The sequence below is a fragment of the Chamaea fasciata genome, unplaced genomic scaffold, assembly GCF_029207755.1.
Source record: "Chamaea fasciata isolate MVZ Bird 193981 ecotype frontalis unplaced genomic scaffold, bChaFas1.0.hap1 SCAF_10, whole genome shotgun sequence".
In the NCBI taxonomy this organism is placed as follows: domain Eukaryota; kingdom Metazoa; phylum Chordata; class Aves; order Passeriformes; family Sylviidae; genus Chamaea; species Chamaea fasciata.
In genome coordinates this window covers 16,770,617-16,914,795 of record NW_027094095.1, presented here as the reverse complement: position 1 = coordinate 16,914,795, position 144,179 = coordinate 16,770,617, and the positions used below count along the sequence as shown (strand labels likewise).

The 144,179-nt window shown below is 40.0% G+C and overlaps 3 long non-coding RNA genes across 6 annotated transcripts; all 3 read left to right on the top strand.

Moving 5' to 3' along the window:
- Positions 1–27,033: 27,033 nt before the first annotated feature.
- Positions 27,034–85,451, top strand: LOC136294929 (uncharacterized). Of its 3 annotated transcripts, XR_010722534.1 has the most exons (5): positions 27,034–27,329; positions 27,770–27,829; positions 29,695–30,026; positions 30,130–30,304; positions 83,798–85,451. It is a non-coding gene; the product is annotated as an uncharacterized lncRNA (long non-coding RNA). The 3 variants fall into 3 exon arrangements; XR_010722532.1 differs by lacking the exon at positions 83,798–85,451 and having other exon boundaries at positions 30,130–30,702; XR_010722533.1 differs by lacking the exons at positions 27,770–27,829; positions 83,798–85,451 and having other exon boundaries at positions 30,130–30,701.
- Positions 85,452–127,247: 41,796 nt separating this feature from the next.
- Positions 127,248–134,113, top strand: LOC136294603 (uncharacterized). Of its 2 annotated transcripts, none has more exons than XR_010722453.1 (4): positions 127,248–127,365; positions 127,651–127,757; positions 128,291–128,345; positions 128,842–134,113. It is a non-coding gene; the product is annotated as an uncharacterized lncRNA (long non-coding RNA). The 2 variants fall into 2 exon arrangements; XR_010722454.1 differs by having other exon boundaries at positions 127,248–127,373.
- Positions 134,114–134,132: 19 nt separating this feature from the next.
- LOC136294604 (uncharacterized) lies at positions 134,133–139,865 on the top strand. The gene is made up of 4 exons (XR_010722455.1): positions 134,133–134,313; positions 134,950–135,139; positions 136,192–136,277; positions 138,612–139,865. It is a non-coding gene; the product is annotated as an uncharacterized lncRNA (long non-coding RNA).
- Positions 139,866–144,179: the final 4,314 nt, after the last annotated feature.

Genomic DNA, 144,179 nt, shown 5'->3' with positions numbered 1-144,179 from the left:
CTCTCTTCCCTACACAGCTTTTTCTCGGCTTTCTTAAAAGGCTTTGTTTTGAATGTTTTCCAACATGGTGGGTATTCTTTTAAGTCTTTGGAAAATTAAGTGTTTGCTAACAGGAAAAAACCCCACATTTTGACATGAAAAAATAAAGTCAGAACCCTAGGGAAAACACAAAACTATAGAAGACCTAACACAAAGGTGTGAATTTGATGTTCTTCTTTCTTTTGGGTCTGTTTTTTTGTACACTAGCTGAACTGCCATATGAAAGAGCCTATTCCATGTAGATCCCTCTATCCAGATGTTTTTGGCAGTGAGGGGATAGATTTTCTTAAGTTTTGCTGAAAATTATTTGAGCAGTATTGATTTTTGGGTACTGAAATTGCACCATGCCTTAAGATCACCTTTTCTGTAGATAGTGCAAGCTTTAGTGTTAGTTCCAAGCGTAGTATTTGACCTCAGGGAGCATGTTCCTGCAAAGCACTCAGGTACTGTTAGCACCCAGCTACCTCCTTCATGCCTACTTTAATCCTGAAGAGAAAGCTTCAGGTCATTTAGTCTTTGTACTTGACTATCAGAAACCACTGGCTAGAGCATGAGTTCTCTCCAAATTCAAAGCCTGTTAGGGTTTTTTTCAGAGGTTAATGTGACCACTCTGGATAGTATCAGTCATGTTTGTTTAGCCCTCCTGCCCTAAGGTTCACCCACCAGCTGCTCCAAGTTCAGCTATTTAGCTTCTTGTGGCATAGTATTTCCACTAGCCTGATTCAGTGATATTATCTGTCTAGAAGCTTGACTTTCATATGTTTAAGGAGAGAAGGAGAATCTTTTACTTTATTTCACGTAATACTAGCTAAGCTCTCTTTCTGTGGAAGATCTGGACCTTTGGGGGTTTTTTTGTGAAGTGGGGGAAGAAGCCTTCATCTGAATGTGTGGGCAGGAATGGCAGTACCTGCGAGGCAGTGACCCGAGGGAAGCTGTGTGCTCCTACAAGTTATATTTTTACATGAAGGATGGTGATGGCTTCTAGAAGCCAGTTTCTGTTCCCTGGCCAACTGCTCTGTTACAGCAGGCAGGGAGTCAAGAGAGAAGGTTTTGCAGGTGGTGCTATTAGGAGAGATTTTGTTGATGCTTCTATATTTCCAAAGAAATCTAGAAAAACGGAAGAAAGTAAGTTACAAAGAAAGCTATAACCATCACAGTTTTTTGGATCAAATTAGGGAGGTATAGATTTTGAGAAGAAGTTGTTTTGCTCATGTATTAGTCAAGAAAGCAGAACTTTCCATTTTTTTTTTCCTCCAGTCTGTTTTTGAACTTCTACTGTATATACAATCATTTTGGATGAAATGTAAGCTCATTTGCACTCACAGCACTTAGTAAAGTCAATGGGCAGCCAGGGATAAACAAAGTTCCCAGAACTGCTAGCATTCCAGTTAGCCATTCACTGTTAGAGGTTTGTGCTGGTATGATGACTGGATTGATGTATAATGTCTCCTAACCTACACATGACATGTTATCTGTGTGTTGTATAATGTTGTCTGGGTGGAACTTTGCCATGTGTGGAACATTTCATGTTCTTTGCAAGATCATAATTGAAGGTATAGCTGGTCCTGTCTTGGGCTAAATTTGAGTTGTCTTTTCAGAATTGACCCCTTTGACTCTCAGGGCTGGTTTACTGTATTTTGTTGCTTGGGTTTTTGGTTGTGTTCCTCTTCCTGATGCCTCCTTTTCCCCACTGCTGTACATATGCATTGACCTAAAGGGAATTCAGGCAAAGCTGAGGCATGAATTGGGGGTTTAGCCTGGTAACTTTTCAAGTAACTCTGTGCTGCTAGTTTCCTTGAGAGCTTGTGTCCCCTCTGTGATCAGCTTTGGAATGCTTAATTTATTTGTGTGCTTGTTTCCAACCAGTATCCCTAGCTCCAGTCTCTTTCCCTTCCAGGAGGGCAGGAGTCCCTGTGTGCCTGGCCCACAAGCTGTCTGCAGGGTGTTCCTTGGGGACAGGCGACAAGGCAGGGGCTCTTGATCATGCTGCCAGACCATGAGGATCTGTACTCAGGACCTGAACACAGCCCTCCCTCTGGGTTTGTCTGCTTGTTGCAGCTAATTATAATTGTAAATTTGCCCTTAAAATCAAATTCTGTTTAAAGAGCAACTTTTGCCTTGGGGCACCCTTGTAAGCGGAAAATACTTATCCAAAAAGCAGTTTACTTGGCTTATGATTTCCTGTAATCCCTGTATTGTTCTTCAAGATATTTGTATGAGAGCGAGGAATTGCTTTTCACAGTTTAGCCTCCCCTCTCTTCTTTATGTCTGATCTTGAACAGGAATTGTCACCTTTTGTTTTATGGTATCACATAAAACACAGCCAGTTACACAGAATAGCTAGACACTCCCAAATTTTATGTCTTCCAGCAGGGTCTACCTTTTAAGCTACCACTTTCACAAATGAGTGGTTGGGACATGTCTTTTCAGGAATTTGTGCTGTTGGTCCTTTCAGTTTAGGACAGCTTAGATAGAATTGATGCCCAAAACTGGAGCTTATTCTGGGCTAAAATGTAAAACATATTTATCCCTGTGGCCGCATTACTCAACAATTTGGGATCAAGAAGCAAAGAACAGCATCATGCTTAACTGAGATGTGCTCTGATCCACTTGAGCGTCAGAAGTCTGGTTCACTCTTAAATTGGGACTGGGTTATTTGCCCAGTGAAGGAGAGTCCTGTTCTTATTTGGGCGATTTAAATAAGTTTGGATGCATGAAGCTTTTTGTGCAAAATAGGCCGTGGAATAATTGAGTATAGCAGGTGCAACTGCCAGTCTTCCAGCAGGTCTGGAAGACTGGGCTTTGAGCTGCATGGGTTCTTTCTATTGGCACTCATCAAGAGAAAGTAGAAGAAATAACTAAGCTTAGCTTACCCTCCTCATTATCCCATGTCCTCCTGATTCACAGAGTGAGTTTCTGAACAATTTTGGCACAGTTTGTATCCTTGGTTCTTGATTAATAAATTAAACATCAAGTAATGGGTTTCAGGGTCAGTCAGAAAAGTACAACTGCTAGGACTCAACCACTGGTAATTTGGTATCAGTTTAAGTACAGTGGATTCAAACTGACGTAAGCAAAATGAGAATCACTTACGTAAGTGTGAAAGTGTACATAGGTGGGAGCAAGCTGAGAATAAGTAAAGAAAAAAAAAATTAAAAATGAAAAGGCCCCAAGAATGCTATTCTGTTCCAAAATGCCATATGGTCAATTGCTTGGCATCATCTTCCCAAGTATGTTAGCAATTTTTTTACAGGTTGCTTAACATCAGTGCCTGGATGGGAGGCAATGGCTGAAATAGCATGATAAGAAAAAGGGAGCAGCTTGAATATTTTCATCCATTGTTGGCAGTCAGACAGCATTGGATTGTCATTGCTTCAGAACTTCCTTTAATAAGAGTCAGTAGGAATTGTTTGGATGTAAGTGACGTAAAGATGTTTTAACACTGTCCTTAGTTTGGATAGCAGAATTTTAAGGAAAATTTGTCAAGGTTTTTTTTTCCTGTCTTATTATTTATTTTCGCAATCAATAATTGTGTTTGTTGTAAGAGGGCCAAAACACACATCAAACTACTTATGGGTAAACAACAGGAATAAACAACACTTGTGAGTTATGACACACACTCAGAATTACGCAGGGAAACAGTGAGGGATAATATTGAAGCTAAACGAATTTTTGTTCTTGTATAACATTCTGAACAGAACAGTGAAGGACATCACAAATCCATTCATTTATTTCAAAATTTGCAAAACAAATCCCTTCTTACACGTAGTATTTGTACAACATGAAATTATTATTCAATAAGTTGACATTTTAAACCTATTACTGCCTAAACCCATCTATTACTGAGCTATTCAGAGCACTAAGTTAACATTTACCAGAACATTCATCCTCACATCATGGGGAGATCAAGCTCAAATCCTTTATTTCATATTCAGATCTTGTTGGGTCAGGATTGAAAACTGCTACCTTTCTGATACTTTACTGAAAAGCCACTCTGAAATCCACAAAAGAATTATTATCAAGTTACTGCAGTTATTCAGCTAGATGTTGACTTTGATATGTCAACTCTCTGATCTTTAATAGAAAATTGATGGTCTTGCACTGAGGGTCAGTCATATGCATGACCAGGATAGGCCAAGGTTTGCATTAAATTACACCCAGCCTTGCATTTTATTCTCTGGCAGGCAAAGTCAAACAAAGCCAAATGGATACCTTGTTAGTTTTGTTTTCTTCTTTTGTTTTGTGTTGGCATATGGATTTAATTCTGTAATGGGGTACTGCTGGGCACAATCTGCTTTATTGATTTGTCTGGGAAAAGTTTTTGTGAGAGCACACAGAAGTGCAATAATATAAGAGCAACTGGTGCAATTTTTGTTCTCCTTGCAGTATGTGTCTATTATACCATTTATTTAACAATTGACTATGTCACAAAAAAATCAGGTTAAATTTATATTTGTAGTACTGTCTTCCTTTAGCCTTGGGCTGAAGTTGTGAAAATCAGTGTGCCTTTTTTGATTCCTGTAAATTTTGCACCATTGCTGACTGCAATGAATCATGCAGACTTTGGCACTTTTCAATGTTGTTGATTTTCATACAGAGCTGCATTTTTAACTTGTCTGAGGAAGGAGTGCTATATGGCAGAACTAGGATATCCATGATCTAGGACTGCATTTTGAATCCTGGCTTCTAAAGTGTCGACTGAAGCCACAGGGGGTTGGGTGAGCTACTGCTCTGTGCATAATTTCTTTGATGGCTGCAGATGAATATGTTGTATGGCAGCAACTAAAGAAAATGAAAGCAAGGGGATACATTTGCCTTTAACAAAAAAACAATACCAAAGAACTGTTCTGCAACTTCTGTTTCCTGCAACTGCTATTATGCAAACACCACGTCAAATATGCCTATAGAGACTTGAATGGCTCACCAGCATCTTCTGGTTTTGTGGGTAGCCTCCTGCAAGGTTTTCAGGTTTGCTGCTCATATAGTACTGCTCAAAATAATGACAGAAGGTGAACATATATTCTTTCTTTTCCAGAATGACCCAAAAATTTCTTACCAAGTCCTCATAGGAGAGGATGGGCAAGTTTGGACATATGCCCCTTTGGTTAATGGCAACAAAGAATGTTTCATTTCTTTGAGTGCAAGTTGGTCAGCATGGAGGCGAATCCAGTGGACCTTGTCTGGACAGTTACATGGAACGTCTGTGGATTAACTAAGGCATCCCTTTCCTCATGAAATCTAGAGAGGGTCCTGGATAGAGGGTAATTGTTTTTGAGATATCTTACCATTTTCTAGGTTGACTGATCATGGAGAGACTCAGTTTACACAACTTTTGTCTATTGTTTGTGTTGGTTTTGTGTCTGTTTTTTTGTTGGCTAAATCTTTCCAAGCCTTAGCTGGGAGGCAGCCAGCTCTCACTGAAGCACAATAGGATCTAACATTCAGAAAACCTAACTGATTTAAGAACACATCTCATTGACTTTCAGTAGGACTTCCATGCCTGAGTCTCTGAAATGCTTCTGAAAATGCCAACCTTGGATCTGAAAGCCAACCAAATGCGTGCTAAGCATTTTCACAGGAGCAGACTGGTCACAGTACGTACACTCTGCAGGACCAAGTTTCACAACAGATGCATATAAGGCATTTAGCTGTTAGAGAAAGGACGTCGGACTTTAGATTTGAAGGGGAATGCACAGCCTAATGTAAGTATTAATGCAGCTCTTAATGCAAAGTTAAGAGCATCAGTGAATATATAGGAATGATTTTTAGGAATAGTCCATGCTACTACTTTGATGTGAATCTCCTTCATCAAACTCAGAATTAGCTTTGCTGAAGTCAATCGACTCTTGCACTCTTGTAAGTGACTGCAGTTAGGCAACCCTCCAAGTATGTATGCTCTTTAGAGCAAAACATACAGATTATAAATAACATCACAGGGAGACTGGGTCTGCTTTATCTCTGCAGTAATTCTTCTGATATGCTTTGAGTTACATCAGGATAAATTTGGCCCACTGAGATTGGTATAAAAAAGCAGGTAGTGTTTCTTAGCTAGAAAGGTGCATATAAATCCCTGTATCTCTAACTTTGATCAGCTTAACACTCAGCTTTCTATGTGAATCCTTTACCTTCTCCCTTATTTCAGAGCAGCTAAATCTGGCAAATGCCTGTTGGACCTACAAAATTACAGTGCTGTACAGCAGAGGTGCTGTGAAACTCCCAGAGCATACAAGTGATGCTCAGATCAAACTGTCTTTCTCTTCCTCCTAGTCAATGAAATTGTGTAGATGACTTCTTCAAATCTCTCTTTCATTTTAGAGCCTGATCCTGTGACCCACTGATTCCTCTCATCTCCCTTTAAAGCGAATGAGAATCAAAAGTGCTCATCACCATTCATGGTGCAGGATTAGGCCCTTAATTATCCTCAGAAATAGTCATTCTCTTCTGGATGATGAAACGGTGTTGTGTCAGCCTTGCTTGGTGCTGGTAATGCCTCTTCATGTTTGCCTTAAGATGCCTTGCTTTGTCAATACAAGGAGAATTTCTGTCTCTGCACTCCCCTCCTCAGTCATACACGTTGTGCAGCAGTGTATGGCACCAGCCTGTTTTCGGTTTGTCCCTTAGGAAAGAAGAGATTGTCTCCATGCTTTAAAATAGCTCATCATTTAATACTTTCCTGTATAATTAGGAAATGATGTTCATCTGACAAAATACATTCATTAAATAATTTCAAAATAAGCCAGAGGCATTGTTTAAACATAGTGTCAACATAAACTGTAAAAAAATTGCAGAATAGTTAAATTTTAGCCAAAAGTGTATGTTAATGGAGCAAGAACACTAAATGTTTTTTCTGCTTTTTAAGGCATCGAACTATCTTTTAGTGCAAGTTCTGCCTCACAGCCAGATCTGGCCCCTTCTTCACCCTAGCCCTTTCATCTCCCTTTGTTCCATGTCTATGCTGAGACTGAGATTTTCCCACCTCTCTCAGTCTTACTGTGGCTCTGAAAGATGATTGCCTTCCGGTGAAGCCCTTTCCCCTTCTTCTGTACCCAAGCTCCATGTTCAATGAACATCAAAAAGCCTTATCATACCCTGATGGTTTAAATCTTTAAACAGAGAGTAACAGCCTGAGTACATCCAGACCCCTCACATCCTATAGTCTTGTCACTATGTGTTCCTGCAACAATTACCAGGAGAGGGAGGCTGTGGAGTGAATCAAGTAGCGTGTGTTGTCTCCCTGGACTTCATGCTGATGCTCTGATCAGGACTTCAGCAAAATTCTGTTTGAAATGAGAATAGACTAATTTTCATCAGACTCTTCTCAGAGGAATCCCATGTGGGCTAGCATGCCAAGGGTCATCATTAGAAAACTGCCTTCAAAAGAGCTGAGGTTTCTTGTGGCAAAGCTCTTTCCCTTTACTAAATTTATAAACATTTATGTAAAAATGTATACATTAATTGTTCTCCTTCCTTGTATGCCTGCAAAGGAAAGTCCAAAAACATACTTGAGGAAATAGACTTGTAAAAATAGCCCAAGTAAGGACAAAAATGTCCTCATTTTGACTGAAAATTCAGAATACTATGATCAAAGGATGCTGTAACTCCCAGCTGTTCAAAGGGACTTGTATGGAAAAAAAAATCAGATGTGACCAAGAATAGAAAATAACTCATTAAGAGCTTAACTAGATGATGACAGGTGAAGCCATCAGTTGCTTAAACACTGTAATGTTTTTCTAAGCAGTTTCTGTTATTTTTCTTCTTTTTTTCTTCCCCCTGGAATCAATTTATACTTTCTAGAAATAATTATGAGATCAAGTAAAGTTTGTCTGCTACAGAAAATAAACAGATACACAAGACACTGGGCTGTGGTGTAATGAAGACATCACTTTACTGCATTTTTAAGCATAGAGAAATTACTGAATTTATTTTACAATTCCTATTTACCAGTTTTCATCTGAAGTAGCTGCAGCTCTTAAAAGGCAAAAGAAAGGTAATAGGAAGTCTAGGAGTAAAAGAATAATCTCTGGAAGTTTTAAACCTTCAGACATAAAGAAAAGGTCTTTGCTCTGTCTTTTGTGACTTACAAGCAATGAGTGGTGGATATGATTCTCCTCATTTTTGTAGGTATTGTTTTGCTACCACAGTGTTTGTAAAATGCATTAAAAAAGTCTTTATAATTCTCTTAAGCAGCTTAAATCCCTTTTCACTTTCCCCAGGCAAAACCTGATTCACTTGCATGTTTTTGGGCTCTGACCTTCACAATGCTGATCTCCCAACAGTAGTAGCCAGTTTCTTATTCTTTAAGTGCTGGAGGAATCATGAAAAATTCAGACACTGGGTTTCCCTGAGACCAATCTGGTGGCTTTGTCTTTGTGCTAACTGCTGCTTTCTATGCATCATTCAAAAGGTACATACTGTTGTCAGCCCCTGAACTGCTACTTGGTGTTAAACATGAATATTTGTAGCTTAGCAAGGGACTAAATTTAAAAAAATTAATATTTGACAACCTTTGAGAAGGCATTACTGGCATGAAACTATATGAATGAAAGACTGTATTTGTGAAAAATGAAAACTTTCTTCACTGGGGCAGTTCTAAACATTATCAGATCTGTTTTGAAACAGCTCTGGTTGCTGGACTTTTTTCCTGATGCACAGATTATGATTGTACCAAAGAAAATACTACAGTATATTTGTTTTTTCCTGTGTACTGCAGGGGAAAATTCATTCTGTGCATGTGCCACTAATCCTATCTGACCAGAAAGCAGAGAAAGATGATGTGTGGCTTATTCTGGCTACACATCAGAGATACATCCAATGGTAAAATTGCCTTTTCCCACATTTCTTAATTAGAAATAGAAATGGCTTCAACTAATAGAATCTCTTATTAATAACAAAAGGAATTGCTAGCTCTCTAGTTCAAGTGGCATATCTGCATAACTTATAGCCTTAAGAGCTGGTAGAGTCACTCACACTCCTGGCAGAATGCCTTTTACTCTCCCATATTAATGAGTTGTTCTAAATTTAGTCTGCTGTGACAAACTAATATTAATACAGTATTTTATGGCCCAGAGCATTGTTAATGCATAAGAATGAAACACTGAATCAGAAGAAGGGGAAAGGAGGCAAGATTACTTAGTATGATTGTCAAGATATAAGATAATCCAACTATGTAGATATTAAGACTTAAATATAATGCTCTGCTCATAGATTTATATTATGTGAAACATTTTCTATTATTTTAAATCCTTGCAGTATTAGTTTCTTATTTTCAAAGGTTTATAACTTGGTCATAAATATTCACTCTGGGCTGAAACTTGGCATACAAGGTCTTAACCTGGGAGCATTTTCTTAAGTAAATTTTCAAACAAATCAGTGTTTTTCTTTGGTAAAAGTGGGACAACAGTCGGCATACATGTAATTTTCATAACAGGCCTCAGAAAACAATGGAGACTAATAAGCAAAGCCAAAAAGAGTCCATAATAAGATTTAATTTTTCTTTTTGTATTATTTTAATTATTTTTAATTCCAAAATACTAACAGGACAACATATTTGGCAGGTAGTGGCTATTTAGATGTCAGAGTTTCTTCCACTGCAAGCAACACATTTTTGTCACTCTTTGAAGGGGAAGTAGGATACAGTTCTCAATTTGATAGCAATTTTATAGTGATGATTTTACTATCTCAGTATTTACCAAAATAGATATTTGCATGAATATTACCTAAATATCTTTTTGCAGGAGAAAAAGACTTTACGCAGAGTTTTTATATGACTTCAATAGCTGTGCTTTATAAACATGCATGTGCATCCATACATACAAATACGTTTCATCTTTACAACCTAAAGTCAAGTCCAAATAGAGTTAAACCATCTACCTGAGTAAATTAAGGGGAAGAAAAGCATATGACCCTATCTCATGGAAGGGATGCTGCTCCAAACTATGCCAAGTGTGTCTGATGCCTGCCAGAATGCTGCCAGTTGTAAAGTGGATCATGGATTTTCACTGTGAACAGTAGGCACCAGACAGCAGCTGAGCCAATGTGGGAGCATAGCATTGTATAAGGTGCTTGACTACATGTGCCATTACTGAAAGTCCACCTTAAACGAGTGGGGGTGATGACATTACTAGATAATGGAACAATTAGCTGTATTGGGTGATTTTACAAACTTTGGAAATGATATATGCAAAGTAATTCTTGATTTACTTTGGATTTCTGACCCATATAATTGGGAGATAAAATTCAACCCCTGATTTGACTTCTCTCGTCTCATATTTATGTGGAACAGGAAGTTCTATCTCCAGTGTTTACAGGAATACAGATTAGTTAAGGAGTCTTGAGTAAATGTGAAACTTGAAAGTCCTGGGATGTGTGATTTTGGTGCCCAGTAGACCTTGGAGGAAGACAGTTCTCTCAACCTCATTTGGGTCGTGCTGTAGAGCTGTCAGGATGGAAGTTGTCTTTGTGCAGGTGGAGAAATGTTCCTTTTGGCACTCTTCTCAAGGAAATATGTAGAAAAAAATCAATCTACTTTATGGCTGCTGGTGTGAGTTTATCAAGGTTGGTTTAACTGCATCCAGTGCTTGTTGTCATGTGCTGCTTTGAAACATGCAAATCATTTCAATGCTTGGTTGTGGGATAAGAACTGTATTTTGTGAGTAGTGACATAAAATGTAACTGGGGGCATTCAGGAAGGAAATATCTAATTGCAGTGAAGTTTTGGTGGACAGGGAGGTTATGGAGTTAGCAGGTGTCTAGCCAGCACGTAAGCCCAGCACAAACTGGACTGTTAATTTTTGTGCTGGTCAAGTAGGAAGCAGTGTGTAAGAAAGAGCAGAGTTCTCCGGCTCCTTTTGCAGCTCCCCATCCTCTAGGAGCAGGGTGAGCATTGGAGTTGGGTACATGGTTCTGCCCAGGGCCCCCTGTCAAACCAATGACACTAAGTTTCATGGGCAGTGGCAAATCTGTGCCTGGCTGGGCAGGGAGAATAGCAGAAGTTATGTGTAAGTGACACAGCTTGGGTATCAGAAGGAGCAGGGGTAGGGGGCTATAGCTCGCTGGAGGCAGATTTTAACGAGCTGCTGCACCAACCGGGCAGAATTGTTTCCAGCAAAGCTCTCATTTCAGCACTGATTCAGTCTCCATAAGACCCCTCTGTGCTGACAGAGAACCACAGGCAAGAAATTATCTAAAACTGATGTAATTTGGAATAAAATCACAAGAACTGGCACTGGGGATTAGTTGCTTTGCATATTATGTTGCTCAAGTTGTACCCAGCCACTCAGGTGGGTAAGGTGCAGCCAAGGCTTGTTGCATTCCATCCCACACACAGCACTGGGAGTCTTTCTGCAAAAGCAACGTCCTGTTTACTCAGAATTTCTTCATTGTGTGGGATGCCAGTACTTTCCACACTGCACGAATTATGGAGTTCATTAATCTCCATATGCCATAATTAAATCTGTTTAAGTCTACAGTGCAGTCTATGGGTTCCTTTTAGTGGGTGTTTGGGGAGCAATGGATCAGTTTTTTCTTTGCTCTCCCTGCCAGTGCTAGGCCTTTACCAAGCAAAGCTAATGATCCATGCAGGCATCTTTGTCCCTGAATCCTGGTCAGACACACATTCACTGGAGAGTGAGCAAACTGTCATTTTGAGGCAGGAGTGTTACTGAGGACTCTCTTGTTGCCTAGAAGGCAGGATGAAAGAAAGGAAAAGGCAGTCTTCTGTCAAAAGTGAAAATGATTCCTACACTTGCTCTGCACTCTTACAGAAACATAAAATACATTATTGAAACTTTATGTATTTGGATAGTATTTTGGTCTATCTTTTGGCTTTTGTTTCCTGCTTTTATTCCAGGCATGCAGCAGTGTTCCTGCACACCCTCATGAAAAATCCCTTCAACAGAGTGTCATCTGAGGTCTAAGGACTGAGTGGCCCGTGATGGTTATGAATGAACAGTCACTGTCAGTGCTGCATTTCTCTGCATCACCTTCAACAGATACTTGCATTATACAAAGCCTGGATTTTGACACACGTAGTGGATCATTTTACATGATAGTGATCTATAATTTGCATGAAATAATTTGAACAAAAACCTGAATTTTCTGTCTTCTTAATTTTCACCCTATTTCTCCTAGTTTGTTGTTTTTGTTGTTGGGGGCTTTTTCATTATTCCTAGATTTTTCAGATGTAGATATAAAACTAAAATCAAAGCTGCCGCACCAGCAGTTTTTAAAATGTGCTGTGCTGCCATGCATTTCTGTTGGGTAGTATTTCATCTGAGAAACTTGATAAGAGCCTATTTTTAAAGAGGTAAGTGCTAAGCATCTTCTAAAAGGCAGGTCTCTCAAAGAACTATGGGAGTAGCCACCTGGAACTAGATGCCCTCAGATTTGCTGGTTCTTCTGAAGACCTGCCATTCTTTGTCACTGTTTTTCATTTGCAGAGAAAATCTTCAGCATGTTGGTATTGTGGAAGAAATAAACCCAAGCAGCTGCCAAGATTTGGCTATTTCCCATGCACAGAATGCTGATACCTCCCACCTTATGAATCAATATGTCTGTAAAATGGATTGGAGGATGAGGCTTCCAACTAATTCACATGACTGCCTAACACTGTAGTGGGCAGATTATCTATTTGGTAGCAGTGACTGGCAAGGTAATTTTTAATGTTTCATGTTTTATTTCATGTACCTCTAATAAAACACAAGTGTTCTATTTTTCAAGAAAAGACTGGGAGGCACAACCTTAAAGAAATGCTTCCTTGTGACCCTTTTACACATGGAGTTTTGGACTGCAGTGATAAGTGGTGGGTTGCTATTTTATTGCTGAAAGAACTTACTTAGCATATACAATATGCAAAAGGAGGAAAGCTGAGCGTTGGAGCATATTACCAGTGTGCACTTAAAAGAAAATTATCCCATGAAAAACAAACCCCTCGACTTAAATGCTACTCATAAACTAATTCTACCGTAATGGGTGATATTACTACTTGATGGGGAAATAAAACCAATACTATTAAAATATTGAGCTAGTGTAAATGTTGACAGGTTGGAATCTATTAAATGCATGTTATTGTGGGAGCTGGAGAGGTGTAGTTTGTGTTGTTTTGGGTTTTTTGAATTATACCTATGACTTATGAGAATTACTTTTTTTTCTGAGTCTGTCAGTGGAGTTCTTTTCATCAAAAGGTAGGAAGCAGAAGCTTAAATTTTGTGTAAGCAAGTGAAGCATGGGAGATATCCCTTTCAAGGGAAAAGGAGAAAGAATAATATGAATCAGAGATGATGGTAGACATTTTTTACTCTTATTTTTGTTCCCTTACATGCTTGTTTCTGTACAGTACCATGGAACTCTACTGTCTTGCAGGCTAATTCAAGGTTCTGAACAGGCTACCTGTATGATGTTAGAGAGTGTCTCAAGAATGGTGAAACATATCTTTAAAACTGAGCATATGAAATCCAAATGTCTGACAGCAAGATGCTGGAGAAATGGAGGGTACAGAATACACTGTAATGGCTAAAACACTAAATTATATGCTTATAAAATAGTAATGAAAAAATTCACCAGCAATGATGGAACAATGTAAGAATTTCTACTAATGAATCAGACATCTCTTTTGACTCCTTTGTCTCGACTGCTGTGCGCTTCGGTTATTTTAATCAAGTTTCTCATTTAGACCATACGAATGTTTCAGTCTATGTTTATCTGGAAGCCAGATGTTCGCTAGAGGGCAGCATTTGATAAAATGTTTAAAAGTAGGCTCCACAGACGTGAGGAAAATACATGCAGATCACTTTAATAACACTTTTAACAGCGTTCTCTAACATAAGTTTCCAGATCTGTTGGTTGGTCTAGAGCCTGGAACAATGTTTGGGTCGATAAGAATTTTTAAAAGAAATTTAAGGATTTATTCCACTAATAAATATGAATTGGTTTGAGACGGATATATTATTTCAGGTTTCCAGAAATTACAGCTTGCAGCCCTATCTCCTATCCTTGGCCTTTTAAATGTACATAAATTAATATTTTAAATTTTATATTATTGCAAAAGAATAAAACATGAATAGGTTCACTTGTCTATTAGTCCTTCCCTTAAAAAAAAAAATTACCACAGATTTTCAAGCAGTTCTCTCAGCATTAGTGTTTTATTCAGCAAAAATCTCTTGTTGCTGCAGAGTCTCAGTAGACCTGTATGGCTGGGCACCTGTGGAGTCTTGTCAGGCTACTAGAGGCAAAACCTTCTCTTGTGCTGGTGTTAGTTCTCGATTGTAGTTTGCAAGGCTCTGCCAGGGCTTCCAGCCATCTTGAACAGGCCAACAGCTCCATGCAGCCTCCACAGGGCCAGGGATGCAGATGGCCAGGAGGCAGCCTACCTGGACTGGCTGATCAGACAGGAACCCTTGAAGAGGTGTGATTTGGCATTTAAGGTTAGATAAACAGGTATTTTCTGATTCATCACTAGCCAAGAAATGCCATTTTGCTTCTCTGAACTAGGGGCATCAAATGAAAAGTGACTTCTGCCACCAAGCATTAGGGATCTATTTGAGGAGACTACATCACCCTTGGCTTTCTAGTTGTGGGGGAGGGAGAGATTGTTAAAAAGGGCAGTTTAACTGACCTAAGATTTGAAATGCCTTCTGGAGATATGCATCCTCTAGAGAAAGCATGTGAGTGATAAGATATCTAATTTGTATGTGTCTAAAATGAAGCGGTGTAACCTGGACTCCATGGCCACATATGTCGCTTTTAACAGTGATGCCAATGCTTTTCCCTGGTGAACAAGGACAGGGTTTGTACTGGAACCATTATGAGTGCTGGGAAAAGCTCTGGTGGTTTAATAGACTTCTCTTTCTTGCCGGGTTAAGTGGCATTGACTTAGGTGAACTCTTTGTAAGTGACACTTTTGCTGGGATCGCTGTCTGCAAAGGCAAGGTGAGAGCCTGATCCTGAGGATATGTGTGCAGAGCCTGCAACAAACATGCCAAGGACTCTCCCAGCTCAGAAGCTGAGCTGTGGTTAATCATGTTGCACCACTTCTGGTTCAGGTGCTGAATGCTGAGTGGGTGAAATTCTGATTCCCAATTTTAAGCTGTTGGCCTCCAGTACTGACTGTAGCTTTATGGTTACAGATATTCCTGTGTAGTTAGAAAACCAGAAGAATTAATTTGGATAGCATGAGATGTATAAATGGAATATCATTGTCGTTATCTTTAGAATTACATCTTTCACATGCCAGGTAAATCCAGGAGGCAGCAAAACATTTTCCCCCTATGACATTATCACAAATGTCATTTGATGCTTCAAGACTATTTGAGGGAAAAAAAAAAATCACCGGCCAAGTGATGTTTGTATCATTGTATGTGTGTTACTTTTTTTTCTGGAATAGATTGTCACAAGATAGACTTTATTCAGGTCTTTAAGACTAATCTGGTTTTTTCTTCTTGATGGTGGATTTTGGTTTCATTTTTATTTTTAAAACTTTTAAAGTATCTCTCAACATGTGCCTGTTTGTCATGAAGATTTGCAGGTGTGTGGGCTGACAAATGGCTTAGGGATGTTTGGAGAACTTACCTTGTTCATGCACAATGCAGGATAGTTTCTTCTTCTGTCCCAGTGGCATATTTCTATCTGGAAGAGGAAAGAACCATCTGTAATGTTCCTGCTAACTGTAGCATCCTGTGACCATTCAACAAAACCTTCAGTCTATTTTTGTATATCCTGACTGATTAAACTGTTGCTGCCTGGTGAGTGAAACACTGTGGTGCCACTAAAGAGCACAGTCAACTCAGTGCTTGTATGGTCTTCATCCAACAGCAGAAGGGAAACAAACCATTTGCTTTACGTTTTAGTCATGGTGAGAGCCTAGAAGAAATGTCTGTCTCGTGGTTTTAGGAGAGAGGAGTTTCTCCACATACAGGCACATAGCCCTGTCTTCATTTCATTTAAAATGGTTCATCTTGCAAGTTCAGTCTAAGCCTGCAGCTTAACCTCCACAAAGGTCATCACTCACTGATGAGATATGGGGCAGAGCTGTTCTAATAGTTCAGGAAGACTGAAGTTTTATGCCATCTTTATTATCAATGCTTGCTGAGGAATACTGTGCTTACTCTGTGAACTGTGCCATAATTCAGCCAGCTCACAGTAATGATCCTACTTGCTATGGTTGGTTGGTGTAACTGAAAAAATAGAGCGGCCAGAGGAAACTCTTCACAGAGGAAAGAGCTAGAGCCAGATCTCCTGGTACCAAAGATCATGTGAACTATATACTAGTACTTAGTGGTCCTTCTTGGACAGAGATTTATTGAAAAATAAATTGCTGCATCTGGTGAAGGAGTGAAAACACTCCATTTTGTTCCAAATAGCATCATCCTGTTCCCAGGGCTTTGATGTCCTAGACGGAACATTTAGACATGGGTCTAAATGTAGCTTCTTCTTTCCAGAGTCAACACAAAAGAGATTCTTCAGGACTGATGTTCCTCTTGTCTGTGCAAGAAAATTTGGCTAGTCCTTTAAGGTACCTTTGGTGAAAGTATCTAGTTGTCAATTAGTTTAGTCCGAGAGCTTCCCATCCTATTGTAAATTACCCATAGTTGATGCAGTGTGGTCAGCCAGGCAATTGTATCTCGGCAAAGCAAAGATAATAAAATCCCAGTCTCTTCACCAAGTGAGGTACCTGAAAACAGTTTAGTGCAAGTGCCCAGCTTCTGCTATATATGATGCCTTTACGGCAGCCTTGAATAGTGGTGATCCCTGTGACTGGTTTCCTCTCTGCCCTAGAAGGCAGGAACCAGTTGCATTCCCTCAGTCTCAATCTCATGTGGCACCCCTTATGCCTTTCTTTCTCTCTCCTGGGCTAAGGGAAAGGGAGAGGCTTGCTAGGAGTGCAGATCCCTTTGAGTTCCATCCAGCAAAATTGGATGTTTGCAACAGCTCTCAAAAGGGAGGAGTCCCTACTGCTGATGTTCCCACTTGCTTGGATGGAGGCCCACCTCCCCTCCCACACAGAGCACTGCTGAGGCTGCTGGCAAGGACTGGCAGCTTCTGGACTTAATATCTGTGGCATGACTCATGGCAAACTGCTCACCATTTTTGTGGTGGAAATTGGAAATAATCTGAAAGTGGAAATTGTATAGTTCTATGCCTTCAGCACAGAGGTATGTTTTGTACTGGCCTTGCTGCCCATGCCTTAACACATTCATACTGTTCAGTTTGAAAAAACAAACCAAGCTGAAAAGACCCCCAAAGCCCTAAATTTGAGTGCAAAGGAGTCCCCCAAACCATCAAGCTGAACATCGTGTTTGGTACTCTCTGGTTTTGTTTTTCATTTGGGCTGAGGTTTTTAATTCAATATTTTACTTAGATTGCAAACTCAGCTGTACCAAGAATATACAACTGTCGTTTCTCTACTTTTTAATTACTTGTCACTCTTTTTTCTGCAATCATGGTGTGACAAGATGACAATAGGTTTAGTAAACCCTCAAAGACATGGAAAAAAGCTCATTTGAATCAGTACTATAATTCTATAATTTCACAGATTTTTATAGGGCATCACCGACTGCTGGGAAGAGATGCATGCAGAGGTGATGCTGACAAACTTTGGCCTTTTACTGGGAAATGCTTGATGAGTAAAATCTGTGATTATACTGGTATGATGAGGCCTGAACACCTCCTCTTCTGAGGCAGCCTTTTTACTACTGAAGAGGATTAACAAAAGAGGCAGATGCCAGTGACAAAGTGCCAATATTTGTTAACAGATGTGATCCTTGTAATGTAGCATGTGTTCTTAATTTGGCACGGCTTGACACCAGGAGGATCTCTGTAAATAAGGTGTCATTAGCTGCATTCAATAGGCTTTCCTCCTAAACTGGTCTTTGGTTAGTATCCATGCTCTGGTTGAAACTGGCATTCTACCTTGTGAATGGGCTATATGCCACTCTGACAGATGGGGATGACAGTAGACCAGCCAGGGAAACATTAAACTCATCCAAGCTGAGTATTAAGAGCCAAATAATCTATCCAGAAATACAACATAGGCAGATTTGTGTTACTCTATTTGGTGAAGTGGATATGCTACTTGAGCTCCTAGACGGTTAAATGTTTGCATTCTTAGACTTTACTTTGGTCACTTCCAGATTTTGGTTTTAGAAGAACAAAGATTATTGCTTAAAAGGGAAAAAAAAAAGGCAACAGACAAAAAAGAATTTGTTTTTTGAAAGAAACTTCTATGTTAAGTGAAGAAAATATCGAGTCAGCCATGTTTCTTGTTAAGTAGGTTGATGCCAGTCTTCTATTTATGTTGACTTCCAATTAAGTATTTAAGTGAAAATGTTTTGCACAGGATTTCCTTTCTCCAGTTTAAAAATTAAAAAATGTTGAATAAGATATTTTTCTGTCTCTGAATCTCTGGAGCAAAAATGTGGTATGTTGCACCAGTGAGAAGTCAACTGAGTTACTTGAGGAATTGTTTGTGCTGATGTTTTTAGGAGGGGAAAACATAGATGCTTAAGAAATGTATATTTAAAGATTTAAAAATCTGAAAAGGTAGATATAAGAATGTAGAAGTTTTCTCTGTAAAAACATTGTAACAATTGCTACTCAGAATTCCACTTAACCACTTACCTTTGCTTGCAGATAAAATTGGCTTATTGTTTTACTTAGAAAAAATACTGAATTTGACTTAAAAAGAAGGAGAATTCTGAAATATTTTTGCCGAAATTGTAGTGCTTTGTACTGAGTGGAAGTCATAGGGTGCATGACTGGGACCTTGAACATCTTTCTGCATCCAAATGGACTTGTGATTTGTAGCACTGCATTATATGAAGAAATTTCCTGTAAATTAGAGGGAGAAGGCCCTACTCTCTGATACAATTCTGATATTTTTGAAAGGCTACAGTGTTCTTAGTGCAGTTTTGTAATATCTGCATATCAGCAGAGATTGATCAGTCAGATCTGTTTAAGTAAAAAAAGCTGAAAAAATATCTCTGCCTTGATGGAAAACGGGCGCTTGTGCTTCCCCTCTGAGACATGAAGAGGAGCCCTGGTGAGTGAGGAAGCCCTGGAGGGCTACCTGTGCTGGGTAGCAGAGGTTGTAAAATAACACACAGACTGCTTTTGTCACCCAAACTCTGCAGTATGGGCACGTCCTCCTACCACTGGAGAATTCATGAGCTTCTGTAGCCTTTGATACAGATGCATACGGTAACTTGTTGCCAATTTTGTGCAATTAGGGCATACAAAATGGTTTCCCTGTTAGGAATGTTGCATGTGCTACGACACTAATTAGGGGTTTCTCTCCTTTACATGCATGCCTGTCTGCCATTAATATTAATGGCAATTTTGCCCAAGCACAAGGAAAGACAAGACCTGTGTAACTGTTACTTAAACTTTTGCCTTGGAAAGTCCCTACATAGTTGTTCTTGGAACCTGCTGGCTTGCAATTTGCTAAACCTACCTGCGAAAAGGGTGGTGTGTAGAAAAAACAGTTACCTTTTTAAGGGGTAGTTCTATTAACCCTTCTATTGTCTTTCCCCTCTGGGTTTCTAGTTTGTCCCTGTGGTTACATTACAAGCATTTCAGCTATTTAAAAAGCCACATTTTATGCATACTTAATTTTTTTCCTATAATGAAGCTGATATTATAAATTTTAAAAAGCTCCAGTGGTTATACAATTGCTCCATGTTCTTGCAAGGAGGTGCATCATGCTATTTTCTAACAGCTAAACTCAAAGAAACAAATCTGCTAGTATTGTCAGAGGAGAGATACAGGCTTATGGGGTTTTAAAACTCTGCTGAAATTTTCAGTTTACTGCAGATTGAGGTGAAACCACTGCAGGCATGCAGTGGTCTGTGAAGGCACTCTAGCAAGCCAACTCCAAGGAATGAAAGCTAAGGAGACTCTTGTGCCTTCAGCTCGCTGCCAGGTCATTGCAGGGGTGAGCACGATGCAAAGCCATTTATAGGAGGAGACAGTTTCTCCAGAAAATGGAAGGGTGCTTAGACAGCGGGTGCTTAGTCTTCTCCTCAAAAGCCACTTGGAATGGTCATTAAGATGCTGATTATTAGGGTAAGTGATATATCCTGGGACAAGCTCAGGCTTTGTCTCTTAGCAAAGACCACCACCACCACCACCATGATGTATATCAAGGACAGCAGATCAGGATGATTTGCAGTTTGTGCTTTCATCTTGTCAACATGCAATACAATATTTTTTTGAATAACCCAGGGTTCTAGTTGCACATACATTCCAATAACTAGAGCTGATAGTACAGGTTTACTTATAGGTATAGACAGGCTGAACTCTTTATTTGAACTTAATTTTGGGGGTACTTGAGTAAAATTTTCAGTTCTCTGAATGGCTTGGGATATGGGTAGATTATTCCATCTTCACAAGTCCTCTGCAGCTGATCTAGAGATGCTGAGAGAAGAACAACCAATATAAACTAAAAAGCAGGGCTGAAATGAAATGAAAATCTGCAGGGCTGTGGAATGTCAATAAAAGTCTGCAGATGTGAGTGCTGTCAAATCTTTGTGCAGTGGAAAGAGTCTCTGCCTTTTATGCAACTTTATGTGAATTACTTTCCTGACTGAGCAGATCATGGGCCAGTGGATCTAAAAGGGTACACATTTTTTATTATATCAACAAAAATATTTTCAATTCTGAATAGTAAATCCCCGCCCCCCCCTAAATTTCTGGCATAGAGAGAGCATGACTGTGCCAGCAATTGGCTTCACTTGGGTGACAAAATTTACTGCAACAAAATAACAGTAGAAATTGTTATCCATGCTCCTCAGAGAAAGGTTCTAAAATAATTAACATCGAGACATTCTCTGAAATTTCTAAGTGCTTCATTAATTTTTGCGGCTGTGAAGGTTGAAAAATGAAAGAACATCTGCATTAAATGAGATTTTGTATAAATTACCCTCTAAAATGCACCAAAAATGTATTTGAAGGCAGAGATCCTGAGGCCAGTTTGCTTTCCTCTTACTTTCTCTTCAATTATCTTGTCTCAGATGTATAAAAAAATAGACCAGTAAATGTCTCTTATCAATGTATTTGGGGAGGAGGGGGACAGAACAAGAAAAAGGTGCATGTGGTTATGTACATGAGCAAGACAGAGAAGTGTGTATGCGTGTGGAACCCAACAAAAGCAGAAGGCAGACTAGTGGTGATGTCCCAGAAATGTGATCAGAAAAGGGCACAGATGTAAGATGCTGAGGGAAGAAGTTTGTAAAAAATGTGAAATGGTTTAAGTGGCTTCTCATCACAAATCTCGTGATCACAAATCTTAACTGTGGACTGACATATTGATATTTATTTTTCTTGTAAATTATGCATGGAAACGACTCAATTTGAGTCTTATACCTTTGGCACAAAGACACTGGTCAACAAATGTCCCTGTGTCAGAGAAGGGATGAAGATATTTGCATTTTCTCATTTGCCCCAAAGAAATGGCAGTTTTCAAATGTATAGAAGCCTTTCCTATAGCGATGTTTCTCATATAGCTCCTACAGAACTGTGTATCACAACTTATGGCAGAGTGAAGTTTTATGAGAAGTTTTGCAAGTGAAGCTGCAAGAAGGCTGGGCATCTTGAGTGAGCCACCCAAATTCCAGTGAAAGTTCGTTGCTTCAGGCATTGATTTAGAAAATAAAAGCTCCATTCTGCATGCTTTTACTCCTTGCATTTACACTGACATGAAGTGGGCTATGAAACTGTGTGAAAAGCTTCCTCCTTACTTTTGCTGTACTGACGTACAGAAGATCCAGGGCAGTACAGAACCAGGGACACTGGGAGTCTTCTTTCCACAAAAGCTGTCCCTTGTTCGTTTTGTCCCCCACTGCACAGAGTGTATTTACACAGCTGATGATGATGGCAGTGCAGTGGGTGGTTGGTGTGCCCAGCTTCAAGGGAGATGAAGTCCCACTGTGTTTCAGTGTGACTCAGAAAAGTCCATGGGGGGTCCTGGATTGCTCTTGGTTTGCTCACTGAGGCTTGTGCTACATTTAAGTGTGGCTTTTTTCAGCTGGAGATAATCTTTGTCTTGTTTTGGGAGTGTTTGTGCTAACAATTGTTCTTTCCAGACGAGGAGCAGAGCAGTTAGCAGGAAGAGAAGACTGAGGGTTGGGGAAATGAGGAAGCAAGTCGCTTAATCCTGGTGTGAGTTTCTGAACAAATGCTATGGAGAAGGCAAATTGAGCTCAACAAAACATTAGATTCAATTCATTAGTAATTAAAAACAACAACAGCTGCAGTCTAAAGAAAAATGCTGGAGATGTGTAAAGCTTTGCCATTAAAATGTATAGACACTGACCCTCTTTGAATTCATAGAGAATGCTCTTTACTTAGCTATAAAGGTTTAATGTAACTTAGCAGATCTGAGTTACTTCAGGAGAGCTTTAATGCTTGGCAGGTCTCTACATTTTATTTATGATATCAAAGCTGCAACTCAGATTTTTACTCAGTGGAAGACATAAAAGAGATTCAGAAGTCATCCAAATCATCTTGTAATTAATGTTACCATGCACGCCCAAGACATTAAAATGTTAACAGTGTTAGAATCGTGTGCTTTGGAATACAGAGTGAGGGCTTTATTAGAGAGAAATACACTGCAGATGTCATCCACCCTAATTGAGGACATTGGGTTGCCTGCTGCTTGTTCTTATCAGTGGTTCAGATTTTTTTTTTAATTAATTCATTTTCCTTACTGCTAGAATCTGCTCTCATTATTAGTCTATCTTGTCACTCATTTGCATTTCAAGTGCTGGGACTGTGGGGTACCAGCTAGCTGCCTTAGAAGAACACTTCAAGGGGTTACTCTATCAAATAGCAGCACAGTATCACAGTGAATTTGACATCTGGGTTATCTTATTCCCAGATGCTCCATGGTGTCATTAGCAGGATTAATCTTAGCTTTAATTTCATAATGATTCTTATTCTAATATATGTGAATGAACACAAAGTCTCTTGACTCATTATCACCAATTTACCCAAGATATGTAATCAGGCTCTTACATTCACCAACATTTATTTTTGCTAATACATCTAAAATTGTAGATTAAGCAAATACAGTTAGTTCCAGCTGAGTGAATGCCTAGTGAGGTAGCAATGTAGTATTTATGTTTTAATTAAAGTATATTAATGATAGCGTCTTTTAAATACATACTGATCAAATTCTTTCTGCTGAAAACAATGCATTTATCATTCAAGCGATAGCAACCTGTAAATTTAATAGCAGCACCTTTCTATGACTATTTATTATTTGCAACCATTTAGAAATTACTCCAGATCTCGTTTTACAGTATAATTTTAACCTTTAAAGATTAGGTTTATCTTTAAGCACTTTATTCTTGAGAAAAATCTCTTGACTTCCCAAAGCAGACAGAATTAAATTTTTCAAGTTAAATTAAAATTTAAACTGAAATAAATATTATATTGAAACTTTGATTTTAATTCCTGTTCTAGATTGAACTGTAATACAGAATGCAATTTATTTTTACAGCTAAGCAGACACACAAGGTTCACCTCCCCATCATACAGAGTTTCATAATCTAGTGCATTTTTAAATTGCAAGGAGAAAGCAAAATGTGAAATTCCTGTGCACTTTTTTTACAGTGTTGGACTAAGTTTTTCATTTACCAGCTGTTGTAGCACAGCAGTAAGTAGTGGTTCATTATTGATGGATAAAATGTTCAAACATTTAAAGAAATGAAAGTCAGCTTTGAATTTTTAATTAATTAATTAAAAGTACTGCAAATGCCAGCTTGTTAATTGCTTTGCACCTGCAAGCCAACACAGGTTTTATGCACTCTTTCTTTGAATATTAATTTTTTGCATGTCTTCATAATGCTTGGAAAGTCTCCCCTGCAAACATATTAGTAAAGAGTAAATATTGAATCTAAGACAAAACTCACGGCTTCATCTTTCACTGTACACAGAATAGGATTTAAAGGAGGATTTAGATTTCCAAGGCTTCTAATTAAGTAGTGATAATCAGGCTTTCTGCTGAGGGTCACTTCCTGGGAGTAATTTGAGTTATTAAAATGCATGTTTTTATTTGTTCTGCTTTGCGAGCTAAAACTGATCCCTTTTAATATAGCAGCAAATATGCAAATTGGTGTTTCATTATATTATGCAATTTATGGCAATCTTCTCTAATTTACTGAAAGGGCAAGAGCCTGACCTTGTCATTCAACGTTTTTTTCCTGGTAAGCTAAACTAATTATGTGGATCTTTTTATGAAACTCTGGAAGTATGCAGCACAGTAAAAAATGTGACAAATTTACCTTGATTATTCATCAAGGTGGCCTTCGATTTTGCCTGAATCCTCCTTCAGGGTGATGGATAATTTAAACTTACATATAGGAGCCAATTTGTTTCAGGGTTTGAAAATGGCTTTCTTTTTTTTCCACAGAAATCCTGGAAAGAGCATCTGAAATCATTGAAATAATAAATGTCAGGATTTGAGCTATGGACTAAAAAAAAGTTCATTAAAAATACTTGCATGATGTATTATGAATTGATATCATGATTTTTCTCTGTGCTGTCCTTCAGTACAACTTTTCAGCCAGGTTTTTATTAGTGATACGATGTTCTGCATTTTCACTTTCCTTTAAATAACTTTTCATTTTAGATTTAACAAACTCACCATTCTTTAACCTTTTTTTTGCCTCTTCCACCAAGAAGTGTAAAGAAGTTCTCCTCTGTCCAAGTCAGGAAAGCATGGCTTAGTCTTCTGTGATTCTCAGAAAGGTCCTACAATTGCTGCTACTGTGCAAAGTTGGAGGACTGTCATTAATGGTGTCCCCCAGGGTTCAACACTGGGCCCAGTATTTTCAGCTTATTTATCAAGGACTTTCATGAAGGGGAAGATGCCTCCTTAGCGCGTTTGCTGAGGACACAAAGCTGGGAGGAGAGGCCAACACCCGGGGGCTGTGCAGCCCTGCAGAAGGGCCTCCACAGGCTGGAGAGAGGGGCAGAGAAGAAGCACCTGAATTTTACACGGGCAAATGCAGGGTCCGGCTCCTGGGGAGGCATAACCCAGGCACCAGCACAGGCTGGGGGCTGACCTGCTGGAGAGCAGCTCTGCACAGACGGACCTGGGGCTCCCGGCAGACAACAAGCTGTCCATGAGCCAGCGGTGCCAAGAAGGACAACGTTTGGAAGGGCACTGTGGGTGGGTCAGGGGAGGTGATCCTGCCCCTCTACTCAGACCCAGTGAGGCACATCTGGAATGCTGTGCCCAGCTCTGGGCTCCTCAGTAGGAGACAGACAGGGAGCCCCTGCAGCCAGTCTGGCCAGCAGAGGTGACGGAGGGACTGGAGCGGCCCAGGAAGGAAGACTGAGGGAGCTGGAGCTGCTCAGCCCAGGGATGGCTGAGAGGGCACCTCCTCAGGGTCTGAAAGTGTGGGAAGGGAGGAGTCCGAGGGTGGATCCAGGCTCTGCTGGGTGGTGCCAAGCAACAGGACAAGAGGCAAGGGGCAGAAACTGATGCGCAGGAAGCTCCACCTGAACACGAGGAAGAACTTTACTGTGAGGGTGACTGAGCACTGCAACAGATTGCCCAGAGGCTGGGAAGTCTCTCACTGGGGATGTTCCAGAGCCTCTGGATGCAATCCTGTGCAGTGTGCTCCGGGATGACCCTGCCTGAGCAGGGAGATTGGACCAGATTACCCACTGTGGTCCTTTCCAGTGTTACCAGACTTCTGTGATATTTTTGATAAATACACCTTCCTTGTCACCCTGTTGGCTGCTCAGCCCTCTCAGTCCCAAAAGTTTTCTTTCGACTCTTCTGCTCTCTAATAACCCAGAGTCACGGGGTCATTTTGACTTGTTTTAAACTGTGGCTGATGGAGTCTGATTTGAGTGATGTGACTGGACCAGAAGAGATGCAGGAACAACATTGTAGATACTAAAATCCCAAAAATATCCTAGTTGGACCAGTCTTGAGAGAACAGCTGGTCAATAACCTGAACTGAGACAGGAATGGAAATGTCTTGATTGTTTCCAACATGTATTGATCCTATTTATTTAAAAAAAAATTTAGTAAAGGAGTTTTGACATCTCTGATTCACATTCTTTATTTTCTAAGCTTATTTTGATACATTTTTTTCTTTCCTATTTTGCAAATTTGGCAGATTCCTTCCTTTAGATTCTGCAAAGATCAACTAGCAGGCTTCCTCTATGCTGGAAGGAAAAACCTGGAGCACAGAATCAGGAAGTTGTTCCCTACCAGTGTTTAATCCATGACTCTGATAAGTTGAACATGATTCCCCCTTGGCCATGATGACTGCTATAACATTGCAGTCATCACTTCCTTGAATGTAACCTCTTCTCCTTTTGTTTAAACACAACACGTATTTGTAATGTAGGTAAAGCCTCAATATTGTGTATCAGCTAGAAAACAGGTTGTAATACCGTGCTTCAACACTGACCTCTTGGCTGTGGCTTGGACTGTAAGCTGAGGCAGCAGTGTTCATTGCAATCAGTAGTTAAACCTCATCCTTTCTTTGTAGCAATGATCTAGCTTCCATAGGGAAAATGTTCTAGGTTATCCCATGCAGTCTGCATAAGGGTTAAAAAAAGATTTGTGTTTTACTTTGCAGAGTGAGGAGCACCAATGTATTCACCACCTACTGGAGTGATAGTTTTGGCTTATCTTGGTCTCATCAGTTTAGGACTCCCTTTATTTAAAGCATCTATATTTGTTTTGGAGGGCAATACTCAAATTGTGACAGTGATTTTTTAATGGTTTGGGTTTGTTTTTTTCCCAGGTTTTTTCAAGCTTAAGCTATGAAGCAGTGTTTTAATGGATTTCTTTGTTTTTTGGAAATGAGGATGAACAATTGGCGTGTTCTGATGTGGTAGTGAATTTTGATGATGTCAAACCTGACTGGAGAGAGAAAAATCCTTTATAGTGAACAATAAATTAGTCTGTTAATTACTTAATTCCCAGGCACATAAAAGAGTCCTACAAGCATTGGCAGAGCAAGTGAATAACTCCCAGGTTCAGGCTTTTTAGTACCATTATCTTATAATTGCTGATTGGCACAGGGTTCTGCTTGCTGTTCCCAAGGGGGGTCAGCAGTTTGTGTGGCCCAGTGGCGAGGGCTCCTAGGCAGCGATTTCTGCAGTGGTTTTGATAGATGGAAAAAAGCAGTAAGAATTTATTAGCCCAGTCTCATTGTTGGGAGGCAGGAACGGGGCTGGAGCATACGAATTCCCTTGCCAACAAATGAAAAGAATAAAACTGGAATAAGAAGAGTGGCAATTCAGAGACAATAACTTACTCCAGGAAAAAGGTAAAAATATTTGCTTGTGTTTGGCAGATTTCTCGTTTTGCTCTTTTTTTTTGCTAGTGACTGTGTCAGGAGAAAGGCAAGTATCACTAACTGGAGGAGAAAATTAGCAGTGTATTTAAATGTTTCATTGTTATGTCCCTTCCTAAGTGAACCTCCATTTAATGTTTAAAGGGCTAAAAATGCTAAGTACACATCAATAAAACAACATGGTTTTAACTTCTAATTAAGTTTTAACTTTGATTACACACAGTTGTCTAAGCCACTACTCTAATTAGTGCCTGTCTTTTTTTGTTATTTAGCAGTTAGCTAATTTATTTGAAATGATTAATGAAGAGACTGAAAAAGTATGCATCCTATTGCCAGTAGAAATCTTCTTGCTGCTGCTCTGTAATACCTCAAAAAATTTAGGTATTTATTTTAGTTTAATCTTGCTCTCCCAGTTCATTAGGATGCTCCAGGAGGTTACAGAGTACAATGTTTTGAATACTCAGTACTCCCAGGTAGGCATGTTAAATCAGGTTAGTACAGAACTTGTCTCCTTGTCTCCTGCTCTGGGTAACCTGTATTAAGGAATTCAGGTTTATTATAAAACTGAACTCTATTGCCAAGGGCTTTATAATTGTGAAACAGTCTGTTTTCCTGTTTGTGTTACTCTTTCTCATCCTGAGCTTATTTATTTTAATAATATTTTGGAAGCTAAAAAAGTACTGGCAGAATTCATATTAATATGTTGTTATTAAAAGAGACAGACCTTTAATTGCAGGCAGTTAACACAAAATCTGTTGGCAATGTCTTGAACAGAATGATGGCATTTAATCATTTTTATCATTATAGTGGTGATGTTCTCAATGTTATTGCGAGAGAGTTGTCGTGTATTTTTATGATAAATTCTTAATTTAGGGGTTTATAACTTAACCGTAAAAATATGCTCCAGGCTGAAACATGACATACAAATTCTGAATGTGGAACTGAAGGTTGTTTCTAGTTTTAAAACAAACAAACAATAAACCCAGCTCCCTGTGAGCATTTAATAGGTATGAACTAAAATTCCTGCCAGAAAACTACTTTTTCTGTGGAGGATCTTCTGTTATTTTTCTTGTTTAACAACCCTGCCCCAAAATGCACACTCCATTACAAAGGAAAAAAAGTTTAACTTAGTGTTAAGCTTTCTCAGTGCTGTGTATCTAAACCAGAGTGGTTTGGAACTTTGTGAAGAAAACTTTTGTAAAGTTGAAGGATGGGAGGGGTAGTTGCAAAGGAAGCCTCTTCTACTCTGAATATTCTGTTGCAAATCAAGGATTCTCTGTAGTATTAAAAAATTTAATGTAGACCCCTGGAAGGTGGAGCTATTTTACAGAAATGTTGGGGGAAAAGAAAGGCAAAACAGTATTTTTTTGCCTATAAATGTAGTAGGCACTCAGGAAAATGAAAATCCCACAAATCTTATTAAATCCATCAGACTGATCTGGTACAACTGAGAAAAGAAATTAGACTTAGCAAGAAAGAAATTATGACTTTAAGCCAAGAGTTATGTACTCACCTGAAGCCCGGGCACACTAATTTCACAGGGCAAAGTGGCGTCTTAGTGAAATGACATGTCTGGTGAGCAGCCTTTTAACACACAGGTCAGTAAGGACTAAAGAGTACTGATGCATCTTCCAGGTAACTTTTGTTCTTCATCAGTTTGCTTTGGTGAAAGCACTCTGACACACAGGATATTAGCCAGGTGTAACTGGTACTGCAGTGATCTGTGCATGCAACACAGAATGCTGGTTTTCTGATTGATTTTGACAGTTTTCTCCACTTGTGAGCCAGCAGATGGGAAAACAGGACCTGGCTGTGTGATGTTAGAAGGTACAGGTGAAATGCAGAGAGCCACTTCACTGAGAACTTTGATGCATTGGAAACCAAGCTGGAAGTACCTGCTGTCCCAGTGAAACAAATAGCAGTGAGGAGTGTGACCTGACGTGGCAGCAGTTGGTTCTGTACCCAGCCTCAGGGGAGCCTGAGCTGTGTAAGGCCATGGGCCAAGCCTCACTATCTGTAGGGCTCATGGGTCTGCCTCCTACAAACCTCCCTGGGAGATGGGCAAGTTTCAATGGGGGAGATCCTACCCATCTTCTTGTGCAAGCTCTGATCTGAATGTAGATATGCACAGACACATGGTGACAGCCACAGCACATAACTGATATAAGGTGCGCAAACAGGCTGACTACCTCTCCGAAATCACCTTCCTCTTCCCTCTGGCATATAGACATTTGGTCCATACCTAGGACCTAGGTCCTCTTGACAGTATTAGCTGTGCTTGGTTAATAAAATTAAAAAGCGTTTGAATCTTTTTAATCCTCTTTTTTAATCTTTTCAGTCTGTAAACCTTCAAGAAGAAGTCATTGGCTTTCCTTGTGACTCAAGATGTTGAAGTTCCTGATTCATATTTGAGTTCTTCCGTGTTGCATCCAATTAGTAAGAAAGATACAGAAACATGCTGGAATCCCAGATGGAGAATCGCAGGATGCCAATTGTGCCATATTATGAAATGCGTTCTGTATTTTTCCACCATGCTGAAGAAGTTTGGGAAAGCTGAATGCTGTAAAATCACGGCTGTGTGTACTCTAAGTATATGAATCATGAAAGGAGGAACTGCAGAGCTAATCTGGAGTTGAAACTCACCATTCATGAAAAGATAGCAAAGTGAAGGTGATAAATTTGAGCTTTTTAAATTCAGATGAGTTCACCAAGAAATGCTTTTTTTCCTTCCCTTGCTGGTAGTTACCACTGTGCTCTTTGTTACTCCCTGTAGGCTGTTGGCCCTCAGTGGTGGGGACTCCAGTTTTTGTGTATTTCATTGGCCCAGACTGGGAAACTACGGCACTTGGAAACAGAAGGAGATAATTCAAGGAAATAAATGTATTTTTAAGTTTGTGGGAACAATAGAGAAGACTGAGATTCACCTTCCAGAAGATGGACTTCAAAAGGTGGGAATCGATTTAGTTCCTGCCTTGGCATCAGCAGTGCTTTATAGACCTCATGTATATGTGTTCTTTACTTTCATGTCTGAACTAGCACTGTGTCCTGGCATGGTGTATACTTTGACTTATTGTCTTAAAGAGAGTTAAAAATATAGAAAGTAAACTTTGCTGCCTGATATTTGTATTGACAATTTTGGGCTGTTTTCTCACAATGAAAACAGGAAGCTTGTTTTTCTGGAGGAGAGGGGAAGATTATCCCACTCATCCCCTGTGAACCAGCCAGTGCTCTGCTGCTCTGAATTTGGTCTCACAAACATAACTGAGGATTGGGGGATTGCCTAATGTGAGAGTGAGAGCGGGTCTGTGCTGCCTTTCTGTGACCTGCAGACGTGGCATCAAGAGCTAGTCTTGCCCACCAGGATTGTTCCACAGGGCATTGTGGAAGGGTCACCAACAGTGATTTCAGGCTGTGTGGATGTGATGGCAGCACACAGTAACAGAGTGGGCCAGCTCCTGCCTGGAATTTCTCAGAAATAAGCATGTTGCCAGGGCGTATAGAATGTGTGGAGCCTGCTGTGTCTGCTCTGTCTGGGCACAATGGACCTAATCCAGTCCTCTAGGGACGTATTTCACCTGAATGCTCTTGAAATCCTGGACAAGTTTATAAATGCCTTGAATTTCACTGGCAGAAAGCATGTGGGTCAATGACAACACCCCTGAAGAAACCTAGAGGTAAGAGTACTCCCATCACACTCCTTGCGGAAATGTGCAGTCAGACAGACTCTTGCCTTTCTATTTTAGAGGTGTTCCTTTTCTCCTTCCTCCCAGTGACTTTTCCACCCTATCATTTCTCTAGGTTGCTAAATGCAGTATAAGTATTTTTCTGCTGAGCTATCTTTGTTAGTCCAGGGTCCACCATTTCAATTCTTGCTTCCCTGCTTTTATTTAGGTAATGGAAAAAGAGGTGGGGATCTGTTATGAAGTGACAAAGGATTTAAAACACAAAGTACCTCAAATTTAAACACACCTGGCAAGACTTAAAAAACCCAAAAGAATAAAAAATCAAGAAGAAAAATTAAACTTAGGGCTCCTTTTTCCCATGTTATACCTTGCTGTTTTGGGGGTGGGGGGCAATGGTGTATTACATGTAGCATGCAGAGTGACAGAGTGATTCTGTGGCAAAGCAAGACAGTGCTGGAGAATTTGCAGGCAGAATTCAATAGCACAAAGGTTTTCAGAAACTATTTTTCTTCCCCCCCCCTTTTTTTTTCCCCAGCAATGATTTCTAGCCATTCATCATAAAGCACTAAAAATCAAAGAGCAATATTCACGAGCCTCCTAGTACAGTATGTTAAACCCTGAAAACTGTCAGGAAGAGGCTGTCTGAGAGGAAAGAGCCAGGTAGCAGCACAGAAAACAAAAAACATGTTGGGAGAAAAAGTACTGAAGAATAAAAGGAGAGAAAATGTGCTAAGCAAAGGGGGCCAAGCAGTGCTCCTGTGTTACATTTGTCATGCTGCCATTTTGTTAACAAGAAAGATATATTTACAACAGTGTAAAACGTTGTTGGTTCTGGGGTTCTGCCTGCTTTCACAGAATCCTGGAGTGACCGTGTATGCCAGTGGTAGAATCTGTTCTTACAAATTGCTCTACTGGATTCAGAAATATGTTAGTTTGAATTTATTCAACTAATGTTTTATGCGAACATCTTTCAGCCTAGGGCTTGCCTACGAACAGTTTGCTGTGAAGATTTGATATTCAGAATATGAACTGTTTTCAGTAGATGCATATTAGGAAAAAAATCTTCAAAGAAAGAGCTGTCAAGCATTAGAACAGGCTGCCCCGGGAAGTGGTGGAGTCACCATCCCAGAAGGAATTCAAAGGATGTGTAGATGTGACACTTAGGGACATGATTCAGTGGTGAACTTGGCAATGCTGGGTTAATGGTTGGACTCAATGCTCTTAAAGGTCTTTTCTAATGTAAACAATGCTATGATTCTGCAGGAAGTTCAGAATATGTCTCTTTTCTCTGTCTGAAATCTTGATATCTTCATGTAGAGGTAAGTCTCTCTGTGCTTTTTTCTTTCTGTGTCCAATCCAATTCGGAGATACTTCAAGCTATTTTCTCTGTTTCAAGGGAATATTATGAACAAACAAAATACATACATGCAAGGAAAGCAGAGCTATCTTGACAAGTGCAAAATAAAAAAATGACCACAGCACAGCTTTGAGAGCAAGCAGAGATTTCTGTGAAAAATAAAAATTGAAACCATCGCTATAGATGGTAAATTTTGCTGGGTTATTTTGGATGTTTGGTAGTAACCAAAAATAGGGAGCAATGAACTATTTGGTCTCTAGAATGCTTTCAGCCTAATGCCTCTCTCTGTAATTAGAAATGTGTTAGCAGATCGTCAGTATATCAGTATTAACCATGGGAGCTGCTGTAATGATGAAGAATTGTAGCCACTCCAGAAATCTTCCTTGCCCCTTCACAGAGGATATTCAGAGAATTTGTAATAATAAGCCAGTTCTGATACCTTCCTGTCAATCTAGATTCTTTCTACTGTAAGAGTGTAAGACAACTTTTGCTTAGTGTTCATTTTTTGATTGATGCCTGTTTTGATGCTCAGCTTCTGCCGTGTCTCTGGTCATTGCATGTGTCAATGTCTAGCTAGTTAAGAGAATATGTGAAAAGTTTCTTTCAAACCTAGGATCATTTTATTTCTTAAAATGGCTAGTAGGAATTATCCTCTGCTTTTCAGGGAGATAATATTGCTTTTAAAACGAGCTCATCATCCACTAATCCATTTTCAAACCCTGTTAGGCAATCTGGGTTAAGTAGAGTATAACAGTTATCCTACTGGATTGATTGTGTAGAGTTAGATCTTTTACATGCAGGGAGCCCAAGACCCCAGGGTCTAATAGTAATATTGCCTTCTCCATGAATAATTTATTGAGTCTGTAAAGACTGTGTTCTATTATAAAATGTAGATTGGAGGGAGGGTGTTGTGGTTTGTTTGGTTGGGGTTTTTTTGTTTTTTTTAAGATTCTGCAAAACTTTCACAGCCAAACCTGAAACATGACCAAACAGATGTCAGGAATGATTCTGTGAAAATCTGTTTAAATCTGAAGTAACCTGGGCTTAGCTTTTCCATGGTCACTTTTCTCCAGCAGCTTCATGGAAAGACCATTTATTCTGAAGAAACCAAATTTCTGGGTTTTTTGACAAAGTTGTGTGCGCTTAGTTCCTGGTACCAAAGCCTGTATTGGAATTCCATTTCTGGTTTGGTGTTATACTCAAGCCTTGCCTAACCGCTGTTCCCAGCACTTCCTGCATATGCAGTTACTTGTAATTGTATTGTAGCTCCTGAAGTGTTCTTCTTTCTAAGAAAGAAAATTCAGGTCATGTAGGTACTAAAGGTGATTGAAAAAGACATTCTGTACATCTGTAATGCTTTTCTATTGTGATAAAAATTACACGAGCAAACAAAATGGGAAACATGTTGCATATAAACAGCGAAGTTATGACTTTAGTGTTCAGGAAGTCAATACACACAACAAACTTCTCTGTTTGGAAAGAAGCAAATGTTGTTTCAGCAGCATCCTCAGCAGTTCCATATGTAACAGGATGGTAATGCACAGTGATCAGCAAAACAAGGGTTGGGTGTCCTCTCAGGAAAGCTGGATTTTCTCAAATCACACATATAATCATACAAGTAAGAAAGAATGGTCATGTTTGGTTTGTATTTTTCTCTATCTAAACAAGTGCAACTGGATGAATCAAAAAAGGAAAACATCTCAATTTCTGTATTCATAGTATTTTAAATAACACAGAAAATATGTTGTTACTCTTTATTTTTTTTGCTTGTCGTTCGCTTGTGCTCCTGGCCAGAGGAGCAGTGCAAGCTGTAAAATGAAGTATCCCATCCTTTGTCTCCAACCATACTCCCTGCAACCTTTTCCTTCCCTCCAAGGTACCACAGTTAGGTGTTTCTGCATATCTCACTCTCACAGATTCATCCTGGTAGTGTAAAAAGCTGGATGGCAAATGCATTTCCTGGTCTGTCTGAAGATATCCCAAAACCTTAAAAAATGAAGAGGACAGAAGCTATTTTTCCAGATCCGCACTGGGGCCTCCTCCATGTCTGATGTTTTTTTTTTAATCTCCAGTCTATTGGAGATTCTACTGGAGTCTACTCTGGAATGGATCTATCTGCCCATCTTTCTCACTGGGTTGCTTGGCTCTATATAGTTGTATCCATAGGAAACACAACTCTCAGCTTTATTCTTGTGCTTCCCAAGTGCCTTGGAGGGAGGGTATTCTTGAGAGGCCATTCTGTCTGAGTTTATCCAGGACCTACTTTTTTGCTTCTGACCCTGATTATTTTATTTCAGTCAGACTGCGTTGTGACCAGTATGTAGGCTTTAAGCAGGTACAGATGTGTTTCTCAGTGTCAGATACATGACCTCTTCAATGTCCTAACTCCCGGTGGTGTATCCCAACCACGTTACAAAGAAATACCGACACCTTACTTTATATTTAGGTTTCTGTTTCTGTGTTCTGAATAAGAGAACTGCTTAGTCTGAGACTGGGTATGTGAACAGAAATCAGATTTGTCCCTCAAAAATGCTTTTATTCATGTGTCCTTTTTAAAATATCATCTCCAAATAGTCTTGTAACATCATGAGCAGCATTAGTCAGTATATGAAACAGCTCTGTCTTTATCAAAGACAGACGTTTCCAATGACTTCTGAAGAAAAAAGGAATTCCCAGACAACAGTAGAGTCATTAAATCTCAATACATTTCTCCTTCTTAGATGGACCAAATCGAATTTAGGAATTTCTTTTAAAATTTAATTGCAGATTTTATATATCAGAGAATGTGCAAGTATTCCATCCGTGAGTAACCTTACAGCCACTTTAGCTGTAGCTTACCTCCATTTACACTTAGTTTTCTGTCTTTTCCTGGTAACATTTCTTATTCATCTTATTCCTTCTCATTTTTGTTCTCAGAAGATGCAAGTGGTTTTTACTTAGGTTTTGCAATATACATGAAATGATAAACCCTCAGCATTATTTCTAGGACTGCATAGATGAAAAAGTGTGGTTTGAGGTTCTGGGGTTTTCTTCTTTGAACAAGCAGAGGATTATTTTCTCCTTAATTCAACAGTAACTTAAAGATATTTTCTTATACTTCCCAGAAGAAAAGATGAAGAAATTAAAAGAATTACACTTGGGCAAGGTTGTAAAAACAGAGCATTCTTAATGTGAATGTTTTGCAGGCATAACAATGGATGAGACATCCAGAAAACAAGTTTAATGTAATTAAGTCATTACCCAGGAGATTTGGAGCACAGAATATCTTTTACTCAGTTGTCTGGTAAACCGTTAACAACAGGATTAAAAACCTGCACAGTGCACACATTGACATATTGTAATGCTAAAATTAACAGATATTATAACCATGACTAGGGCCAGAGAAGACACTTCTTCACCCAGGGCAGGGTGTCAAGAGGAGGTCGAAGCTCTGTTCTCAATGCAAGATGTGGCTGAGCGTAGTTCAAAGGAACTTTAGCTCCTGTTGCAGATGCAAGGCACAGCTGATAAGCTGACTTCAAATATTGCCTCTGGAGAAGGCAAGTTGCCCCAGATCCGTCTGCACTTGTCCTGAAGTGAAGATGTAGACAGATTCCCAAACTCAGAATAAGGTAGGACACAGTCTCTCTCAAATATTTGACTCAGCTTGGGGAACACTAATTGACTTTATCACGAGTTAAAATAAACATTTAATTGGGAGCTTGGATAGTGAGAAACAGAGAAACAAACATTAGAACACCTTTTGTCCCACCTTTATCAAGTTCAACTTCACTCCAGATTCCTCTACACCCCACCTGAATGGTGCAGTGGGGCTGGGGCTTGCAATCAGTCCATCACAGTTCTTCTCTGCTTTTCTTTCCTCCTTGCCCCTTTCTTCTGCTCCAGTGTGGGCTCTAGGGGCTGCATTCCTGTCAGGAATGCTCTTCTACTCCAGGATGGGGTTTGCCGTGGGCTGCAGGGAATGTCTGCTTTGCTGTGGATCACCTCTTCCTCTGACCTTGGTGTTCCCACCTCTCTCCTCCACCTGGCATTTTCTGCCCTTCCTTTAGATCTGTTTTCCCAGAGGTGCCCTGTGCATGGCTGGGGGCTCAGCCTGCCCTGCAACGGCTTGGTTTGAGCTGGCTGGGACCATCTGTGTCTGGCATGGGGCAGCCCCAGCTGTTCTTCCCAGTGGCCACCCCACAGCCCAGTGCCAGCACTCTGCAGGCCCAGGCTGGTGATTGGGAGGGTTCCACAGCTCACTTGTGTATAGCAAGATTTGGTTTCTTCAGAGGAACCCCCTGCAAGCTAAATGTGAATTCCTAATATCTTTTCCTTTTCCAAAGAGGACCGAGATTCCTGCTGTAAGAACTGTTCCAGCAGAGACAGGTAGCTCATGATAAATTTAACTGTAATCTCCTAAATATATGCTAATGCTTTGCTTTCGATGTATGAGTATTCGTGCCTCTTACCCATTGGTGCTAATTATCTAACATACATTACCATAAAGCTGGAATTGCATGAGGTATGTTAGTGCTTCCTGAACTTTATTTCAGACAACTTTCCAGCTTATTCATCAGTAGGTAATTTCATAGCTCCCGGACACGGCTCACACAGAGTAACGCAGCTCCTTCAGTTTTCTCTGCAAAAATGACGAGACACAGGCCAGCTGGTCCCCCACTGCTCGCTCTGCTGAAATGATATTCCCATCACAACTCCTGCTGTAATCACTTCTGCTAATCTTGTTCTCTCTCCTCCCCACGTAGATTCTCCAAATCATTACACAGGTTAACTCTCCCCCACCTGCCCACCAGTCACAGAATTCAAACAACGAGCCTCAAATTATGCTGAGAATAAATGGAGATAAACAGCAAACCCAAGGAGACAAATAAGACGAACACCTTGAAAAGAAACCAGTAAGTGAAATAGGATGTGACAGGCTCAGGAAGATGAGAGGGAATGATTTCCTGGAATGCAGCAGCAATTTCGTGCCAGCAGCGATGCGCCAGCTGTACTTGACCTTCAGTAACCTTTATCCCCGTCTCCTACTGCTGCTCCTACAGCTTCTCAGCCTGGTTCTCCTCCTTCACTGTTGTGGTTTTCCTGGTCAGATCCCTTATCTGGTACAGACACAGTGATTTCTGAAATCAGCCTTTTCCTGTAAAGGTGCTGCAATCCGTGCATTTCCCCACACCTGCCTGGAGTGGGATGCAGTCGGGGGCTCCACTGGCGTGCAGAGGGAAGTCCTTTGTGTATCTTCTTGATGGGTTTGACCTGACTTTGTCACATGTGGAAATTAATGTCCACCATTAACAACACAATCCCTCAGGGAGAAACACTCAGAACTTCTTCTTGAGACCTTTCAGAAGGATGCTCTTTGTTGGCTTTGGCTGGGAATTTTCTGGCAAAGTAGGTTTTTCCCTGGAGGGTGACTCAGTTCCTTGAAATTGAAGCATTTAATAGGAATGAAGAAATGCCAATAAAATCTTGGATGATCCTTTCTGAGGTTTAAGCATTCTGATTTGATATGTTTTAAACAGGACGCAATCACTTGTCTAATTTCAAATATCTCATGAACAGGACTACAAAATACATCTTTCAAAAATTGAAATAAAAATTAAATATTTTTGAAGTATCGAAGTGGAGAGTTTCTACTGGCATAATTAATTTTGGTGTGCATGACCCATGTGCCTTTTTTTTTTCAGTTTTGCTGCTTTGTCTTGGGTCAGAGTAAGTGAGGGGAGAAATCTTGAAAATACTGGCAGGACATGGTTTTGGGTATTCTGGGCTTCTTTTTCCTCATTTGAAGGGAGATAGGGAAAAGGAAAGTATCTGCCGTGTTACAGGAAGCTATTGTCAAAAAAACTTGTTAGCAGAGACCACCAGTCGCTTTGGAAGGGAATATCCCCAGTCTAATGATGCTCAAAATATTTTAAGACAGAATTTCGCTTTTGTGTTTTAGCTGTGTATGATGATACCAGTTCTTTTGGCAACATATGGAGGCCAACAGGCAAGAACATCAAACATCTGTGTGAGCACTTCATTACATATTTGATGCAGTGTAGCACATCTCCTAATCCTGTTCCTGAAATACCACTGTAGCTGTGTTGTTTGGTCTCAGTATGCTCTTGTGTACGTACCCTTGCGCACTGTAATATCAAAACACTTTCTGTTACTAAGAGCAGTGTGTGTGTATCTGTGTGTGAATGTGTCTTTTTGTATGAAGCACTTCCCTCTGTCTCTTCTCAGCCTGTCAGGGAAAGAATTTGATTATTTTATAGAATTTTGCTTGGTTTGAAGATGTTATTGAGGGCTGTTCAGCTGGAAAGATGAGGTTTACACTGAAGTTTGCAAGCAAGTTTATTTTTCTCTCCTCAGGGAAGAAGGTCCATAGTCCATACCCAGCTCCTCCAAAAGTCATCTGCTCCTCTCAGGAGCATCTTGCCTGTTTGGCTGGCAGATTCACTGTTTGGAGAAATGCAGCTGTCATGGGAGGTTGTGATCAGAGAAGGGGAAGGAGATCTCTCAGGTAGATGGGGCCAGTCCTGCAGCGCACTTCAAATTTCAGGGTAGTGACCTTGAACTCGTCTCCACTCTGCAGGGAGCCTTGCACAGTAAGCCAGAGCACTGGGGTGAAGTGTTTGCTGTGACCTGCATTGCTGATCAGATGAACTGTTATGTATAGCAACACTTGGTATTTTTTGCAGGATCCATAACTTCACTCCTAGATCTGATTTGAAGTGGTGGAAGTGTCATGTGGTTCACTATTTCATCAGACCTAATCATTTACTGAAGGTAAATGAATTTTGTGGATTTTCGCCCCCCTAATTTATTTTACCTTCACTTAAGCACAGGAACTTTTTGTATGGCCTGTAATAAATTAGGTCTTACAGCTTGTGGGGAAAAAAATCATTTACACCAAGTAAATATAAAATACTATTTTAAAGTATCTTAGAGTATTACAGTTTAGTAAACCTGTATGCTAGGGAAACATGATATTAGGAGCATACACGTCTGTCTCTATTAAGATGAAGTTATTTTAGAAATACAGACTGTGTGAGAGTTTTTCTGGTTTTGTTGTGAAACTCCAGTGTGCTCTCTCCATATTCTTTGTTGTTTTGTGTTCAAATGGGGCCACAGGATATACTTAGTCTCATGGATCCTGCCAAAGATCCCCCAAAACCTGCAGCCTCATGATGCAAAGTGCTGATCTGGTACAAACTCATTCTGCTGCTCCTCTTCCTTCAAGCATCATTGATGGGTTAACTTTACATGGCAGATTTTAGGCTGGAACAGATGTTATCTTTTGTCTCCAAGCTGATCTCAGCTCAAAAATATATCACCAGCTCTGTATTGGAGTCTTTGTGAGCTGCACAAAAATGTTATTTACCTGGCCTAGTCTGGCTTGAATTTTTCCTCCTGTGTGATGCAGTAGAGCAGTGATGTGACATTAATGACCGAGGGTGGTACAGCAGCCTAGCTACTGGCATGAGACTCGTCAACTGTGGTATTGTGGCTTGGCTGACAGTACCAACATTTGCCTGACAGTTTCACTTACAGAATTCATAGAAGTATGTCCAAATTCAACTTGTGTTTCAACCTTATAAAATAGTGTATTCACCCCATGGACTATGGGTTTAGATTGAGAAGAAAATTCCTAATCCTCACAAGGAGAATAAAAAGTCAAATATCTCTTGCATGGTTTTTTATGACATCTTAACTAATCTGAATTTTGGATGTTTGGCTTGTGATTTTTGAACTCCTGAGGTTAGAGTTGGTGGGATAGATAGGGAACAGGGATCAACACTAGTGAAATTCCACAAAAACCTACCAGAGTCACACTTTCACTAACACCAAATATATTGTATAAAATATTTTCACAGGGAGTCAGCAGCTAATTACTTTGCATTCATATATGTTGCTGTAGAATTCGACAAGACCTCAACATTTAAAATTACATTTAAAAAAAGGCATTTGAGAGACCTCATAAGCAACGAGAAGTTATTTGCGGCATTCTTTGTGTAGAATATATGTATATTATCCTCACCTACTGTGGAATATCTTCTGCCATGCTTGTTATGTGGCTCTAGACTCCCATTAACTGAATCCCTGGTGAAAAGCCGTTTTCCTACATTATATTGTAATGCTCTTGTTAATGATAAATTGATGAAGAGCTGCTTTTTTAGATTAGGTGAGTGGTCCTTTGATAATGGGGTTGGAATCAGGCCAGAGGTTTTATACTACTTTGCCTGGAGGGTGAGAACCAACTAAAATATTCCTTTCTTGTGTTCTGCTAGAAAATGAGACAGTCAAAGAATTTCAGCTTTTAATTTTAAGAGAGCAGTTCAGTAGTTTACATGGTGGGTATTTTTAGACTTTATCTTGCTCCCCCCCCCTATTTCTAATGAATAATTAAAGAAAGGTACCTCTCATATAATTAGAGAGCCAAGCACCTTTTAAACAAGATCAACTTCTTACATTTGAATTGACAAGTTTCATTCTCTATGGCAAAAGATCATGAGGCAAATACTTTTGCATGTTTCAAAGTTAAGATCAATTGTTCTCCTTTTCTAGTTTCAAATGCACTAGCTTAGTACTTTTGCTGTATCAGAAAACTGTTAGAATATTTATGGTTTTTATTTACATAAAACCAAAATATTTTTTATTATTTCTGTCTTTGGGCAAGGAATGTGCAATGGATTATTAGATCTACAGATTTTTCTTGCTATTAGCATTAATATAGTTGAAATTAAGTGAAAGTAAAATTCATTTTTAAAGTGACACATATTTTATAGCTTCCAATCTAGGCTCTGATGGTCTTTCTCAGCTCTGTACCATGCCCTTTGGGAAAAAACACAGAGTGTGCATGCTCATCTCTTTTGATCATGATTTGACAAGGTCATGCCTTGGTAAGATTGGGCTGCCTATTATTATCTTGATGTAGTTTTAAAATATAGTGGTATATGGGAAAAAAAGAGAGAGGACAGTGGAATTTTAATACACCCAGCTGATGTAGGAATCTCTTTGCTTATTGCCTGACGGAGACATGGGGGATGTAAATGTGAACTTGACTAATGAAGAAGAGAATCTTAAAATGCAATTACAGTAAAGCAGCTTTAGATTAAGGTTACAAAATTGGAGTCTGCATTTTGATTGTCATGTTAAAGTTTAGGTCTTTGGTTACATCCTCTATGAAAAACAAAGAAACAAACAAACAAAAGAACCATAAAACAAAGTGTAGCTTATTTTACACTTAAAAGCTGGACACTTCCAGCACTTAGAGTTTCAATCACAAGAGAATGAGAATTTTTTCTTGTTGAAGAGTTTCTTCAGCCTTTTAGATAAGAGGGGAGCTGATCTCACCCTAGGAGTGATTCACCAATCCCTTATTTGACTTCTGCTTTCCAACAGGCATTTGCTCTGGTGATCAGAAGGAAAATTCAGTTCTACATTTAAACTTCTGTTCTTCAGCTAGGTCCGTGGTCTGCCTTTAGTTCATGTTCTTGCTAACTCACTGACACATAGTGTCAAATCTTCTACACAGACTTTCAATTCCAGCTTAGAGGGAAGTGCCTGGAATCCCAGCACCCCCTGGAAAATCCCAGCGCTGCCTGGTATATGGGAGTCATTTGTCATACGTCATGAAAGACAGCGTGTATCAGGCTCCAGCCTTGATCAGAGTGAAAATGGAATTATGTGATGGCAGCCGTATAGAGGATAGGAATAAAAAGTAAGATTTTGGGGCTGTTGTACTTATTTTCCAAGGATTCACAGCATTCTCTAGTCATTTGCATGGAATGTTGCCTCTTGAGGCCATTGTATCCCATGGTAAATGAGAGAAGTGTTGCTAAAAGAGGGATCTACATATTTTAATTGTGCCACCTTTGTTCAATTTGCCTCTTCTAGGTTGGCTTTGGGTACACTTCCACCAAATTGTTTTGTCAAGGATGTGATCTCTGTTGCAACTGGAGAGGTAAAAGGCAAAACGTGTCTTCAGTTTAAAAAAAAAAAAACAACCCAAAACAATCAGCAACAAATCCTATTTGGAATTCATGCATGTGTAGCTTCTGAATATATAAATGCTTTTTTCACCTGAAAGTTTGCCTTATAGGACAAACATTACCCCCAGTGCCCCTGCTCCTGCAGGGGAAAGGGTGCAGAAATCTAAATATTATGTTTAAAATGATCCTGGTTGTAAAGAGCTAGAGCCAAAATACCTAAAAGACAGCTTTCGTACACTGATATTTGTTTCAACCTGTGAAAAGAACAGTGGCTGAGTGCTTGTTAAAGGTATATTTTCTTTTAAGTTATATGGAGAGAGATGTCAACTATTTACCATAAATATATTTATACATTTGAATATATAAATGATAGTGTTACTTACCTTTAGTAGGTTTCCCACTGACAGGTGTGCTCAGAAAACATCTTTCACTAAACCTGAAATGTTGATATAAATATCTGAAGAAAAATACTAATCACAGAATACATTGAACAGACTTACTGATCTTGTATACCTGGAAAAAGATTTTCAAACAGACTTTGTCAGCTCAGCCTTGGCATTCCTTGTCAAACAAAAGCATGCCTAAAGACACATTTCAAAAGCAGACAATGCAGCACTTGCTAACCTGCAGAAAATCGAAAAGGATCAGGGAGGCAGAGAACAAACAGAATAGGTAAGCAATAAGAAATGGAACACAGCTCTAAAGAGCTGTTTCAGAGAGCCAAATATGTTTAAAGAAGCCTACATTAATAATTAAACATCAGTAAGTAAAATTCCAGTATACTTTTTTTTTGCCAGTATTGTTTTAAGATTTGTAATATAGAAATGAAATTATCGATTTGGTATCAGTAAGAAAACATAACAGGTATTAGGGGAGGAAGAAGCAGGTGGGGGGAAGAGAATGAGGCAGGAGTATTTTTAGATGCCAGGCTAGTCTGGAATGTTAACTTTCTGTAATAGAAAGTCCATACTTCAGTATTCGTCCACTTCAGTCAGCTGAAAATTTGGGTCAGGCAGCTGTTATCTGAATTGACAGCAGCTATCTGATTAAAAGTAAAATGCTCTTAAAAAAAAAAAAAAAAGGGAAGAGAAGGAGAGAGGAAAAAAGGCTGTGCTGTGTCACATTCACGCCACTCATGTTGCTTACGTTGTGTCACACTGTACAGTGATTTGACGCTACATAACACAACATGACATGAGTCACAGTTCACTGCTATCCACATTACACTCAGGTAGTTTGGCATGGCTCTAACTTTTGCTTTACTCTCATTTCCTATTCAGTGCACTCCACTTAGGCTGGTTGGTTAATGCAGACAATTGCTATACACTCAAAACTAGAGTTCCCTACCCAAATACATTTTTCATTGGATATTAAAGTGGAAACTTCAGTGGATATCTTTTGCACATCCATATGCAGCTCCTTTGCTCAACATAGCAAGGGCATTAATGACAACTTACACCTGAAAGGGAGGAGTTAAGGGGAATTTCCCATAGGAAATACAGCTGTGGCAATGACTTTCTGGGTTGGAGACATACTCTCTAAATGGAAAATAATTAGACTTTTTTCTGCCACCAGAGACTTTCCCAAACCAAAACCTCATATTAACCTCCCAGCCTCTCCTTCAATTTCAATTTGAATAGAATACCTTTCTGTTTCATAAGGACGTGAAATATTATTTCAGATCTGAATTTATAAGCAGTCTGCAGCAGGTTTAACCAAAGCTCCACATTTCCCTTGCCTAGGATATGGGCAGTTCAACATCTTTTCAGGGCTTTGCACTTTGGGTCTAGCTGTTTAATTGGATGTTTCCCTAAAATAATAGTCCATTTTCTTTGTGGTCACCTACCTCAAGCAACCAGCATCAGCCCTGGAGCAGAGTTAAATTGCACTGTTTTTACCTGTAATGAATTTCCCAGCCTGTCAGAGCATCTCATACGTCTTATCTTTGTTCTAAACAGAAGTAAAGAGGAGCACAAATTAGCAGGCAGCTTTGTGTTTCTGTCGTTTTTATTGACAGCATCCTGAAGTTCTAGATCCACTTAGCACCTCCAAAGAAGCGATAAGTGATTTAGCTTTTTGGGGACAAATTGGTTCTATTAACTCCGAGTGCCAAATTTACCAAAAATAACTCATTAGCTGTGCATTATGATTCACAGGGTGCTCTGCTCTTGGCTAGATCCCAAAAAAACACATTTGTGTACAAATGTTCCTATTATGGGGTGTGAGACTTACTAATGGCATACCATATGCACCAGTGCATTTTTCTCTTACTAACAAAGCAGTTTTCCTACCACATATGAGAAGTGACCAGATTTTGAAGGGTTAAACATATTCCAATGTGATAAAACCTGAGAGACCACAGGAATCAAACTATCACTCAATTTCCCTTTTTCTGTTGCAACCACTTGAACCAAATATTCCTTCCTCTACATTTAATAAGCAAACAAGGGAGCCAGCAGGAAAAAATAGTTAAGAATTTGGTTTCTGCTTCTAACTTTAAGTTTTCTGGACAACATAAGGGCTCATTATCTCTGTTCCTTTGGAAAAGAAGCTGTAATTCATGAACAGTTCCTGCCCCACAACTGGCTTTTCACACTTTGTTGGACAAATTCTTCACAACTGAGAAGTTGTCTGATATTGTGCTAAGTGGGACTGACTTTTCTGTGTGTTTAAGAAGAATTTGGGTAGTTACGGGACCAAAAGAAAAGCAGTGGGTAATGTGAAAAAGGCTGGAGATTGTTTCTGTCTTCTCATCTCATGGTAGTAAAGGCAAGGCTGTGATTTCCCTTTGTTCTGAATACTTTTGGCCCCCCCCACTGCCTAGAGAGCAGAGACAGAGCAGCCCCTAAGAAACGTCCAGTCCTTCTGTTAATGGCACTGAACAACTGGGAAAATGTGTCTCCAAGCCAAGATAAAATATTCTTTCCATAATCCAAGGAACAGTCAGGGAAACCCACTTTTTGGCCTATTTGTGGAGGCAGTGAGGATGATGACTGTGCTAGTGGAGCAGCTGAGGCAGAGTCTTGTTCCTGCTCCAGTTCAAGCTTCCCCCATGGCCTTTGGCTGGTCATTTGGGGCCCATCTGCAATGGCAGAGTGTGGTACAAGACGTTCCTGAGTCCTGCACTGGGTTTATTCTCTCTTACCATTTCTCCGCTCCTCCATGCAAGCATTCTTCCTGCTGTGGGCAGGAACTCTTCCCTTTTCCTCTTCAATGTTTCTAATGCTCTGTGTCAAAAGGCTTTTATTTCTGCTTCTTAACTTGGTAGCTGGAGTTCTGCCTCCATGCTTCCCCTTCCCTAGTCTCTCAGCACTTTGGTGATTAATTGAGTTTTCTAGTGTAGTAAGCTGAAGTTTTTCACCACATAAATGATTCATCCAAATAAAGTGAAGTTATTGAGAAAAAGTTAAATTGGGCTTTAATTTGCCTCAGGTGTCTTTTGAGCCATCTCCTTGCTTGCTCTTTTTGTGGAAATGTTTCCCTCTTTGAATGTGGTTTTCTTTAAAATACTATTTGAAAGAAAAGGAAAGAGGAAAAAAAAAAAGTTGTTTGGGCATTCCTACAGCTGGTGCCAGGTCCAGGAGATGTGTGTTGTGTGAGAAAGTTAGTTGCTCCATGAACATCCCTTCTGTCTTTGTTCAGGCTTGATGGCTGAAGGGAAATGAGGGAAGAGCATGGATGAACAGCTGTGACAAAATCCTGGTTCCTTGATTTTCTCCAGTACCCCTGCTTCAGTCCAGTGGCCAAAGGGATAAAAACAGTCTCTCTTCCATTTTGCAGATAATAGTGGTTTTAATGCTTTTGTCCCTGGCCTTCCAAAAGGGCAGTTGTCCCTTAGCCTGTCCTCTAAACCCTGAACCTGCAAGTGAGGTGCAGTATGAAATCTGCTGAAAAATGAGATGCAGTATCATGAGGAATATAGTTACAGGCGCAGGGATCAGTCACATCTTAATTTTGATAGGCTTGTGTGTGAGGAAAGGCTGTTTCAATACCATGAGGCAGCTGCTTCTCATGATGTGGTGTGTCATTACAAAGTGTCACACACAGGCTGATGCTTCAATACCCTGTCATCTTTGCTCGAAAAATAAGGTCAAATTATATGCAAGATGATACTGTGCTCATCACTTAATATTTTATACAATTAAAATATTAAGCTAAGTAACTGTGTTGGGGCGGTTGTGTTTGTGTATATGTGGTATAAATAAGTATAAATAAACAATTATTAGTGGTGCAATAGCACTGAATAATTTATCCAGACCAAATAAATTATTTTCAGCCTCTTAGTCTTGAAATGTTCAAACTGAATTCCTTAAGTTCATTTGAAACTTTCTTTTTTTCAATAGGCATGTTGTGGTAACAATAGCTGTGATGTGTCAGGGTATCATAACTAGCTTAAGGGTATGATGGCTGGAGACCTTCCCCATTTTCCCCACTTTCTATCAGATAGTCTGATGGGAGATTATACTTCTCTCTGCAAAACATGCTGCTTTATTAATCAATACATTTAGTTGGTATAAGTCCTAGTTTCTGATGGAAGTGATATAAGTGTTTGAGAGCAAATTAATTCAGAGCCCAGAGGATCAGTGAGTTCTGAACTAATAATGCACCTCAACTGAGACCAGGAGGAAAAGGGAGGATGGACTGAGCAGAGACAAACTGATGTAAGTAGCAATAGTAGTAGCAATACAAAATGCCTTAGAATGTCACTGCAGAACAAGGTTTGCCCAAGGTACTGCAGCAGGACCAGAGCCCGGATAAGAGCTTGCAGAATACACAGCTCGCCTATGCAGTGTCACTACAATCAGAGATTCCCATCATGGTATGGTAACCTTTTGATTCTGATTCACCCCTTTGCTTCAGTGCTTGCCTTGGGCCACACCACATCCATCTGGCTACCTGTCTTGCTTTTCCCACCCCTGTCATAAGGACTCCTGCCAACTGCTTGTCTCTCAACATTCAGAGTTTACTGCCCCTGAAAGCAGTGCCTTCTGCTACTCAGGGAAGACAGCACTGAGGAGCAGTGAACTGGCAGATTGACAAATAAGCTGAGACTGACCCAGGGCTGGCACCCTCCAGAACTCGCTTATATTTTTGTGTTGGGCATGATTATCTCTAAGTGTGGCCCTGATTCCAGCTGTCATTTTAGGTCAGATGCATAATATCAGTTTACAGAACAAGTGTATCTAAAGGACCCTCATCCGTCATAGCCAGATGGAGGAAAAAAAAACTACAAACAAACAAAGTAGGTATCAGGAATGCTTGGGACATGCTATGACTCTGGCACTCCTTCAGCACAGGAACCTGGGCAATGGCACCAGTTGAGATGGCAACCTAGGCTGCAGCAGTCTTCTGTGAAACCACTGTGTGCTGGAGAAATTAACCTGGATATCTTGACAGCACAAAATTTTCTTCACTGGTACAACTTGAGATATGTTTGCAAGGTAAAGAATAGAACCCAAAGTGCTAGTAGCAAAAAGCAAAGTATCACACTGAGCAAACTTTCCATACAGGCTTTTTGAGAGCCTTCTCTTTATCAGAAATTAGCACTGATCTTGTAAACAAGATGTCCTTTCTGTGAGGAGACTGTTGCTACACAAGGCAAGAACTAAATAATTTATTTCTTGTGGATGTCACCTTAAAATAAATTGAAATTCCTCTTCACAAAGGAAGGAGAAATTTTTATTTTTCCTTCTCAGTGTATCTTTCATCCAGTTTTTGTTTTTGTAGGACTTCTCAGAGCAATGATCCCATGCTTGACAGGTTTGTGCTTCCCTGGCAAGAGGGAATGGATATTACAGCTTCCCTTCTTGGACCAGTCCCTCTTTCCCCCAGCTTTTTTGCAACTGGCTACATATTGCTGAAGTACTCTCCAAATCCATCCTGCCTCACTCATCTGGCAGGTGCTGAGCTTATGTTCTGAGATACCCTGAGAAAACTTCTGCAGGACCTTTTGTGAATGAAGGCACAGGAAAGTGAGGTAACTCACTTCACCTCTCCAGGGCGACGTGGAAAACTGGATTTGGCCAGTTTAATTTTTGGCCAATGGCTTCACCATTGCTTCCTATGGGCTTCTGCAGTCAGCTGTGTGTGGGTATCTCAGGCTAGAAATGGGTGCTGGTTACTTACTGCAGTCCCTAGGCTGTATGTCTTGTCATATTTTGTCAATAGTGAATAGTTAACTCCTGAGAAAAAAAGACTACTTTGAAAGACAGTAATTACATATTTGTTCAAATGCTCATAAGGATTGGTTCCTGCCCTTGGGTTTTAGACCATTCTCCTGCTGTCTTTTCTGTTTTCCCCAGGAAGCTATTTCAATGCCTGCAGCTCTGCTCCAGACAGGTAGTGATTAGAATATATTGTCAAATCTTTTAACTTTTTTTTTACTGTTGTGTCACACAGCTCACCTGCCAACTTGTTTCTTGTTAATTCAACTCTTCTCATCTGCTTCTGTTTCTACACTTGTGAGGAGATGAGGTGACTGAGATTGAATAGGAGATAGCAGCGGTAGCTGAAGCAAGATGAAAATGAATGGTATTTTCAAATCCTAAGCAGGGCTGCAGAGCCTAATAATTACATTAAAAAGGCCCTCTGCAGGTAGGTGCAAATAGGCTAGTCTAAACAAGTGCCACTATTTTAATACGGGCTGTTCAAGACGATGTCATTACCTGACTAGACTGCCACCTTTCACCTCCAGCCATTGTGCTCTGTTAGATCTCACTAACAGGGAGAGTGAAGAACTTGTTTGCAGGGGATTTGTTGTCTCACGCTCAGAGGCAGCTGAGAGACTTGCCAAATGACAGGAAGACGCTTACATTCACAAGGTGTGATTGCCTAAGTGTTTGACTGTGTCTAATTAGTTTGTCTTTGCTGGTTGGTATCTCCACAGTCAGAAGCAGATTGACTCCGCAGGCTTTAAGCAAAGAGGTCTGATTGGTGTTATTATCATTTGTTTATTTAACCCTCCCACTAGCCATGAAATATTCCCTACAGAATGGCCTTTCCTCTGTCTTTAAAAAAGGCATTTTTATGGCTTGTACTGTGATGAGTATTTTCTGCCATAACCTCAACTTCTAATTGTAATTGCATTTCTTTTAAACATCTCTGGAACAGTATTTACTTTTTGAGCTTTGAAAGATGAGGAATATCTGATTACCTTCTTCAGAAGGTGATGTTAGCTTATTTTTCTCATAAGTAACAGATTCTGTCTGCCTCTCTGAATGAATACCTGTTTGGCTGAGTTTCTCTGGGAATGAAGAATCAAAATGCTATTTTGTGTCCTTACCAAGTGATTCCTGTAATGAGAAGAAACTATGAAAAAAGACCTCACACACCAAAAAAAATGAACAGCAAAAAAGGAGATCTTGAAAATCCTCATAAAATAATAGATATCCCAAGAAAGTTTCTTGGAATATGAGTGAACAGAAAAGCATATTTCTTTCTCAATGCTGTTCTATGTGTATGTACCTCAGGACTGCAATTCTATTGTGCCAGTTTTCGGAGATTCCCCATCCTACAGTTTTCAGATTTATAGAGCATAAGACCCATTTCTCAGCTAGAAAAAAGTTCCAAAAGGTGATTCCAAGGAGAGAAATAGGTTTTCTCCATAGGGAGATTCCTTTACCTTCTTCCTGGAGTGAACTTACAGGTAACCTTTTAACTGTACCCACAAAAACCCCAGGGTTTGTAAAGATTTGTTGTTCTTATCCTCCCAAAGACACCACTTCTAATCTGAGAAGGAAAGTGAAAGTTGATATCCAGTGTCTCTGGGGTTGCCTTGGTTGACTTTGCCTGATGTCTATTCTGTTTCAGTGCTTTGTATGTTACCACTTTGAGATGTGTGAAACTTGCAGATACCAATGCATGTCTCCTCATTTGAAGGGCAAGTTACACTCTTGGCTATTCTGCTTCTCCCCTTCTGAATTCTCTTTAGGCTCCATGGTGAGGATTTCCACACTGGCCTGAAACCTCCTTTGGTTTCCAGTACCATTTACTTTTCCTTTTAACTGTGGAATAGACTGGCTTCTTCAGCATTTCCTAAAGGTAACTTAAATCATCCTCAGAACTGTGTCAAATTATAGAAGCAATCCAAAGTATATAATCGAAAGAATAGGTCACTATTCTATCAGTGAAAGTATAATCAGATTAAATACGCCTATCTAGATACGTCTTTCTCTACTACATTATTCTTAGAAGTTCCAAGTAATAAGCCCTGTCTTAGTATCTCATAATATGATGCAAATTTTATATGCAACTGATATTATTATATGCAGAGACATTATTCTGAATCAGTTAACACACAGTGGGGCACAGAATATGAATTCTGTCTCAGATTTGTAGACTGGATTTCAGGGCAGATCCCCTTTGGCCCTATTTCCTCCAGGAGGGTGAGATTCAAAAGGAAGCTGCAACTTTCGGTGTTGGTGTGTGGGTTTGTGATTCAGCAGAGAGAGTGCCATCACATCTCCAGCCATCCCATCTCAATCGGCTCATGATCTCAGCAGGTCCAAAAGAACAGTGTGTGGCATCAAAGGTCAGGTATCCTAATTTCACTAACATTAGGGATAAATTATTTAGATAACTATGAATGATCACAAATCTTCACTTTAATCAGGAAGTTAAAGATTAATTAATGCTGTAAACTGGACAAGTCCTCTTCCTTAACTAAGCCCTCTGTCAGACCTCTGCCAGACTTCTGCATGTTCCGCCTATCCTTAAAATCTTCTGACTTTCAGGACTACTTTGCAGCAGTTGGGAACAGTTTTCATTTCCAGTTCCTGTTCCCTCTTGAGCTTGCATGATCTGGGGCAGGAGGGTGTAGAAAAGAAACCAGCCACTATCCTCAGTTTTGCTGTCACCATGGCATGACTTACAGCTAGCTCATTCTGTGGAACAGACATCACAGACTTGCCCCTTGAATTCCCATGTGTTAACACAGCATGTTGCTGTGTACCACTGGGCCAGACTTGAATAAACTTGTATAATTGTAGCGCCACGTTAGCTTGTCCCAAGTCTTGAAGGATTTTTCAACAGTGAAGAGGCTAAGATCTCTAAACCACTATTGCCAGAGAGCAGCCGAAGAAAATATTACCTATCAAGTTCCAGATTAAAAATAAAACAAACTGATATTTTCCAGAGCTTTTACTAATTGTCACTTCTCTGCTATGTTACACAACTCCCATGTGCAAATGGACTTAGTGACAAGTTTCTGTGTACATACCAGCGCCCTGGCTCTACTAAACCCCCTTATCTTAGCTTCACTAATTTGCCATGTCAAATTAGTGTGATGAAACAAATTCTAATTACACTGAAAGATCACTTAGAGCATTAGCACTGCTGCTGTGGTCCTGTTCTTGTGCTGTCTTATTTGCATACTAGTCCAATGTGCCTAGGTAGACGACAAATGAAATGTCTTCTAACATGTTTATGAGGTTTTCCTGGGAAGGTGCTGACTCAGCCTTGACAGATGCTCCCACAGGCAGAAAGCTGGAAGGAGGAAATAGGAATCACATTGCTCGACTGCAGAAAGGATGTTATTTTTCTCCTTTGACTTCAACATGTTTGTTTGATCCACTGGGAAAATAGTAATAATTTTTTCATTTTAAATATAAGCCAAACAATAACATCAAGAATCATGAAATATAATCATGACCCCTTTTGATATCAAAGTCTGTAGCTTACAAACACCAAAAACATAGAATAAAGTACAATTTTAGAGGTAGTATTAAAAATAAATCTTTAAATGTGTCCTCCAGAAGAAGATTTGATGATCGGAGTTTTGGAATAACAGCATGGGTCAATATATTTGTAACTTTTTCCATCTGTCTCTGTGTTTGATGGGTTAGTGCTTACAAATTAATAAGTCACTTGTTTTCTTTTTGATCAAAAACAGTGTTTTGTAAATATGCCTGGCTGCAGAATTTGCATCTACCTACTCTAAATGTGTATTTACTCACTGAGGAGATAAAAAAAAGTTAAGCTGCAAAATTTGGGCTCAGAATATTGAACAATCCCAAAACATGATTCTCAAAATTTGTTTTCCCACTGGTATTGCAATTTCTATTCCACTGGAAACACAAAACTCATACTAGTAGGTTTTCCTTTAAGATTTTAAAGCCATGGGATTGAGACTGAATCCTGAAAAGAAGGGAAAGGCAGTGTCTTGGTGCGTGGGCTTGCTAAAATAATTTCCCACTTGTCTTCACATGTGAATGATTTCTTGCCCTTTTTTATCACACCACCATGCATGGGCCATGCCTGGAGATTTTCAGGAGAGCTTGCAGGGCTATTTCTTCTCTATTCCTAATTCCAGTGGGCAAATTCATAGAGAGGTTTTGGCTTAGGTGAGATCTTCAGCATCTTGTTCTAAAAGAAACAGGCTGCAATCTGTGTTCCACCAAGCTTTGTGGCAGAACTCTGGGTGATCCAAATGCAGCCAGGTTTAGGGTGGAGTACAGCTGAAATGAATGGTGGTTGCTGCATATCTTGGTCAGCCTGGAAAGCTTTGGAATGAAATGAGCTGACTAGGAGTAGAAATGTTTGATGTCACGAATAGGTGCGTATTTACCTAGTATACTGTACACAGTGTGCAGTGTGCATGCTCAATAATCTGGGCATATAGCTTTTTCCATGTGAATGTTTATTGGAACACAATAGGCAAGAGTTTCTTATATTTGTAGCTGCAGAGAAATCATTATTTGTTTGTGTGCAAGCATGTCACATAACACATACAGAAAAACAAACACTTCGTAGTAGAAGAGTAATGGTGTTTATCACAATTCAATTTTAAAAAATCACAGAAATATTCCTACGCCAGAAAATCAACCCAGTGCCACAGTGCTCTGGTAGAAGAAGGGCACTTTTACTTTCATAATACCGCAGAGGACCTTGGTCATAGGTGAGTAGTTGAGTCTGCAGAAAACTGAGAGAATTTTTGATGTGATTATGTAGTAGATGTACAGGAGATGACCTATGTGTTGGATCACACAATGCACTGGCAAATTGGGACACATAAAATAGAAATGATATTATATTTTCATTTTAGTTTTTAAAATTTTTCATGAAATGCTAATTTTGCTACAGATCCATTATTTATGAAAGTGAAAGGATTTTTCCCTTCTCAATGCCAGAGGGATTTTGCATGTGTAAGCCCCATTTAGTGTTGATGGCAGATACCAGTATACAAGCTCCATTCACTGGGAGGAAAATAGCCTAGCACACCTAATTAACTAATAGTGAATCACTTGCATAGATGGTGTTTCCTGGGATTCAGTATATTCTGGTTAAAAGCACAGTCCAACAATAAGCCTCCAAGATCGCACATCTGGCTAAAAAATTACATGTGAAAATGAACTTTATTTTATTGGTTAAACATAGATTGTTTGTTTCCTTCCTTTGAATACAGTATGGCTTGTACGGTTTAATAGCTTAGATCTATTTGTCTGTTAAATTTACACAGCAAAGCAATAGCTCAGAAATGGTGCCCTGTCGCTCCTCAGAGAAGGTCCAGGGCCCATACCTGGGATTTCAGTAAGTGGGAAGGAATGATGGTCCAGTGTTGGAATTTCTCTATTGCCCTCACAGAGCATTATAAATGGTTTTATGTCCTAATCAATACCCTGAAGGCTATAAAAATCTGCCTGTTTTCCATGGAAACTCCTCTTGTTTCCATCAGCTCCTAAACTACCACTAAACACCAGATAGATACCTACAGCAATGCTGTACTTCTATATTAAATCCTTGAAGATTTTCTCTCAGGGACTAAGACAGCCTTGCTTTTTTTCTTTAAAGCAGCTTCCCTGAAACCATCATATTTATTTTTTCCTCTTTTTGAGGACTAGATACTATCCTGCTCAAGAAGGGGCTAGCTGAAGAGCTGACACTAACTACAGCACTGCAGGTCAGCCAGGGAAAGACCTGGCTTCAAACACAGCCACAGGAGACAGTTCAGATGTGGATCCAGGGCAACATTCAACTTCCCTTTGCCCAGACTATAAACACAGTAACAGGGGATGCAGGCTTTCCTAGTTAGGGATAAAGAAAACTTTGCAATAGCTAATAAGGTGGGAAAGTGAGTAGACGATAATCTAATTTTCACCCATGAATAGATGAGGAAGATAAAAGAAATGCAATATGTTTCCATTTGTTACATTAAAAACATAATGCACTTGTTTACAAGGCATTATGTGTCCCAAGATACTGAATATGGGCTTCAATAAGAAAAGAAAATTGAAATATTTTTGAACTTCGCTTAAATTTTGGGCTACTACAAAGCTTCTTGGCTCAGCCCTCTCTCAATAGATTTATAATGTTAGAGTTATGCTGTAATTGGTACCAGAATGGCACATAATGTAAAGTGTTACCTATATTTAAAACTTGAAAATAGTATTTGAATTCCATATTCACAGGTAATAAGAGTTCATCTTCATGGTGGGGAAAATGAGTTTCAGAATGACAGCTTGTAACCTGTTTTTTTTTCTTTTCTTCTTTCCAGTTCAATTCATACGGTTTTCATAATATGGGCATTATTCTGCAGACCTTATTCAGGCACAATCCTCCCTAAAGCTGTGAATAACAACACAATGATAGCCATTGAGAAAGTCTTATCATTTTAAATATATATATATTTTCTAGTTTCTACAATTCCAGTGTAAGTTTTATCAGAAATACTGCAATAGTCCACATTAAAACCAGCAGCAGCATTATGAAGTCTGTAGTTCCATGTAAAACATTTGATTTAAAGATAGCAATAATTGGCATTTCAACCTTCTCCTCCCCAAGGATTTCAGAGCACTTCCCGAAAGTTAACTTATTAATTCCTGCAGTAGCAACATCTGTCAAGGCAAGTGTATCTGGATGAGATGCAAAACCCCTTTGGAGAACCCTCTGCCATGATACCATTGTGGTTTTGCCTGAAAAAAATATGTTCCAATTTCTTTGGTGAATTTACAACAAAAATTTCCCTAACCCCCTGGAAAAGAGATTTTTTTTTTTTCAGCCAGCTCTTCTCTTACCCTTAGGTCATGTTATCTCTCAGCAGCACAGCAAATCACAGGAATTTGTGCTTGCAGTGTCTTGATTTGACATTTAAATTATTCTCTGGATTCAGATCTTCTGACAGTCTGGCAATAAGGCTGACAGTTGAGACCAAATTTGCTTATTCTGTGGCATTTTTGACAATTGCTGCATCATTCCTGCTCTTTTAAAAACCAGATTTCCTCATGATCCTAGCCTGGCAGTGTGTATGGTAGGAATCTGTTTAAACCTGGAGAAAGCTCCCAAAAGAGGAGTGGGTAATTTTCCTGCAGTGAAGCTTGGAAAGATTACCACATGTATCTCCTCAAGCTTTAATTTTTCCCTAGAAAGAAGCATCTAAAGATGATGGAACACAGCCTGATGTCTGTAGACAGAGAGGGAAGGGAGAGATACACCTCTGATCATCCTCATGCTGGGGAGCTGGGAAAATGCCAGCTTAGCCTGCATCTCCACAGATTACGTGGCTTTGGAAGATGAGAAAAGGGCGCTGTTGGTGCAGAGCAGAGATGAGAACTTTTCTTCCTCTCCTTCCCCTTGAGAGTTACCATTCTGGGCAGCTGGCAAGCAGCTGAGCTGTGTCCCTTCATGATTGGCCCATCAGGCATGGTAAGTTCCTGACAATCTCACCTTCTTATGCACTGCATGAGCGAGCAATTAATGAATGAATGGTTGGTGGCTTTTTTTTTTTTTCAGAGTAATTCAAAGCTGCAGTATAATCACTTTGATAAGATCAAGATCCTGTTTGACATTTTAATTAGAATAAAATAAGCATTTGCTGGGTAGAACATGATCAGCAAATAGTGTGGTTGCAGACAAAACCCTGCAGAGTATAGACTGCTCTTCAGAAACTTAAGAAGATTTTACTTGTAGTTGAAGTACTGCATACTTTATCTGTGAACTGCCTCTGGCAGTTATATTGCAAGGTTTTCTATCTGTTTTCTTGGGTTGAAGGAAGATAAGAGAAGGTCAAAGCCATGCATAGAGCTGAGAGTCACAGAAAACCCCTCAAAAGAGCCCCCACTAAAGCCATGGACTGTGTATGTTATTGCTGTAGCAGCATTGTGCCGTTCCCATGATAAGCACCAAACCTACGATCCACAGCTAACCAGGAAAAGGAATACTATTCCTCTTGAGTGATGCAATTTAGGTCTCTGTCCTATAGTGAATGATTGCGTATTTTTCACAGAATATATTGGTGACAAAAACTAGCTAGATGTAGCTGGGAAAGAACACCTTAATTAAATTCCCATTAACTAAAGCTTTGCCTTTGGCTTTAAAAAAGGCATTTCAAATGTACCTTAGCATTGTTTTTGCCATCATTCAACTTCTGTCATTTTCCGATTCATCACTTCTCTCCTACCAGTGAACATTGGCTGATGAAAAAAAAAGGGTTTGGGCTGTAAATTCATAAGGAATTCAGCCTAGAAATGCTTGCTTCAATTAAAAAATGTTGCATAGATGAGGAGGGGGAGGTTGTGGATGTGCCATCACAGACTTGACGCTTGTTCTTAGGCACATGCTTTTTTCTAGGAGCAATAATAATATGAACCTTTGGACTTACCTTGTTTATTATGGATGGAGAAGTAACTTGATGGCTGTCAAAACGCACTGAAAGGCCTGTGTTTATGTCCACTAGCAAGCCAGGTTATTTCATTGATCTAAATGCCTGAATTTTTACAAAAATTTGCACCACTCTGTCTTGAGGTAGTTGTTAAAGCAGAAAGGACCTAGGTATGGCTGTGATAAGTGATTTTTTACTTAATCTTCCATCCATGAAGGTCCATATGTGAAAGGGCAATTGGTTTCAAATGCTGCTGCACATTTTTTGCTGTTAAGTGTTTTTTGCAAAAGCCGTGGGGAAAGAATTTGCATGGACTACCCCAGCACCCCACATGACACTTGTGTCTGTGGGAACAGAAGTGAGAGTAAAGATGAGTAATCATTTGATCTAAATAGGGACACAGCTGTATTTCTAACAGGATTCAGGCTTTTGAGCAGCCAGCTTCTTTCAGTCTGCCTTAGAGGAGCTGTGAACTTATCATTCGGGCATGTGCACATAAATGCAGCAGCTGCCATTGCTGATGGCTTTGAAGCATTTTGCAGGCAACTGCCAGAGCTGGTGGCTCCATGCCAAATCATGATGTGGTTCTGATCCTGAGAGATTTTTATGCAAGACTGAGGACAGAGGTCATGGATCAAATGTAATGGGCTGACATGTATTAAGAAAGATTAATGAGTCTGGGCACAAATTAATTGTGTTCTTACCAGATAATCAGCAGGTCTTGCTAACACTTGCTTTCAGTGTTACTAAGGAAGAATATGTGCTTGTGGTCAGCTGTAAGGAAATAGAGTGTTTTATCATTATTTAAATAAAACAAAATATCAGTTTTGTCTGGCATAAAATCTTAGCAAGTTATTCTGGAGTGGTCAAGGCTGTTTATCCAAGTATCACATTGGCGATGTTGCAAGTGTCTTGATTTCCTATAGTATCAGGAAGATAACTAGGGTAGAACAGAAATAAGCCAAATATTGCTGGTTCCAACAGAAATCTGAGAAAAGTGAGGCAGCATAAAGGTAGTGGTGAGTACGGAAGATGCTACCAAGAAAGTAATATTATGACCCTCTGACTAGAAAATATTTTACATTTTCATTCAGTTAAGTGAGAGGGATTCTGTTATGTAGGATGGTTTCCTTTTCATTAAACAATCAGAAATAATGACGCTTACTTCTTTCCAAAACCCAAGAGCTGTGAGTCCAAAGGCAGCACGGATGTTACGTTGCAGGATAAGTTGCAGAATAGCTTCCCTAAAACTTTCTGCATTTTGAATCCTTTCAGTGAGTGTCTGTGTGTGTGTTCCTTGTGAAAAATTCAACTCCCTCTCTTTCTTGTAAAAGCTTTCACTGGCCTGAGGAATCTGAAATTGTGGAGGGACTCAGGAATTGTATGTTTATTTGTCACACCTGTTTCTTCATTGCTTTTTGTCTTGTCTGGATTGACTTTTTAATATGAGTTACATGAGAACATTAAGCCTGCTGACTTAAGAAGTTCTAAGTCAGGAGATAGTAGGAGTAGCAGGTTATTATGTATCAAAGAGCGTGCAAGGAGGCAATTAATGTGTAGAATTTGAATGAGTGCATTTCCTCCTTTTTCATTGCTTTTTGTGTGGAAAGAGTCCATAGCCTGGATTAAGTGGGCTCAAATCCTTGTGTCAGATTGCATACATCTGGGAGAATGTCATTATAGTCCATGAGGTTACTTTGGGTTTACTGAATCAGATTTGAAGTTTTTGGCAGTAACTGGTATTTTTTAAGATGTTTATGGAGCCATTTGTGGGATGCCTTTCATCAAATATCCCAAATTCAAGCTATTTATGAATCAAAGCTCTCAGACACCAAAGCCAGATGTTCTAAATACATAGATGACAGTGGCAGCAAGCAACAACATACAATATGTATGCATAATAGCAAGTTTTCCACATTTGAGTTTCACCTCAGCTACTCCTATAGGTAGGCTAGATGACCAGCCTCAGTAGAGCACATTGAGAGCACCTGTCTACCAGAAGTTTTAGGATAATTCAGTGGAAAAAAAATCAAGGTCAATCACCAATCCTTCCAGTGAGAGTAGTCCCAGGAGTGTCAGAAATTCTTCCAAGAGAAGAATATGAACTGCATTCACAATAAAATAGAATGGACATAGTTGTCCATTTTTTGTACCTGAGTGTGTCACTTGTTAAGGGGAAAGCTATTTTTCTCTGTCCCTTAGATTTCTCAGAGAGTGTTTTACATGTAGAGGAAAAGCAGTCCTTCCTTAGTGAAAGAAATCCCATATATTTGAGCTGAAGCATCCCTTGGCTGAAGTGAATGAAGGTGTATTCCTTCACCTGACAGTATAATGACAGTAGGATACTCAATGCTCAATGCCACTAATGGTTTGCTGCTTCTGTATTAAAAAAAAAAAAGAAAAAAAAAAAAAAAGGGGGAGAAAAAAAAAAGGGAAGAAAAAAAGCGCCATATTCTGCAAAAGTAAATTATGCCTCTGCAGTTTCTTAATCCAGTGATTGGGTTTTGGAGGGACCAGTCCTATGTCTGGGTATTACTGTTTAGCACCATTTTCCTGGAGTCTTAGAGAAAATGGCAAGTTAAAGGATGATTCCTACCTTCTCAAAGCCAGGCATAATGAACAAAACATAATATCTGGCAGATACAAATTTTTTTGAGGAACATAGGAAATTGTAGAAAAATGAGTGAATAAAACAACAACAGAGTAAACAGAACACTACTTGACCAGTGACATAGACTCTGATTTCTAATTCTCCCAAGTATTGTAATTTCTTTTTTCTACCTGCAGAAATTCACTAATTAGAATGAGAATGAAAAGCCTATATGGCAAATATAAATTGACACAGTGCCACTGGAGCCAATAAAACCTGGATGCTTTACACTGGTTGAGGATATGGCTCATTTTGTTTCAATTCTCACTGTATGCAGAACTGAACTACTGCTTAAATAAAAGGGAATTTCTTCAGTTGTGATGACCCTTGTTTCTGAAATACATGTAGTTCAGTGCATTGAAGGATTTTACCAGCCCATCTCACTTTCAAGAGAATGACACTGTGTGGTTTGATATGGTCAAGCGGTTTGTTTTTGTTTTGCTTTGTTTTGTTTTTCTTTTGTAACATTGCCCATTTGGGGCCTTCATCACATTCACAGAAATGTTTTGAATTTATGTTCCTAACCACATGCAAGACCTTAGCTCTTCACCACTGCTTGTTAGTGTACATTTTGGACAATGTTAACATCATCTCAGATATTCAGGACAAGGGAGGAACTTGCTTTAAGTCCTTAGGAGAAGCTAAAAAGACTATTAACAAGCTGAGTCCATAAAAAAACATCTGTTCCAGTCATGCTGCTGATTTTTTATTAGTCCTTCAAATCCATAGCAAAGATCTCTAGAGCAAGAAAAATGCTCTAGTGTGGAGTGCAATTTCCAATTTCTTAGCTAACCTGATTTTGTTGATTCATACATATGCATGATTCAGTGCTCTTCCTGAATACAAACAAAAAAAACCCCTTTTGGGTTGTACTTTATTTATTTTCCTTGAAATGCCCTTGAAATTTCATTTGCTCAGTGAAACCAAACAAATAATTGCATACTAAAAGGAAAATGAAGAGTAGCAAGCTAAATAATTTGTAACATCAAATATTCCTTTGCTGTGGTTAACATTCTCAGTGAGAGGAAACAGTCAGCAATAAACAGCCCAATGTATCTTAAATGTAATAACTAATATCAGTGTCAAATGCATGAAGTGAAAATACCTTAGGATATGCTTTCACAGTTCTGCTATATCACTGCTAAATGGAACACGCTATATAACTAGAATAGCAGTCATACTTGTCATATTTCTCCTGATCTCTAAGGAAAAATACCCATGTAGGCATTATGCAGCTTACGTCTTTTTCTAGTCATAGTTGTATTTTTATGGGGTCTTTATGGTGGTTTTTAAAAGTTTACACTCTGAAAACAAACTTGTTACCATTTAAATGTCACGCAAACTGTATTCCAAGTCGCATTCCTGATAATTAGGGATATCCCAGTACTCTGTACATTGCTACTACCCAGCTTGTAGTAAATAATGAAAGATTACTTCTGATTTGGGCCATGTAATGCTCATCTGTATTACAAAATGGCAAATAGCCAAGTTCTTCAAACAGAATTTTTAAGAATGACCCCATTAACCACGTTGGACAAAATTTATCACCATTGTAACTCGGACAATACCAGTGGAGTAATAACAGATAACTTTGACTTTTTAGGTAAAATTGCACTCATTTCCCCCAACACCTCAGGCAGACACTTCATATGGCAATGAGCACTTTTCACCATGCTCCAAGTGTGAAATGTTGCTGAATGCAAAGTTTATAAATGAAAATTGTCATTTTTGAGTCAGTAGTTGTCAGTGAACATCCTGCTGAGAGAACAGTATCATTTGTAGTTCCAGAACTTGGGTGGAAATACCTGGCTAAAGAGACTGTCACGTCCTTTTCTGCCGAAAATGCCATATTTTGGGAGGACTGAGTCTGTGGGTGCTGCTGCAACAGACTGTGCCAAACTGTGGTCCTGAGGACATCACCAGGAGAAGATAGAGTGCTGATTTCATCACAGCCTTCCTTTCTCTTGCCTTGTGCTATGATCTCAGTGCTAAAATAGCAGCTCCTGCTCTTTTCTATACCCTTTTGTACAGTGTGGTGATATCTGCTCTGTTACAAGGTGAAGAATTGCCCTGATGGGCAATGTGTTTTAATGGAGCTCTGCAAGGGGGGAGGTCCTGATAGGCAGCAAAAACCTCAACTTCATCTTTTTTCTCCCACCTTTCAAGGAAGCTGTAGCAGCCATGGGTCAGAATGTGACTCCCACATATTCAGTGATGTAAATCATTTTCCCTGTGCTTGCCACGCTCATTTCTACTTTCTTCCTTATAAAAAGTCTTGCCTAACACTCAAGGAAAACTGTTTCAGAGCAGAGAAGTAGAAGCAGATACTTGTAAATTATTTTCTCTGACGGATTCAGAGAGGGCCAAGAAATTGTAAAGTAGCTGGGCACACAGGTGCAGGTAGCATGTTTGTTTTTCCCCTTAAGTGTATTTAAAATTCTAATCTATTAATTTGTGCATTGTATGGTTCAGTTAATTATTAAAAGAATTGTATTTAGAAATGCCTCCTAAACAACATAAGCAAGTTAAGAACAGAGGCAGATGGGGGAAAGACAATGCTATCTTGCAGCTATAGACATGTGTAAAAGGGGATTGATGAAATGAGTGGAATATTCAAAATCATGGTGGGGGAGAAACGGACACTTATGTGTCATTAGACATGAAGGGCAATGAAATACACATCCAGAAGAAAATGCTGAATATATCTGTACTGTTGGAACTGAATGAAGAGTGCTCTGGTAATCATTTCTGTTGACTGCGTCTGTTGTGGGTATGGTTTAGAAGGTAGCTGGGAAAGGAGGTCACCAAGGAATTAGTCAGAAGTTATTAAGGCTAATGAAATGTGTGAGAGATAACTAAGACCTTTCTGGAGCTCTCTTTGTCTTCCTGGAAAGGCAGGGTTGGGAAAGCACAGGGCAGACTATTCTAGTCAGTTTTGCAATAGGATGTTCCTAAGAGCTTCTGCTCCAGCTCTCAACCCCAGCTCTCCTGTCTGTGTAAGCCCCCCCCACACCATGTCTGTATAGAAGGGGTCAGAAAGAGGACTCTGGTGAACAAGGTAAAAGTGTACTGGTAACCTCACTTTTTCAGATAATCCCCTTTTTATGCCTTGCTGAGGAGCAAGCCCAGCACTGCTGCTCCTGTAAGGCTGCTTGATGTAGTTCGAGACAATGTTCCTTACATCTGGCTAAAATGTACCCAGAAGACCCAAGTGTTTCTCCTGTTGGAGGTCTGTGAGCTGCTTCCTGGCAGTGTTGTCAGCCTACGAAGTCCTCACACAGAGTGTGGAAGCATCTGGAGAAATCACATTTTCATAATGTAGCAGCAATAAGCCATCATTTGTTCCACTTATATCGGATCCACTCTGCAAATCTGATAGGAAGATTTCTCCCTAGGGATCTCATCCTACTTCCTTTACTTGTTCACTGAAGACCATGAGAACCACACAAGTGGGGTGAGCACTGTTTGACCCTCGGTAATTAAGATCACTTACCTTAATATGTTTGCTAGTTTGAACAGAAGAACCAAGCCCAATGACTTAGGACATTTACAGGGTTGGTTTACTTCATGCATGAAATATTGGAAGACAATATGAAACAACATTTTAACGATGATTCTGCTTTTAAGCCCATCCCATTTCTTTATTAACAAATGACTGTATTTTCTTTATTCTGGGGTGCTCTATGGGAAACAGTCATGGCAGACAGGAAGAAAGGAATTTGTAAGCTGCTATCAGCTTTAGAAAACTTCTGTGCAGAGACTGAGGTGCACCATCAACACCAGCATCTTTATGCTTGGGTTCTACCTAAGTGAAGTAAGTAATATCCAAATCAGTAATCAGGTTTTTTTAGTTCCTAAAAAATAAGTACAAAGTTCAGGAAAATTAATATAATTTTAACTTTGTATTTTTTTGAAAAAAGAAAAAAAATTGGCCTCAGAGCTTCAGAAAATAAATATTTTTGCCACGTGGCAGTGGTTGTGAAGTAAATATGTCCCGCTGCTCTGATCTTACATCCTGTCACATTAATGTTTCAGAGCACTCAATATAAATATTAAAACTAATAGCTTCGCTCTTCAGCTATTACTCCATCATTCCCTGAAATCATCATAAAACATTCAAAGCCTTTTAGAACATTTACACACTTGAATCTGATGGTGGGGAAAGGAGACTAACAGAGCACAGCTCGCAAGCTTAAATAATAGTGGAAAGCTGTTTATGGAGTATGCTTTATTTATTCATTATTTCAAGTAAAGTTTCAGTTTTGATGGAGAGGAAAAAAAATCAAAGTATAGCTGTCAAGGGAGAAGACTGAAGTATTGCTTTTCTATACTGTGGACTTGTGTAAAATTATGGAAGAAAAAGGGGGTTTTCTGAAAAAAAAAGGCAGAGTCCATGAGAATCTCAGTCCAAGGTCAATCAATCTTAGGACTGTGGGTACGTAAACAGCTAATGGATTGTAAAGACACATACCAGTGTTATGAATTTTTAATGAGCAACTCTTCAGCACAGACCCCTATAAATCAATGATGACTTATTGGCTGGATCAATTATGCAAACTTTAAAACATTTAATGACAGGTAATGAACAAGTCTCTGGAGTCCACCAGTCAACAGTGTTTTGCAGTTGTAGTTACAACTACTTAAGTGAAAAGTCTGCAGGAAGCCTTTCCTCAGAAATCATTTAAAGCTAAACTCTAAGGCTGTGGTAAAGTGAAAGAGCATGGTTTTGTTTCTCTTTGTGTATAACCTCAAATGCATTGGGAAGTGAGCACAGCTGTTAGCTTACTCAGAGGAATTTATATGATTTCTTTTTTAACCAATGGTATGTTGTGGTCTTGGGAAACCTGTTTCCTCAAACTTTATACTTCAGGTTTTCTGCAAGATGTGCAGGTAAAAATGGTGCAATTTTCAAAGGAAAAAGGCTGTGCTTGTGTTAGTAGACTAAATAGTTCTTTCTTATAATACTTCAATTTCAAAGTTAAGATATATGCGGGGGGAAAAAAAGATGAAAAAAGGATTAGATGAGGGGAATGCCAGATTGTATTACCATTAAGTAGCACAAAAGGACTGAAAGATGAGTGTAAGGCTGAATAACACAAGAGAAGATTTATGGAATAACTGGTGGCATTATGGTGGGTTAATTACTTGTTAAAATTATTATCCAATGAAAGATGAAGGATTTTTTTCTGTGGATTTTTGAATTTAATAGTTATTTTAATTTTTAAAATTAACCTTTCTAATAGGCAATTTAAGATAATTCTGAAGATTAGAGGAAAGTTGCAAATTAAACACACAGTTGAAGAAGAAGAGCAGGTGTATAAGCCCCTGATCCAAGATTCTGCTGTTAACTTAGTTAAGGTTTTACTCAGATTGACCAAGGCCTGCTGGCTGAAGCAGCAAATTGAGCAAGTGCTCTTTATTGCCATTTGCTTTACTTTCCTAAAGACAACTAATATAAAGAAAACCTTGGAAGTCAGATTAATCTTTGGCCTCAAGAAACAAAGTTTAAGTGTTTTGTAAAAGTACTAGAACTACTGAATTTGAAAAAACCCTCTAAACTCAAACATTATTTTCAGTTGTATCCCTTACAAGGAAACTGTGGCCAGGGAGCCTCTCAGTATCCTATGACAATACATCTGAATCCAGCCATTTAAACTCACCAGTAGTGCCTTGCCTCTTTCCTGCTTGCTGCCAGCAGTGATTCATGAGAGCTCCCACCCTCCCAACAAGTCCAGCACCCTCCGCTTGTGCTGAATAGCACCTCACTCTGAAAGTTGCTGGGCAATTCCTAGCGAGGTTTGGAGTGAAGAGGGGGATATTAAACCCAGAAAGAAGAGCACATTTGTCTTTATTCTTTCATGTCATGCTTGAAGTTTGGGATGCAAGACATACAAGGAAAGTGCAGTCACGAGAGATTGTAAATAAACTGAAGAGTCATCCAGGGATCTGTAGCAGTTAAAACAACTGCTATTTTTTATTTGTTGATGTGAACATGGATGAGCATTCTTTGACGAGTATTTATTACTGTTTCCCTTGAACTGGTGGGTGAAGAACACTACAAAAATTGAAAAGTTGTCTCATTTCACCAAGTTTCCCCAGGTACTTCCGTCCTCATCTGAAAATACTTTTTGGAACAGTAAGATCAGTACGTGATGACAAATAAAGTTTCCTTCTTTCCCCAGCCCAAGAGAAAATGCACAGCAACAAATCTTTCCTAAAATGTTCTTCCTATACTGATATGGATGAAACTAGCTTTTTGAGCACAAAATCTAATAAGGTGGTGGCAAGAAATATTTATAAACTTGAGTCTTTTGGTGAAATGAGGAATGGCTTAAATGTTGCTTATCACTTCCTCTTTTTAAGTGGGAAATGGAGAGATTGTTCCTGGTTAGAGAGCTTGGTAGGACTACTGGGTAATATGCTTGCTGTGGTCAACCTTTTATTCTGTTATCTGACATGCTGCAAAATAGGGCATTTAAACAAGAGCAGGACATCTTGAGATTCGTGCTCATATTTCATTAGATCTTTTAGCTTCTTATTGAGACTGCTGTCATTATTTTAAGTGCCACTATATCAATATCTCCAGCAGCTTCATCATATCCTGTGTGGAAATTCTCTATTTTTATCTGTCAAAACTATCAGTTATTTTCCATTTTCCATATTTAGGGTCTCTCATTGGCTGTAAGCATCATTTGTAGCTGCACTGTAATTATCATGGCAGCTGACACTAAAAGAAGATTTAAATATAGCTACCAATGAAACTGCTTACTGCAGAGGAATGATGCACATCTTAAATGCTGATGGCTGGATGACTCTTTTAGGAACATGCTTAGTAGAAAGAAGTTGAAGTTGGGTTGACAAGTGTGAAAGGTGTAAATATCCACCCCTACCTCCTTCCTACTTTGTCCAAGAGAAGGTAGTTACTCTGCTAAAGCTCTTTTTTCACTTAATTAGTTTCTGCTTCTTCTGGGCCCATCTACTCTGTGTGTGAAAAAGTGGTGGACACTCCTGGGCTGGAGTGTTACCTGCAAATCTGAGCAGAAAGTCAACAATGAATTATTTCCTCCCCTTGTCAAATTAGAGCTACCAGTTTTGAGGAAAATCTGCAGCAGGTAATGGGAGAAGAAAGGAAAAGCCAACTTGATGTGTTGATCCTTCTGGTTGTTTTCTTTTCACTTTGCCTGATGGAACTTCTGAGTTTTTATCAGGTCTTTTCATATTGTTTTCTTCCTGACTGACACTCTCAGGTTATTCTAAAACCTTGGATCAAGTAAAGAAGCTAAGATGTAGTAAGCGTATTCTTTCATGTTGGAAATTCATTGTCAGATTTGCTACATAAAACAACCCCTCATTTCACAGAAGAAATAACACCATCTCTTTCAACATCTTGTTTTAGGCTTCTCAGTGTATTTCCTAAAAGACTGATGAACAAGATAATTTGACTGACACCAGCCCAGTTTTTCCTGACACCCCACACACAAGCAAGATCTGACAGTTGCCTTCCAAACATCTTCATGCCTCTGAAGTTCTGTGAAGTAAATCCTTCTTCTGGGCCCATCCACTCTGTGTATTGCACCAGTGGTGGCCAAAACACACAGAGTTGGGGTGTGCCCTGTGTGAAAATGTGTTTTATCTTGCACATACAGCCATGACTGAGCTATGGAAAGTGAGCTGACTTCTGACTTTTGTAAGTGTGCAGAGCTGACAGAAAAGACACATCCGTAGTGTTGTATATGTGTCTGGCAATTGCATAGATGTTTCTCATTGGACTGTGTGGTAAAATAACCAAAATGCCTCAGTTCTGTTTTTCTGTAGCAATTCTGAGATTCTTTGTTCACACTGTGGGATAGTGAGCCAAATACTGATGTGAGACACAAATGAATTCAGAGAAAAATCAGTACCATTTTGAGGCCAAAACCAGCTCCAATGTCACGCTTACCTGTCAGTTCCTGAGGCAGTAGCAAGCTCCTGTGTGCTGCTGAAGAGGCATATTTAATTGTGGAGAACCTTCTAAAACTTTGGTTTAATAAGGACAGATGTAGTTGAATAACGTAAACCTTACACTCAAAATATAAACCAAATTCCAGTCTAGTTGCTGATTGGAGAAACTGGAGTTTAGTTTTTAAGAAATAGTTAATTATTCCTACTTGTTTGTCGTTTGGGATTTTTTTGTTGGTTTGGTTTTGTTTGGTTTTTTGGGGGGGGCGTTGTTTTGGTTTTTTTGGTGCTATCATCACCACGTGTTTTCGGCTGTAAAGGGAAAGATAACATAAGGAAAAAGAGGAAAAAGTGCGGGTGGGGACTACTCTCTGGCAATATTTTTTGCCCAATTCAATCAAAGAATTGGAAATCTTATGATAGAAAGATGGAAGGAAAATATTCTTCAATGATTTGTAGCTCAATATTCAAGGCAGAGAGCTATGGATGAAACTTTTGTTTGCTGTCAGGTGTTTGAACTGAAGTGGAACGCTGTGCCAATATAGCCATGTCAATTTGCATTTGCTTTTTTTTCATTTTTAGGAAACATTTTTTCTGGGAGTTTCTTTCTGCAGTTATTGGCTTCCTGGTAAATCACATTCTTTCCTTGCACTAAGCTAGGAAGCAATCAAGTCTCCAGTGCTCAATTTGGCAATGTGTTTATTTTGCCTTTTTGAAAGCACGTTTTTGTACTTTTTCATTTACTTCAAGAATAAATTCTTTAAGTAAAAGGTCTGGAGGTGATGACTATTCTTCACAAACGAAATATCATGTTGAGTTGCAAGAATTTATTGAGGTGAGTGCTGATGTGAAATTGATAGAATAGGTTGAATAGTTGGCTGATTTTTCAGTATTTTTTCCAGTGCTCTAATGAAATTACTGTCACTCTTCTGGATGTTGAATGTGCTCTCTATCTTTCTTTTCATTAGAATGCTGTTAATCTGACTTCTTCCTTCATTTAGATGGTTTCAATGTATGTAACCAGGCAATTAATCAAAATTTTTTTCCCTTGGCACATCCTTTTATTGATGTGCACATATGCCTCCTGATCTCACTGGATATTACAAAATTAAAAAAATTGAGGAATTCAAGATGAGAGAGGAAAAACTGAAATAGCAGAAGTTCTTTTCACTAGCTTTTCCCCCAGGACTGATTTTTTTTTTGGACATGGACACTACAAGTAAATGAAATTAACACAGAAAGCCCCTTGAACTCAAAGCTTACATTACAAAACTCAGATGTTCTGGTATCACTTTGCTAATGGCGCACCTTCTTTCATTTGCAGCAGCCTTAGTCTTGCAGATAACTTCTCTCCCACTCCCTTCACAGTGCCAAGTGTTGCAAGCCTCATTATTAGATACTATGAAGTTTCTGCACTTCTTCTCGAGCCCCATCAGCCTTTCTGTCATTTCTTCTCGGTGTTGGGTTCAGCTCTGGTGTGTCTGTGAGCACCACATGTGTGCAGCCTCACACTGCTTTTGTCCCAACTCCCCAGTGCAGCTTTACCACTTGAGGGAGCGGATGACCAGAACTAACGGTTCTGCAGCCACCACAGAGACACAGACTGAAGAACTATTTGTCTTGGACCTCCCTAGAGCATTACAAACAGCATTACAAAAATTTTCATTCCCATAGTGAGGCAGTGATCTGCGGTGCTCTTGTGAAATTAGCAGCATTTGCATGGACCATTGCAAGAGGTGACCCTCACTTCCAGCTGCTGAGCAGACCATCCAGGGCAACCCCTTCTTTCTGTTCTGTGTTACTGCATCCCAAAACTCAGCTCTTTGGGGGTGGCAGTGTGGAATAAGATATATGAGATGAAAAGTATGTTGTGCTTGCTGTCACTCAGAGCATCATGGCTATGACCATTAACTCTTCTGATCTGGAGGTTGGTAAATCCATGCCTGCCAACGATGGTTCTGCCATTCCTATTAATGGTGACCCCTTTGTTTGGGTGGGAATTCCATAGCTGCATAAATGTGAGTGTTCTCCACGGCTCCTGGCTCACATAAGAACAGTTTCATCCTAGCTTGGAAAAGGGTTAAAGTAGAAGAATAATGTCATGGAAAAGGCAGGTCTGGGGAAAAAAGATATGTAAAACATCTTTGCTGTAAGGTCAAGCATAATCTTCTGCAGGTGAAACTTCAGTCATTTATTACTCAGTGTGGAATTTTGCCTGTTTTTCTTGGATTCTCTAACTTGCTATGTCTCACCAAACAACTTAAATCAGGAAAATGAATCCTTGAATATGTTAGTGTCTGAGTAATCACAAACATTGATTTATTTTCAGATGTCTCTGCGAGGTGAATAGATAGTGTGACCCTCATCTCATGCTGTAGTGCTGAGGCTTTCTGCTCAAAAATATCTATAGAATTTTTTTGTTCCCAGCAATGCCTTGACTCACTGTACCTGAGAGAACAACTGATCCTGGGATAGAGCTGTAATGATCAATCAGTCGAGTCACAAAGTGTGACAATGTGGTCTGTTCCTTTCCCAGAAAAATAACCATTACAACAAATCTGTGCAAAGATTAACTGTGGTTCTGAATGCACAGTGAACAGGGAGTTTATCAGAGGGTCTGGTTTATCTGTGCATAGCACAAGTGCACAAGTCCATTCTTGGACAAAGAAGGCTAGCAAAATGAGTTGTGGGTTGGATGCACTGTTCTAACAAAGTATCTGCTGAGCTACCTCTCTGTTAGCACAGTTTTGGAAAGAAAAAAAAATCCTGTTTCGACCAAAAAAAATGGCAGAGTGACAAAGACACCATAACACAGAACACAATGGTAAACTACTGTCCTTTAATGCATCTTTTTCCAAAACAGAATTAATCTACTTTTTCCTGGGTACCAGATCTTGTTATAACTTTTGTCATTAGAGATCTGTATTTTGAATACTATTTCTTCTAGATCATTGCTAGCACCTGATACATTTTGATAGCTACACATAAATATGGTGTGATCCATGTGTCAGTAGAATTTATAGTTTCTGCCTTTAAAGAAGGAGAAAAATTCCTAAGTTTTTTGATGCTCTTCTTGAAAAATAGACATCAGAACTAGGCAGTGCATATAAGCAGTGACTTCATCAAAGCCAGAGCCACTTTCGAGCAAATTGAAATCATTCCTCTTCACTTAATATTTTTACAGTCAGAAAAACTGTGAGAGAAACACACCTCTGAATTATGTCAGTGTAATGAACCTCTCAGAGAAATGGGCTGGAGCACTTCTATGACCTGTGTTGCCATCAGTCTCTTCCATACTAAGTGTATACTGAGTCAGGAGTCCTCCCTGTGCAGATGACTGGATCAGCATGGCTTCTCAGCAGACGGATTCAGGAGGGACTAAAGTTTCCATGCGCTTCCTGTATAGCAGTCAATGGAGATGGAAGTGGCCACCACCTTAGATGTGTTTGCTGGAATAGACAAACGTGGAGCCAGAATGAAAGCAAGCAAAGGAGAGTCACTACTTCACAAGTTAGTGCACTTAATGGGAGGAGAAAGAAAACAGGACAGGTTTTGATGCTCAGTTACTTCTCAGTAAAAAGATTCCCCAGTAAAACTGAATTAAGTTCTGCTGTTTTAAAAATGTGCCCAAAGTAGTAATTGAAATTTCCCATCTTTTAATCAAGGACACAATAGTTGCAGCGGAACTGGTCACATGCTGGAGTTGTGGAGCATGAGGATTGGAAGGCAGTTTTATATTTATATTATTATTTATTTACATTATTTTATATCATTATCTACAAGGCAGAAGTGAGAAAAACATTGTTCATTTAGGCTTTTAGGGTTATGGCTTTTAGTTCCAAAGCATTGAATCAAGAGGACACTCGTTAATTATGAAATGTTGATACACAGGTTCAGTTAACAACCTGGTAAGGTGAAGCATGATACCTTTCTCCTTGTTTATTCACATTGATGCATAAAACCATCTGGACACACTGAGCTTGAGGAAGAAGGCAGAGTCTGCTCTAAGAGGCTTTCAGTGCTGAGACCTATTCCTTCAATACTCCGTGTTTATTCATCAAATGGGGAAATGCTCCCTGTGTCAGAGGTATTAGTCATCAGTACATGCAGTAAGTGTTTGTACAGTCAGACTGCCAGTAGAGGATCTTTACTGGAGATTTCAGGGAGAGCTACTTTCTTTACATTGCCTCTGTCAGATGAATGTTAACTTCCTCTGAGTTCAAATTTAACAATGATGGTTTGATCTCTAACAATATGTTGATCTAAGCCTCATTTTGATTTATGTTTTATTTTTCTCTTTAGTACATCAGCCCAGCCATGACAGGACTCACAAATTGTAGAATACAATCTGAAGGATTACTGGTAATTCCTTCAGGAAAGGTCCAGACATCCATACATCCTCCTGTGCAGAGAGCCACCAGCTAGCTCTGAATAGCTCTCACTGCAGTCCAGTGTCTCTGGGTGGCTCTCACTGCTGTCCAGTGTCTCTGGGTGGCTCTCACTGCAGTCCACTGTCTCTGGGTGGCTCTCACTGCTGTCCAGTGTCTCTGGGTGGCTCTCACTGCTGTCCAGTGTTCTCTGGGTGGCTCTCACTGCAGTCCAGTGTCTCTGGGTGGCTCTCACTGCAGTCCACTGTCTCTGGGTGGCTCTCACTGCTGTCCAGTGTCTCTGGGTGGCTCTCACTGCTGTCCAGTGTCTCTGGGTGGCTCTCACTGCAGTCCAGTGTCTCTGGGTGGCTCTCACTGCTGTCCACTGTCTCTGGGTGGCTCTCACTGCTGTCCAGTGTCTCTGGGTGGCTCTTGCTCTGCCCATTCCAGTGAGGCTGCCCCAGTCAGCTGAGAGATTTACCCAGTACTGTCCCAGTCCTGGGTCAGTGCTCTTGCACTGTGTCTCTACAGCCTGCACTGTGCTGTGCAGACATACTCCTGGTAATCCAGCTGTCAATGTTGATGCTGATTTAGGGACAAGGGATCAACTCCATATTGCATACCAAGCCCAGAGGCTCACTTCTACATTTGTGGCTATGACTGACTCGTGTGAACCTGAGTTACTCATGCTCTGCCCAGAGAAACTGGTCTGATTCTATCTGGGTTGAAATGCCCTTTCTTGTTCTTAAATTGATAGTTTTTGCAGTTTCCAGGTTTGATGACTCTTGCAGCAGGTAATTTAGGCACTTCGGAGTGGTGTATTTTTTATTTTTGATGAATCAAAATTTCCTAAGAAGACCCTTCACTTGAGATTGAATGAAAAATTCTATCTGACTTAAAGTATTTTTCCTTTGTTTCTTTTAGGATTTGAAACATTCTTTTTTTCCTTTTTATTGCAATTTTACTGTATGCTATTACATATGATTTCTTTCTAGAACTGGTTCTATTTGTAAGCTTCACTCTGTCCCCTAAAATAATTCACTGAATTGGGATTGTTTTTCTGCATTGCTGTAATTTCGTAATGCTGTAGATAAGTCACTTTCATCACTTTGTTCCTGCTTATGCTAAACAAGAGTAATATTTCACAGCTGAAGAATCTGATGAGCCTTAATTCATTGATGGCTGTAGCATGTTTCAGAATTGTGTCATATTCACAGGAATATTCTCAGTTGCACAGATTTGCAGGGGGATATTCAGAGTTAACATTAAAAGACACCAAAGAAGAGCATAATTTTGTGTTGACAAAAAAAGGCTAAGTGCATGGCACTCCCTGCCGGTGCTTTAATTTCACAAATCCTTGTCTGGAGACCTTTCTACTTCTAAATTTCTGAAGGCTCTCTAGGATTTTAGCTGACTGACTTCTATTTGACTTTAAAGGGAGATCTGCATTTTAAAGCATCATGCAATATTTTGAGAAGTTCCTCATGATGTCCAGACTAGCATCACATTAATTCTGTCCTTGGCAATGGCAAATGATGTTATTAATATTCAGTTGTAGCAAGATGGATTCAAACAGGGGGAGGGTTGGGGGTGTTCTTTGGCATGTTTCTTGGTTGTTAAGAAAGTAATAAACCTTCCTTGTCTCTGATTTTATAACGGACAATAACCATTAACTGATCAACAGAAGAAATGTCAGGTGTGGAATCAATGCTGATGGAAAAATATTTCATCTGTTTACATTTACGAAGGATCACTGATAAAACCTTTGATCCCATTAAGGATATAAACTCTTCACATATAGTCGATGACAAGTCTGATGAGCTAGCTGAGCTCCACCAGCCTCACTGTGCTTAGTGAATGTTCAGCTAAAAAGGGATCAAATTGACTCATGAATTTCAAGATTCCTAGGAAATTACCATTGTGAGGTGACCCAGTTTTTTGATTAGTGTCATGAAAAGACAGGTCTCACTGAGAAATAAACGTAATAATGTCAACCATGTGCTTAAGTTCTTCTCTCCGTTATACACATTCGCTTTCAAATTGTTTTGTCATTTTAGCATAAACTGTACCACTTGCTTTCATCTGAGAAACACAAGCTTAGCATAGTTCTGTGCAGAAATCAAAGATGAGCATGGAAAAAAGGCCCCTCTTTGCCTATTGAATCATTGATCAGACAAGCACAGTAGATATTTGCATGGATCCTTAGTAGTTAGGTCTCAGTAGCTGCCTTGGATAATTGTTGGAAGAGAAAGAAGTAAAGAGCAGCAAATGCAGACATTTCATCTATCTGTTTTTCCCAGTAATGAGAGACTTTCTTCTGGGTTGCCCTCTCTCTTCTGTCCTTCTTCAAGCACAGAGGAGTCACCAAATAATAACAGCATTGATAACATTATCTAGTTAAAACTAGGAACAAGAAATAATGAAATTAACTGCCTTCCCTTGTTAGCAAATGTTGAGGGAAAATTGTCTGATTGGGCCAGGAGGATATTGAGAAAGAAAGAGAGAAGAAAAGCAAAGGTTCAGAAATGCCATCAAATCTGATTTGCAGTGGGACTGATTTCACACTGCATTATTCTCTCCTCAAAAAGCCATTTGACTGAATTGGAAAATACATGTGAAAATACTGTGAACACTGAAAGTTTCAGGAAGTCTTCACAGTGACCAGGCTATGGTCAGTCAGCAGGTGTTGGTTGAAACCATAGTGTTCCCATCTTCCTGTGTCATTGAGGGCTTATCTATCCCATTAATTTTTTGGGATGTGGTCATCCCTACCTCTGTCTCTTACACCATGTCTGTGACATTTTTGATCCTCTATTTCAGTGTTTTCAGTTCATGCAGTTCTTTGTTCCTGCTTCCCTGTACAGGTGCAGAGAACTTTCCACGCAGCAGAGGCCCCTATCACAACCAGAGCATGTGAGGATAACTGCCTCTACAAGGAGAACCTTTGTTCTTTTCCCTCCTCCTGAAGCATCCTCTCTGCTCCCCTCGGGACTCACGACAGCTCAGTGGAGAAGAGCTGTTGAGTATGGCCAGATTAAGCCAAGGAGATTTGCCTTAGAAAGAGTGAGGTGAGAAAGTCATCCTTGGCTTATGGGTTTATGACCCTCACAAATAGCTTTAGTACAAAAGCAGAAGCAACACAATTTTGTATTTTTCTGTGAAGATGACAGAAAGTCAGATGAATTTAAAAAAGAGGAATACAATCTCTTTAGGTTGGGTAAGTGAAAACAAAGGAGGAGACATAATGTACAATCACAGCTCTTCCTCAGTGTGGCAGCACCACCTGCTAAAAAATGCAGGACACCTAAAACTGACAGGAAACTTGGAGAGTCTGGTTTAACTGCAGAAGTGGGCAGCATCTTAGAGATGAGGGCTTCAGTCAGCTGCAAGAGAGTTTTCTACTGAATGTTGAACTACCAGTGGCTGTATACTCTAGTTTCTTCACCTTCTCCCTTTCCTTTACTCTTTCTCCAGTGCGTCCTGGTTATGTTAAAAAACAGTACTTGGTCCTCTGGGATACCTGTTGACTTTGGTTGGTGTTACAAGCTACCTTATGAAGGGCTGTAGTAGGAAAGGCTGTTGCCACTGGAGGTGAACACAAGGTGAGACAAAAACTGAACAAAAATATGGCATTTTTCTTTTTAAACTGAAAATTCAAGTCCAAGGTGTGAACAGCATAACCTTCAAATAATAAATGTGCAGACAAATCTTTCAGATGCACTATGAGAGCTATTTTGGAAGACATAACTGCAAGCCTCTTGAGTTAGATGTAGTGATTGCACAGATGCATAGGCTGCCCCAGCAAAATGTCTTTTCATGACCACGGCAGAGGATTTCATTAAGAGGGCTGTTATGTTTTCACTGCCTAGTTAATTCTGCTTTCTGAGGCTCTTCCAATGTCTCAGTTCACAGCAAAGTGTGTCAGGAAGAATTTTCAGTCCTTCCCATGGCATGTACTTTTGGTGGAGATTTTTTTCTTTATTTAAAAGAAATTTAGAAGCTCATTTCTGTCTAGTGTTATCTGTGTGGCAGAGGTCGAGCTGGGAGGGAAGGCACTCCAAGGAAACAACATCCTCTTCATATTAACCATTAGGCACCAGGCTCAGCTATGACCGGTACACGGAATATTGGCTGGTTAAACTGCCTACATTTCTCTCTGAAGTTAACAGTAGAATAGCCAAGTAGAAATCATTCCCCAGATGTTACAAGTGCTCTGAAATATGTTTGAAACTATCTAAATACTTTACACTTCTTATAAATTCATATCTTGATCCCAGAAGAGGATCCAGTGTGCTCACCATGGACTAATAAACATTTAGAAAAGTTAAATTACTTAGAGATATTTAAGTATCATACAAATATGTGTAAAGTGTAGACATTCTCCAGCAAAAAAGCCCAACCTTCAAAGATCTTTGTCTATTTAATTGCGTTTTGGTTCTTCCATTTAATAAAGAGGATTACTTTTTAACCTCTCCAGTTCCAAACAGAATTTCAGATTCTGTTACAACAGACTGGAGAAAGAGAAATCTTAAACCAAGGGCATTTAGTCACCTGCAGAGTGAAAAGGAAAATAGATTTACTGCCTTCAATATCAGTTTGTAGGCAATTTGTGTTTGAATTCCTCTTAAATCAATTTCTGAATAATATTAGTTGTCTGAAATGATGCAAAATGATATTGGAATCCAGCCTCGTTTTGCAGCACAGAGAAATTCTCTCTCTTCGTTCTTGTTACTCTTAAAGTCATCTGCTTTCCCATCATTTATCCTTTCATGATGTGCTCTGCCTGCTGACGAGTGCAATGTGAACAGGAAGTGGGATGGAGCAGGCTTTGTCTCCTCTGCCAGTGTGCTTCATACATTTGTGAAGAAGCAGACCTGCATCATAAAACCAACCGAAAGCCACGGAGTTACCTCTCTAAAAAATGTAATGGACTGTACTGAAAGCCTAACTTTGACTGATGTGAGGTTTGGGACTTCATCCAGGTAAGAATTCATGCAGCAATGAGCACAGATAAGGCAGATGACCCAGAGTAGGGCCAAACTGTTTACCAGCAGATGTGTTTTTGAAAATCTTCCTTAACTGGTCATGGCAGCGGAAAATACCCTGCTGTTAAACGCATCTGCAATCCACTGCGCTCCCAATCCACCTACAAAAATTCTGACCTTTAAAGAAATGATGGAGAAGCTGGTGATTTTTTCCATGGCATTGAAGCTCAGTCTATTTTAGGCTCCAAGGCAATTGCAGCCCTTTTTGCTCCCTATTTCACATCACTTTTAAGTCTTGTTCTGGCCACTATGAACCCTTCAGCACTTCTCCCTGTGCAATCACTCGAGTCAAGATCTGTGATTTGTGATTTGCAGATGACATGTACATTTCTTGGCTGATGGCTGTTAAAGCAGTTTGCGAACCTAAGGCAATAAAGTGCAGGGATGCAGTTGAAGCTTTCTATTGCCACACTGAATTGCCATTCTCATGCAAATGAATAATAAGTTACTCTAGGACTGAAAATAATCTGTTGTAAATTTCTGCATTAATTTCTTAAGTAAATAATTTTGCCAATTATCATTATTTACCTTCTGTAGGTGGGAATACCATATTTTACTAGTCTGTGTATGAAAAACAGTGATGCAGATTGCTGTATAGGAAAAAGAGGAAAACAATCAGTTTCTGCATTCACCAAATCTAAGTCCTTTAATCCCTTCAGTATGGAAATCTACTTATTACTGAGCTGTAGAATGCAGCAACAATTCCTAAAGTGTTAACACAATTATTTATACATTTCTGATCATCTTTCATTTAAATATTTATAAAATACATACTTCTCAGTATGTACCTTTTAGAAAACTCGGTTTCTATGTCATTTTCTTAAAATATTCACTTCTCTTAAAAGATACCTAAAAAAACCCTGCTGGATTTTGTTTTAAGTGACACTATAAATGTACAAACAAAACGTAATCTTAAACAGAAAATAATATGATTACCATCAGAAGGATTACCGTGGTTTGTTGTTCAGAGAGCAGGAAACACAAGATGATTTTTTCACATACTCAGTCTCAGCTTGCAAAAAACCAAATATATTGAAGTGCCTTGGTCTTAACGTGCATCCTAAAGTCTACATATTGTATAAATTCCTAATCCTGTCAAAATGTAAGTCTGAAGATTAGCAGAATGTATAATAAATGATTCCATGTCATTACACATAAAAATAGTATTGCTAAATCAAGTGTGGCCCTTTATAAATGTAAAAAAGCCCAACTTAAGCAGATTTGTGCTTTATAATTCTACAGCCCTGAGTAGAAAAATAGCAAGATTGACTAAAACAGATTCCCTTTTTCTCTGATACAAATCAATTTGTCCACACACATGCAAAAAGATGTTGGAATGAATTTCTTTTGCAAATAACTTAATATTTATTGGGATTTCTTGTACATTTAATTATTAATGCCAGCAGTGTTACAGTATTTCTGTGAGGTTGCTATTACTGACCCTGTACCTGTTGGGTTTTTTCCCCCTCATATTGTTTCCTCTACAAGCATGAAGGCATAGCACTTACCGATTATTTTGTGTGACAGAGTCAAAAAGACTTACGGTCACTAGGTCTCTCATTTGGCAGCATTTCAGGGCTTGACTGACCGTCATCCGACAAAATATTGTTTAGTTTAATAATTTTATAGTTTATGCATTCGGTACATTAATGATAAACATTTACAGAAAAACCATTTCTCAATGTATTAAAATGAACCTTGGAGAAATGTTCAGTGAAGCCAGAAGAAAATGTAAACCACATATACAGTATGGGTAACCTAGACACGGTAGTACTACCATTACAAAGTGTGGTGATTTTGACTGTTAGGGTAGACTATTACAGACATCTTCCTATTGAAAAGGTCTTTTATTTTATTTATCATTTCCCCTTAATGAAAGAAAATAATTAGAATAACATAGAAAAGGCAAATGAAAAACCTGCTCTGTTGTATATATTATTATATATACTACATAATATTTAATATATAATATATAGTATTATACATACAATATATAGCATGTTATATGTTAGATATATTATATTATATTATATTATATTATATTATATTATATTATATTATATTATATTATATTATATTATATTATATTATATTATATTATATTATATTATATTATATTATATTATATTATATTATATTATATTATATTATATTATATTATATTATGACTGTTAGGAATAATGTATGAACACACTCCTTTAAATGGAGTTGTGACACCTTTACATGGCTTAAATGGAGAATAAGTCAGTATTCATCTTGTTGGTGAAAAAATTGGTTATAGACCATCTTTTTTTCTCCCACACATTTTAAATAACCCAGCCAACCAGAGAACTCAGAATGACTGAAGTCAGTAGACAGCTGCAAGACACAGTGCTACTGAGCTTAGTAGTAAAACTCTCACTGACTTCAATAGAGACAAATTTCTCTCCAACATTTTCAAAGGTGCCTGGAGGGTGTGCATCACCAACATAAGGGATTTTAAGGAGGTATTTCACACTGATTGAAAATCATATTTTTCAGACATGTCTTATCCAGCCGCTGAGATGTAAAAATAGCTCTTATAACAAGCATTAAAATAGGGCAGCTCCCATTCCATAATGATGAAAATAGCTCTCCCCACCTCTTGTGATCAACTGCCACATTGTACCAGTTCTGCACATTCTTGAGTGTACTGATCCAGATTCTGAGGGTCTAACGTGCACAGCAAGCCTCCAGTCATTGGGGGCAGCAGGAGATCTGCTAGAGTCAAGCCTGCAGGACTAGACATAGAACCTTCTCTTAGGCTCATTATTTCTTTCACTTGAAGAACTAAAAATGACCAAAAGAACTAACTATCATTTATAGGAGAAAATTAAATGTCCTGGTAATCTAAGTCTTGGACTAAATTGGGAGCATATCTAGCACTGACTGTCTTGGACAGGTACTATTAACACATTTATTGGGCAGGACTGTGTGGATCTAACGCACAGAGGCACCAAGAGAGGAAGTACTGAAGACTGAATTTAAAAGCACAATACTGTAATCTCTGTCATTATTTTCTCTCTTTCTAAGTTCACTAGGAGTGAACCTGAGAGAATCAGGGATCTCCCTTTGTGTATGCCAAGGAGCTTCTTCCTAATGCTAGTTGTTTGGGGAAGGAAATCATCCGCCTTTCATCTGCTGTCTGGAAACAGAAGTACCAACCAGCCCAATTACCTCCCTCACACACTCCTCTCCAAAGATCCCCAGACCCTCCATGCACAGGACAGTATGACTCCAGCAATTCAGTGGATGGAAGAGGTTGAATCCCTAACTTGTAGAGATCCGTTTTCATCCCTTCTTCCATGCTGCTGCTAGACCAGAGAGGCAGTGAGTGTTCAACACTGTCTCCTGCAGTGCAGAGGGAGCCAAGGTGTAGGGTGTAGGACTGAGACTGCAGGTACAGGCAACACAATACAACTCCGTAATTTGTTACTCCCTGGAATTCCTCGTGTTTTAAGTTGCAGTGTGGCTGTGGGAGCTGTATGGTGTTTATGAGCAGGTGTTCAGCAAGAAAAGAAAGGCACCTGTGTCAGCCTGTACTCTGGGTCAGCTTCAGACAGTTCATTCTTTTTGTACCTTCAGTGGACAATCTTGTTAGGGGGCTTAAATGACCTTATGAGAGGGATCCAGATCTTAAAGTAAATATATTACCTATGCTTTATCAGGGGAATAGGCAGGAGAATCCCCAGTGTCCCAGTTTCTGTTCCTTTAAGGAATCCAGCCTTTTTGGAAAAGGGTCCAATGACATCCTGAGGTCTATGCTAAATCAGGGCATGGTTTTTTCCCCCATACTACTTCTTTGGAAAATAGGAGCCAAATCAAAATCTTATGGGAGGGGGGGAGGGGGGGGGAATGTGAATGAGCATTCAATTTGAGTAAGGGTAATACTAAAATATTTTTGTTTCAGCATTCTAGGAAATAAAAATTCTAGTGTTGGAAAGCTTTTTTAAACAATTTTCAAGTAGAGGCTTTAAAACTAAACTTAAAAAACCAAAAGCAACTGAAAACAAAAGAAAATACTAGAACCATATCAGGAATAACTGTTCTACATAATCCAAACAGAAAATTTCTTGGTCTGGATAAAACTTCTTGTCCATTCCTTCAGTATTATAGGGAGCTTTTTTCAGAATAGAAACCAGACAATCTCTAAATACCACTGACTGTTCAAAACAAGTCCTTACATGCCACTTACAGTAGGACCAGAGCCCTTGACCCTGTACTTATCAGCCTAGGATTCAGAGCTTTAATATGAGAATATATGTATATAATAAGAAAAGAATACGGTTAAATTATCAAAAGGTGACAAATTGTTTCTCTTTATTCACTCTGAGTGTCTTCATTAATGACCACTGAAGCTGACAAATATATTCCCTCTTTGGGTAAATTTTGGATATAACTGTATATTTTTCTTTTGTTATAGGAAATGCTGGCATATCTAGTCCCTCTGATGAGCAGAGTGTAATAAGCAACAGACAGTGGGAAAATACTTCCTCTCTGTTAGAAAAAGGTGACAGTTTTCAAATAGATGATACATGATTTAGGTTTGTTGGTGAGTTATGTACCCTGGGTTTCACATTAAATCTATCACTGAATACACACTTCTCATGGTAACAAAAGATCACCACTTAATTGAGCTGCTAATATTACCTCTCAGGATATACAGGGGTAAATATACATTTAAAAAAAAAAAACCCACCTCAATGCATCTTCAAGTGTGTTGTATTCATTACAATATTCATTAAATAAGGAAATGAATAGCAATCAGAGAAAGCATGATAGATGAAGAAGGAGCTGTAGCACAGAACAATGATCTGGGGAATATCTCTGATATGGTGATTGTTTTCTTCCAGCATGCTCTTTAGTGTTGCATTTACCCCAGAAAAGCTTTCAGATCCCAGCTGCTTCTGTATTGATGAGTATGGGGAACAGAACAAACTCTAGCTGTGAATGTTCGATCAATCTTTATATAGGTAAAATTGCCACTCTCCAGCTGATTTATGTAATGATTTTTGGAAAGCCATAACACAAATCCAGTCCTGTGCAATTAATTGTTTAAATCAAATACACATCCTTGCTGCACAGGATGCTTATGCCTAAATTTTGTAGGAGACAAGATTATATGTCTTGAATAAATGATGGAGAAACTGGTTGAAGTTTACTTTCTGCTATCCAGGGGCCAGAGTTGTTTCTTGCCTTCTTCAAACGTAGTCTATTTAATCTCCTGTAGTGTAGGAAATTATGTTCAAAATCTCTGTGATCCTCTCTCCCTAGTAAGTTATGCAAGTAGTGACAAGTATACACTGTAAGTCTTGAGATTTTATCTTTAATGTGTGGCTACAGACTGGTTGATCAAGAGAGCCTGGTAGAAAAACATTATTTTCAGGTGTGAAAAACCGTCACCTTTATCAAATAATTTCTCTTGCATCTCTCCCAAGGCATTGTACCCTATTTAAACTTGGGAGGTTAAGTTTGTAGCATTCATTATGACTGAAAATTTAGTTCACACAATCATGATGTTCCCTTTATTAAGTGTTACTGTTAAACAATATTAAAATAATGTGGTTGGCCTTTTGAAAGGTTCACAAGATATTTATTTCTTTGTCTTGTCTCTTAATTGCATCTGCTTTTTAAGATTTTGATATGCAAGCTAATGTTGCTGCTATACGCCTTGTTTGCCACATATTATCTGATTTATCTATGCATATCTTACAATTTACAACTCTGCCTGATGTGTATAATTGAAATCCTTATGGGTAATGTAAATCTCTTTTGACAGAGCTGTGTCTTGAAGCTTTGGTTGGAAGGTTTTCTTGAACCTCAAAGCAAATCAGAAATAAATTCTGGCGGATAGCCTGGCAGTTTTACTGTACTTAGGAAAATACATGTTGTAAGAATATTCACTTGTGCCATTATATGAATTATTAGCTAGAATAACAACAAATTTCAGAATCCATAGCAAGAGTTATTCCTATATCCAGATACCCCTACTAAAAATGTCTCCCTCACCCACTAGTCCTCTCCCAATCTGATTAATTTTATTTAATACCTTCAGCTCCCATTCATCACTACCCCTTGAAAAATAATTAGTTTCCATCCTTCAGAACAATTGTTCTTTTGTTAGTAATTTGCAATATCCACTGTCATGACCTGTAAAGCTCTGGACAGGGTATTGATCTAACCATGCTTCGCACGAGCAGTGGGTCCAAAGTCCTGAAGGGGTCCTTCAGTTAAACTTTGGGGAAACTCCTCATTCAATCTCAAGTGCAGGACTCTTGATGCACATAAAATATGTCTAAAATGGAATGATTTCCTACTACCCATTGCCACAGAGTGGGCAGCACGTCAGGAGCTTTGGACGGTGCCAGGATTTTTCCTAGAGGAGGGCAACTTCCTCTGCATCCATGCAACCTTGCTAACCAGCAAAACTGATCAGTACATAAAGAAATTTGTCTCAGCCTCTGTCCAAAATGAGATAACTGAATGTGTGTGCAGAAATGTTACCCCATCCTCTTGGTAGGGGTGTGTTAGCTCTGTATTGCCTCTCAGAGTTGGCTGCAGCTACAGGGCCCAGTGCAGTTTTGAATTATCATCAGACAGACATTTGTTACTTGTGCAAGATTGCTTACTTGGACTGAAAATCTTCCCAAAACACCATGTTCATTGTTCAAATTGTGTTGTTCTCTCTAACCAGCCAGGAAATAAGCTGGGCAGCAGTCCAAGCAGGCACCATAACTGTGCTTTTGGGCAATAGCTTCTACATTTAGAAGGCAGTTGGTTAAACATTATTCCTTTTCTCTCTGCATGCAGGTCCTTTTCAAGGCTCGCATGTTACAAGGCCCTGACATCAGCAAGAGCTGCAGTTCTGGGGATCAAGCCACAGACTCTACAACAGACTCATCAGAATGAAAAAAACCCAAACCTGTAGGATGTGAGAAATGGATCTTTCTATGGAAAAACAGAAGGCCTCTAACATTGACTCCTCCACTCCACTGGCCACAAAGCCTATTCTGGATAGAGAAATGGAGATGCTGCTGAGTTCTTTTAATAGAAGTGGGAGCATCAAAAGGCACCTTTTTTTTTTTTTTTTTTGAGGATTATCAGGTGCTTAGGGGCGAAGCAGACAGTCAGCAGCATCAAAACCTGATGCAATTCTCCTGAAAGGCACTCTGATGTACTGCAAATGCCACATCTCCACTCCTGGGACCCAGTTCAATTATCTGGGGAAAACAGAGTGATTGCCTAACTATTGACTTCCCGTAGGTCTAGGTCAGTGTGGCCTGATGGTTTTCAGCAAAAGGCTCCCAGTAGTCTTTAAGAACTGACAAATTATAGAGCTGTTTGTTGCAGCTTGTGAGCCAGGAGAGTGTGGGACATCAGCTGCCATGGAAGGAAGGTGATGTTACAGGGAGTGGAAATAGACTCTCCTTTGCTTGCAGGACTTCTCTGCTGAGCTATGACAGCTATGGCAAAACCACTTACTGCCATCCAGAGGCAGCTATGAGAGAAGAATATGAAATATGCTGTTTCTCATCCAGGAAACATCCAGTGTTTCCCTCCCAATGACCAATTTATTATCTTCACCCTGTCCAGCACGATGGAAGGGTGCATCAGGGATCTGCTTTTCTCTGCTCTGAATAACTTGAGTCAGACTGCAACATGTGAAATAATTGAGTTGACCAGAATTTACAGCTCTAGGTGGAGTTTCTTCTTTCTATTGGGTTTGCAAGTCATGACAACAAGAGCATGATGCAAAATGTACATGCTCATTCTTTATTATTTTTCATTTTCATGCTCTTTTATGACTCAGATCAGTTCTAACATGGTCCAGCTCTCTTAGGCAAGAGTTTCTACAATGATTATGTATCATCTTTAAAAATTAGAGCAACAGAGAGATCATGTGAGCCATGCTCTTTCATTCTTTACTCTGATCTTCACATAGTAAGTCCCGCATGGCTTTCAGAGAGGTCTGTCTTGTTTAATGTGGACTTTGTTGGGCTGTAATTTATTTTACTTAATTATTTATGGCTACATTATGTATATTAGCTGCACTTGTCTAAATAACAAGGGTTGCAATGGAAGACAGCCTGTTCAGCTGATTAATTCCTGATACTTTCTGCATTTCTTAAGGTGATTTTGTGCTGAGTTTAGATTGCTGTTTATTGTTTCTGGGCTTGTGTCTAGCAGAAACAGTCTGAGACAACCCAGAGTTAGACTGAGCACCAGCAGAACTTAAATGGACACATAAGGTTGGATCTGTTTTGCACTTAACGATTATTTCAAAAGGATAGGGAAATGTTTCAGAACTAAATGAATAAAAGATCACTCCAAGCTATTTTTTTTTGTCAAGAGTGCATTTAAATCAAGAGCTCATTTTATTTCTTACAGTTTTGAGGCTTTTTCATTTTTTTTAATCTGTATTTCATTCATGAAAATAAGAGAGTGTATCACATAATAAATGGAAACTTACCCAGAAAAAAGAAATAGATTGAAAGATTGGTTTCTGATCTGACACATTCTTTTGTCTGCTTTTTACTGCTTGCTAACAGCTTGCAGCCATGGCAGGCAGATAGCAGACCAAGTGCAGATTAACCATTTTAATATTTATTGATAGGAAAATACCCTGAGCACACTTTTAATATGGGTTCCATGGACATAAGGGCATCAATGGCTCTATAAAATGTAAATAGATTCTTAATTACCTCAAGTGCCCCTTCTGCCCAAGTGGCTCTTTCACGTGAAATATATCTCCCTGGAAATGAGCACAGATATTGCTAATGGACTGTCAAGGGCCATTTTCTTGGGTGCCACACTGGCAATGTGTGGAGTTTGCTGCTTCTTCAGTTCAGGGAAGTTCTCAGGTTGGTTTTTTTTCCACAGTAGGGGAGCTCTTCCTAAATGAAGACCACCACAGTCTGACTCTGATTGTCCCTGTATTTCTTACAGTCTGTTTGGGGGTCTCAATAAGAAAGAGACAAAGAGCAAATTAATAAGAGGAGACAAAAGTACTTTGCAATGCGTTATAGCTTTCAGGGGTTTTTTTTCCCCAAAGGAAATATTTCCCCAGAAATTCCTTTTCTTTTTCTACTCCCTGTTTCTATCTCAAGAACAAGTTGCACTCCTGCTTTTTAGCCTGTCTTAGAAGTATCCTCTCACACTTCTCCATGGTTGGAGTTGTTTCGTTCAGTTCTCACACTTTAAGGTGTAAGTTGCATCTTGAAAGCTTCTAGTAGAAGTCAAACTCTGAGGGAAGAAATTGCTGGATTTGGCCTATGATGGGCATATAACCATGAAAGGAGCTGTAAGGAGTGAGAAATAGAATTTCCAATTTTTTTTTCCAAATAATGGTAGACAGCTTATAGGCTGTAGAGTGAAAGATGTATAATTCATTGGGCAGAGAAAAGAAAAAGACCACTGTGCCTATTTCAAGAATTATAGATGGAGAGAAATTGGTAAAAAGAAATTGTCTACCCCACACAGCTGCACATTGACTTAGAAACTGTGTGCTGACATTTGAGAGTTGTACATGGCTTTCTTGAAAACCTGTGTGAGGGCAGATGATAAAAAGCTCTAAAACCTGCTGCTTCTTGAGAGACAGATTCTGGCTTGGCTGTGCTGCATTACTGCCTGCAAAAATAAGCCATATATGATTTTAAGTCTTATTGCCTTAGACTAAAGAAAGAATGGATAGTTGTAGGCTTGGAATGGGAAGGAAGCATCTGACTGAACAGTAATGTCTCTGGGACAGCCTCCAGCTGGGGTATCAAGGGCAAGCACAGTTAATGTATTTAAGGTGCAGCCTCAGTTCTTTGAGAGGGATTGTGTGATGACTACAATGCAGTTCACTCACCCAGAAAGGTCTTTGTAGCCTTCTGTTTATTTGTAAAGCAGGTGTACTGTTACTACCAGTAGCTGTGGGAAGATGCAGTCATTAGCTGTGAAAACTACAACTGGTGAAACCGCAAGTAGGATGGAAATGTCGATGGGTAAGTGAAAACTGTGCATGCTTCTGCCAAGGGTTGGAGAGGAGCTGAAATTGTGAAGGTGCCTGGGCCTCGTTCACTGCTTCTGACACACCTTGATGTCCTCTGTACACTATGTGCTTTATCAGAAGGATGCAGCTTTTAATAAAACAGTTCCCATTTCCCCATTTCCCTACCTTGCTCAAAAATCAAACAGCTGTGTGGAAAGTGGGCAAAGAGGGATAAATTAATATTCAGTGATTTGGTCAAGACTTTCTAAGCAGTTCCTCTGATGTTTTCTCTCATCCTCAAGAAGTGGATTATCATGGGAGAAATCACTGTATTTTATCATAGTTTACAATGACCGTTTAATAGTGAGGATTATGTCACTCTGTACATTATGTTAGCCTAGACAGTGACCTTGGGCTACCTTGTTGTGGTTGCTTTTTTCTGTGGAGGATGATGATGTGGTTTGTAGCTGTTCAGAGCTTCTCCTGGGGTTCCTTGGATGTGACCAGGTCATGGTGCTGCAGCCATGGCACTGAATGTCCATAGATGACTGTGAACAGAGAAAAAATTGAAGGCAAAAAAAAAAAAGATGCAAGGAAGGAAAACCAGGGAAAACTGGGGCTAAAAGGAAACTGATCTAGAGCACTTGCTGAGTTCCTTTGGAGGAGTCAGCATCCAGTGGTGGAGAACATAAAGTGTTTCAGAGAGAAAGTAGATTTACTCTTTTTATTCCTGTGTTATAATCAGATATGTATCTCATTTAATCTTCCCTCTTCTTCCCCTCTCCGCAGATATATAAACTTTGTAGTAGGAAGTTCATCATGCTTCACAAAATTAGCACATCTGTAATTTATATGCCTTTTAACTTCTAGTTACATTTCATAATAGAAGAGTTGAGGTTCCCAGCAAATCATTTATGGTACCAGAAAGCTGTGGGAGAAGATTGCTTACTTCCTAATTCAGTGTGACCCAAAGAAGTGAGAGAAATAACTCAGGGCTAAGTTGTTTCCTCTGGAGTGTTTTATACTGGAGTGGCCCACAGCAATAAGTGCTTAAGTGGCATAAGGGAATAGAGGAAGAGTATATAACCAGAGATGATATCTTTTCTAATAGCATTTTTAAGAATTAAAGAATATGACTTAGAAAATAGGATAACTGAAGCACAATGAGCTAGAAAAGGAGTTTTTTCATTAGGGGACAGACTAATGAAAGACTGAAGTTCTCAGTCACGAGTTTTACTTAGGAATGACTTTTTTTTCTCAAACCAGCCTCTTCCATGCTTTCCATAAGCTGAGAAACAGTCCCTTTGTAATGTTTGATGTGGGTATACAGTACTCTGAGTTTTGGGGGTTTTTTTGAATAAGATAGTATACCATGTAGTGAGCATCTAGCAAAACCATACAGGGCAATTATCTCCCCTTGGATTATGAATCTTGAGAAAGCATAAAGCAATTCTTCAAAGCTCTGTGTATCTGGTGGTATCATGTAAAATACCTGGAGGAACACTCGTGTTGTTACACAAATTCCTTTTCCTAAACATAGAGAAATTTCTCTAACAATTTTGGAAATGTGCATTAACACGTAGAATCACTGTTGTAGGAACACTTCATCTGTTGATTTTACTTCCATGGTGGACTCTTTACAGTCTGTATCATTTCCACTCCACTTCACTGATGGTGGAAAAGCTTTTTTCATGGTTTATTTAGCAGAAAGTCATTTTGATTAGCAAGATGAGTAATACTTTACAGCTGTTTGCAATTACTGCATCTGTTCTATCAGTGGATTCAAATATTGGAGGCTATATTGACAGAAATGTGAAATGCAATAGAAATGGGTACAAGAGGGGACACGCGGACACACAGGCACACTTCATGGGTCTAGTCATGTAAAGAGAAATCAAACAGCATGTTAGTTTCAAATCTGTGCCACAAACTCAGAGCTGGATTTAATACATTTGAAAAGCAGAATTCCTTGTTTGCAGGGGTAGAGGTTTAGTAGAGGTTTTATCTCAGAAAGATTGGTCTAAAAGCTGGGCACTAATTCTGCTCAGCTAAAATACAGAAAAAGTTTAGCCCTTCTCTCCAAAAGACATCAAGGCTGGAGCCCACACAGATGGAAAAAGCAAAACAAAGTCTCCAAGAACATCTGGAGACTATGTACAGTCCATAAACACAAAACTGCAATCTTAAAATAAGGGAAAAGATTTTAATGCTCCTGATTTTACTCTTCCAAATACATTGTTGTCTTCTGTGTTCTATCTTCTAATGAAGAGCTTGGTATATTTCAGAACATCTGGTAAATTCTTGTCTTATACTTTCCCAAGTAAATCACTTTGTCATTCCATTTTCCACATTGGTGGGAGTTCCATGCACCAAAGAAGCAAGGAGGTACTATGTAAGCCAAATGAAATAAAACTCCTGTCCACAGTGGGGTGTGCCTTCATTTACTTGAAAAGGGGAAATGTTTTTATGTCTGAGCCATGCTATAATTACAAATAAGCTCAGAAATTGTTACAGAAAAAAATTAGTGGTAGACTGGTACTCTCACCTCACTGTTTTCTCAGGGGCAGCATAACATTTCTTCGCTGACTTCAATGTTGGTATTTCTTTACATTCCACAGGTTACTTTTAGTTACATTTAGGTCCAAGACTCTTCAACGATTCTTTGTAAGCAAATTTGCAGAGAGTAGTATGGTTGCACCCAGAGGTCATGGTCAACAGCTCAGAGTCCCAATGGACATTAGTGGCAAGTGGCGTCCCTCAGGAATCAGTACTGGGACCAGTGCTATTTAATATCTTCACTAATGAGAGAGACAGTGGGATGGAGTGTACCCTCCAAGAATTCACACATGACACCAAGCTGGGTGATGCTGATGATACACCTGAAGGATGGGATGACATCTAGAAGAACCTGGACAAGCTTGAGAGATAGGTCCATGAGAATCTCACGTGGTTTAACAAGAGCAAGTGCAAGGTGCTGCTCCAGGCCCTGGTGACAGCACAGGGTGGGGATGGACAGAGAGACCAGCACTGCTGAGGGGAGGACTCCACGATGCTGGTGGATGATAGGCTGGACCCAGCCATGTGCACTGACAGCCCAGAAACCACCCCGTGTCTTGGGCTGCATCCAGAGCACCATGGGCAGAAGGGGAAGCAGGGATTCCGCCCCTCTGCTCTGGTGAGACCCCACCTGGAGCACCACATGCAGCTCTGGGGTCCCCAGCACAAGGAGGACATCAGCCTGTTAGAGAGAGCCCAGAGGAGGCCACCCAGACGGTTAGAGGGCCAGAGCACCTCTCCCACAAGGAAAGGCTGAGAGAATTGGGATTGTTCTGCCTGGAAAAGTGGTGGCTTTGGAGTGACCAATTCCAGCCTTCCAGTACCTGAAGGAAGCCTACAGGAAATATGGAGAGGGACCTTTTGCAAGCACATGTAGTGACAGGACCAGGAGGAATGGTTTTAAACTGAAAGAGAGTAGGTTATATTGGATACTTGGAAGAGTCACCTGTTCCTGATTTCAGGAACACTGCCTGACTGGATTTGTTGGTTACTACTTTAAGCAAAAATGAGGCAGTGCTGGGTATTCTGAACTGGTGGGTTTTTATTGAGATGTGTAAGAGCCATGAGACAACAGAGAATGAAGAATATGAAGTTGGTCGCTGGTGGTCAGTGGAGACTGTCCTGAGTGTGGCTGAGGTGCTTCTGCTGTGAGAGGCACTGGTCATGTGCAGCTCCCTCTCAGGTTAGCTGCCATCCCAAACTGTCTTCCTCTTTCTCCAGATTTCCATCACACTCTCTCTCACCAAATACTTTTTGGGTATATAAAAGATGAATTTATTTCCTTTAGGGACCCTGGGGGGGAAAAAAAAAAAGGTGGTTAAGAAAGTTTTGATTCCCCACTAAAATTGTGTTGGGGTGGCTTTTCTATGTTATTAAGCACATATACTGCCTCCATCCCTGGATCCCTGGATATGGTAATACTATTTTTGTCTCAGTGTTGATTTTAGGAAGATTGATGTTGTTTACAGTGCTTTCTATGGGTTTGCATTGTATCATAGTCTTGATATTCATCAGTAAAATTCATGTGATGTATTATCTTGTCCATTTCTTTAGGTTGGACAGAAATTAACCAGGCAGATTTTGATGTCTCTCTATATAAAACATCTTAATATTGCCTTTCTTTCCTACAGACTACTGAAAGTAAGTACATTCTTAGAGCAAGTATTAACACCAATCTGTGTAAGTGATCTTACTGAAATTTGATCTTTCTCATTTATAGCCACAACTTTCTTTCTAGAATGCTCCTCCCACATCTTAAGCAGCAGCTACAGCCTATGAAGGAACGAACCTGCATTGCTTAGTTCTCCCAAACACTTTGTGAAATTATTAATGTGCCAGGACTTTGTGTCAGTGTATCATTGCATATTGATAAACGATTAAGGAAACTTGTTTTCATCACAGAATGAGGCCCAAAGCAACCTGAAGGGATAAACTAAAGTAAACCACTTTACTTCCCCCCAAAACAGGATGAACTCCGCTTATGGTATTCCAGCCTTTTTTGTATAGCTGCAAATTGTTGAGTATTTTGAAAGCCACAAAAATAAGAGTAGACAAAAAAATTCAGTGATTCACATTTATCAAATGAAATAGAAGTAATGTCTGGGAGAAGCAGGCTTACTAATTAACAGAACTTAGAAGAAAGGATTAAAAATATACTGTAATGTGGCAAACTATTTTGGAACTCTGTCTGAAAATAAAAACCCCTTGCAAAGCAAGAGATCCCTATGGCTGCAAAATTTAGATTCGGGTGCATTCATAGTCACAAGCAGCAGCACCTATGCTCCATTGTTAAAGAGAGTTTTCCAGTTCAGCTTGTTGGGCATGTTGATGCAAGTTCAACAAATAAAACATAATTTCTTTTGCCAGTGATGGAGATTCTAACAGTTGTTTGAAATAATAGATAATCTGGCAAAAGGGAGTTAAAGTGTTGCTGCACAGTATTTCATTTGACTAAAACCAAAAGCTGTTTAGAAACTCTGAGAACTATGTTTGAAGTACAACATAAAAACATTGTTTTAATCAGTTTTACAGCAACTATAAAAATTGGTTTTTTTAACTCATACCACACTATTTTCTGTTCTCCACAAAAAAAAAAAAAAAAAAAAAAAAAAAACAAACCAAGGAAAATGAGCAGATAATTCATTTGTCATCACTGATAGAGGTCACACACAGGATGGGGGTCAGATGGTGAGAAAGAACTGCATATAGCTGAGAAGACCATAGCTGAGAAGACCATAGCTGAGATGATCAGAAAACTCCCGTGGGGGCAAGTCTGTGAACAGATAGACAGAATTCATGGAAATACTTTTTCTTTCATGCCCCTCAATGTGTTGTTTACATCTACTCCTACTCCTTCTCTCTTGCTGATTTGTGACAGCAAGGGGATCCAAGTGCCCTTCACCCCCTATCTCATGTTGTGCCACAGATCTCCCTGCTTAGAGGCCATCCTCTCGTTGGAGCACCATCCAGCATATTTTCCTGTGCAGCCTCCATCCAGCATTTTGGCTGTGACTGCAGTGCCAGGGTCAAACTGGAGGAGGCCTGAGATGGTCCCTAGGAGGGTGCAGTTGTTTCCTGCTTCAGAGAGAAGATGGGGTGTTAAAACTCTGAGCTCAGGCTGGGCTCAGGCTGCCCTTAGGGTTCAGCAGGGATGCCTGGGCTGTCCCACCGGAGTGGAGCACATTAGAAGGGTTCCTTGCAATGTGTGTGGCCTGCTGAGCTTGGAGGAGGTCCACATTTTGCTTATACCAAGACACCAAGATGTGTCACCAGTACAATTTCTACTGGTGATTACTACTGCTGTTGCAAGTACTCAGCAAACTGCCTCTGTGCTTTTGGCTGCTCCAACAACTTCAGCTGCTTGGCCCAGGTGTGGAGAGCAAGAGGGAGTGACCTCTGTGTTCCCAGACAATTGGCAGTGTAGAGACTTGCAAATGTTGAGTGTCCTTCAGCAGCAATCCAAATGAGATGGGGACTGCCCAGGTGGCAGAGCAAAGGTGCAGCACAGGGTCTTTCTCTCAAGCACAGAGGAGAGTCCCTTAGTGCTGTATATTACTGAGTGAGCATAAATAGATTTAGGAAAGTCAAAACACGAGGGGATCTAAGCTGCTCTCAACTCACCTCCTTTTCAAATTCAGCGTTGCAGCTGGAGGCTGAGGCTCTGTTAGGAAGTGGACAGGAAGGGTCTCACACTTGCCCTATCTAGGTGCAGGCATAGGGTGGGAACAGACCTTGTGCAAGACAAAATTTCCCCACCCCAGATTAAGAGGTAACATCTCATGTTTCATCTTCATTTTCTCCCTCTGCTTTCTGATTTGATTTTTATTTTCTTTCCTGATGCTTGTGTAGATCTGGATGCCTGTGAAATAGTATTCCAGCCAGTCTGGGGAGTTGTAAATGTTGGCTAATTAGTTTATAGGTTGTGCTCTAAGAATAACAAAATTTTATCAGTGTTAGGCTATATGACTTCTACCACTTTGGGGACAGTGAATTCATACCCATCCTAGACATTTTTTGTACCATATTCAACAGCTAAAAAGGCATATATTTTCAGTAGAATCATGATACTAGATTCTGATTAAAATGGAAACACATCAGGAATCATCAGATTTTGTTGCATAAATATTTAATAAGGTTTTCTTAAAAATATCCAAACCAGTCACATCTTAAATGCTTAAAATGGGACATGTGATTTCAAAGTGCTGAGTGTTGATTAAAAAAAGAACAGGGAAAACATTTTTACACTGAGAAGTGGATTGTGTGCCCTCTCCAACATTAATTTTCAATTTTAAATGCAAGACAGATTAATATTTATTTATGAGTGGGGTCTGCCTGTATCATGCAACTTCTTTGTGCAGTTTAGAGATAATTATTGTAGTTCAATATTTTCCATCCTGTCACACATTCATTCTTTACATTTCTTGGGTTTTTTTCCTTACCAGTACATAAGTGGACATTTCTGAGCTGCACACCACAGGGGACATACAATTTCAAAAAGGGCAGAGGCAGATGGAAAAAACGGAGTTTCAACCTTTACAAATGAGAATGTTTGTCCCTTTAATAATAATAACAATCAAAAAGACACCCAACTCAAAAATATTTTCAGAAAATTGAAGTCCCAACAATAGTTTGCAGGACCTATGGGGCAATGAAGAGCTATTCTATGGCCCAGCAACAAAAGTAATGGCCCGAGAATCAAGCTGCCACTTGATAGCTGCACACTGACAAAGGGCCAGTGCAAGCCTTAGGTTTCTTTGATCTGCTTCGCTGCAACTAAAGTATTCATTGTTTAATGATTTAAAAATTTGGAAAATTTAGATGATTTAGAAATTTTAGATGATTTAGAAATCATTGTTTAATGGTAAAAACTATGAACTCAAATAAAACAGAGAAAAGGGTAAAAGGGAACAAAGACGGGAAAAGAAAGGCTGGGGAAATAAAGGGAGCTCACTTCACTGTCACTAGAAAGATGTATGGAGAAATCTCTGCAGTCCCACTTAGCCATTTGCATTTCTCCCATCCCTTTGCACAGCAAACATACCCGAAGAATGTTTCCCTAACTTTGGTTTCTATTCCTTTCTTGTTCTTGGGATGGCCCTGGATGAGGCTATACTGCAGCTGTTTCCAGCAGTTAAAATAGCATTGCCTTGAACTGAATTAGCTCAGAACATGAGATAGAATTGTGAGTGGAACATTAGAGTCACTTTTGTTTCTCCTGGTCTCTTCACTGCTGCCCCTTGTAGTCTTTCTGTTCCCAGTGGCATGAAAGACTCTCCCAGCCTCAGTGATCTCACTGACAGACTGCAGTGGTATTCCCACTGCTGGGGAGTTTTTCAAACTGTGCCCCCCCTTACACAGTCCTACTTCTAGAAGCTGAAAAATGCTCATTCTCATCAAGCTCTAGAGGCAGAATCAACCCTGGAGGCCCAATGATTTCGGGAGCTTTACTGTGTCATGTGAATCACTGGAGTGGGCTTGCTGGCCAGCAGCTTCTGCTGTTGTTTCTAGGGAGAGCTGTAAAGGCATCAGAGCTTGGGTGAGAATCAGCACTTTAATGGGCCCAGCCTTAAGGCCAAACCTGCAGCCAAGTGCTGCAAATTCACCCCCAGAAAATGGGGCACCTCTGGTTTTGCACTAGAGCACAGCCTTTGCACAAGTCCATACTTTGGTCAAGTCAGGGTGTCTGTGGGAGCAAGTTGATGGGTTTGTAACTAGAGGTGTCTGTGGGAACTGCTAGAAAGTTTTGTCTTGTGTCCAGTTCTGCTACTTTGGGCTTCCTGCAAGTATGTTTTTTAAGAAGATGGTAGAAAAGTCCTATCCAGAACTATTTCTTGCCCACCAAACCAAAGGTGAGAATGTATTTTCCTGTCCCTTACTACTTCCCATTTCTCACTAGATTTTTCCATTGCAGTCTTCTAGTAGATCTCCTTTCTCTCACTGTGGCCTTTTCAGCTGGATCCCTTACAGTCTATCACCCACAAAGTGCCCTTCCTTCCATCAGTCTCAGCTTGGTCTTCTCCTTTGCTACCATTCATCTGACCTCTACTTATTAATGTAAAATTACAAAAGACATAACTTGCATTACATACTGACAAAAAGGCCTGTTAATTCTATTAAAACAACAAAGTTTGGAAAAATATGGAAACAAAGAAAATAATTTCAATGAGTTGCTTAAAAGGTTTGTGAAAGTGTGAAAAGACTTACTTTGGTTGTCCAATACTTGTCATTCATTTAATCAATTAATTTACTTCTCACAGCCAAAACACTGCCACTAAAAAGGCTTACTCAAATGCTTTACCCTGTTCATATTGATTCATTTTCAGTGAAAATATCAATATCCTTGTATAGATCTAGACCTTAAAGTTACTTAATTATTGATTGAGAAACAGTTGCTCAGACTGAGGAGGCAGATTTCTGCTGTGTTCAACAATAATAAGAAACCAAGTTTAGCATGAACAGACATTGTGTAGAACCATCCTTGTACACTGTACTACTTGTCAGAGGGGAGCAGAAGTCTATTAAAATTACTTTTCTGTGACCTAGTGTGGTCAGCACTTCCCATTTCATTCATCGACTATTGAAAACTGAATTAGAGAACTGTGTACCTTTTTCAGTAATTGTTTCTTACTGTCACTCTGAAGACAGAATGAACTTTCCTGGTGAAAACCACGTTATTAAATAAAACATTCAAATCATGTTGCTTTTCTGGCAGCTTCTGAGCATAGTTTTGAAGCATGAGGACTGTAATATGTTGAGATATAATTAATTTAAACGTTTGGTGGTTTTGGTGGCCTGTGACTTCTGCTGAAACAAGTGGTAGTAAATCTTTATAATCAGGAATTAGAAATTTACAAGTTTGGAATATCATGCCAGATTCTACAGGTAATTTATTGGTTTGTAGGAAAATTTAATATTTTGAAATTATGCAGAGAAGGGAAAAAAGGGGGGGGAAAGGGTTTCTGCTGCCCATGATTGTAACTGAGGACCGTGAAGCTAGACCCTAAGATTTCCTTGGAGTAAGGGGAAAGGGTTTCTTTCCTGCTATGAATGAAAATGAGGTTGTTCTGTAGAGATTCTGAACAAAGACATAGCAGAATAACTTAGATATAACCTAAGTCACCCAGTCCTCTGTAGGACACTTTCTAAATCCTAGACTATTGCACTTCACAGCCATGGGCTAAATGATGAGTTGCAGGCACTGTGTGTGACAGCCAAAGCTGGCTCAAAGCTCCTCAGCCCATATGGGGTGGAGGACAGAGGAGCAGAACTGGCTTCTGGCCCCCAGGAGTATCTCCAACACGATATAGTGGTGTTGTTTCTTTGGTGGCAGCAGCAGCACACTCCTGTATATCCAAATACCTGCTCTACTGTAGTCCAGCTACTGGTGAGGATCAGTGACCGTGGGTTTGCAAGTGTGGTGCCACAGGTGGTTGCCATTTCTGTCCATGCCAGGAGATGACCCTGTGGCCAAAGCCTTAGAAATACAGAGACAATCATCCTATATTAACCGTGCCTTAACTCTGACCTGGACCAAGAGCAGACATTTCAATGGAGCTAAAAGATCATAGCATGAACACAGAAGAGTCTGCCCATTGTGATTTGAGTGGGAAATAACAATCTTTAATTTGCAGATATTAAGCCATAGCATGACTTGGGTTAGAATAGACCTTAAAGAACAACTAGCTCTAAACCCCCTGCCTCACTAGATCAAGTTATTCAGGGCCCCATCAGTTGTCAGTTGTAGAATGATTTCAATGACAAAAAAACCACCAAGTTCTGGTTTTGTTTAATTTTTTGAAAAAAAAATTAAGCAGTATATGAAAGACCACAGTTGATTGACTCAAAATGCACAGACATGCTTATTGTTAATAATGCCACACTTACAAAATGCAGTATCAGACATAAACCAGACTTTACTGTGTGTCTGTGAAGATACCGTTTTCAGTAGTCCTCGAGGTGAGATGGTCCAGAAAATGCTGGAAGCTCTGCAAGACTTCACTGCATCCAGGATGAATAGCAATAGAACACTGGTCTGGAATAACTCAGGGAGTTGAATCAGAGATCAGCTCTACTGATGCTGACAATGCCAAGGTCAGTGTACCTCTCCTGACCCCACGAGTCACTGGAGAACCCAGCCACTGGTAACTAACGGCCATATCAGCCTCATATGTTTTGGGTCCTCGATTCTGCAAAAAAACCCTGAGTAATAAATGGAAGGCCCTTGATCTTACGTGTAAACAAGAGCAGTGTGCAACTGGGTCAAATGAAGTTGTGAGCTGAGAATGTTCCCAGCAGGAAAAAACACCACCATTAGCATGGCTTTTCCCTGGATGTTCTGCAGGTTTAGAGGTTTGACAATATTGCATTCAGAGGCAGGAAAACATGAATTTAGGTAAGAAAAATTTAGTTGAATAACATTTGAAATCATTTGTTTGCCCTGCAGCATATATAACTATTACAGATAATAGCATAACAAAAATAGAAAAATATGAGAATAGATAGATTTATTCTGCTTTTGCATATTTTACAACTCTTTATGAAAACCAGAACATTTAAAATGGGAAACTGCAAAGTTCTGAGGCATCAGATCCACACGACCTGATCTTGCATGAAGTTACGCTGTTGTTCAACTGTTAGGACACTCAAAAAAAAAAAAAAAATCCCACTATGATAAAGGTGTCTGTTTAAAACTGGCATGTGACCAGAGTCGGGCCAGGTTACTCTATACTGAAAATCAGTCAAGAAGATGGTAGATCATCTCTTTTCACCGGTAAGGAATCATAACTGTAAAACATAAAGAAGGATTACTTCAGACATGCCCAGTATATAATTATATACATATATATCAGCTTATTTACAGTATATTTTCATAGCAAATCCTCCATTTCAAATGCCAGAATGAGAAACAGAGCTTTAATTTGTGCTTTAATTTGCTTTGGGTTTGTAATGTCAATTTTCTATTGATTTTAATTACATGTCATTGAATTGTGTGTTGCAAATCGCTCGCTCTGGCTGCGTGAAGGGCGCAAAGCATTCTTTCAGGAGGATTATACTCTACCATGACTATTCTCCATATCCACTTCTGCCTGCACACGCCTCTTTTCCCCATGGAGCTCATACACTGCGTGATGTGGTACTCTGGTCACCCTTTGTTAAGCAAAAGCATTACAAATATGACCTGTACATTGGCATCTACATGGGTTTGAGGCAAATGGAAATATCATTGGCAGGGCACATGTACGAGTTTCTTTTTAATCATGCCAGGGAACAACACTCATTTTAATGAAGAACGTGCACTTTATTTTACCCTATACCATGCATCAAAGAGGAGGCCTTCATGAGCATGTCAAGCACAGGAAGTAATTGGGTTTAGAGAAGTGTGTAGAAACTGCCTCAGCAAAATTTTCTTAATCTTGATGACTTCTTGCTATTGCTGGTGTCTCTGGAGAGTATATAATTTTTTTATTTTTGCATGCAAAGATGAGAAAAAGTGATTGGAGACTTTAAAAGCTGGGACTATTAATGCCTGTATTCAATGAATGCTCAGTTATTCAGACCTGGGAGGTAGATCCAAAGCACAAGGACTACTTCCTGCATGGGCCCATTTTTTCCATAACACTCTAGGAGAATCAGACCAGAGATTAATGGAAAATTTAAACTGACTTCAATTTTTCAACACTGGCCAACTTGACAGAGATGGCCTGTTTCTGAAAGGAAACTAATTTCTTCATCATTAGCTGAAAAATCACCACAGTGTCTCCTTCTTGTGTAACAACCATGTACTCTGGCGACTCCCTGGGTTACCTGAAAAATAATTTGTTAAGGAAAATCTATGCAGAGAACAATCAATTCAATTTACTTATTTTTACTTGTTCTTTATTTTGAAAATTCACAGAAGTTACTAAATTCACATATGGTTCCTTTCCTTTTACTGGCAGTATGCTGGTGATCCTGTGTCTTTGTTGGCTCTGCTCAACAGATGAAGCAGCAGTGTCCATATCCAGGCATTCTTTCAGCAGTGATCCAGAAGTGAGAATCCCTGCACAAACCACTACCTTCTCCTAAAATCCTTCAGCAAGTTGAACATTTTTAAAAAATCAGAGGTGTCTAAAAAGAGATTTCACATATGATGAGACGGTTATGTTCCATGTACTTGGAAAGCAGTGGCTGCTTGGAAGCAGGATATTCTTAGGACCTGATTTACAGATAACCTAGGTATTGAAAACATGAATCTATTGAGCATCTAACTTTTATGTGACTCCAAATGCTTCATTGTGTCTACAGCTACCTTGTGTCTACAGGTACCTTGCTTTGCACCTGATAGCATTCTGAGGCTGTGTTTAAATTTTGAGCAAAATAATGCATCTGTGTATAAGCCTTTTAACATTGCTATGATGAATGTGTTTCAGCTAACATGATGGGGTTTTGCCTCAGATGTCCTTAAGGTTGTTTTGGACGTTTTAAAGCTCACTGTTAAATCTTAAAAGCCAAAAAAACCAACTGAGTGAAACTCCACATCTCTCTGACTTCGGGAGAGAGAGTCTGATTTACACCAGCTGAGAATCTGATTGTTGCTTTTGAGCTATCGTAATTGCTTAAGTGAAACAGACGAAGTAATTGGTGCAAACTAATACAACTGATGGAAAAAGATTCAGTGTTTGTCAATACCAACTATGCTATGGAGAACCTGATCAATGAATTAGTCTATCAATTAATTAGCCTAGGCAGAAAATGACTCCCTGTACTGTTAGTCCATGAAAAGATCAATAAAGTCAAATGTCTAGTTTAGTGTTTCTCACGTAATGATTATATTATGAGAAGAAGAATGAAAACAGCATTTATATAATGTTTCAATTACAGTTTTCAAGTGTTCAGTTAACAAAAAACATACCCAGATAGTCCTGTTGGAAAGATTAAAAGCACAAATTTCAGAATTCTAATGCTGTGAAGTTCTTTGTTCTCCTGTCTATGCTGCCTTTTCAAGGGACTGATATTCTTATAAAGAAATGATTGAGTGGTATAAGAATTCACATATGCTGAGCAACCATTTTGTCAGTTCTATGTGGGAAATTGTGGCAAGAATGTCTGGCTTTTAAGGCAAATCATTTGTTTTGGCAGGCTAGACTGAGCCACCTCTCTGGGATGACTTTGGCAGTTCACAGCTGTTGTTGTGTCATCATCAGAAACACACTGGGCAGAAAACTGAGAACTCAACCTTTTTCTGTCTTAATTGGCTGCAGTCTTATTATGTCTGCTAAGTGTGGCCTGGTCACTCACACTTTGAATTTTGCATATTTATAATTGACTTTACAGCAAAAATAGGCAAATACATCTTCTGTTACAATCTGGTAAAGTTGCTAATTATGAAGCCTTTAAAGTCTGGCTGTTTGCCCTGTAGGATGAAAGAGAAGCAGCCATTCTTGCTGTCATGCACACACATTTGGTGGCTATGAATTTTAAAAGTATGCTTTGGACTATAGGAAAAAAAGAGTTTTAGATATCTTTGTATAAAATGCAAGAAGGGATAATAATGTGGAAACTGAAGTAACTGTCTATTAGTCAGCCATGAAGGCTGATGAAAGCAGATTTTGTGAAGGGGAACAAAAAAAGTCCAGATTACCTGAAAATAAGATTTTGCTGAAAGGAAAAATATGTTGTCGTAATCCTGTGATAATCTGCTGTGATGAATAATAAACATACAGCAAATATCAAAATAAGGCTATCTACAGTCAGTGAATAATTACTGCTTTGAGATGATCTAGGCTTTGGTGAACATGTAGATTACTTTCAATGTTGGAAATAACCTTTTACCTTTTTCAGTCTGTTTCCAGTCTACAATGCTATCTTTAAAAGCTTAGTCTTTTGCAGAAGAATGATGTGTTACTTCATGTTTCATATTCCAGTATCAATTTTTCTATTAAAAATAGATTCCGTTTTAAGTAACTAGTGATGATATGTTCAATATGAGTTAGCTGGATGAAAAATTAATGTTGGCAGTAGTCCTGTTTTGCAGGGATTAGCTGAACTAGCCAGAGTAAAATTTAAATGTGTCTGCTTTTTTCAGTTTCAGCATATTCTGCCTAAAACTTGCACTTTGTGCAGGCTTTAAGATATCAAAAAATAAAAAAATGCTTCACTTCCATGTAGGGAATGGTCACTTCCAAGCTGTTGCACAGGGAGTCACAGGAGATATTGTGCCCACCCCACTTTATATCCTCCAGAATGCTTAATTTTGAAACAGGTTCCCATGCATATTGCCACTGTGCAAATATGGGGGTGTGTTACCTCTTTGCAGAAGATGCCTGAAGGCTACAGAACAGCCTCCCAGCAGATGAAGAATTGGTGAAGTGGGAGTAAACATATTTAACCTACTTTTATATGGACAACTCTTCTGGGAGAAAGGAGGTAAAGACAGACAATCAGACAATCCTTTCTTCCAAAATTCACAACATAGTGCTAGTGGCATGTTCCTAAAATACATCATTGTCTCAAGGATTGACTGAGTCAGAATAAGGCAGTAAATTTCTGCCTGCCTGGCTCATGTCCCTGATGGACATCCCTAAAAGGGCTTTTCCCAATCCACACTCAACAGAGCATGGCGTGCATTTCCTTACAGTGAATATCTGCAGGTTAAGGAAAACCCTTGATGGAGTTACATAGCCTCAATATTCCACAACAGTTCCTATAAAAATATATTAAAGCTGGAACTTTTTTTGGAGTGTAAAAGAATTGGCTCCTTCACACAACATTGTCAGCAGGACACTTCTGTTGCATATGTGGCAGAGGTTCAGATTTAGGGATCATTCTTTCATAATAGTCCTTTGTGATGGTAAGCCATATTTATTGCTGCCAAATCCTTAATTCACAGTGTCAGTAATCCTGATGTGGATTATCTGGGTAAAATTTTAAGTGATATTAAACCCCCTGATGAGGGCACTACATATTCTTAACAACTAACACATTCTACTGCAGCTACAGATAGACAAAGAAGAGACACATCTTCATTTATCATTTCTGTAGCTGCTGGTAGGTAACACAAATCTTTACACTGATGCTTCTGGACACAAAAACTTGCATGTGGAAAGAGAAGAGTCTATTTATTAAAAAAAAATAAATTATAAGCAATCAGGTGAGAGATGGTGGTGGGGGGGGGGATGTTTGTGTGAAACAGAGTAAGAATCTAACTATGTATGCCTAAAACCAGCCAGCAGGGCTGGCTGCAATCCCTGATCACCCCCAGCACATACACATGCACACATCTATCTGGCTTTTCAGAAGAAAGGGATACTCCTCATCTGTAAGGAAAGAAGTACCTTGAAAACTCATGCAGCACATTAATAGAAATCTAGTTTTCTCTAGTAATGGTCTTTTGCTTGGGTCTGGAACTTCCATGGCATGAAACAATAGAATGCTGCTTCACCAGATCTGAGCAATGCCAGAGGTGGTGTAAGTAGCAATGCAAAGGAGTTCAGCTTCTTCAGGCTTTGACATTTAAAGCCAGCCTGTGGCAGCTGCAGAGCTGGCAGGTGGGATGATATATGTGATGCAAATGGTGGAAAATATGGGTTCAACTCCTTTCCTGGTTCAGGAAGACTCACTGGTCTCACTATCATGAGTTTGCACTGGAAGGGACAAGGATCCCACACTTGGTTAACCAAACCTTTCCAGTCACTCTTCATATTAAGGTAGTAACATTCATATTAATGTCATGTCCCATTTATGGACAGGGACCAGCTTGTGCTTGGCACTTACCATGAAACTCTGAGCTCCAAAGATCTGATGTCTATCTGCCAGCACATGAAGAGGGCAAGGGGACAAGGAAAAGTGCTCATCTGTGTCAGGACTAGAGAAAGCCCCAAAACCTGCAGTCTTAAGCATGCCAACTCTCAAAACATCTCTCTCTCTTTTTTGCTAATAGGCCAAGTAGAGTTTTTTAAGGAAGAATTTGAAGATCAGTAAAGTAATTTTACTGCTGTTAACAGAGAGCATCTCTGCAGCCTGACCTACCACCTGGTAGAAACCAGAGAGTGAGTAATAACACCACAGATGGAGTAATCCTCTTGGTAATTATGATTTGTTTGGTTGGGGTGGGGTTTGGGTCTTTTTTTCTGAAGGGGGGAGATTGTTAATGCTTCTGTTTAAATTTAAAAGGGTTTAGATAGTACAAAAGTGAACAAGTATAGTTCTGTGCTCTTTTCCCCTAGATAATGCACTCATTCCAGCTAAATACAGGGGACAAATGCCTAGTGCTCTTATACAATCTCATATAATATTACAATAAGGAACTGGAAAAACAATAAATATGACAAAAGGTCAGCATAGGCAGTCTATGGGGTCATGTTATTTTTGGACTCCAAGACCTTTCCTGAAAAATACCTGATGGCCTGTAGGGTCCCAAGCAGTTTACCCCAGGTGGCACCAAGCTCCACGGACTCTGCAGCCAGGTCACCACCAGCAGGGGATTTCCATGCACTTGTGTCCAGGTGGAAGCTGGCAAGGAGGCAGAGCCAGCTGCTGTGAGTAGTGCCCTCTGCCTCTGCCTGTCTGTGCCACATCTGGCCCAGCAGGGGCAGGGGGTGAATGATTCCAACTGGGAGCAAAGAGGACTAGTGCACAGCAGCTGATAAGGCTGGCACAGCTTTTCTCACTAATGCTGAGTAAATCCCCAAAGCTCTGGATGCCACCAAGCAACTAAAAGTTCTAGTCCTTGTCAGATTCATCCCAGGGATCCAGCTCTGTTGGTTCAGCAGAATGGGGCCTAGAAATGTTGTGAGAATAGGATCTCTCCACAGAGGCCTGTAATTCTGCTTCCAGTCTTCTGGGGCAAGAACCAAGGTGAATAAAAATGGGAAATATTCACAGGGGAAGACATTTTTCTGTAATCACAGGAACTTTGCATACAGTGTCATTTTTAATGTTGAAACTGCAAAATATTTGCCTTACATTTGCCTTGGTTCTGATTGTATTTTTTACTGAAATATACTTCAGATGTTTCCTCCACTGAACTTCTTGCAAAAATAACAAGCTCTAAAGCTTGTCCAGTATGGTTCAGCAAACCAAGCAGTAACACTCACTGCACTGGACCATGACCATATGTACATGCAGGGCTGTCTTTTTATTTTCCATTCCCATGTTCAGGCAGTGTCACAATGTCTTTGATACAAATGATTTCATTGACTTAATAGTTGATTGTATACCACAGAAGTTTGCTATAGCCTCGGAGGTCATGTTTAATGACACTGTTTTGCAGAGCTCAGCCAGTGCCTTCCACATGCACAGCTATCCATGTGCTTCCAGCTGTACCATAACCATAATCCTCTTCTTGCCCTAGATAGCCTGCTAAGTGGGAGAAGCCTCAGGAGGCAGTGTCCGCACAACCCCGCTGAGGACAGGGATGTTTCAGGCAGGTCAGTGTGTACTATTGCATTGCTTTGTGCCACTGGAGCAGGTAGAGTTTTACACATTGGTTTTCACCCTTTTTTTTCCACTCCTAGTGCCCAGATAACACAAGCAGGGTCTAACAGCTGCCACAGAAACAATCCTCATAACCTATCTTGATAGACAAAGAGGTGAACCCATTTTGTCTAGGGACCTACATATTCCAAATCTAATGTCTAATCTACTAAATCAGTGCCTTGAGTAGTCCTTAGTTGTAGGAAAAAATAGGTGATTTCAGTGCTGATTTTTCATGTATTTCCTGCATTGAACTCTGTCTAGAACTTGACGGTACTCATTGGAGACACACAGAAAGGAAATTTCTATAAGGTGGAGATGTTTGCGTATTTCTGGTAAAAAAAAAAATTACCTGGTTAAAACTGTGTTTAGTATTTCATGCAAAAGAGTCTTGAAGAGTCAATTAGACATGCACAAACTAACGAACTGCAAAAAAAGGCTTTCCCTCCATTAAATGCCTCTCCGTAATCATCAATATTCTTAAAAAGTGTAATGATTTCTTATCAGTGCTTGAATGAACCGTAAAACTACCTTTTGAAATATTGATATTTCCACAATTTTGAACACAAGAATGTTTTCCTTTCTATATAGAAGCTGACGGACCATTGACTTGCAGTATATTTTATTCCTCCTGGAGAACATACTGTATAATGCAAACTTAGTAGCCTACGTTTTTCCCCTAAAAGGTGTATGAAGCTCCTTTGTTTCACATGCTTTAGCTTTTGATTTAAGGCTTAATCAAGACATTCTCTGCATGGGGTGTTTTGTATGAATAAGAGTGATAGCTATCTTCATCTTTGAACCTGAAAGCAGAAACATTTCCCGAATGGTTCATGCTCACGTTTGTGAGGATGCTGTATCAACATCAGATCTAAGGGATGATCTTCATCTGGGCAAATCATGGCAGCTCAGTGTCAATGAGCTGCAGTGATTTTCATAGTTGAGTATCTGGCCCTGCAACACTCGGTATCACAAAGGAAACAACAGCTGCACAGGAGAACTGTGATATGTGTATTGTATTGAGCTGTCTTCTTCCACAGTGGATTATAAGCACATTTGATTACAGAACTAATGTCTACAGTTAAGTATCCAGTTAAAAATAAAGTCAGTGGGACATTATTTTTTTCAGCAAATGCACTTCCATGATCTCTGAAACTGCAGAATGCCAGGCTGACTTCCCCAACAACCCATATCAGTCAGAGAGAAATACAGAGGTGGCAGAAACTCATTATTTGTCAGACAGATTGATATCTATGAAATACAGTATTTCAATTTTTACTTTTCAAAGCACTCATGTGTGGTTTATTTAATGCCATGTTATATTCTAGATGAGAAAACAATTTACACATGTAAAATGTCAAAAGAAAGCATTAAGTGATTTGAGGTTTCCTTTATTTTCAGAGTAAAATTTACTTTCACTTTGGAAGAAAAGTATATTATGAACCCTCCAAGTCCTATATACAGCAGATTTCTCCCTCTCCAGCCCGTTTTGCTAATGACACCAAGTTTCCCTGTGTGTTTTGGGTTGTTTGTTTGTTTTAAGGAAGAAGGCATAAATAACATCTCCAATTACTAAAAATCCCTAACAATGGAAGCAAAGAAAATGATGATCTGTGCAAAGAGCCACCCCTCTCTGCTACCTCACTGGCACCCTGTGGGTGCCCGTGCCCTGGGGGTTCTGGCTTCCATGCAGTGTATGCCTGCCCCTGCCACAGTCCATGGGCTCCTGGAAGGTGCTGCTGCAGCTGTCTGTGCAGCTGTCCTGCAAAATGACTAACCCAAAGGACTGGATTTAAAGGTACCTTTTCCTTTGTGTTCTGGCACAAAGCTATACTTTACCCCATGGTAAGTCTCTCAGGGCTGCAGTAGAGTTTCTGCTGTTGCCACCTTTACTGAACTTGCCCTAATATTTAAAATGTGTTTGAGGAAAAAAGGTGGTGCTGAAACATCTGTTTTTCTTATCCCAGTCTGGACTCAGGAAATCTGCCAGTTGCCTAGAATACTCATTTAATTGTAGACATACCTTTATCTCTAGTCTGCCTTATAACTACATGACAGGAAAATGCAAATCCTTCACTATGCTACAATTTAACAGCAGGACTCACTGAAGCCTTACAATATTTATTAGATCTTTTATTTATTGTCAGTTGCCTCCTTTTAAATATGGCATGGACACACACAGACACCTACATTGTATTTTACTTATATCAGTAGGTGCAGATCATTTTCCAAAACTAGTAAAAAGGATTTTAAAAGGTGTCTGTCATCTGCTAAGCTTTTTATTATCCAGTGTCAGCCACTGGAAATTATGTACAAACTAAAGCAAATGGAACAAAAGTTAATTATCTAGTACGGCTATTGTTATTGTGTAGAGGAGCCAGCCCCTATTGATTAATGAGTCAGTGCTATGTTTGCTCACAAGAATATTAATATCTTGTGCACAAGAGAAGTCATTAAAATGAGCAAGAAAGACCTTGACTTTAAACTTAAAGTGCACATTGCTCTAGTTATGTGAATCATTTTGTCAGGTATAGCATCATAGTTATAAATTATTGAAACATGTAGTTATTGTAAAGATGGTTCACATAGCCTGTTTGAAATTAAACAAGTCGATACTCTTTTCCCATTTTGTTCTTCACTGTAACAATTAGAAGACTTCAGGTGGACTAAAGAAGATTTAGGAGGTAAGATAAGACCAGAGTCTCATAGTAGTGTGAGCCTTTGCCTCACCGAACCCCTCACAGCATGAGAAAACTGGATAATGCTGTGTCCATACTGAGCTGATGGAAAGTGTGGGATGGGTCAAGAGAGAACTCTCATGAAGTGAGTGCAGAGCATTCCAGATGGCCCAACAATTATTAGCAAGTAGGTATTAAGATATATTTCAGAATCCAGATCCAACACACTCCCTCTTCAAATATTCCCAAAGCCACCAAATTATACACTGAAAAACCTACATTACTATTTTTTGAAAATGTACGTTATGGCCTTGTGAATATAATAACAGTTTACTGGAAGTACAACTGTACCTGCTTTTGCATCATGCTAAGACCTCAAGCTTAAAAAATCAAAATGGATCTACAAAGTTGGGGTCCATGATTCATTTACACTAATGATATTACATCACTATGACAGAGCAGAGGGACACTTAGGTGGGAGTATATTTTACCACATCTAATTTACATGCTAAGAGCAAGCCAAAACAGTCCTGGTATAAATGAGTATTGGATGTCATGTAACTTAAAAAGAGAAGATATCAAAAGAGAATATAATTTAATTTTATTAATGTATAAGTAGAACTAGGAAAAAATTTCAAAACTAAAATATTGGAAATATTAAGCAGTATTTGGGAGGTTTTTGTAGGTATGTTGTAGGTAGTTCCTGTTTCTGTAAAATGCAGGCATAAGTTTGAATCTACACACTGTGTTTCCTTTAATGAATTACTCATGTACTTCATGGTGAGCATATATTGGGGTCTTGCAAGAAAGTATTGATCCATGCAGAATTAAACCCCATCTTTGAAAAAATGGATCTGTGGGACCAAATCTGTATCATCTTTCCTGTGAGCCTCCACCGATCTCAGTGAAAATCAAACCTCCTTCTTTTATCAACATAACTCATTTCCAGGACCAACTGTTACCTTATTTGGCTTGTTGTGACAGCAGAACAAGAGACTAATCTCCAGAAGTAGCTGATCAATAAGGAACTGTCCAGAGGATAAGAACAGAAACAGCCAGTGGTCTGGAAAACATAATCTACTTGGGAAGATTGAATGAGTGGTATACTTTAGCCCAGAGAAAGTAACTAAGAAGGTGTAACAGACTTCAACAAATATGCAGAAATTTATGGGAAGAAAGGAGGAAATTATTGTGCTGTGTGTTCAATTCATATAAATAATCTGTTCTCAAGGGTGGATAGATCAAAGCGTAATCCATTTAAACTGTAGAAAGGAAGATGTCAATTAAGAATGCTTGGAGGTAGACTGCATGGTGAGGCCGAGGCGATTCATCCTCTGTTTCCTTTTGTATTCCACAGTTTTAAAGCTTTTTCTTCATGCTGGTCCTGCAACAGAAGATGAGAATGGGTTGTAGGAGAAATATAGGCTGTCTAGAGAGTTGCAAGGTGGAGGGAATTTGGCCTCTTCATCCACTTCCCTCTCTGTTCCAGCAACCTCTTTAGCAGGGCCTGAGGCAATGTACAACATTGCTCTCGCTGTGCCATGAGTCTGGATGTGGCTGACCCAGAGAGCCTTGCAGGATACAAGAATTCAGCAGGGAGACACACAGGAGGGAGCAGGAATGATTTTTTTAACTGGAACCTCAGCCAAATGTCAACAGAATTTTGGGTAAGGCAGCAAAGCTGCTTCTGGCCAAGAGGATACCTCTCCGTGCAAGAGAATTCCCAGCTGCAAACAGAGGGAAGATGAGAACATCTCAAAGTAAAAGTTACAGAAATCCTCTATAATGGAGCCTAAATCCAGGGTATTGTATTCCCTCTGTTCTGGATCATGCCAGTATGGAGAACTAGCCCTTCACCCTGAGTTTTGGCTGTGTGACCAGGTGCATGTGGACACAGCACCCACGAGAATTCTGCTACTCCTGGCCCCCAGGACATGCATCAGGATGGGCTGGGCTGGCACTGAGCTCACTAAAGGAGACAGTAGTCTCAAGAGACAAATTCTGCCCTTAATTAGTTTGGCCCACCTTACTGACCTCAATTTGTCCTAGCATTTCCCTGGCTGTTGATGAGCTACTATTCAAAGAATTGCAAAACAAATGTCTCAGTTCCAGCCACAGTGCCATAAAAATGGCAGCTTCTCAGAGGACACCTTCAATATTCTTGAACTATATTACAGACACAACTTTGGTAATTTAATAAATAAATCTTTTGGGTTGAATAAAGTCTAGCTTTAGCTTTTTTAGTCATGGGTGGATTTTTGTTCTTACTCTGCTAACTTGCAAGGAGTAAAAGAAATCAAAACAGACCTAATGATTTCAATTAAATATCTTCTATTTTTGTATTAAAAAAAAATCTATCAAACGTGTGCTGAAATGTTTTAAGGTTAATAGATTACCTCTGAACCCCAAGGAAATCAAGCTTCTTGTGCCTGCCTGTCATTTACTGGAGTGGTTACTTATCTGTCAATATTTCTTGCTTTTTTTTTCAAGTCCCAGGCCTACTTGATCTTGTCCATTTGGCACTGCTGGAGGAATAACAAGTTTCTTCCCATCATGCACCTTTCTGGGATATATCATGACAGAGAAATCTCAAAGCCCAGGTCAATTATAACAGAAGATGTGTAGCACCTCTGCCCCCACAGCGTCTTCTGGGGATCCACTTGGCAAAATGATATAAAACTATTTTCGAAGACTTCCCGTGATCTGGCACTGCTTGGAACTAAGTGACTGGCAAACTGTAAGGAAATATGCATATGCACCTCAGCTCGTCTCCCTCTGTTTGCCAAGGAGCCAACTAACATTATGTGTGAGGAGGGGCCTGAGGCTGGCTGAGTCCTCACCAAAAGGTAATTACTTTTTGATTAGAATTCATTAAATAAGAGATTGATACCTTCCATACTTTCTCCCACTGATGATTTTAATATTCCTCTCTCAGGTATTATGAGGCAGCAGCTGACAGTGAGTTACATGAAGTAATCCTGTAGCTGGTAGCGACCTGCATAAAGCAACCAACTTAACCATTTGTCACAGGTAAAATATGGTCCCTGTCCTCACTTTTTTTCCATGGAGTCTGTCACTGGCATGTTGATGTAGTGTTTGTTTACTCTCATTCCTGCAGGAGGAAATATCATAGTTCGTGTATCAAATTACTGTAACCGACTGCAGCATTTCTATTTAAAATAATGTATCATGATATATTTTCATAGTGCCATTGATGTATTTTCAGGACTTCTAATTTTTACAAGTATATAATCTGAATATCATTTATCTAAGTGTGCAGTTGTAAAATCTGTGGTAATATCTGATCTCATTATAAAAATCAGCACCTAAGAATGGACTAGAGTAACTAAATCCAAAGCTGACTGGATATTTGTGATATTTTGATAGAAATAAGAAAGAATTTCAGGTTTTTTTCTTTTTGCTGCAGGGCCTCTAAACACAATCTGACATGTGATGTATTTTTGAAGTCAAAGTTAATAATTCTCTTTACATAAAAATAAATACCCCCTATTGAATACATGCTCTAAAATTAGAATTGCATATTTCTAAGTAATATACCTAAGGAAAGTGATTTATTCTAATGCAATAATGGCATAGATTTACAAAGCTTGAGTGATACAATGTTTCTCGTTATGGTTGTAAAATATTTGTTGCCACTGTGGGATTTTCTAGATCATTATTTTAAAAAAGGAAAAACCTACTTTGACAGATGAACTGGGGCCATTCTGAGCAAATCACAGATACTTCATATAACAAGGCCTCCAAAGAGGGGAGCACAGACTTATTACTATGGCAACCCAGATCAAAACACTATTTTAGTGGAGAGTTTCCAGTTTTACAATGCAATGATGATTGTTTATAGTACTATTGAAACCAGATTCTGCAAAGGTTCAAGAAATGAGCTGACAAGAGGAAAATCATTATAGATAAACTGGGGATACGTGAATGACATATTGTGGAATCTGCTATTATTTGATCAAGTGATGAAATTGTGACACAAACATAGATAAATAATGGTAGATGATACAGTCTGATGGACCCTGTTTTGTTGGTTGTGTTTTATTGTGTATCTGGAAGATAATGGTTTAGTGCTGAACAACACAAAAGCAGATTTAATAACAGAAATTAATGAACTTGGAAAAAAACCCCTATTAATTCTACTAATTCTCCCCAACAATTTAGAGCATTTAAATTTAAAAATGCTTTAATTCCCAAATAATTGAGTAACACCTACATAATAACAAACATCATCTACACCTAGTGCTGGGGTGCTTTTTTTTGAAAGTCCATCAGATGGCACATGGACTGAATAATGCCTGCTTAATCCTATATCAGCTAATCAGTGCTTAAGAACTGTTAGTCCTACAGCAGTGAACCTCTTCAAACCTGTCTCATATCTGCAGCAGCAAAACAAGCTGATTTTTTTCCCTTGTGGCAGTAGCCTAGGAGCAGCTCTGGGCACCCTCCAGCTGGCTTCTGCCTTGTGTCTACTGGCTCAGAGAAGCGAGCTGGTTGTTAACCTCCTTCCCTGCTGTAATGGTGCTGGTTTCAGTACAAGAGTCACCGTAGTCTGGGGACAGTGATCTCTTTTCTGCTTTGGGTTATTTCTCAACACAAGAGCCATGGTGAGTTTACTTGTTCTGGCTTCTTTCCAAGTTCATGCCAGCCCTCACCTCAAGATCTTCAGCAAATCATGACTGTCCTCACCAAACTTCTTGCTAGCCCCACTTCTCAACTTTATCACATTAATGCTCAAAATCTTGAGTTTACCTGTCCATGTAGCTGGGCAGCATGGTAGAAGTCTCCACTCCCACAACAAGAACAGAGTAAGCTCTTAGTGACTTCTTTATGGGTTATGGAAGCAGCTCCCGTGCAGGCGGAGAAGTTCGCAGCCTGAGAAATAAAGCTGGAAGGAAGAAAGGTGAATGAAGACTGATCACAGCAAATTTTCTATACCTGTAATAGACTGATCATTCCTGAGCACGCCTCTGGCACAGGTGCTTCCCTCTGCAGGATGAAACTTCCTTCCTGCTTCGATGTTTCTCTCTGTGGGACTGTCTGAGGGGACAGCTCTGAAAACAGCAGGGCCCCAGGACCTCCTGAGATCTGTTCTTACCTCTCCATCCCCAGAATCATTTTCTTATGGGATCCTCAAGGTGAAAGTGTCTGTGAGCCCAGGGCAGTTTTGTTCCCTGAAGGAAATAAGAGATTTACTTACAGAAGCCCTTAATCATTGGACTGAAAATACAAAGTGGATGAAATGTTTTCAGAAGGATGATTTACAATGTAGTATGTATACTGTTGTGGATGGAGAGGCTTTAGCTCTTCATGAAAGTTTGAAGCAAAATTTTGCCTTACATTTGGTATTTCAGATGATGCAGGGAAAGCATTTTCTGGTGTAGTCATACTTGGACCAGAATACAAAACACATCCTTTAGTAAACTGTGAAGCTTTAAGTTGTTCAAACGACACTTACCCAGCAAATAATTTTGAACTTGGGAGCATTAGAGAGGTCATATTTTTACACGCCTGATCTGCTGCTGAACAATCTTTTTTAGCCATTAAGAACACCGAGCCTGTTTTCAACACCAGATACCATGGCTCATCCCTGAATTATATTTTCCTGAGTTTATGATGACCCTTTCAAGGAAAATTAAGCCACTGCATTAACATGTGAGACCAGAGTACCCTTCAAAAATTTAATCCAGTAGAGCAGTTGATGGTATTTATTGCTCTTCCTTAATGCTCTTGAATTTTCTCTGCTGTGCAAGGACTATTCAGACATCATCATAGAAGTATCAGGAGTGTCTCCATCCATGGAGCAATTATAATCTAATAGAGCTCCAAGAACACAGAATGAGTCACCACATTAGTCTGAGGAAGCTGTGAGTGCTTTCCACTGACTCCAGTATGTTCATACACTCTAGCCTTTTCCATCTAACCTCACAAACATCTGTCTTCAGCCAAGAAACAGCAACAAGGATGTCAACAGCTGTTCTGTTCAGCCAAGTACAGTGCTGATGTTAAAGTTTTCCGAGATCACTGATGTCCTACATTATTAATCAAGGGCCTCAGAAATAATTCTGCTGACAGACTACTTATGAAATATGTCTCCTAACTTCAAAGGATGGTCAGTGCCCTGTCATATAGCATGGAGCACAGATGAAGGCTGCAGGGCTGAGATTCAGCTGGTGAGAACTGTGTTCGTCACTTGAAGGTCTCAAGAAGCATCCAACAGAAATGGCTGAGGTAACCACAGGTCTCTGATTTTCCCTTGTAATTTTTTGTCACAGTAAAATTCATTCTGGAATATCTCCATTAATGCAAATCTCCAGGATTTATGTAACAATAATGGCAAAGAACATCTCTTGCCTTTATTCGTTCTTGCTTCCCAGTACTAACTTCTGTTTATCCAGCTTACCTGGTTGCCCTGCATGGTGGATGACCTGTGTGGCCAGTGGCCACAACATCTGAAAAATATAAACACTTGTTTCCTCAACATTTCTGGTTGTGCTTTCAACACTGTTCTATAGAGGACACCAGAGAGATGCTTTCTATCTTCCTGTGAGATTTCATTGTGATTGAGAAAACCAAGACAGTAAAGACAACATTCTTCTCATTTAATGAAGTGGTGTACACCAGCACAGACTCTTTTTTTACCTTAGGCCATTCAGTCAGACACATTCTCTTGCTCTTCAAGCTCTCTATCAGGTTATTGTCTGAGGCCTCTGGTGGGTGTGGGATGGTGAAAATAACCTGAGACTGAATTTTTCAAAATCAGTTTAAAAAATCAGAGAATATGAAGTGAGCACATCATTTTGATATTAAATAGAAACAAACTTCAAGGGAAAAAACCCCCATCCATCCAACACCCCAGTGATGACCACTGCATGAAACTTCTCACTGACTTGGCAAAGCAGCAATAAGAAAATTTTGAGTATGAAAAGTCCATGAGAGAGAAACAAAACAACCTGCTGGCTTAGAAATTTCTCTGTTCCCCTCTTGGTCATTTTCTTCAGCTCAAGCTCTCAACAACTTCTATCAGTCAGAATGTCTTTAGCCTTTTATCTCCAGTTCACAGGGAAAGTAAGACCTTTGTTAAAAGGCAGCTTCCTGATACAAAATATGTCATAAATTTGAAATGCAAAATGGCTCCTACATTTCAGAAAGCTGCCAAGTGAAGATGCCTCTGTGAGGCACAGCAGTGGCTCTGGGGAAGATTGCCTCCAAGGAAGTGCAGCACAGAGCCAGGCTTGGGTGGGTTTCTGCTCTCCATCACTCACATATATGTTAAGAAATAATTGCATAACCTGATCATCTCCATGCTTAGAAGTCAGCACATCTTTATTCCTCACCAGATCCCCTGCCACAGGATAAATCCTCTCCATCTATCTCATCTATCAGCTTTGTGTAAGTGCTCCATCCAGTTCTCTGTACTGTTTTCATCAACAAGCACTGTCAGGTTAAAAAGTGGATGACTTACCTCCCCAAGCGATCTGAAGAATTCAGTGCCACAGAAACATGCTTAATGCTGGATAACCATCCACCTTTCCCAAGTGAATTTTTAATGGCTGGGGCTGCCTTACATGGAGTGCCAAGCAGAAGGAGCTGTGATTAAGCCCCACACTCCGTGATTTTCATCCAAAATTTTCCGCTCAGCAGTAACAAAATCTTATGTAGTTTTCACTAAACTCTCCTCCAATTTCCCACTGGCTTTTAGTATGTGCAGATAATTCAGAATAAAGCCCCTTGTCACAGTAATATGTATTCTAGCGTAGCACGGAGGAGCTGTTTCACCATGTAAAAGCCATATTGCCAAGCTGTATTATGCTTTACCTGTCACCATGCCAGGAAACATTTAACAAGGAAGGAAAACAAGGAGAGTGCATGTGTTGCCAGCTATTCAATATAGGCCATTTACTGTTAAACTGTGGAATGGTGCAGGAGTTTAAATGCACCCTGGTTTTCTTCTGATCCTGGTAGCAAAAAGCTGAGAGGTTTTGCACTGTTGACCCAGAGTTCAGTGCCGCTAATTTGGGCCTGGACTGTCTCACTAGGTCTTAATGGTTCACTGGTCTTTTCTGAGCCTCAAGGGGGTTTTGGTTTGTTTGTTTGTTTTAAAAAAGTTTATGCTTCAGAAAGTGAGCGTTTGGCCAAGTAATCACCTTGTGTTTCTGTGAGAAAGGGTGGCTCAGACTGCTTGAGCCCGCTTTGCAGGGACAGGGCTCAGACTCATGCAGAAACCAGGACAACCTCTTGGTACAGGTGTCTTGCCTTTGCAATGCCTTCATCACTCTGGCAATCCAAAGCCCTGAGGCTCCTACTGATGCTCCCCATGCAAGAAGCAGCACCTTTGAACAGTGCTAATGCTCCCCAGCAGAGGAAGCTGGAAAAGAAGGGGTAGCCTAACTCTTGCCTTTTGGGGGAAGCAGAACCCTTCAGTTCTGCTTCTGCTGCAGGCACTGTTTGTGCCGTTCACGTGAAGCACTAGTTTGGTGATAGCCTTGGAGCTGGGACTCTAGGACATGTCCTCCCTCTAGGTAAGTGGGAAAAACAGCAGCTGCAGTGTGCATAGTCCCAGCATGTGTTAAATCAAACTTTGTCTTCCTTTCTAGAAAATGGGGTGGCTGTGGTGGAAGGAATCAGAAGTGCCTTCAGTGCAGCCCTGCTCTGGACAGCTTGTGGTTTGCAGAAGGGCAGAACTCTGCCTGTGAGTTACTGCAGCAGAAGAGGGGACTGGCTCACAGGTCAGCACTCAGCAAGAAGATCAGGTACAAAGCAGCACCCAACAAGTCTTCGTTAGGAGCTGTGTAGTTAAGCTGTGACATTATGGGTATTTGTAGTTTGTATGACTCAATGCTTTTATTGTTTTAATTGTTCAGTTTCTATATGGTTGCATTGGGCTGTTGGAGCACTAGCAGGTAGTTACAGTGTGCTTTTGGAGTAAAAATTCAGATCATGGATGCAGAGCAGTGAAAGAGTAGCTCATGGAGAGGGCTAGGCTTTGTCCTGAAGCATGGAGCTGTGTGCCTCGCTTCAAAATGTCCTGGAGTCTGGTTTAAGCACTGCACTGAAACCCGGAGAGACCAATGACTGTTGCAAAAACGAGGTTGATGAGTGTTTTGCAACAACCTTGTTATAATGTGATCTACTGCGATCAGGTGTGTTATTCTGTCACTTGAGCACGTGTCACTGTAATACAGTTTGAATCCAGGGCACAAGGGGATTGAGGTGCCCTCCATTTACATTTGTTTCTATGTAGGAACCTTGAGCTACAGGGAGGAAAACCTGAGCTAGGCAAGATATTATACTCTGAGCAAGACCCCGTGAGGACCTTGTAGTGCTTAAATTGTGGGACAACATTGCAAGTGTGGCTACACAGCAACTCTGGGCCTCTCTGCAGAGGCTTCACTGGGGACTGGGGGAGAACAAGGCTGCTCTGAGCCATACAGCTGTGAGGGAAGATGATGAGGCTGGTGTTGATGGCTGTACCTGGGCTTTTCCTTCCCCTGCTGCTTCTGTAAGGACACCACAAGTCACAGAACTGACTGATCCTCGCATTCTCGAAGTGCATTGGAAAGACTGTTTCGATGAGGAAACAAAAGGACTAATTAGATGCAATCAGCAGCTCCTTGTCTCCTTCCTCTCCCCAAATGGTGCAGCCTCACTGACCCTGACAGTCATTTTATTAGTCCCTCCTTGACTGGCCTCTCAGTCTCCCCACCTGGTGCTCCAGTGCTAATTGGTACAATTAGCCTCTCCCTCCCTGGGCTAATTGCTAAAGACTGTCTCTCCATTCTCATGGGGACCAGAAGAAACTTGTACAAGAGGGGGGTCTGCAGCCACAGAGACACTAGGGGGAAAGTGGGGAGCTGGGACGGGATGGTTTGTTGTTCTCCATTCTTCTCACGTTCACTCACACAAAGCACATAACTCTTTCTCTGAACAACACATAACATTCCTCTGCTTCATACTACCAATAAAGTAACAGGCTCTGCAGCACCAGGGAACCGGTCATGGGATCTCTAGGGCCCTACGTGGCATTCAAGCACTTGGGCTGCTAATATGCACAAGGTAAAACTCCTCAGCTGTCTGCCCAAGGTCTTTGCAAGACACAGTTTATGCAAACACCTGTCTGGAGAATATTGTGGGAAGTTGTTCAGAGGCTTGGGGTAGTAGAAAAGTTAATATCCAGATTGTTTAAAAGGAGCTGGGAACAAAAGCCCTATTGGCTCTTCAAAAGAATAGTGTGATCTCGATACAAAAAAAAAAAAAAAAGAAATACATGCTCTTGAAACTGCAACATGTTTAATATTAATACAAGTATTTGTTTGTGACTGTATTTGAAATGGCTTCAGATGACAGGTTGTCCTCTGTTGTCCTCAGCAGATAGCTGAAGGAGCCTTGGTGAGAAGAATCTGATTAGAATTAGAAAAAAGATTTATAAAAGAAAATACTGAAACTCTCTTTTCATACTGCGATCTGACAGTATTTAATAATACCTTCACTTTTCTAAAAAATACATTATTTAAGTCTGTAAATTACACTGCTACTCATAAATAGTTTTCTCATCACCTGCCATTAATGTAACTGGGATGAGAGTGTGATAGTTGACTGAAGCTGACCAGGAGACCTGCAAGGACAGGTGCAACATCCCCAGCTCTCAGCAGAGGGCTCAGGGCTGTAAACTGAACTCTTGGGATGCAGGCAAGATCTGCACACAGGTGCAAGAGTGGCTGCAGGGGGTTTGTCACTGAGTGCTTTGTGTGCGCAGAGGTGGTTGGGACCTTACGAAGTACAGTGAGCTGCCCTCAAACAGAGCACGTGTGGGGACAAGGTGACAATGTCAGAGCAGACCTGCCAACAGCGCAACTCAGTTACCTTCTCTCCAGTGTAAGTAACATTTATGCCGTGAAGTGTCAGAGTCCAGATTTAAAGACAACTTTACAGTCACACTCGGGGGGAAGAAGAAGAAGAAGAATAGATAAAAATCATCTTCTGATGGGTAAAACATATCTAAGCTGTCCTCCCTGAAATCAGTAGGTGAGGATTGGATGGTGTGCTTAGGGACATGACTTTCCAAATACATGGATCCAGAAAAGAGCTGGGGAGCTTTCCCTCACGTATGTGTGTAGCTCTTGCCATGCTGACAAGTGAGTCCAGCTGAGCAGAAGACCAGAGTCAGCTTGATGAAAGATCAAGATAAACCTGGGTGGCAGTAAAGCTGGTGTCGTACCCAAAGAGCTTTGCCTGCATGAAAATGATTTTGTGTTAGTTTGACCTACAGAATAACACCCTGCGTAGCCAGGAAAAGAGTGGAGTGGGGACGGAGCCCCTAACAGTTTGAACTTGAGAGTCTGGAGATCAAACCCCCGTAGATGATGCCATGTTAATAGATACTCCATTCTCATGTAGATACTCAATGTATCACTTGCCAGGCAAATTAAGTGGTGTTTAAGGCAAAAACAATGGGTTTGTTGGTTTAAATTCTAAGAACTACTGCTGATTGTATACTCTTTATGTTCAGGTAAGAGAAACTAAGGGAATTAGAGAGAAAAGAGATGGCTGTGCAGTAGATTTTATGGACTGACCCTTAGAGCAGAAATACCTTCAGATGAGGAATTTGCTGTTGTTGGGACCACAAACGTGAATGAGCAGAAGCTAAAGCTTATGTCAAGCTTGATAACATAGCTGGTGTTTTCCAAGAGTTACTGCATTCTCCTAATGAAATGACCTCTATAAGATGAGGCAGTGTTTATTTCAAGCTATATAATGTCTTGCACTACTCCAGCTTTTTCAACCTTCTTCAGGTTTGACCTCAGTTTTTCAAGCTATGTTCATTTTGTAAAGCTATTCATATATCTAGGCACGGGGATGTACATCAAGATATAGTTTGTGGATAGACACTGACACTTAGAAAAACACCATCAAACCAGGAAAACATCTGCCGTGAACAAAGCTTTAAGGAACTATTCTTATCTCATGAAGAAGATGGATGGATGGTGCAGGGCACTTCACTGGATTTGCTGTGAACTTTACACTGTGCTGCTGGTGGAGGGAAGGCTATGCGATGAGGGGGGCAGAGGTTGGCACAAACAACCTGAAGCAAGAGGGAGGTAGGTTGGGCCACAGAAGCACTCAGTGCCCTTGAGTAAGTGGCTTGACTTGCTCATTCCTTCGGGTGACCTTGGACAAGTCTCTTAAAATCCTTTTCCTCAGTCAACCCAGCTGGTGAATTTGTTTGGGGGTGAAGAAACACCAAAATGACATTGAAAAGCAAGCTGTGCCCCTGCATTGCCCTTTCCAGGGTAAACAAATCATACCCCAACAGCTCCCCCAGTCCGCCATCGGGAGTTTCCAGTGTGTCCTTTGTGGAGCCCTGTGGAAAAGCCTGGATGCAACATAAACTACACAAATGGTACACTTGCATATTCAAATATAGTGCAATGTTTGTTCATCTCTCAAAACGTGTGTACAGTACTGATCACTGTATTAGCTGTGTGCGTTCTGCTAATTAGCAATGCAAATAGAGAAAGATTTCTTCTTTCCTTCTTTTTCATAAGCAGGGGAAAAAACATTACTTTTTGTTCTCTGGTACCTTTTCCTTCATAAAAAATAAAAAGGCAAGCTAGATATAATAAACCAGCGTATTCACATCTATCGGAAAGATAATATTATAAGTGTGAAAGATGGTTTTCCTGAAAAAGGACAGTTTTATTCATTGGCTAACAGAAAGCATTACTTTTACAGTTCAGGGTAGAAACTGCTATAATTCTGGTCGTATTGTTTCTTCTGGCAGGGAATAAACTCTCTCTCATTTTTTATACCTAGAGGTGAGTTTTTACTCTTTCTCTTTGAATTATACTGGTGGTCATCAGAGTGGTGGTGGAACAAGAGTGTGATGTTGCTGGAGTACTTCAGATGTAGTTGCTCAAAGCACTGCCACTATAATTCAAAGTGAAGAGAGTCAAACTTGCAGCAGGCGCTCCAAAATGGAGGACACCGAGGTCTTTGTTTACTGTCCTCGTCCTCCTTCCCTTTGGGCAAGAGGCAGCGTGTGACATCTGCGTTGCTAGGTACATGGAGCTACAGCAATTACACACCGCTGCTGCCTCAGCCAGCTGCGCTGGGGACGAGCAGGGGGACACGCAGGACAGGGCCAGCCAACACGGGGGACCCCTGGTGCCATCTGGGGCCACACAGAGTCACTGGCTAGGGCAGGGCGCAGGGACTGCCCCCTGCTGCTGATGGGCTGTCCTCAACATGGGTGTGCTGATTTAGGAAATAAAGATTTGGAGACACCTACTCCAAATAAAGAGTTGCATGCCTGTGATCAGCAGTGCTGCGCTGCCAAAAGCTAGCTGGGGTGAAAGGAAAATGTGAATGTGTTTCCATGATTTTTTCACCCCCAACCTCACGTCTGGCACTTTCTACAAAATATTTAAGCAGGATTGTCTTTTCATAAACCTTAGCATTACCATAAGTCACAGAATTGTATTTTGTTTATATGCCTAGCGGGATGTATATGTTTATGTAATGGTTCTGGGTCAAAATCAGGAACATCAAAATCCTAAGTCTTCGAAAGATATTTGAGTAATTTGTGATGCCGTCATTTGCCGCTCCCCTTTGTGTTTCTTTCAAGAAGGGATTCTGAAGTGAGCCATATGATTTATTGTGACCATTCCCAAATATATCTTTGTTCCTCAAAATTACTCAATCCTTTTTCTTTACTCACCAGGTAGTGAGGATGTTCTCCCCGTGGAGCTGCATGCATGCACTTGGCACAGACATATCCCTGCACATAAAAACAGTGACCTGGCTATGCACACAGCTCTTTTGAACAGCTGAGCACACCTACTTATTTTCTTGAACTGAAACCAGATTCCATTGCTGACCTAAGCCGTGCTGTACAGCTCCTGACTGGAGCCAGGAAAAGTGTTTCTCTGCTTTATGCTTCACATGATTTCTGTTTGACCAGGGAACAACACCAGTTCTGTCCACACTCTGTAGACCAGTCTGTCCCTATCTTAAGAGAACAGCCTCTCTGGGCACATATCAATGTGATGGCCCTTAGCAGGGTATGTGCACACGCAGAACTTTGTTCCAGTCAGATGTTCCTGTTGGTTTTTTTTAAGGTCACTTTTTAAGGTAGAAAAATGTAAACTTTTCTTTAAGGGTTACCTGAATCTCACTGTAATTTATGGCAGCACCTTGACAGTGGAAGAAATTGCATCACATCCCCATGAAAAAAAAACAGCTTAGTGGAAGGAGTGAGATTAGACATAAACTTGTAAGCTCTGCTTGTAATGTGGAGCAACAATACATGAACATACTGTTCTTCTGCTGCTACTCTGGAGAAAGAATGAGGGTAAAACGTGTGAGAGAGCCACCGTTAAATTACTCACTATTAGCCCCTACAGTGTGCTTCCAACCTGCGTTGATATATATAGACAGAGAGAGGGAGAATGTCACAGTTAAATTTTTTTTACTAGTATAATGAGGAAAGAGACCAACAGAAGAAGTTCCCTTGGCTAATTTTCTAGCCAGCAGCCACTGCAATGTTCCCACTAGGAGAGACTGAAGAAGTGAGAGAGTGATATAATAAATAATGACTGGCTCTGCTGGTAAGGAGAAATTATCACTGTGCTTGGGGGATCTAAGTATGTGCTCACCCAAGACACAGGGAGGGGGAGGGGACCAGGAGCACTCTGTCGTGTCTTGAGAAGAACATTCAGCGAGGTTTGAATTAAAAAGGATTTCAGCCACTGCTTTGTCTGCTAAAACAGGGATTGGAACAGCTGGATGGAGGGGTTCTGAATGAGATGCATTAAAAGATGTCAAAGGAGTTTCCAGTCTAAGCTCCTGTTCTAAATCTCCTCTCTATAAAGGAGGTGTAAAGCAAGGGTGGATTCACAGCCAGGCTCAAGGGTGTGAAGTCCCACTGATCCCCCCGGGGAATACAATCCTGTGCCATGGCCACAGACCATGATAGATCGTGCCCTTAGTGGGTTACTTGCCCCCTGGGCCGAGGCTTGAGCAGGCTTGAGCCACAGAGGAGTTCCCTCTCAGAGGAGATCTGAGCAGAGGCTGAGGGGGCTTGTGTGCAGCTTGGGATCTCACCACAGCCACGGCTAAGGCTGCACTGCGGGGATCCATGAGCCATTCTTGCGGGAAATAGCACCAGAAAGGTCCAACTCTGGCTATAATGCTTTCTCCAGCAAAAATATTAGCTTCGTATTTTAAAATCTGAAAGGCTTTTTTTCTTTAGCATAGAGTAAAAAGGAGAGCAAACCAAGAAAAAGTCACATCAGTAAGATGAACAGTGTGTGCTTGTGCCTCTGTGTTTGTATTCAAAGCCCTGTCTTGCAATGTGGCACTTGCCCCTGCAGGCAGGCACAGTCCTTAGAAACAAAAAGGTGCAGTTCAGAGAAAAGGTCTCTTGAAGGAAAGAAAATCAGCATTCTGGTTTAGCCAGACACCAGCTATTTGTCTTGGTGCAGGGCAGTTGGGTATGGTGCGATGGGCTGAGATGCAGATGTCAGTTCAGATGGTCAAATGGTTCGGCCTTCCCTTAGGTTCTATTAATTAAACTACATAGGAAAAGTCATAGGAGTTGGTTTGCTAAAATCTCTTGACCTTCAGTGGTAACATTAGCTATTCTTGTGGGATTTGTCTTATTTTAGAAAAAAAAAAAAAGGAAGACTCCTTAGAAAGGCTTGGAGAATTTTGAAGCCATCGAACCTGCATTAGATTCTGGACTCAAGCTTGAATTGCAGACCTTAGTTTAAACCCCATAGCTAAAAGGACCTCCTTTCTCATTCCCAAAAATACTACACTACTTTTTACATTTTGCCACATATGCTGTTTCATATACAGAAAGAAATAATCTGGGATTTACTATGACTTAGTTCATTTAAATGAAAGCAACTTTCACATATAGAGTGGAATATTTCCTTCCTAGACTACATTTCAAGCTTCTCAAAGGAAAAGGAGCACCTTTTTTTTTTTTTTTTGTGCTCCAGCATCATGAAAATCTGCATGGTGAGATGCATTTCTCACCACATGCCGACTGCAAATTGTATTTGAAATGGAAAGTATCAATTAAATCAGCCTTTCTGAACTGCCTGGTGACAGCTGCCATGCTGCTGAATGTTGACAACACTTGTAATATCAACAGATTTGGGCCCATGCACTGGAGAATATGAAACACTTTCTAGCCATTTAAATACAGGTTTAGCAAGCAGATTAAGATCATAATTTCCATCACTAAGGACAAAAATGTTCCCTGGGAAAGCCTTTTCTTTATGAGCACACCCAGTAGCTGGTTTTGCTCACCACAGTCTGGTGCTGGTTTTGTTCAATGGTTTCAAAACCCTGTACGGGCTCATGGAGGGGCACAATGAGGTTGGTACGTGGGGTCAGTGGAAGGCTGGGCTCATTGCTCAGATAAGCAAAGTTGCCCTGGGAATCCACAGATTTGAGGGTCTGGAGACAGATAAGGAGGCCCCTCAGCTGGTCTAGTCAGGAATCTTGCCTTGTCTTGGGGGACAGGGCTGCTCCTCAGCCACTTAGCCCTGGTACAAGAGGAGGCAAAGCTGGACACATGGAGAATTTAATATCATCTAAAACTAAGCTAGTTTGCTTTACAAAACAGCCATTTGCTTAAGCTAGTTGTTTGGAATTCATGTCGGGTTTGAGTGAAGCTGCCTTTTTTTCCAGGTTGCAGTTCCTAAGCTGAGTTGAAAGATGGCAGAAATGGCAGGGGAGAGAACACTGCTGGGATCCTCAGCATCCCTGGAAGACAGTGAGCCTGTGAAGCTGCTGGGTGTTGTGCAGTTGGGGTTTTGCCCCATGGGTTTCTTTGTTTTGTTAAGTTTATAAAATCTTGTATTTATTCCAAATGAAAATATTTAGTTTATTTAAATTCTTTAAAATCTGGAAGCAGGTAGAGGCATCCTTGTTTTCAGAGAAGCTGCAAGCCGCAGTGAAAGGGAGATGTTGTTAGAGTGTATGGTAGATGGAAAAACAAGTAATTTAGCAAAAGAAAAATTTCCCACGCAGACAAGAGGCACAGTCTGGTGTGCCTATGCCAACACAGAATGTGAGCAATCCAGCTCCTACAAAGTCTTGTGGAAAACATGGCCTGGGTATTGCTTTTGTGAATAGCAGATGCACTGCATTTTTCATATGAGCAGTGTGCCTAATCATGTATAGTGTACAGTACTTAGGTTAACAATATAAACTAGACCCTGAGAAATATAGCTATTGTAATGTTTTCATTATTTATCCATTTTAATCTCTATTAGGAGAATATGTATAATTTATTTTTTATTTCTGCAATGAATAATATAACTAAGATCTCTCTATACTTTTTATTTGAAAATTCTGTTTTAAAGCACTCTGTTGGATAACGTTCACCATATTTTCCTTTTTTTGATAATAAAAGTGAAAATAATATGCTAAGCTTTTGTACTGCAATGCATATTAAAATGCCCTTAATGCAGTGGTGTGCCTGGCACTCCAGAGATTTGAGAACTGTTTTAGCTGTGCACTGAGACCTTGGAGTTGTATGGCCCAGCACCAAAGACCTGAATATTCATGCTAAATTGTTGGATTTCTATGCTTTTAAAATCTTGTTTTAAATTTCTTCTCCTCTTCGACCCTATTCAGATTTTACCCCCCCTTAAAACTGTTGTTGTCAGCATCAGAATCACTCTTTTTGCCAACAGTTTAAATGATGACAGCATGGACCTTAATGCCGTACCTGGAGTAGGCAAAATCACAGGCAGGGAAGGGGTGAGTAAGAGATTTTTCTGGCCAGAGAAATGTGATCCAGAAACCATGGCTTCTGCAAGAATGTTCCTTGATAATGTTGAGCCCCTCTCTCAAGCTGTGGAGAGCTTCCCAAAATGTCCAATGTTCAGAGGTTTTCTCCACAGTGAGGTTGAAAGAGTCTGAATGCATATGGCCTTCAAACCAAAAAACTCCTCTTCAAAGATGCAAATTGCTGATTATTATGAATCATAGTCGAGAGTCTCCTAAAAAAATCCCAGCATATTTTGGGGAATAAATACAAAGAGCTGCCTCCATCAGCTTCCTTTCTTAAAGGGAAGGAGGTCGAGGGTCAAGGCAGAAAGACATGGACAGAAAAATGTCACCCAAGCCTCTGTTGTGACAGATGTATTCCTTGAGAGGCCTCCTGCCAACCTGTGCTAAATTCCTGGCTGCCATGGAGGAGACAGGTCCCTATGCTGCCCACTGCCATCAGTCTCATCCTTCAGGAGAGATTGGCTCTGATTTTGGGGGGCCAGTCTTAATTCCCCACGCCACAAGACATGGCAAGCAGAAAGTCTGTCCCAAATCTTGTCGTTCAGAGTCCCTCCCCTCTTCTAATAGTTGCTATTGCTTTTACAGGTAGTTACCCCTCTAGAAAAACAGAGCAGAATAAAAGGAGTGGGGAAATTCTGGTCCCATGGGGTTTATTTACTAAATTAAAGGATTGGCACAACCTGTTAAACGTGTCTTGTTGGCCTAGAGACACATGATTGCCAAATTAATTTTATATACAATAAGGTTAGCTTCTTTCAAAATTCCTTGCACGACTGTGAAGAGACATCATTGGACCATCTTAATTTAGGATTAAAATTCTTCAAGAGGTACCAATTTAACTCCTCTGGGGTGTCCCTGCTGCCCTCCCTCCCTTGCAATTCGAAGCAGCAGCACCTGCATTAATGGAGATCAGCTGTGTAGTCTAAGCAAAAGCCAAGAGTTTTGGACACCAAGAAAACCGCCCTTCCCACTCTTTGCCTCGTGGAAAGAAAGACATTGTGCCCATGGATGTAGGGCCCCAGGGTGGTTTTAAATTAGCTGAAGACGCCTGCATGAAGTTTGACTGCAAGAACAGTGTGGTAAAACACATATTACCACTTTCCTACATTATTGTTAATCACTATTTTCTAGAGCAGTTAAACTGCCATCCCCTTCCAGAGAATAATTACTGCTATTTAATTGTATTTATAATTTAGTATACACCTGAAAAATATGCTATAAAATATCAGGGGGGTTCCCTTTAATACTGGTGTTCCATTTACAAACTGTCACATTTATAATGCGTCTTTAATCTTCTGTGGTCTGCTAGAATTTTATATTAAAGTCTGCTTTGTGCTTTAAATATTAAAGATTCTGCAGTACTTCAAAAGGTGATAATGCCTGATGCTCTGGTGGTGCTTAAATCTCAACAGCTAAATATATTGAGGAATGTTCGGTGGCCCTGGCTTAATTAAACATGTATGTGTATTTTCAAATGCAATCTTTTTCTGCTTGTTAGGTTTTTGACAAACCTCCAAACAGGTCCAGGTGGAACAAAGCATGTAAACAAGCTTGTGAATGCAAGCTTAAAACACTCAAATTAGCACCTTCTTACAATTAATATGCAAACCCTGGGATCTCTGTTATTGATAATGCCATTTCATATTATTTGCAGCTGAGCTTTATATTCTAGCCTTTTAATTTTTCTAAGCTGTGTCCACTTTAATTAAGTGAAAATGTACTGTTAGAGACAAGTCATCCAATGAGACCCTATTTACTGTGAGCAGCTTACTCTACCCTGTGTAACATGGTATAAATAACAAGGCTGTGGGAGCATTTCAGTACACCGTTGGCTTTACAGTGTTTAATGGTCTAATTTAGCACATATGACTAAACCTGGAGCCATCGAGGTACGCACGTAAGTTAGCACATAGTCTTTTTATTGTTTTCATTGCTGGTCCCTCACCCCCCCGTGGGTTAATAAATTCACTTATTGCATCTTCTTGTAGATTGCATTGCAAGTGCTATAGGGGACCCAACTCTCTCTGGTAGGAACAGGCATGATACCTGCTGGTGAGGCTCTGCTCAGCGCCAGGGGAGGATGTGAGCCCCACTCAGCACCTGATACATTTATTAGGAACAGATACGCTTTTATGGGAATAAAATTGCTCTGACTGCGGTGTCTGCTCTTGCAGGTTTCTAGAAACAGAAGAACGTTTCCAAAGGATTTTCTTCATTCCAAAATAACAGGACAGCAGAGCTAGACAGCCCCAAAACATGCAGAGATTGTGCCCCACGGCTGGTGGGTTCATGCGGCCACTTTCACTGGCAGTCGTGCTGGTGTGACTACTCTTGCGCAGTCATTTGGTGCAGCCACAGACTGTGTGTATAGTTAAGGTCTTGTGTTGATGATGAGCTGTTTTCGCCTACCTTAAAATAAGTCCATATCCAAATGACCTGACCTGTTATTTTTTTTTTTTTAATTTTGCATTTTAAACTATAGGTTTTCTGATTAGGTGTTTCATATTTTTTAAAAGACAAAAAGACAAGCATGTATGAACACAGACATACTAAGGCATAGTCATACGATTTGATGCATATATCAACAAACCAAATGGATTTGCATGTATGTGGGAACATTGCCTTCCAGCTCTGGATAAATAGAGGCTGGCTATCATTCAAACAGGCAAGGAAACATTTCATACGTGAGGAGATATGGGGAATTATTTCATTTGTTTTGGTGCCAATATGCAGCAATTGTCGGAATGTATTTGAAATATGATGAAAATATCTATGCATGCACCTGAGAAATGTTCTTTTATTCTGCTGTAATAGGTAAGGCGATGGCAGAAACTGGGGAATCTGAAATAGATCTACTGCAGTTTTACAGGTGAGGCAATGTTAGTGGTAAATGACAAGCAGGCTACAGTTATTATAATACCCAGGGCAAATCAGCAAGCACACACAGTGATAGACAAATCTAAATTAATCATAGCAAAGGTGGTGTGGCATTTTAATGTAAACTTACTCTGCAGTACAGGAACTTGTAAGAATATTGTAAAATAGGTGAAATACCAGTCATCATATGTGGCTAAAAAAATGGTTTTTTTCTAGAAAATACAAATGCAAGCTGGACTACTGCAGCTGCCTATTTTTAAGAGAACTAACTTTTTAAAATTTTTATTTTAGCAACACCTGAAAAGCCTAGTGATTGCTTTTGGCAAACATAGGACTACTATAATTTTAAATCTCTAAAACAAGCGCCTTGAGAAATCAACCTCCCCATTTTATCTTGAATTTTAATGTTCTTCTATTCAGACAGAAGGGGACTGGTTATCTAGTTGTCATTAAGTCCTTATGAGTGAAAACTATTTGTTTCCCTGTAGAATTCAGCATGTTTTCTCAGCCTGTAACCATCACCTGTAATTAAAATGTCGTCCTAACAACATCAAGGTGCAGAGAGTAAAAGAGTCAGTTCACCTCTGGAGCTGCATGCTTTGTGGAACTCCACAGCCCCTCAGAAATGGAAGCTCAGAGAAACTGTCTCTGTGATCTTTAATGGATTTTTAAAGATGACAAGAAAGGAAATGGGAAACTAAAGGCATGGAAGACATAAATTCCCTAAAGGTGCATTCTGAAGTAAATCAGAGCAACTGAAAAAGTGAATTCTGTGAGCCCTGGGATATCTCCCAGGTTTTTCAGCTGGACACTTACAGCTTGTCGGGTCCCTGAACACCTCTGCTCTGGGCATGCTTTGACACAGCGAGTCACAGAAAGATGAACAACATCACCTGAAGTGCTGTTTGAGGGGCAGAAAATTGCTCCCATTGCACACTGCTGCCTTTACTCTAAATCACATGACTTATTACAACCTTCCTTCTATAAAAGAAGTGCCATTTAGGTATGTTAACTTCTCCAGCTGCAATAGGCATCCTTCTCTCCTTATTTTCACAACGGTTAAATGCAGTCAAAGAAAGAGGTGAAGATCAGGTTTTATAAAATCAAACTTGAATTGTTCTCAGGGCTACAGCTGCACGAAAACTAAATAACAACAGGCAAGAGCAAGAAGCTTAAAAAAGCTCTGTTACCCAATATATGTTATTTAGATATGTCTGTTTCCATAAACTGGTAGGGGAAAGAAGAAAATCAGTTTGCCTTCCAAAGATATCTGACTGCAGCTGTGCTTTGTAATTCTCAGTGACTAATACAGGCTGGGGCTGAACACCGTCAAGCCCTCTGGAAGAAAAGGAGACTCTATTTTTAGGCAGTTTCATTTATTTATTCAATTTATGAGATCATGCAATGTGTATTCACCAATCAAATAGAATTTGAATATAGGGTTTACAGGCAAAATTATGGTGTCAATCTCATGTCTTAGTAATGAAAATATTTTAGTGTATGAACAAACACATGAACTGTATATATTTGAGTGGGAAGGGGGTTTGTGCATTGAGGACTCAGCCCTGCTCCTGAGGCTTTGCTCAGCACAAAGGACCCAAGACACTGTGTTATGCTGGGGAACTAACAGGACCCAAATCTGCCAGAACAGCCACCAGTGTCTGTGTGGATGTTATCAGCCTACTCACATCATACCAGAGCTTTAAGCTGAAACATTGAAGGAATTACTGCAGTACAGTCCTTAATTACTCTGGACCCTTCTGGATGTTCATTCTTTAAAAAAAAAAAAAAGTCCATTTTAAAATTTGACCTCTTTCCTACTGGCAATCTACTGGTAATTAATTTGATTAACTGTGGTTCTTGAGTTCCAAGATCACTTTGGAGAAACTATAATTACTACCTTTTATATTTTTTATGTGCAACATATATGTTGCATTTATCTCTCTGTCAGAAATAAAAAAAAAACATCTATAGAGTGAAAAGAGGGATATTGGTAAAGATGGTGGTGAGTATTGCAGAAGGTAGTATTCTGATAATACGTATGCAGGAGCATTACCTGTAGACTACTCTGTTTGGTAGGTCTTATTCTGGCTTTCTTCTCTGGTGTGGATGGGACCGTGGAAAGTGTTGCTCTTTTCAGTCATTTTTACTCAACTACCACAAGCAGTACCAGTCAGATAAAAGAAAAGGAAATATTTTCTGGGTCCATGTTCTCCAGCATTGTGAATCATTGATTCTTCTTTCAAGGGTGAGCTAAAGCATTCAAGGAAGATGACTTGCTCAAAACTATCAGTGTTATAAACCTAATATTGTGTGGCCTTGAAATCAGTTGCAAGGTTCATATACCAGCATCATTCCTTCACCATTTCAGTAAAATTTGTTTGGGGAAGGACAAGACAGGAGTTTTAAAAATAGGTTCTATTACCAGTGTGAAGCACAGCAGTATGAGAGGTCAGAGGAAGCCACTGAAGGACAGGAATTCAGGTTTTGCTTAGGCTGAAGGCAAGACGTAACTGCAGCTGAATCCTTTGGCAATAGGCACGGCAGTGTCCTTCCCCAACAGATAAAGGAGAAATGCAAAGGACAGAGTAACTTTGGGAGCAGGGCAGTACCCTCTATCGCTCCATAGGTGCAGGATGAGGCTCTGCTAGTAAGTCCATCTCCCTGTATGAGCTTTGCTTGAGCAAGGGGCACGAGATCAGCCCCTTAATCTGAGCACCTCCCTGTTACAGTAGGGTTTGGGTTTATTAGCTCTCTAAATTAGAGCCCTATCGATTAATGAGTGTATCTGGAGACCCTAAGGAGGAAGAAGTGAGAGGGATTTGATCACATACTACCTGATACCACACATGAGGAATGGCAACAATCATATAGAGAATTCAGAGTAGATGTCCTAAAAATTTGTCTTAAATGACTCACAGCTCTCTTCTCTTTTTCTCCCTTTTACCTTGTACTACTAGCCACTTTTCCATGCATCTCTCTGCCTATTTGCTTTCTGATGCTATTATTTCACAAAAAAAAGTGCCCCAAACCAACCCTTATTTCTGTCAGTCTTTGTTGGAACCTCTGTGTTTAAAGCACACACTTGTAAGCAATTAATTCCCCCCCACATCCATACACAAGATAATCACTTTTAAACAGAATTTAAAAGAAACAGATCATGGCATTGTATCAGGCTGTTTTCTCGCATGTTATAATTTTCAGACTCCAATGCACGTTCTTCTGGTGAAATGTTCCTCATATCTCTCTCAGACTGATTTATTGGATTGCTGCTTTTGTTTTTCTTGGGGGGGGATTATGTTGGTCATTTTTAGTGGTGCTTTTGCCTCCAATCAGTAATACATTTTTACAGCTTCAAAACACTCCAGGATTCACAACTTGTAAATGTCTCCGATTCTTGATTTCTTTCAAGTGCCTGCTACATTGGAGAAAAGGTAATAGCAATTCCAGAACTGAAGGAAAGAGAAATCTTGCCATGTTATCAGCCAGCTGCTGCCTTTTCTACTGATAGCACTTAATTGCATTTACAATTTCTTCAGATTTCCAACTATTTCTGTCAGATTTGCTTTTAACTCACTACAGATTGTGTGCATTGACTGTGCAACAACCTCACTCAGAGCTGAAATATTTAATCACTACCCGTGGATAAATGTTTTCATACTTTATGCTCTGTTGTTTAGAAGTGAGGCATATATAAGGAACAAAAAATCTGTCAGTATGCATTTTCTATTGGAATGTTGCATAGGTTTTTAATTGGAAAATAGGCTTTTAAAGGTAATCATAGCTGAAGACTAGAGTTAGGAAGTGAAGCATATTTTTGCGTGATTTTTCTTCTTAACATAATGAACCTTTTTGTGTCTGTCATGGAAAACATGGAAATTTCATTCTCTTCTCTGTAACTATCTTCACTTAAATGTTTTAGGTTCAGTTGCTTTGAATGGTTTGCAAGTAACCTAAAGGGCTGTGTTAATATTAGCCTGCAGTGAGCACATACTGGCACTTTGTTGCTGTTTGGAGAAATGACCGGTTTACTTGGTTATATTGACAGCTCTACTGTAAAATTTGCTGGCATTAAAGGTCAAAAAGACCCAGTTTTTCCTCCAGTTGCTTCTATCCAAAAGAGAATAAATCTCAGAGCAGAATCACTTCTCTGACAATAATTTATGAATTATGCACTGACTGTGTTTGAATTGAGAAAGGCTTTCATATCCTTTCCATTAGCTCAGATTAAGTTTTCATATAGATGCTGGGAAGCATGCTAGCAATATCCTTAGCTCATTTTTATGAAAATTTTATCAGTGCTTTTTTCTGTACTACACTCCAATTGGGATGTCTCAGAATCTAAAGCTCAGCTTTGGACATGAACTTCTCTCAACCTGGCTGGCTGCTGCTCTAAAGGTTTCAATATTTTATGGGCTCTGGCTAACTCAGCCGTGAGATTCAAGCTGCAGAGATTTAACTCTAATGTAAAATCATGAACGGATGAAAACTGGGATGTCATAAGTAATACATCTAGAAGAGCAGGATGCAGTTACCATTTTTAAAAGGTTTTTAAAAAGAAAACAGCATTCTCTACTCCCTCTTTGTATCCTAAAATGAAAAGCCTCTGAGCTATTGTACTAATACATAACCATCTTTTCTTGCCTGCTTTTCTTCAATTGCTGCTTAATTGTTGTGGGTTTTTCCTTCAGGTCCACCATCAACAAGAAAGCCCCTAATGTCAGCTTCCTAGAGAAATGGGCATCACATTGCTTAATGTTTATAGGCCAAATCCATTCCTTAGCATCTTCCCTTTTTGTCTCAAAACTGATTTAAAACATTTGGAAAATCTGTCTATTCAGCCGGAGTGTTCTGGTGCATTCTTTCCTAGAAACAGTGGGGTCAGATGCGATCTGTCTGATGGACTTTTTTGCTGCAATCTATAGCCGTTTCCCTTGAGTCCTGCCGAGCCTAGCAAAGCAGCACAGCCCTATAATGGCCCCAATGACAATATGTTCTTTGTGTGAAAGAATCCAGGGGGAAGTGCTGGAAGGTGCTCTGGTCAGTAAAAAAATAGTTTTAGTGCTTGCTTATTTTTATCATTATGTACGTTGCCTCCACTGGAAATATTTTCTTGACAGTAAATAAGCGTCACCATAAAACATTTAACAAGCATGAAGAGAACAAATACAGAGTCCTTTTCATCTTAAAAGGCTTCAGTTGTTAATGTCTGTTATTAGCACGTTTCATTTGAGAGGGCATAAAAGAAGGACTGTATCTTGCGTATTTTTGGACTCGCAGTCAAGAGTTTAATCTGTTCACAAATGTAAGTCCCTTATGTGTGATGACAGAAAGATTTTCCTCTCTCTTTAAAAATGTGACCTAGTCCAAAACTCTGTTAGGACAATACGATGACTCTGTAGTTGCATTTTGGCAGGGCTATTCAGGCGTAATGCATAGGTATAATTAGGGAAGTCCCTCTGTAGAAATGACTTCATCTGCTCCCATAATTGGTGCCCATCTCTGCCTTCCCTGGGATGCTGGTCCAGTGTGCAAGTCTCATCTTTGTTTTTTCTGGGTGCCTGAAACACCTACTCACCCTGATAACTGCAAATCACGCTCTGCTCTTTCAGCTTTGCACACTATTCATTAACATATATAAATATTCAGAATCAGAAACATCCCAGTCCTGTATTAACACTGCATGAGGCAAAACACAAATGCTGCTCTGCTGTATAGGCTCATGGTACACAGCTTAGCATTAAGTTCTCCATCACCTGTCCTTAAGCACTTCCAATTAACAAATAATTTAATGTACATAGAAGCTGGACATGGACAGGTAAATAGGTACCGCTTTTCTTTTTTTAATTTCCAGTCATTTGCCTAATCATAACCACACTGTAATGCTGTCACAAAAATGTGGCTTCTGCAATGAGGGGGTACCAGCCTACTGTGGTGGAAGGAAGAAGACATTTTAAAAGGTCAGTAATAGACCAGGTTTTACACTTTACCTTCAATTACACAAGCCCAGGCAAGGCAAAACATTTATCTTGGTTGGCACCACCTCTCTGAGCTTGCCCTTGGCCAGTGCCATCATCTGGGCAAGGCCTTACCATGCAGTCACAAGTGCGTGGCCAAGCATTGCTGGCAGCAGGCACACTGAGCCAGCAGGCACCAACCTGCCCCCACAAGTCCCCAGCGCATCTCAGTGCAGGGCATCCCCCTCCTGACAGCACCAGTGTTAAACCTTGCCTGATAATTTAAAGCCAAGTCCCCTGACTGATTCAGAAGCAATTGCCCCACAGGGGTGAGCAGATTTACCAGCTGTCCAGCTTCTCTCTTGATTGATCTCTGAATGTTTGATTTGTTTTTGCCCCCTTTCAGCTGTGAGGCTATTTGCATCTGTGCTGTCCTCTACTCATAGCTTTCTCTCTTGGCAATGGGCTGGGTCTTCTCTCTGTGGTCCTTTTCTGTATTGCAGATCTGCAGTAATCCCCACCCCAATCTTGTTTCAGGTGGGAGTGGGGAAATTGTGGGGAACCAGACTGAAAATAGCCTAATGGGAGTAGTTCTGAAGTTTGATTACTTTTACTAGATTTCTTTTTTTCCCCATGTAGAGCTGCCTAAGGTTTTCATTTGATGTCAGGCATTGTGTGAAAACCTTCACCCAGGACACCTGGCGTGGCTTTCAAGGTTTTGCTGTGGCATGTTACTGCTGAGGATCTGGCTAGGACTCTGTAACTGCACAAGGCCTTATGAGTGTGATATCAGGTGGCTGGTGGAGACTCCCAAGGAGCATGAAACCAGGTAATTCCAGGATTTCCAGAAACTGCAAGGTGCTGCCAATCCCCAGAGAAGAGGGTGTACATCTACTGAAGAGCCTGTTGGGTGGCAACTATTTGTTCATAAGCATTTTCTCCTAAAAACCTGCATCTCTTTAGTGAAGTTCTCAGAAAGTGCTTTTCAGAAATGGTCACAATTATAGAGCTTAGGTCAATATCTACATTTCTTACAAGTGAATGTGACTAAGGTATCTTAATTAGCTGCTCATTGGAGATAAGATGGGTACAACTGGGTAAGTAGGGAAAGAGGTTTCCCTATACTATATAACTCAGTGGGATTACAAAAATCCTGTTTTGCACAGTAGGAACATGGATCTCCTCTGGGAAAAAGGGTGAAAGGGATAGGGGTGGCATGGAGGAATATTTGCAAGGTGATCTGCTTCCAGCACAGGGAAGATCAGGTCTGGGTATCCCACACCCCAGGCAGGATTCTCTGTTCCACAGGACACTGCCAATGGTGGGTTAGTCCCTGCTGGGCTGGGAGGTAGATGATAGCCTCAGTGATAATCTGCCTCTGATTTGGCTGGGTAGGTCCCTTCTGGATTTCAGTAAGGTGTCATTGTTAATAGTGGTGTGCCTTTCTTAGGCAAGTAGATTTTATTCCCAGTAGATTTTATTCCTAAAGTTGATATCAAAAGATTTGGTACCTATGGAGCCAACACCATTTTTCAGACCCACCAATTTAATTACCTGGCGAATAGGATTCTCCGTCATGGGCAGCCATGACAGCTGAGTGTGGCAGGATTTGCTTTTCTGTTTTGGGGGGTGAAGATGCTGAGTCTTTGGCCTACTCTGAGGCCTGGCTGTCCCTGACTGTTCCCCAAAATGAAGTTGTTCACTGAAGGCAAACCATATCTTAAATAGAGTCACCAAACCAAAAGATATCCTTGAGACACCATCTAAGTATACCTGATCCTGTCTTGATTCAAGAAGCCAGAGAAGATAGTCTACTTTTCTTTTCTTTATATTTTCTTACCTAACATTTCTTTACAAATTTTGTTTTCCTTACATTTTTAGGACTCAATATTATTTTCTCTTCATCACACAACCAAGTCAGGCTGTTTCTGAGTGAGAAGAAGGGCTGCAGTATAGCTGATGAGCAGGTGGGTTTCTGCTAGCGGCTAGCCAGGTGTTTTGTTAGCAGCAACACCACTACAATGGCAATATGAAGGTACTGTCTTCTGACTCCTGTGCACTTGAGGCCTCAAGTGGAAAAGGATCAAATGACCATAAGATCCAGAAGAAATGCTGCAACAGTGTTGTAGCCTGAGAGTTTGCACAGATGAGAGTTTTCTTTTCAGAGCAGACCTCGATTGGCTGTCTGTAGACTATAAGACACCTTACTCTGTCTCAAAGAAAGGCAGTGCCACACATATTTCCATGGAAAGGAGTTTCTGTTTGTGGTTGTTCATGTCTTATAGCAGCAGTATGAGGCACACAGATTGCTGAAGCATACCCTCAGATCCAGAGTTGTCTAAAATGCATAGCTATTTCTAAAACAACATAAACCATCATGTATTTGATGGCTTTCCATATCCAGATGGACATTACTTACATGGCCAGTCATTAAAGGTAAACCATATGGCTAGCTCTTCTTTTTCTTATTGTGAATTTCTCTCATATGTCAGTGTCTAGAATATATTTGGAGTACTTGACTAAAACAGGGGCATAAGTTTGTCCTTTCCACCCTACAAGCATTTTACCAGCCAGTGAGCTCTCACTAGCTGCAGAAATGCAGATTCTGTATATTTCCTTGCGCTGGGTTTCTTTTTGTAATTCCACTATTCTCTCTCCAGACAGTGCCATTAGAGCATGTAAAATTTAATTTCCATCTCATCAGTGTCAGAAGCTGATCAAAGATTGCTCACAAAAAAATTATTGTGCTACTGGCTGCATCCAGAACATATGGGCATAGCATTAGTCACCATAGCCTCCACAGCTCCTCTAGCTATTATCATCAAGAAGAGGCGTGCCGTACACTTTAAAGGCAGACACACATTTCCCGGCATGTTTCCTGATAGCAAACACCTCCAGTATGGCAGGATAAGTCAGAAATCGAGCCTTATATAAATCTGTAATGTAAAGAGTTGACCTCATTGTCACCTAAACCACAGTGCCTGGGGCATTTGTGTTATCAGCCACGTGTGTGTACTTTGTCTGGGGGCAGCCCTCCAGTGTGAGCAAAGACAGCTCCTGCCTAGGGCAGCGAGGCTGATAGGGTGGCAAGAAACTGCAGAACTGGGATTTTTCCTCTCCTAATACCAGCTTCTTTTTTCTGCCGTAATTTACTGAGGAATGACACATTCCTTACACTCCTCACACCAAGGGGTATTTTCTGTTGGCTAAACAACATAGAGTATGTCATTTTACTTAATCATCTTTGTAATCTCAGATAATGAAGCCACCAGGCACATATTAAAATTAGCATCACTACCCCAAGTAGGCAGGGTTCTGGGTAGACTTCTCCCTTGGCTTTGTTTGGAAAAATGCTCAATTAAGACAAAAAATGCAGTTTATGGGAAATGGCCGGAACCTTTACAACATGCTCAAATCATACCATTTTCTGGGAAAAAGCATACTCTGCCTTTCTCCTCAGGGCCTTGGGGAGGGACCTGGACTGTTGTTTTTTAACTGTTCTCTCATCTTGGATACTACAAGGAATGAAATGTGGTGAGGTGCTGTCACCTCAATGGCCACCTCAATGAGGCACTGGGGCCCTGGAAACATGGTGAGCCACCAGCTGACAGGGAGGAAGAAGAGGTCTGAGGTCCTGTCACACTCTGTGTTCAGTTTCAGCGAACTTGTTAGTGGCAGAAGTTTGTTCTTTTTTTGGGGCAACCAACCTTAGTGTCAGCATGGCTCAAAGCAAAGTCTGAGTCGCTTTTTGGAGCCCTCAAGAATTTATAGGGCACAAGGGCCTCAGCTCAAAGTAGCTACTGATACCTGAAAATAATATGCAGAGGAATTTTCATTTCTCATCAATTTCATGAGGACTGCAGAGATAAGTACAAGAAAACTTGCTGATTGATACATAACCTATTTGAAAATCATTTGAGGATAGTGCACAGACACACAGCTTTTTGTACCTCCTTATCTGTTTTCATGACATGCATCAAAAATTATACCTCCTCCTGCCATATCTTGGGTAGTGTCTTTTCTCAGGAAATTCACCTTGATTGGCTTTCTTTTTCTATGGGCTCACACAAATCCAATAGACTACCATTTAGTTACTGTTTGTTATAAATAACCAAACATATTAGATAAATATGTAGTTGTTTTTCGCCTCCCCTGTGTGCAAAGAGGAGTGAATGCATCACTTCCACTCTGACTCCGTTCATGTGATGATGAAGTTAAGATTTCCATCCTTCTGTTTTATACCCTCTGAGATAGGGACATAATTTGAATTATGTTCTTTCTTTCTTTCTTTACTCCTTCAGATGATCTTTCAATAGCTGCTGTGGTTGCCTCTCTGTCTGTCCACACAACAGAAAAATACAATACAGAAACCTTCTACTTTGACATTTCCATCAGGAATAAACTTGCCTGTATGCCTGCCCTTTGCTAACTTCCCACTTGTGTTTGAGTTTGCTTCAAAGAGTAAATAGGGAGCTGTTCCCAGAAGCACATGCTCTCTGTGAAAAGCCACTCTACAAGCTAAAGGTAGTTTTTGAATCATGCCAGATTATAGTCTTTTTATGTAACAATGAACTTTTAAAAATTGTTGCTATAGTCAGTTAAAAATTATTTACTTGTCTGAAAAGTGTTTAGGCAAGATATGTCCTTAGGAACTTATCTTCTAATTTCATTTTTGAAACAAGATACTGTGCTATAAATTGAACCATCTTTTTCTCTGTTACCTTTTTTTCAATAGTGATTTTCAGACCCCCTTGGTCTTGCATGACATTGTAACAGATTATATTGACCACAAATATATTGACCACGTGCAGGTACAGTTCTTTAGCAATTTAAATACATTAAATATATTTTCTTCTAGAAAATTACCATAGAAAAAGGAGTGTTAATACAAAAAAAAAAAAAAATCCCTCTGTGTATTTTAGGGAAACTGTGCTTTAGAAAGGTGAGACCAAGAGTAGAGGATGTGATGTGCTGGGCATCCTGTGCCTTGAGACCACATGAGACTCCTCCAAAGGAGAGGTGTGCTTATTCCCATGCAGTGGAGCATCTAAAGCCAGCGGGACAAAGTGAATCAGGTCATGAATGTACAGTTCGGAGGTTATCTTGTTTGAAGCAGCAATTGCACTACCCAACACTTGCTAAGAAGCTGCTGTTTGCAAGGCAAATATTTTGTATCAAGCCATTACTGGGTGTGTTATGAGCTGTGGACACATAATAAAAAATGACTACAGTAATATCTTGATGATCGTCCCCACACTGATCAACTGCAAATGATCTGATTAACAGTCAGCTGCTGATTCCCAGTTTAATTAATCCTGATGGGCTATTGATGCACCGCAACTGTTTGTCCTAATAATGAGGTTTGAAATTAGACTGCGACAAGCCACTTAGACAGCTGCCAAGGAAAATAATCATTTAGGAAAGCGAGCAATGGAGACGGCAGAGGAGGAATGGCTGCTATTTGACAGAAAATTCACATGGCTGTGTCACATGTGTTTTATTTTTACATTTGGAGCACATTAACTGTACCAGCAGTAAGTGGTGACTGCGAGACACATAACTAGCTTTACAATTAAGAGTGCTACTTCTCATCAGTATGCAAAAGCTAAACATGAAACATGAAGTGTGTTAATAGCAGAATATATGTAGCTACAGACCATTGAACAATTTAGGTCAGTCCTTTGCAATGTTTAATTAGACTAATATATCTGTTTGCAATTAATAACAGATGTGACAAGCTAATGTGTCCATGTACTGACAAATTAACCTTTGCCCATCAGCTGCTCGGATCTGTGAGAAAAGTGCCATGTTTTGCCTCTGTTCAACTGAACCTAAATAAAATTGCAGGATAATTATAAACATAAATGTTAATAGAATGTGCTTTCCGTGGGAAGCACAGACCAAAGGCAAGTATTTCTCAGCCAGGTCGTCGTACTGTACTTTGCCACGTGTCAAAACCTGCAAATTATATTTTTCCATTTGTCTCAGTGCAATTAGTGTGAGGTTTGACACATGCTAGTTCGATAGTCCTCACCGCCAGTAGACCTGGGACATACGAGAAACCCTAAATTAATAGCCAGGATAAGAATGCGTCCATAGCCATTCAATCTTTGGCCTTATTTGCTGTCTGCAAGCAAATGTGCCCTCAATTTGTGACAAGCCTTGCTACTGAAGTGACGTGGCAGACATGTCTGTCAGGACTTGGGCTGAGGCCATCAGGGTATTCTGGATAAGTAATGGGAACATCTCTCACCCCCTGGGCTGGTGGTCTGTTTGCATTTCCAATATCACTCTGTTTCATTCCCTTTCTCTCCTGCTCCCACCCCCTTATTTATATCTATTTTTTAATAAGTACATAAAAAGTCTTAAAATTACAGGCACCTTATATATATGCTATATATACATATTGTAGACATCTGTCCCTGCTTTGCATTAAACTCTGTTAATAAACCCCTGTAACTGGTGGGACTTATTCAGATTGTGTTTGTAAATATGAATATATATGTATATACGTATGCATGTGTGTGTATATGTACACATATTCATATATATACACATGTAAATGTGTGGATACATATGCATACAAGTATATGCACTTAACTATTATTTATAGTAAAGGCACTTGCAAATAATGTAAGATTTTAAGTAAGTACCATTAAGTGATTATTTTTCTCTAAATTTGATCTAAACTGCAACTTTTTTATCTTTAAGGTTTCAAAAGTGGGTGGCATGTTTGGGTGTTCCACATCTCCATGTTTACCACTTCTGCAAAATCAGCCTTTTTTGGCACATTGACATGTTGGCCTCCTTGAAGTTCTCTCTGTTAAAATCTCTCAAAGACAAGACACTGACCTAGGCAGGCCCAGCACTGCTGCTCTTGAAAGTCTTGCTATGCATTTTTGCATGCATGTTGATTGGGAATTAATAGCTGGCATCCCTGGAGGCTGCCTTTGTGCTGAAATGGTTCGAAACCTGTTGTGTGAATCAACATGGCATGTCTGTGGGAGCAACCAAGGCTGGGACTACCCCTGGGACACAAGAGATGAGCCTATCCAGTGCTGGGCACTTTGGGGGAACTTTCAGCACATGCTCTTGATAGGTACTTTCTACTAATTACCTGAAGTTTTGGTCCCACAATCAACCCCATCTTTGAATCATATTTATAGTATCACATCTGAGATTGAGTAGTATCAAGTCATCAGCAGGCTAGAACTAGCAGCAGGATTTGAAGAAAAAGCCATAAAAATACAGCAACATTAAAACACAAAGGAGCTATCAATTACATGTTCTACTGCTCCTTTGGATACTTGCTTTGTGCTGCTGGAATATACACATAAGGACTGGGTGTATATCGACATCCCTCACCCAAATAAGTGTCAAGAGGTAAAGCATTATTATCTCTCAGCCATAAAAACCACAGTCTCCACTCATTTTCCCTCCTAAAGGTCAGACAACCGCAGCCTGCATGTACTGCCCCTAAAATGAATGCCACACTGTCATCAGCATTCAGCACCACAGCTGCAGAATAAAGGGAGCCCAGCCAGCCACATGAGAAAGAGGAGATAAAAAGAAACCAGAAAGCAAAAATAAAATGCCTTAAGTCTGTGTAGCAGACTTTTGCCCTTCCTCGCTAATCAATTGTCCTCCTGGTGTTCGTTCTCTGCACCAAGAGACTAGCATATGGGATGGGCTGTGCAGAGACCAGCAATCACCCAAATACACAGCACAACCCTGGCCCATGCAGGCCAGAACAGTACTGAGGGACCCTGAAGCTCTTTCATGCAAAGAGCAAACAAGTGCTGCTTCCACAGCACAGAGGACTCATCCTCCTAAGCTCTGAGAAACCTTGAGACCCTTGTTCCCTTTCACTCTGTATAATTTTTTTTTACAGTGAAATATTTCTCTGCAAAAGCTGTCCTGAGCAAGGGGAGTGGAGATGCAGAGCACTAGGAGCTATGGGGGTGCTCCACATGTCTCTTTGGTGGCAGCTCTCCCTGGTGCATTGAGCTCTGTTGATAAGCCCACATCATTGATGGGATTTATTCAGAGTGGACCTTGGGCAGGGCTGTCCCTCACCATGCTCATCAGTGCTACAGCAACAAGTCACAGGACATTCCTACATCTTAAGGCCAAATATTCTCGTCCATAAACTGTGTCTTAAATCAAAATTTTAAGTGAAATTACCATCTCACTTGAAATTCCGAATAGGCATTTTTCAGTTCTACCTTGGAATTATTTTTTTGGTTTGATTTTTTTCTGTCTGATCTGTTGGGAATATTCATACTTCAAATTATAAATAAATTTAGAAAGGTATGTCATCTGAATCAGCCAACAACTTGGAGTGCAGCTTATTTTGACATATCAATAGTCTGGGAAGAAGTAAGCAGTCCCAATCTCTCCCTCGAAGCTCTGGTGTGAGGGCAGTAGAAGTGAGGGTAGAAGGAAGAGACTGTGTACTGAGAGCTCCAGCATCACAGCTGGACATTTGCACAGAAAGGAACAAGACCTACAACAGAAAACGCTGCCCAAAACTGTTTAGGTACAGCCTATATGATGTTTATGGACGAGGCATCTGCCTAAGCAACAGCCAGAGTTTCAGGAGCTTATTTCCCTTTCTGGGCGGAGTTTTGCTTTGTGTGTTTGGTGACAGGACAGTACAGGGCACACTGGCCTACGTTTCTCTTTCCAGAGCAGCAGAGGGGAAGAGTTGCTCCGTGCTCAGGTATTGGAAGTGCCCAGAGCATGACCTGCAGGGCGCCTGTGCCAGCTACACTATGGGCTTGTCTTTTCAGGTTTGTTTTTAATAATTGTTCAACAGCTCATGTGTTTGAAGGAGGGAATAGATTTTGAGATTACTCCTGCCCCTTTTTGCCCTGTGTATCCTTGGGAGCGTGGCAGAAAGGTAGCTGCTGGCGCTCAGGGAAAAAAAAAGAAGTGTAATGGATTGGAAAAGCGTATACTTTACTTTGAAAAGTTCATCCACATGTTTCTGGGTAGTTAAAAAAAAAAAAAAAAAGAAATCTATAAATGCTACATAACTTTTTAATGAATACGGCCTTCAGCTAGGCTGAACTTCCAAAAATGGGTTTGAACTCCTACAATACTGTATCCTGATAGCTTCCTCTGTGAGGAAGCCTGTGTTAGTGTACTTCCAGGAATCCACTGTCACAGCTGTATATGAACCTAATAGCAGCAGATACAGAACCAATTTCTAAATGAAGTGTGAGGGTTTGGAGTGGATTTATACCTCTTAGCCCAGTTCTGAAAGACTCCTCACCAAGGAGTGAATGGTTTACTGCCTGCGCCTGTTTCTGCAGGAAGCCAATACAGAGGTTTGGAAAGCTGATCCATTTAAAGCTGAAGAAAGTTCCTGTCCTTCGGGTTAGCATGTTTCTGCCACATCAAATCTCCCCACAGAGGTGCCTAAGGTGGACATTGTGTGCAGGATGCCAGCACAAAGCCCAGTCCACATGCTGAACACTGCATGCTCTCTTCTGAGTATTTAGGTAGCAAAGAGGAAATGAATGAAAATCTGATATTCAGCATATATGCAGGCATATCAGATAGGGTGGAATTAACTCCTTGACTGTCATTCTTGCTATTTTACTTTAAAATATGAGGCTTTTTTATTATTTCTTCATGCACACATCAACTTTTGTGTCTCTCATTGCAAGACTTGCTTCGTTTCTCTGTAGAGCTACAATCAAAGGATACATGTATGAGGGGCCTAATAATTTTCAGAGATTTTTATTTCAAGCCATTAAAGCTGAAATACATTACTCCCTTTCCAAAGCTTTCAGAAAATAAGCAGATGAAAGCTCTGGGCTTTCTGCTGTCCTTGTTCTTCCACTTGTACAAATAACACATAA